The sequence below is a fragment of the Aedes albopictus genome, chromosome 2 (assembly GCF_035046485.1).
Source record: "Aedes albopictus strain Foshan chromosome 2, AalbF5, whole genome shotgun sequence".
Taxonomy (NCBI): domain Eukaryota; kingdom Metazoa; phylum Arthropoda; class Insecta; order Diptera; family Culicidae; genus Aedes; species Aedes albopictus.
In genome coordinates, this window is record NC_085137.1 from 377,798,063 (window position 1) to 377,942,241 (window position 144,179).

General features: G+C 39.6%; 2 protein-coding genes across 6 annotated transcripts; both read left to right on the forward strand.

Moving 5' to 3' along the window:
• The first annotated feature begins 18,451 nt into the window (after window positions 1–18,451).
• LOC109425692 (calcium-transporting ATPase sarcoplasmic/endoplasmic reticulum type) lies at window positions 18,452–103,406 on the forward strand. 5 transcript variants are annotated; one of them, XM_062853025.1, is made up of 12 exons: window positions 18,452–18,593; window positions 55,602–55,745; window positions 76,575–76,592; window positions 85,407–85,489; window positions 86,625–86,726; window positions 92,004–94,070; window positions 94,138–94,253; window positions 94,332–94,568; window positions 94,636–94,753; window positions 95,974–96,091; window positions 101,305–101,962; window positions 102,429–103,406. In XM_062853025.1, exons 2-11 carry the CDS (start codon window positions 55,628–55,630, stop codon window positions 101,322–101,324), a joined length of 2,997 nt encoding a protein of 998 aa, XP_062709009.1. In that variant the 5' UTR covers window positions 18,452–18,593; window positions 55,602–55,627; the 3' UTR covers window positions 101,325–101,962; window positions 102,429–103,406. The 5 variants fall into 5 exon arrangements, with proteins under 5 accessions (XP_062709009.1, XP_062709005.1, XP_062709008.1 ...); XM_062853021.1 differs by lacking the exon at window positions 101,305–101,962; XM_062853024.1 differs by lacking the exons at window positions 18,452–18,593; window positions 101,305–101,962 and adding an exon at window positions 18,633–18,657.
• A 7,086-nt stretch (window positions 103,407–110,492) lies between these two features.
• On the forward strand, window positions 110,493–112,125 carry LOC109425691 (coatomer subunit epsilon). The gene is made up of 3 exons (XM_029878832.2): window positions 110,493–110,717; window positions 110,779–111,053; window positions 111,506–112,125. The coding sequence occupies exons 1-3, from the start codon at window positions 110,616–110,618 to the stop codon at window positions 112,044–112,046; spliced, it is 918 nt and encodes a 305-aa protein (XP_029734692.1). The 5' UTR covers window positions 110,493–110,615; the 3' UTR covers window positions 112,047–112,125.
• Window positions 112,126–144,179: the final 32,054 nt, after the last annotated feature.

Sequence of the window (144,179 nt, forward strand, 5' to 3'; positions counted from 1 at the left end):
TATCGAGTGCACATAACCTTAACTAAAAATTCAACTTGTTATAAAGTCCCCATTTGACGTTAGAGTGGTGCCATGTTTACCGTATCTTTATAAAAGCCCACTTTTCTTCGAAAATATGTCGAAGAAGTGGCAAGCGGGAGTGTTCATACGTTTAGTGCCTAAAATCATTTATAACAATAAACCCATGCGTTTGGACAGAATAATAAGTCTACTAGAACTCATACAAAATTTATTTAAAAAAAAATCCGCTCTAATGTTATTGCGGGAGAGAATCTAATAATGTGAAATGTTTTGTAACATAATATTTAAACGACCCTCTATCTTGAGATGGAGTGATTTGCTTTGGCAGTATAGAGGCCAATGATCATAAGAGTTTATAGCGGGTCTGGTTAAACATTTCTTATGCAGTATACTAAAAATATCATGTTTTTTTCAATCGATCTTTCAATGCGCGCCTCCCTCGTTGTAATCCACCTCCTCCTCTCATGGAGGTTGTAACATTAGATGAGGATGGTGGCTAAAAATGGTGATACAACATGCAAACGTTATTTTATCAAATTTCAACCATTTTTTCGGTTGTATTAGCCCTTTTAGGTGGATTAATCATCTTTTAAAATTACCTAAGTTTTTATTCGTCATGGTTACATTATATTTTAAGAAGTTTTGCTAGATATGTTCAAAAAAATTAACTTATATTCTTAGATAGGCGCTTACGAATACTTTGACCCATTCTCACCCCCTCTAAGGGGTGAGATTGGGTCAATTTTCAATCATTTGTAGTTTAGTAAGCAATTCATATAATGTGATACTTTCTTGCTAAACTGTCATTACCAGATAGAAGAGTATACCTACCGAATAAAAAGTTATTCCGACTTCAATTGTATTTGTTATTTAACAAACATTCTTTGAGTATCCTTTTTTGACCCATTCTCACCCCCAACGACGGTAGTGCTCAAAAGTTTCGTCTTCTCAAAAAAAGTCTCCATGCAAAATTTCAGCTCAATCGGACTTCGCTAAGGGGTGGCCCAAAGCTGTCAAAGTTTGGCTGTTTTGAAACACGAAAAATATCCCAAGGTAGGGATACATGAAAATTTCGAAATTGAAAATTTTTTTTTGATGCCAAATGCCTTAAAAGTGCATGAAACGTCGAGATCTGGCGTTATCTCAAAAAAAATTTTTTGGAAAAAAATTGACTTTTTGAGTTGGGGGAATGAAATGAATTTGAAATGGAGGATTTGAATTTAGTTGCTGAAATATTCATAGCAATAGTACTGGAACATGTCTTATATCATCGTTGGCAACTGCTAGCATATTATATATCATATATCGTTAGGGTGGTTCACTTATTTTGCATTAGGGTGGTCCTTTTTGTAGAAAAATTTAAAAAATAAGATATTATAGTATTAAAAAATCTCTTATATAACTGTAAGTCATATATATAATATTTCATTAGTGTGGCTCATTTATTTTTAATTAGGGTGGTTCTTTGAGATGGAAATTAAGAACAAAAAAATATTACCAGAAAATTTACCACTCATATTTTTGTATAGTTTAAAATCATGATCCTTTATTGGCATGTAACACTTGGTTAAGATATTCCTAGACCTACATGTGGAAAGGGCGTAACAACCATTGCGAATTTCTACTGCTCCTGTCCCTCCGGCGTATCCCCAATTATTCATGAAATATTTTATTTTCTTTTTTAAATTTTGAATCTGTTTATTTTTTTGATGCTTCACTTATTTTGCATAAGGGTGGTCCTTTTTGTAGAAAAATAAATGAAAAAACGATAATAGTATTGTATTTTCCGTTAGGGTTGCTTTTTTTTGGAAATTAAGATCAAAAAATATTTCCAGAAAATTCAACCAGGTAATATTTTTCGTATAGCTTCAAGCCTTGATTTCCTACAAATCTTTCGGTGACTTATCTATAATGAGATTATTATCTCTCCTCTCGTTTTATTTCATTAATCACATAGTGATTAAAACCGATTTCTATCTACAGAATTAAAAATTGTGGTACGGACTACTAAAGAGATTAATTTACAAGAAAGGTTCATCTCATTGTAAGATTTTGAAAAGTTTTGTGAGACTAAATTCAAAAATTCGAGTAAACATTTATTCAGCTTTCCTATGAGGAAGAAGAGTGCTCAGTGCTCCGTGTGCTCAGTGTGGTACTGCGGTGCGGTTTTTTGACAGTTCGAAAAGACATTTAAATTATTTCAACATCCATCAATCAGTTAAGATAGGAAAATTTAATAAATACGATGATTTCGGTGGTGCAAATCAATAGAGCATAATTTTCATACGCTCAGTGCGAACAAGCCTGGTCGTAGTAAAAGGGAATATTTGGCATAAATCGTTAGTTTATATGTCAATCGACCAATTTACACTTTTATTGCTTTAAAAAATATATAATTTCCATGTTTCATGGCTTTCAGTCCAAAAAAAGCCCAAAATCACATATTTTGCCCTATAAATTGAGGTATAGCTCAAAATCCTGACGTGCTGAAGCAAATCTGAGCCCGGATTCGGATTCAGCGGCCCAAAAACTGTCAGAGACACATAAGTTTGCTTTTGAGACAGACCAAAATTTATTTTTTTAATAAGTTCGCTTCTAAGACAAAAAATGTTTCGCTGTGTAATCGTTCTTTTGTGTGCTGACTGCCTTGTACAAATGAGTGCAGTTCAAGTGTAGAAATGTCGTTTGATTCGATTATGGATTTACCAGATACATTTTTTGATTATATGATATCAAAATATGGCTGAAAAGATATTGCGATTACTATCCAAAAACTGCAGAGTTTCAAGAACCCTTTATGTACTGCTTTGGCAACTTCTTCGTCAATAGCCTTGTAGATTTTGAGCGATCCTATCAAACATGTTTGTGCATATGAACTTCAGACATTACGTATGTCGAACATACCATTTCGGTTGGTTATCCGGAAAACATCAACATTCGAGGAGAAGAACCAGCCATAGGCTGAAAATCTTGATAATAAAGATACATATATAAAAAAAATCAACATTCGAGTTGATTTTATCAAATTAAGGTCATTGTATACAGAAATTGCAGCACACGAAGACAGAAACCAGTTTTTCAATATATTTTTACAATGAATACGATAAATCGTGCTAACTTTTGTTGAGCTGGCTTAGGTAACGCAAAAGTGTGTCAGTAAAGGAACATTTTTAGTGAATAAATATGTTTTCCCATCTATCTCGTATTATAGAAAGCAGTGATCATAGAGATCTTTCTTTTGTCATCGTGTGTTTAATTCCAACGTTAAATTATTGTATGTTTTTGTATCACGTTAGAGTTTAGGTTCCCTCACCACTTCGGTATGCTATATGGTAATCTTGTAGCTAAGGTATATTTTGTTTAGATAGATAGAAAGCAACCTACTGTCCCCAGTAACGTAACTGTGTTTTCGGAAATGAAGCTGCCCAAGGCCAAAAATCTTTTTAGAAAAGATAAACAAAAAATTTTTGTTGCACATCATCATCGCCTATCAAGCTGTCATAATTTGGATACGTTTAAAATCAGTTTATTATTCCTTATTTTAAACCATAATAACAATCTGGACCAACATTTGTGTTGCGGAACAACCATTGCAAACGCTTTCTTTTCTCGTCCATCCTGGGCGTATCTCACTATTTTATGCAAACTTTTCCCATTAACAGATAGAGGAGAGTCAGCTCTATCTGTTACTGGAAAAAGAATCCAGAGACATGAGAAGCAGAAATTGGCAATGGTTGTTACGCCCTTTCCACATGTTGGTCTAGGAATATCTTAACAAAGTGTTACATGCCAATAAAGGATCATGATTTTAAACTATACAAAAATATGAGTGGTAAATTTTCTGGAAATATTTTTTTTGTTCTTAATTTCCATCTCAAAAGAACCACCCTAATTAAAAATAAATGAGCCACCCTAATGAAATATTATATACATGTATATATAACATTTCATTAGGGTGGCTCATTTATTTTTAATTAGGGTGGTTCTTTTGAGATGGAAATTAAGAACAAAAAAATATTGAAACTTACTTACAGTTATATAAGAGATTTTTTAATACTATTATCTTATTTTTTTTTTTAATTTTTCTACAAAAAGGACCACTCTAATGCAAAATAAGTGAACCACCCTAACGATATATGATATATAATATGCTAGCAGTTGCCAACGATGATATAAGACATGTTCCAGTACTATTGCTATGAATATTTCAGCAACTAAATTCAAATCCTCCATTTCAAATTCATTTCACTCCCCTAACTCAAAAATTTTCTAAGTCCAAAAAGTCAATTTTTTTCCAAAAAAAATGTTTTGATATAACGCCTGATCTCGACGTTTCATGCACTTTTAAGGCATTTGGCATCAAAAAAAAATTTTCGATTTCGAACTTTTCATGTATCCCTACCTTGGGATATTTTTCGTGTTTCAAAACAGCCAAACTTTGACCGTTTTGGGCCACCCCTTAGCGAAGTCCGATTGAGCTGAAATTTTGCATGGGGACTTTTTTTGAGGAGACGAAACTTTTGAGCACTACCCGTTTTTGAAATTTGAAAATTCGATTTTTATTGGCACCCTATTGAACAGTCTCAAAATAAAAAAAACAAGGTTGATTCCTGGAATACGAAACCCTACGACCCCCAAGCAATGTTAGAAATCTCCACTCCATGAATCCTACATACAGTTCACTTAACTTGGATCGGCCAATCCCAACAAGGGTATTCTGAAAAGTCGGTGCAGGGGCTCTTCTTTGATTTTTGTGCTAACGATGCCATTACACCGTTTGTCATTATGCCAAAATTAAGTCCGACATGCACCCAAAGTCGCTACATATGATTCACGTTGTGATCAGTTGTAGGCCTTGTTTGGCCAAATATTTGTTATGTCAAATGGGCCCTTAAGATAACCTTCACGCTATGTTTCAACCAGCAGATTATAAAAATTGAATGTACATCAGGTTTCTTTTCACAAAACATCAGAATTTAAGCTATATTTTCATTTGCAGAAGGCTTAAAAATATTCTATCGGTGAAAATTTTTCCATGCATATTTTGTATGGGACAGAAATTGGCCGAAAATGGGATTTTCATGCAAATTTGTATGAAAAACAGCTGACCATGAAAAAAATAAAATTTCCCCGATGAAATATTTTAAATGTTGCTGCACTTGATAATATAGCATAAATTCTGATATTCTGTGGAAAGAAACCCGATGTAGGGTCTGGGACCATTTGGGCAGGAGCACTTATTTTGGGCACTTGCTGCTATAACTTAGTCAATTTCAAACCGATTAACTTGAATTTTTGTACATGGGTAGATACTGCGTTTATCTGATCGTGTCTCATAAATCAGGGAAATCGGTTCAAAATTGACTGAGTTATATCAGCATGTGCCCAAAATAGGTGCTCCTGCCCAAATGGTCCCAGACCCTACATTCAATTTTTATAATCTGCTAGTTTAGACATAGCGTGTGCCGTATCCTTCTCTGTCTGAGCGCACTGTGTTGAAATTCTCTGCTCTTAGCCTTTCAGTTGTTCATCGAAAAGCTATTTCCACCTTTCGGTCATCCCTCATCCGTCCATCAAAATGTCTTTATGTAGACCTCGTAAAGCATCCTCCGTAATACTGTAGCAGTGGTCTTCGCCAAAATTTAATCCAGTGGCAACAGTAACACACTCAGAAATACCGAGGCAGCCATTGCACTAAGGTCCAAGATCGCATTGTAACGGGGCAAAATTAATTACTCCAAAACGAAGCATTTCCGGCACATGGTGCCGTCGACAAGGTTTTTTTTGTAATAATCAGGGGCATTGCTTGCCAAGAATTTAGTAGTTCGCAACTTATCCACATAGGTGGCACCACCATCTAACCCTTTAATTTCACGACCTAGGAACTTCGCGTCTTCGGCAAAGTTGTTCATTTTAGAGCTATTTTAAAAACAAATTTAAATTATCAAAAATCAGTTTTGCTGCGTATTTCGGCGTTTTTACGGGAAACTATTAAAATTTAAAATATTTTTTTATGCAGATGTGTCAAATAATAACTTTCAGATAGAAGTTGATAAAAAATTTACATTAAAAATTGAAGAAAAATTAAAAAAAAAGTTTGAAAAATGGTGTATTTCTCATATTATAATATCTTACAAAGCGCAAAAAATCGCAACCTGCAATTAAGCAGTAGTAGTAGGCCGTGGAATTTAAACGTCTAAAAAAGAGATGTTTATTTTGTCAAAACAAACAACTTTTTCGAAGAAACAAATTCTCTATAGTGTCACGGTAAACAGTTAGACGCAGGCACCACCTTTACAAAAGATCAAATAACTCAAAAACGCAAAAGTATACCTCTCCAATTTTTTAACAGTATGTTTGCCTAGTGTTGCTTATGCAACGGCAAGGAAACACTGGTCCGTAATTTTAACTCGTGTATTTGGGTGATACGGTTAAAATTTTCCTAAAAATACATGATAATGTGCAACAACATTTTTGGTACATAAATCATCTTACGTTTTGTGGAAGTTTCCGGTTTACAAACTTGTTCGTCGGCACTGTTTATTTGTACTTGTTTCGTTGTATGCCCTATAATAAATTACGTGTTCAAATATTGGTGTTAAGAAAGAAATTCAACTATTTTTTACCTTAAGTTCCACGATTTCATTCCAACGTGGAGTGCACTTCTAGTGCAATTGTATGTGTGGCCTTAATTCAACCTTTATATGACAAATTTTGTTTTAAATGCTTGTTCATCTATTTGTATCCTAATTGAAACCTACCGTATACTAAGCCACCAGTTTAAGTGAATTCTAATGTAGCAAAGTAAGATATATTCTAGTTAAGGAACGTTTAATATAATAGTTTTTAGAAAATAGGTTTTAGAAATAGACTGTACTGGGTGTATTTTTGTTGTTTTTATCGATTCTGCCTCATCATCGCGATCCATCATATAGTTCTTTCCGTCACCGTAGGACCTCGCTAGCATCAGTGTGACAAGGTAGTATCTCATCAAGTATCTCTTCAAAGTGTTTGATCCGTAGGTGCAGCGTCGGACAGGGACCATGCGCAACACCTAGTATTGATGTGTATTTACTATTTGCGCTTTGTGAGGCATTATGTTTTTAAAATTACAATAATTTTTCGATTTTTTTATTGTTTTTCTTAAGTTTTTTATATTAATATTCCACCAACTTCTGTCCGATATTTATTATCATCTGCATCAGAAAATATGTTTAATTCAAACGCCAAAATAAGCTACAAACCGATTTTTGACTATTTAAACAGTAGGTTATGGAATTTTAAGGTCTAGAGTTGTTTATTTTACCATGTCTCTAGGACGTATAACTAAAAAGTTAGATGGTTGTGCCACCTATGCGGAAATTGTAAACTACTAAATTCTTGGCAAATAATGCTCCTGATTATCACAAAAAACTTTGTCGAAGACACGATGTGCCGGAAATGATTCGTTTCGAAGTATTTTATTTTGTCTCGCTAGATTGCGATCCTGTCTCTTAGTGCATCGGCTCCACACATCGTAATTGTTTAGCTGTTAGTACACAGGATCAAATATTTGTCCAAAAAAAAAACAATGATCGAACATCTTGTTTGACTCGATCGAATTTTCATTAGTGTTAAACTGATGTTGTTTCTTGAGTTATTTCCTTGTCAAATATTTCAGCCTGTGTACTTCAGTCCATTGCGGTGTACTCCATCAATGAGAACGTGCTGGATTTGCGATTTCGCTGATCTGATGTAACAGAACCAGAAAAATCGATTAATTTTTCTCGTTCATCAACCGGTGGGCGCTGAACTCTCTAACCGTTGTTCCGAGGTGTAAGAAACCTCGTGGTCCATTTTTTTTTGTTGGAAAACGATCATGACAAAGCCAACCAAACATGCGTTGTTACGAAGTGCGTTCATTTGACGTAATTCTTCCATTTACCCCATGTTACAAGTAGCCCAACGGATATTCTCACACGTACACAGTGTATTTCACATGCGCCAGCAGACATTCTCAAGCTGTCATACGGGTGTAAGAAAAGCTGAGCTGTGATCGACTAGCCAATCGGTTATTAAAAAGTGCTTAAACCAGGTTTTCTGTTTCGCATCGAAAATAACGCGCAAACCACCTTACGTATTTCAACTGCCGATCGTCCGCTGATTAATGGACCGAAATGATCACTTGATTAATGGCCTCTCGCTGAAGACGCGGGTGTATTTTTGAACGCAGTTCATTAACAGCTGGTCTAAGAAAAGCCATCCGGCGACTTGACATTGCCATTGGAACCGTACGGGTTTGAGGCTAACACACGAATCTTCAAGACTAATGATTTTCCTTCTGACACGTGCTGCCTAACAACCTAAGCTATTTACAGACATTCCGTACACCTTGCAGATGTCGATACCGTTGCTCTCTAGCTATTCCTGCGAATCTTTAATATGGAAATATATTGTTCACGTCACACAAAATTCATAAATATAATAATTTGGTCGCATATTTTGGTCTAGCTAAAATTAGAATTCTAAAATACTCGTCCCCTCAGAACAGAATGTAGGAAAATGTGCTGTGGTATGCGAGCTGGTTCATCATCATTACTGCCATTATCGTTGTTTGTAGCGTAGTTTGCAGGAAATTCTCTAATTCGACTTTCTATATTCTTTCTGCATAGAGGGGGTTTGACCCAAGGTACATGTTTAAATGAAACACATTTTAGGAGATCCTTAAAATCTTATTGATACCAAAATAAACAAAAAAAAAATGTTATGGTTATTGATTATGGCTTTCAAAGCATCTTTGAAACCAATTACGTCCTGTGTTACCTGAAAACTACACCGCTGATATTTCAAATGTAACCTTTGAAAATACTGATATTCTGCTGGAAACTCCTGTATCTCAAAATTTCAACAATGCTGAATTAACCTCCCCCGTAATTTGTTATTGAGAAATTGATTCAATATCAAACAAGCATTGGATCGCATCATGCTATGGGATGAGGATTAGATTCCCGTCTGGATCAAAACGGCATATTTTCTTCTATCCTTGGTTAATAATCGTCGGTATTTGAACTTTTGACTTTCAAATTGTTAGATCCACGATTTCAGAACACATTGAATTTAAAATTATACAAAACGGGTGAAAACAATTATTTATGTTTTTTCTAGGGAGCAATCATTCGCAAATATTGCGTACACTATCAATTGCCAATAATTCGTGCGTAATTTTCAACAAGCACAGTGATAAATGTTACTGCTTTCGTACACACACAGCCGGAAGTGGCCGCTAAAAGGACAAACAACTGACCATGCCGCCGTCCAGCCGACAGTAGACGTAACACCCGCCAAAGAAGCCGTAATTTATTATTTCGTTTTGACATAAGCTGCACTTGTGAGCGACAGCCTCGGGAAGATTTCAACCATGCTCTATTACCTCTAAATATCTTTTCCTGGATCCTACAGACGATATATATTCCGCTACGCAACGGGTTTGCGTAGGTTTGCGATATTTTCGGCGTCTTGCCCCGATCCCAAGCCACGCACAATTTGCGTAGGATATCCTTGAGAACAATCTGCTAACACGAGATACCACGACGCGCGAAAGTTAATCATTCCAAATCCTTTACGATTGTTCCGACCGCCCCGATTGTTACTAGATGTTGTATTATAAAACGCTGCGGTCGGAAAACTCAGCAACATGTTAGACATGTTTGGAATGTCGCCAACCAGCTGACGGCGCGGTGTGGTTGCTAGACAGCACATACACACTGCGCAAATGGCTTAGAAGTTTGTGTTGGTCGAATTTGAAACTGGTGAGGATCCAACAGCGTAATGAAATTTGTTCGCGTATGGTTTGAAAAAGTTCTATCGAGTCAAAAACATGAACTGGCCGCAGGACGAAAATCTCAATAATAGGATTAAAAGTAAAAAAAAAGTACTTCAAAATACGATTCTTCTAGTTACGTTCAATCCATAATGCGTGCCAAAACTACCAAAAAGAAGGGTTAAAATTTTATACTCAATATAGTGCAAAATAATATTAATTCTAATAAAAATGACCCCGCTTGTTGGTCCCAGCACCAGGCTGCTATAGTTGATGGCGATGGCTGACCGCACAACAACCGAAAATTTCACACTCATATGAAGTCCTACCTATCGATTAACCTGCCCTTTTGGAGTATGAGCTAAAGAGTGATTTTGAATATATGGAAATTGGGTAGATGCTTTGTGCTCCGAACGGTTGAGGATCGCACCGTGAAAAACAATTCATTTACACTTAGGAAATAGGCCCAATTCACATTTTACGCAAGAATTGAATGGCAGGTTTTTCCTAATAACAATATACATTAATATGGTGAAGCAGTTAGGGTGGTCGTTACAGATATTTATAATTCATTATTATAAACGCTTTTTGTCTTGTTTTTTTTTTGTATTTTTGTTAGGAGTGAGTATGCACGATAACAGAAAGAACGGGAACAGTCATCTGTTTTCGAAATAGGTTGAACATAGGGGGATAGAATTAAGAAGTGTACTCATACCTATGTACTTAACACCTAAGAAATACTGTTTATTTCATTGGGAAATCGCAGATAGACGTTCAAGCTTGAATAATATTATTCAAATTTTCTATATGTATTACTTATTTTTTTTTCTTTTAACAAAATAAATTTCTTTAAGGCCGAGATAACTATTAAGCTGCTTAACCAATTTAAAATCTTTTTGGGGTGCTTTTGTAGATATTTTTGTTGCCTCAGAATGCTGTGAATAAACTGTACCTTTATAAAATGGTTTCAACAGTGATAAATATCTAAAAACCGTTCAAAAACAGGTATTTTAAAATGAGAACTTTTGCAATATTTTAATTGTTTTCATGCTCAATTTCGGGCTTGAAGTGACAAATTTATTCTAAAAAATCATATGGAAGCCTTGAACTTCAACTTTGGGTGTGCTATGAAAAAATATTTTCATGTTCTAAATGCGAGGATTTTTAAACAATCCTCCACTGAGTTCCATATCCCTAAATATGATGCCTAGTATCTGATTTGGAGTAAAAACTTCGTCCTGCAGCAAAACATCATCCTAAACTCCAATTTAACGTGTAAAAAAAAACAAGTTTTGGCAGTTTTTGATAAAAAGTATCATAAAAAGAATACTTTGACGAATAGTTCGTTCAGAGCGAAGATAGGCAATATAAATATCAACAAAAATACGCTTGAAGATTTGAAATTGGTTTAGTGGTTAAAAAGTTATCGGACCCTAAAGAATTTATTTTTTATAGAAAAAATAAATTAATTCTTTAAAAACACATATTTTGCGTGACTTTAGAAAAAAAAATATTTTCTACAAGTTGATTCAAAATTTAATTTGCGAAAGATTCATAGAAAAAGATTGAAAATTGAAAAAGTTATAGCACTTGAAGTGAAAAAACCTTTTAATTACTCGAAATTCAACGTTAAGGCAATTGCGCCACCTCTAAAATCTCAATATTTTTTGGCTCAAACTCTGAAGTTTCTCTTTTTATGTCATTTGAATCCAGAGAAGCTTACGAATTCCAGGTTTCAACAACTTTTCAAAAATAAACCACAGCCTAGTGTCTAGTTATGGCACTATCTAAGGAAATCTATTTCTCCAAGATTTAAAAGAATTCCTACGAATGTCGTCGATATGTCAAATGATTGATTAGCTTCAATACTTTACAGGAAATTGTAGAAATTTAGCCGAAACAATAGATAATTTGAGGTACTTTAGCCATAACTGGTACACTTAACCTATACATAGCGATTCGCAAGAGAACGGTTACCAGAGAACATCAGACGAAAAAATAGATGATTTTAAAATTTACACATGTTCGACTAGTTCTTAGATAGGTACTAGGGTATTGGTTTCCTTAACCCTCAAAGCCCCAGGACAAACTTTTTATTTTTAACCGGCTGATACTCAGGAACCATAAAATATCAAAATAAGCGGTTTTCTCTATAATCGATGGGAAGAGTTGTACTTCAAGCAAGGGTAGTTGTCAGACCGGAAGTCCATGCTTGAACCCGATTTTGCACCGGAAATAAGTGTTCCCTGGTTCAATGTTTCGGCGATTTGTCTATAAATCTGCTATTTTAAAATAATTCTGAACTCTTTAACAACACAATGCTGAGGTTGTTTTATAGCATGAGTTGCATGTGAAACTTGGTTCCAGATGTGTACTTCCGGTAGGACTCGGGGCGCACTGCTCCCAAAGCTCTATAATCAGTTTGGACCTGAAAAGACTATTTTAGAAGTTAAGTGTCTATGAAGAATTTGTTCGGTATACCAGAGTCCTTCGTTTACAGGTATCACTCATGTGATTAATCCATCTAGAATTCAAACACGGGTCATACTTTGAGCCAACGAATAATTACAAGACCATTGCATACTTTTAGGCATTTACCGGTTTCTTTCCCAATTTACAAAATTGACTCCACTCTGTAAAAACACGTTTCGGAAACAAATTAAAGGCTAGAGTTGGATTCCTATTTAATAGATCTACCGAGAATAAACAGCTATTTATTGAAAAAATAGTCAATAGGCAGCTGTATAACATATCGCCACAACATTGCACCAGGGAACACTTATTTCCGGTGCAAAATCAGGTTCAAGCATGGACTTCCGGTTTGACAACTACCCTTGCAAGAAGTACAACTCTTCCCATCGATCATAGTGAAAACCACTTATTTTTTATATTTTATGGTTCCTCAGTATCAGCCGATTAAAAATAAAAAGCTCGTCCTGGGGTTATGAGGGTTAATAAGCATTTGGCTCCCATTTTCATCCTACGAAAAACAAAGAATTGAAGCGTTGTTTGTTTTCTTTTCTATTTTTGTATTTTTTGTGAGAAGTGAGCACGCATGAAAACAGAAGGAACGGAACCAATCGGTGCCGTAATCGCTTGTTTTCGAATAGGATGAATATGGGAGCGTGAGATTACTGATGGCACACATACCCTATTTAAGTTAAATTAATAGAAAACCAAATTAGCCCACCTAGTGGTGATAGTGCCTTTCGCGTTGAATATGTACTCATGATGTTTCTATCGACGTAAGCCGAAGAGTTTCTGCCTCCTGAGAACACTGTATTTCAAAAAGCATTTCTTTTTATGAAAGCCTTCACACTTGACTATCAAGTTGAGGACCTGGTATCGAATCCCACTCCCAACAAACTCACAAAATGTGGGTTCTTTCTTCGGGAGGGAAGTGAAGGGTGGGTCCCGAGATGAACTAGCCTAGGGCTAAAAAAATCTCATTAATACAGACAAAAAAAAAGAAAGCCATCATCGAATTACGAAATTGATTGAAGGTACATATACCGACGTTATGTTCGACGAACAAGAGCTTAAATGGTAGTTTACGCAACAAGATGCAGAATGAAGATCTTTTCAGCACGAGTCGTACATTTCATCAAACTGCAAACTGATGTACACAGCCATGTTCAAGAAAGTCTGATCGTAGCAGGTTATACTGTGCAGTTGTCACAATTTTTCAAAACTGCGTCCAGAAAGCACCAAGAAGTTAAGCAAAACTGAAAGCAGTGCTGTAATGGTTCATTACACAACGCAAATCGGTGTTGTAATGAACCATTACAGCACTGCTAATTTGATGTGAGAAAGTAGGCCTTTTCCTGACAGATTTGCGTGAGGTAAAACAGCCTATAACGATGAGAAATTGCAAAAAAAAAGATTATACCTCTCAATTGGGTTTTTAAATTAAGAAAAATGTATCGGTTTTTTGATTTTATACGAAAGAGCACCTTTTTCTGAGCCACTGTGATTTTTTCAGATTTTTAGAACTTTATATTGATACCTCAAACGAATTTCAAAGAGACTTTTTGAAATAACCTTTTGACAGCTGGGTAACTGTTTGACAGCTCCACCCAGTACAAAATGCGACGAGGGGTGTTTCGACAAATCGCTCCCATACAAACTTCAAATTGAATTTTAAATAGGTTCCCGGGCACCAAAATTCATGAAAATTTTGATTTCGGCTCAGTTTCGCATGCAGATTCAGAATATGGAATTATCTCAACACCGCTAGAGAAGCCAAATGACTGCTTGACCACCTTCACTATCACTGGAGGCCGATCAATATCAAGACGATAATTACAAGCTATTATATAACTTTTTTCGCGTCACTATTCGATCTTCGATAATTTTTTTCTGTACACTTTGAGCTTCATGTAAAATTAATCAGGTTATCAAAATGTCGCATGCATAGGTTTGCTCTCTTTTATTTTAGGCCACTTCAAGCGCGACACCCGGAACCTAACCCGAAACCGATTCCGGAACACTACCAGTTGTCCCAAAAATCGTCTAAGACTATTTCTTACTAACAGTTCATTGGAATTTCGAAAAAAAAAGTCGCTTTTTAGTGTGCCGTTTGTATGAGTTTGATTGTTTCACATTTTACCACTTCCGGTGGGACACCCGGAGCTGGTTCTGGAATATTACTGGTTGTTCCAAGGTCTGAAACCATTTTTAAACTGGTCCTCAGGTAACCTAAAAACCGCTATTTGATGTGTCGGATCCGGTTGCAGGACAGTACCGATTATCCTCAATAAGGTTTAAAACTAGTTTGTTGCTAACTGTTCATCAGGTTTCCTGAAAAGCCGTGAATTGATATGTCGCTTGCATGCATTTTAACAATTGACCTATTCCGGCGAGACACCTGGAACCGGTTTTGGAGCACTACCGGTAGTCTCTTATGTGATCTGAGGATATTTCCTAGCATATCGTTTCGACCCCGAACCCGGTTCCGGGATACTACCTGTAGCCTTAGATGTGGGCTGAGACTATTTTCTTGCTGACCGATGTTCAGGTTAAAAAGTCGCTATTTAATGTGCCGTATGCGTGGGTTTGGTCCCTTCTACATTTGACCACTTACGATGGAACAGCCGGAACCGGGTCCTGGGACTACTTTCCTGCATACCATTTGTCAGGTTTTCGAAAAAGCCGGTACTTGATCGCATGCATGAGTTTGATTCTCTTTTATATTTGGTCAGTTCCTGCGGGACACCTGGAACCGGTTCCGGACATGGTCTGATACTATGTTTCTGCCAACCGTTCATCAGGTTATCGAAAATTCCGTGATTTTATGTTGGTTTGTAACATTTTTATATCTGGCCCCTTCCTAGGGTACCGGTCCGAAAAACTTAAAAGGCCATAACTCCGGAACGACTGGAGTGATCCGAACCTTTTTCAAAATAGGAAACATTGGGACCAGATTCTGCGTCGAATGAAATGGGTCATTGAAATCGGTTGAGGTCTATCGGAAAAGTATCCAAGGGCACCGGTGGGCATCCCCGAAGGGAAGTCCGGGGAGTAAGGCCTACCCCACACCGAAAACTCGTCAACTGCAAACCTGGGATAACCGGATGAACACAGCCAAAAAGTGATGTGAATTTATTTTTACACACACATACACACCCAGACATCACTTCAATTCGTCCAGCTGAATTGTTTATTTATTTGTAACTAAAAATTTAAAAGAGGGAAAACCCCTTTGAGTGATTTCCAATTTTGGAATCTTTCTCACAGAGACACAAAACCTCTTCATCTTTTCCAAACGTTATAATTCCTTCCGAAATTCCTTTAGGAACACCATTAGGAATTGCTCCAGGAATTCCTTCAGAGAATCTCTCAGAAATTTCTTAATAAATTCTTCTTGGAATTCCACCGGGAAGTCCTCCGAGAATTCTTTAAAAAATTTCTCCAACAAATTCATCTAGAAATTGTTCCAGGATAACTGCCAAGAATTCTTCCATAAATCCCATATCCCAATCCTATTCCGCCAAAAAATCCTACTGGGCCTTCCCCAAAATTTCACCAGAGGTCCCTCTGGCAGAAGTCTGCCGAGAATGCTTCAGAAATTTCGCCAGAAATATCTCCAAGGATTTTTTCAAGAAATTCCTTCAACCCCAGGGATTCCTCTGCGAATTCCTTCAGGTAATTCGCCAGGAACTGCTAGGAGACTTCCTCCCAGAATTTCTCCAGGAATTACTCCAAGAACTCTGTTAAGAATTCCTCCAAGAATCCCAACAGGAATTTCTCCAAGAATTTGTCCAAAAATTTCTCCAAAATTTCCTCCAGCTATTTTTTTTTAGATTTCTCCAGTTATTCTTCCAAAACTTCTGCAAAGAATTCCTCCAAGAACCCGTCCAGGAATTCCTCCAGAATATATTCCAGAAATTCGTCCAGCAAGTATTCCAGTAATTCTTTCAGGAATAACTACAGGAATTCCTCTAGGAATTGTTCCGGAAAATACTCCAGGACAATTTCTGGCTACGCCACTGTAAAGATGCCATTCATCAGTTCAAAACTAAAAAAGCAGCTGGTAAGGATGGTATCGCAGCTGCACTCATCAAGATGGGCCCAGAAAAGTTGGCCACCTGTGTGCACACCGACTGATAGTCAGGATCTGGGAAACCGAACAGCTATCGAAGGAGTGGATGGAAGGGGTAATCTGCCCCATTCACAAGAAAGACGACCATTTGGAATATGAGAACTTCAGAGCTATCACTATTTTGAATGCTGCCTACAAAGTGCTATCCCAGATCATCTTCCGTCGTCTGTCACCTAAAACAAATGAGTTCGTGGGAAGTTATCGAGCCAACTTTATCGACGGCCGGTCGACAACGGACCAGATCTTCACCGTACGGCAAATCCTCCAGAAATGCCGTGAATACCAGGTCCCAACGCATCACCTGTTCATCGACTTCCAAGCGGCATACGACAGCGCGCAGAACTATGGAGAATCGTGAACGAAAACGGTCTTCCTGGGAAGCTGACTAGGCTGATTAAAGCAACGATGGACGGTGTGCAAAACTGCGTAAGGGTTTCGAGTGAACTATCCAGTTCATTCAAATCTAGCTGGCGACTGCGACAAGGGGATGGACTCTCATGCCTACTCTTCAACATCGCTCTGGAAAGTATGATGCGACGAGCCGGGCTCAACAGCCGGGGAACGATTTCCACAAAATCCGGACAGTTTGTGTGCTTTGCGGACGACATGGACATTATTGCCAGAACATTTGGAACGGTGGCAGAGCTGTACACCCGCCTGAAACGCGAAGCAGCAAAGATCGGACTGGTGGTGAATGCCTCAAAAACAAAGTACATGCTGGTAGGCGGAACCGAACACGACCGGATCCGTCTGGGTAGTACTGTTACGATAGACGGAGATACCTTCGAGGTGGTGGAGGAATTCGTCTACCTCGGATCCTTACTGACGGCTGACAACAACGTGAGTCGTGAAATTCGAAGGCGCATCATCAGCGGAGGTCGGGCCTACTACGGGCTCCAGAAGAAACTGCGGTCTAAAAAGATTCACCCACGCATCAAATGCACCATGTACAAAACGCTAATAAGACCGGTGGTCCTCTACGGGCACGAGACATGGACCATGCTCGAGGAGGACCTGCAAGCACTCGGAGTTTTCGAGCGACGCGTGCTAAGGACGATCTTCGGCGGTGTGCAGGAGAACGGTGTGTGGCGGAGAAAAATGAACCACGAGCTCGCTGCACTTTACGGCGAACCCAGCATCCAGAAGGTGGCCAAAGCCGGAAGGATACGATGGGCAGGGCATGTTGCAAGAATGCCGGACAACAAACCTGCAAAGTTGGTGGTCGCGACAGATGCGGTTGGCACAAGAAGGCGTGGAGAGCAGAGAGCACGATGAGCGGATCAGGTGGAACGTGACTTGACGAGCATTGGGCGTGACCGAGGGTGGAGAACGGCAGCCCGAACCGTGTATTTTGGAGAAATATTGTTGATTCAGTTTTATCTTGAATTTGACGTAATACTAAATAAATGAAAATGAAATGAAAGAATGACTTCTTATTTTCAAAAAATCAAAATTGCTTGATATGTTACGTCAATTTTCCCACAACCTAAACTACAGCTCAATATCTTTCAAACAAAAAAAAAGAAATTTTAAATCACAAAATAAAAAAAAATAAAAACACGAGTCTAGTTAATGTTGATGAACAACAAACTCATAAAAAGGCTGTTTATTAAGAGTCATTGCTCTACGAGCTGCACTTTACTGTTAAAATATTAAATCACATATTGAAACAAAATTCAATATCTACCCATCAATTCGCTGTTATTAAAATGCAACCCTAGTTCTATAGTACACATGTCCCTAAGAAAATCCACTTTGAGCGTCGTCGGAGACGCAGTTAATCTCACAAGAAGAAACCCATTCCTCTGCGCGATGCATCTGTACTGGTACGATCGCAACCCCTTTCGAAACCCCCCACAACCTCTTCCTATCGTTTTTCTTCCACCACTCAACTGTCGGAAAAGTGGTGACTGCGCGGCTACCCGGTATCCAAAAGATCCCCCCGGTTGGTCGTGGAAAACCTACCTCGGATCGGGTATGTGTGCATGTGTGTGTATTGGTGAAACCGCAGCAAACCCCTCTGCGCGATCGTATCCCTTCGCGCGTGCCTCGATCGCCGCCCCTTGGCAGGGGGGTTCTCTCGCTCGAAGTCTTGATGCCACCCGGTGGAAAATTTATAAAAGGACACGCAAACTTTAAACCGGTGCCGATTGTCTCGACCTTTCAGAACAGGTCAGTTGTTTGGTTTGGTTTGCTCCGCTAGGTTCTGCTTTTGAGCACAGTACAACTAGCGCGTGTGCGTTTTTTTTCTGTCTTGCTGAGTTCGTGTAGGGAAAAACTGAAAACGTGATTCTTCTGGTGGTTGGCGCAGCTCCGAGTGAGATACGAGCACGTGGTGTGGTGGTACATTATTGCTCCGTTTCGCGGAGTTTGGAAGTGTTTTCCGGTTGATGGATTGAGTGAAGGCGAACGCTGGAAGCAATCAAAACACAGCTGTACGAGCTGAAGACTTTGTGTTTTTTTTGGAGAAGATATTTTTTGGATTCGAAAGGAACAAATCAGTGGTCTCACATGCAAGTGATATCGATAAGTGACTGTGAGACAATTCTGGAACAGTTGAAGAGTGTGGAGATTGTGACCAAGTTTGGATATGGGAGTGCACAACACATCGGAAGCAGATTGGGAGCAGATGATCCGAAAATAGATTGAAGTCTGAAGAGCAACGGATAAACCCATGCTGGGCATCTTCCGGTTACGAAATGTCATAAATTTAGAAAGCAATTTCTCACTAAACCGTATGTATGGCAAAAATGACACTGTCTGCTCAGTGAAGTAATGGAGCTGTGAAAAATGATTCAAGTGTAATGAAGTTTGGGTACAAGTTGTCACATGGTTATAGTGATTAGATTATGGAATCAATATTCCTATAACTCCGGAAGTAACCAATCCCCTTAACAGCATTCTGACATGTGAACAGCTGCATAACACGAAGTAGAAATGTTCCAAGCAGGAACAACTCTGCTAAGTCTAGCATGTCACCAAGTGATCAATCTTCTACGCATCTGTCCTCAACTGCTCTAAACGATCTTCACGAGTGTCCAAGCGAATTCAGTGTGAACGAAGTCTTCTTCTCGCCCATGGGAAAATGGACATTATGCAACGATGGCCAACAAAATCTCACTTCTTGACAGCTTCGTCTGCCAGCTGCCCTCGTTTTCTTCCGGCACCCCTCCACCTCTGAAGTGGCAGCAGTCGTCGCGCAGTGAAGAATTTGAAAGTAGAGGGAGCGCATGCGGCTCCGCTACACTCAAAGTCACCCATAGCAGCAACCGTGAAAAATGAAAATTTTCCTCTTTTTATAAAAAACACAACGGCCTGAGATAACAACAAGCTTAAAATATTTCCCCCGCATGAACAACCCACTTTTGTCGCTCCAAGCCGGCCGCCACTTTGGGGACGGTTCTGCTCGAGCTGCCTCTGCTGAGCTCTGGTCAAGCGAACACTATGGTCCAACTGCGCCGCGCCGTACTGCGGAGGTCTATTTTTAACCCCTGAGCGCGGCAGGTCCTTTGTCAACTTCTTTCGGCGTCAGCCGGCCCAAAAAGATGGTCCCACTCGCGCACGCTAATGCCCTCCTCCTCTCTGCTGTAGCGAAGCAGCGGGAGGAGCAGCTTATCCGGACAAATGAAAATGGAAGAAGACGCCTCTCGACGACGACGACGACGGCGACTGAGACGTTGGTCAAATAGCGCGCAAAGAATGGCATAATGTGTCCCGGCTTATTTTTAGCCGTTTATTCAGATCGTAAATTCGTTACGCAATGACGGTGTGAATTTGGCTGGCCGGCTGAGTGACCAACAACCGGTGAGCCGAGTTGAAACGGACTCTGTGGACGATCAATCGGTGGACAATCAACGCGATATAATTAAGCAATCGTTAAATGGAGCAGTTTGAGGGACAGCTCTCGTTGAAGATTTGGCACTTGCCGACATGATTTCTTGAACATGACCGTCTTTGACGAAAATCTTATTTTAATAATTTCCAGTGATGGGTTTTCCTTAAAAGGATCTTTACAATATGTATGTTAACATTTTAATAGATTTATGAAGTAATTTGTTGCAGAAAATTATGAGTTTTCCTCTAGTTTTGCATTTCACACATATTTGCAAACATACCTCACTGTGGTTTAATCGTGAATTATACAAAATTAGCCTGAAGCTACTTAAGCTATTAAAAACCTAAGTTGAAGGCCATGGAAACGCATGATTCATAAACACATAGCAAGTTTTATCGATTATAGGATTTATGCTGTTTGAAATCCCACCAGCAGAGTTACGGGGTACAAATGTCATACCCATTCATCTGCCGGGCACGAAATTCAACAACTTTTTTATGGTTAGGACAATCGCAAAAGTTTGACTTCTGTTTGCCCTCGCAATTCGAAAACTCAAACTTTCTGGTTCTTCCTTCACCAGACAATCGTGTTTAGCGTGAAAAGCATCACCACAACCCATACGTATGGCATTCATTTGGCAACGTTTTGTTACATGACTCTTGAAGCTTGCAGCACTGAGTATTTAGGCAAATGTTTTCCAAGTTACTTGAAACTTTAGCATCGCTCTTTCCAAATACATATTTCAAATAATTTACATTTTCTGTATATGTTGAGCTCATTAAAACATCATCAAATAATTTAGTTAATTACTATAAAATACCATTTTCTTTAGTTTATTATAAGTAATATACCCTTCTTTGAATCTACAGTGCATGTTCTCTTTTACATGTTAACTATTTGGACTAAAACGAATCCAAGTAATATGTATATTTAGGGACATACCTATTGAGACGTGTTATATGTATGTTTTTTTTTTTCGCAGTAAGGTCCATGACAAGAAGTTTACGATATTTTAGAGCTTCCAACAATAAGCGACAGTAAAAAAAACTATAGTGCAACCATAGTTTCGATCGAGAGGTTTTCCCCCAAATCGATACATATTACCACAGTTAACGGAATGTCACTTTCACAAACGACATTAACGTTAAAGACAACCTCAAATGTTGCAAAAGGCTCTCTACGGATCTGACGAGGGTCGAGGAGTTTGTACAAAAAAACTCAGATTGGATTCATTTTGGGATTGTAACAATAGTTTTCCCAAGTATTTTTTTTTCTGGGATTCCATCTGATTCAAAATTATTTCCTGGGAACCTTTCAACATACTTAATTAGATTTGTTAGTTTAAAAAAATAAAAATAAATTTAAAAACCGAATGTAAATTATTCTAGAGATTCCATCAGAATTTTTTTCCGTCAATTTTATCAGAAATTTCATCATATTCTTCCTAGATTTTAAACAAATTCATGAAAAATTCTTCAGAGATTCACCCATGTTATAGTCTACAAATTACTAAACTTAACCAAAAATATTCCAGATTTTCATCAACATTGTTTCCCTGGTGTTGCCGATTATTACGCTCTAGATCAGAGGTTCCCAAACTTTCAGGTGCACGACCCCCTTTTGCCAGCAGACGTACTTTTCGCGACCCATCATGGAAATTCCCTCATTTGTTTTCTGTTACAGTAAAATATTCGACAGTCCCTCGTGACCCCTTGGATGAAGGTCAGCAACCCCTTTGAGGGATCCCCAAACTGTGGGAAACCATGCTCTAGATATATATTCTAGAATAGTTTAAAAATCATTTTAAAATCCTCTTAGAGCCACGGTTCCCAACCTTGGCTCTCGCGACCCCCCAGTCGGTCGTCACTGCGCTTTTCGTAAAACAATCGAAGCGTGCCTGCAAGCGGTTGGGGGGTCGCGAAACGAAGGTTGGGAAGCTATGTCTTAGAGAATGAACAAAAAAAATGCTACAGAAAATGCAGTAGGACACTTTATTCAAGAACTCTTCAGGAATATTTTTTCAAGAGCTTTCTACCATAGATCCCAGCCAGTTTCCTCTGAAATTTCGCTTAAAAGCACCTTCAGAGCTTCCGTATGGTACCCTACTAAGGGAATTTTAAAAATTTTTAGCATAAATTCTGGCAATTTACTATTTCAGTGATTTGCTAATAAAATTTGTCTAAATTTGTTCTAAGTTTATTCAGGAATTTTTCCTATCATAGTACAATAGTACCAGCAGATTCAAAGATTTTTTTTTCACAAATTCTTCTGTGGGTGAAATTTATCAAGCGTTTCTCTACAATTTGAATCAAAATCTTTCCAAAAATCGCATAACAATTCCACTCAAAAAAATAACTTAAGAACTGCAACAAATCAAGTTGTAAGAACCAGTTCTTGATGACTCTTAAAACTCCATAGAAATGCTCCAACAATTGTCACTTGCGAATCTTTTGGTTTAGTCAGTGTGTCAATAGTCTTCAGTATTTACTCTTTCTGATAGACAATTCTGAACTTGAGTAAGTTCCCACTACAAACAATTTTTTTTTCTTTAATTTACCCTTTCTTATGAGATGTTGCAGATCTCATAAGGCAAGCGTTTTACAAATAGGTATAATTGAAGCATTTCTATACAATTCTTAGAGTCACCAAACAGTGACTCGAGCAGCTTTTCTTGCAGCTGTTTTCATGTTATTTACAAACGTTTAAAAGTTATTCTGCGTCAAAGAGTACGAAATCGTTGAACATATCTCTCTCTCTCTCTTCTTGGCGTAACGTCCTCACTGGGACAAAGCCTGCTTCTCAGCTTAGTGTTCTATGAGCACTTCCACAGTTATTAACTGAGAGCTTCCTCTGCCAATGACCATTTTGCATGCGTATATCGTGTGTCAGGCACGAAGATACCCTATGCCCAAGGAAGTCAAGGAAATTTCATTTACGAAAAGATCCGGGACCGACCGGGAATCGAACCCGTCACCCTCAGCATGGTCATGCTGAATACCCGTGCGTTTACCGCCTCGGCTATATGGGCCCTTTTGTTGAACATATCTAAAACCGAATTAAATCAACACTGTATGTATTTCCTTATTTTTTGGTTTTGGATTTTTCTAATTCGGTTTCCATAAAAAAAAAACGAAGACCAAAGTATCTTCTGCTTTCTGTGCTGGTAATAGTAGTTTACGCAACAAGGTGCAGAATGAAGATTTTTACAGCACGAGTCGTACATTTATCCAACGAGGCTTGCCGAGTTGGATAATTACGACGAGTGCTGTAAAAATCGAATTCTGCACCGAGTTGTGTACAACGTTTTTTGCACCTTCATAAATTACCACTTGAGGATAGTTTTCAACTAAACATTTTCACCAGACTGCACACTGATGTTCATAGCCATGATTAAGGAAGTTTGATCATAGCCGGTTATACTGTGCAGTTGTCACAATTTTTCAAACCTGCGTCCAGAAAGCATCAATAAGTTGATCAAAACTGAAAACAGTGCTGTAATGGTTTATTACGCAACGCAAATCAGTGCTGTAATGAATCATTACAGCACTGTTAATTTGGTGTGGGAAAGTAGGCCTTTTCCTGTCAGATTTGCGTGAGGTAAAATGGCATATTACGATGAGAAGTTACAAAAAATGTTTCCGGTTTTCCAGAAACCTTTTTTTCGAAATTTCGTTTGAAAATGGTTTCTGTGAAACTTATAAATGTTTTCCACCTGAAAAAAAAATAAAAAAAAAACATTCATAGATCTTTTAACCGTGCTAGAAGCCAATTCTGAACCGTGCATGGAAACGATAACTCCGTCATTTCGTTATTTTATAATAAATAAACAATCAAAAATGTAATGGAAATTTCATGGGATTTCTGAAAAGTAATGCTAGTAAAATAATTTGAGGATATTTTCGAAAAAATAATTTCTTTAGAAGCACCTTCTGAAATCACCGAAGAACAGAACAGTATTTTCAAAATTGTCTTTTATTCACACACAGTTGGAGGAAGGCTCAAGGTATCCTTCCAGAAACATTTTTTTTCAAATTTTCGTTTAGAAATGTTTTTTGTGAATCTGATCCACCAGGAAAGAATTTAGGAGATACCTTGATCCTTCCTTTAACTGTGTATGAACGCCAATTTGGAAAATATTACTCCGTTTATTTATAAAAAAAGAAACAAAAACACCGAAAATTTAGGAAATGTTTCCCGATAAAGTGCTTAAAGGAAACCGCGAATGAATTTCCGATGGAAATTGCATGCGCATAGCTCAAAAATGGAAGTGAAATAATTTGAGGACATTTTCGAAAAAAAATATAGGAAGAATCTCTGGAGAAAAGCTTTGACGAATATTGCCAAAATTCTTAAATAAGTTTAAATTTAAATTTAAGTATTTTTTTTCAATTTCGTTTTAAAATGGTTTCTGTGAATCAGAAAAACTTTTCCATCAGAAAAGAATTCAAGAGATACCTTGATCTTTCCTCTAGCTGTATATGGGAATCGATTTAGAAAATATTACTCTGTTCATTTATAAAAAAAAAAATCAAAAACCAAAAATTGTGGAAATGCATCCTGAAAACATGAAGTGAAAAGAAGAATTCGTGATGAAAATTGTTTGGTGTTTGCTGGAAACAATGCCAGTGAACTGTATATTCCGAATTTGCACACAAAACTGGATTGCAACACAAATTTTCATAAATTTTGATGCCTGGCAACTAATTTAAAAATTCATTTGAAGTTTTGTACAACGTTGCGTTGTCAATCAGTTGATCAGGTATCAAGTGAAATGAAAAAATGTCTTCAAAAATAATTTTAGGAATCAAATTATATATTCTAGATATAAAAAATTAAATAATAAATTAAAATCAATTCTTGAAAAAAAATGCAAGAAATCGAGAGGGCTTTTTTAAAAAAAAACACTAATAATAAATATGGTTGAGTTTTTGAGACAATTGTTCCTTGATTAGGAATGCAATTTGTACCCAAAGCCATCAAAGACAGCAATAAACAACTCTTGATTTGAACAAGGACTTGAAATACCTGTCTGCTGGTAAGATGTATGTGAATTGTTGTGGTTCTAATTGGTATGAATGTAGCTACCTATACAGCTACTTATGAAGTCCTAAGCTTCTTTCGAAACATGTTAACTTTTTTCACTTAATTTTGTCAGTTTAGGGCAGCGTTTCTCAAACTATGGGTCGCGACCCACTGGTGGGTTGCGGGCTGATTTTTGGTGGGTCGCGAAGGCTTGGGCGATATTGTAATAAATGTCTCAATTAACTTATGCCAAAAGATATTTTTAGCCATTTCCCAATTCACAAATACTCTCTTGGAGAACCGGCAGAGTTGTTTCCAGAAATTAGGTTTCTCCTTAACACTTTTCAAACTTTTGTATTATAAGTTTTAGTCCGGACCGGAGTATATTGAAAATTGAAACTACTGCTGGCGTTCTGAAATTGATTTAGAAACTATGAGTTTTCATTCGAAAGGTTTAACATTTTGGTGAAATTTCAGATTTTCCTGGAAAAAATAGTTCAAGTTAACTATTAACAATTGTTGCTTGAAGCTTGCATTTTCAGTTAGATTTACATGTCATTCAGCATTTAAAAATTCAAAACAAATTTAAAATGCCAAAAATCAGCAAAAAAATACGAAATTTTGATAAAAAATCAACATTTGGAAATCTTTTTTTTTTTTATTTTAACTTTTGATTTTCAAAACCTTTAACGACATATATATTTAATAAGTATGGATGAAAAATCTGATTTAGAATTTCAAGAAAATTCCTCTAACGATCCAACAGTACTATGATTATAAAAACATTATTCGATGTTGACCCTCTCGCCGTTAATATTAGACTGAATTTTCAACTCGACCAGTTTGATGAATTCACAAATATTTGCACGAGAAAACACGATAGAAAATGCTTGATTTCATTCCCTTTCATTTTGAAGACTTTTTTAAGCTCAGCAGACACATAAAATTGGCATTATATCTTCAAAGATTTTGTATAATTGTATATTTTGCATGGAGCCAGACTGCGTACCAAACGCTTACAATAAATACATAATTCAACAAAACAAATTCTCAAATTTTCAACAATATTTTGCTGGAATCCTGTGCCCTATCAAAACAAATTGCTAGATGTTTCAAAAAAATGTGCTGATTATCTGCCGTAGGTTACGAAAATACGTGCTAGTGGGTCGCCAAATTTTATAACAATCTTAAGTGGATCGCAAACTGAAAAAAATTGAGAACCCCGGGTTTAGGGCACAAGATATTTTACCGCAAATCCTGTAAAAAAAGTTCACCTCAATTAATCTCGAGAATTTGTAATTCTAAAAGTTCTTCTGAATGTTCGTGTTTATTTCTGTCAAAAAATTTTGTAGATATTTTGAGAATTTGTCCTCGAAGTTCTTAGAACAATTGGATTTCTATTGGAATTTAGTAGATTTCTTGGGGGTTCTAGGGTTTGATTTTACTTAACAAACTTGGGCCTGATAAAATTGAGCTCCAGAACTGCTCAAACATTATTAGAGGAACTTTCGTAATAAATTTAGACAGATTATTTTGTAATGTTTTATCTGAATTTCTTTGGAAAGAAATAATCGAGTTCTTGAGAGAATTTCTTCCTGAATAAAGGCTGTAATTCATAGCGAACTTCCGATGAAATACAAAAATTCCTTGCTGTAAATTCCAAAGAATGTGTGGAGAATTCCACTTAAGAAGATCTTAAGAAAACTATAATAGTTTAATATTGTTTTCGTTTTTTTTTTAATCAGTTAAGAGTTTTTTCCGAGATTTTTGCCAAACATTTTCTAAAAAATTTTCAGGAAACAGACCTATACTCTACAAAAAAATATCTATCAGGAACTCATCAGGGATTTCCGCTAAAATTTCTTCAACACTTTGTATTCGAATTTTCGTAAGAGGTACCAACTTGGATTTTCCATTTTTTTTTAAGTTTTTCAAATTTCACCAGAAGCCCCAAGAACACTTGCGTAAAATATTTTTATAATTGCTGTTATCAGAATTTCCAATCTGAAATGAATGAATTACGGGGTTGAGGTAAATTCATATTCTGAATCTGCACGTCAATATTGGGCCGAAATTGAAATTTTCATGATATCTGGTGCCCAGGATAAATAGGTTCCCGAAATCAATTTGAAGTTTATATGGAAGTGATTTGTCGAATCACCCCTCGTCGGATTTTGTACTGGGCGGAGTTGCCAATCAGTTGCGCAGCTGTCAAAAGGTGATTTCAAAAAATCTCTTGGAAATTCATTTTAGGTATCAAAATAAAATTCTAAAAATCAGAAAAAATATCATAGTGGCTCAGAAAAAGGTGCACTTTCGTGTAAAATCAATATTTTTTCAAAATGTTTAAACCCAATTAACCTAGATTCGAGTTCGATTCAATGACGTCAATACTTTGTGGAAGAATGATCAACTTTTGTAAATCCGGCCCTGATTTCATCGAAGAAATTTTGTGTGTAGGATGTGTTCTACTGACTTCGCATACCTCTGATCAATGGTTTTCAGTTTTGGTGATACAATTTACTGCAGAATTGTTGATATTTACTGTGTTTGTATGGTATTTTTATCTGGGATGCATACTTAACGTATCTAAAACAATAATGAACCTGATATTTTCAGCTAAGCCTGACTTGATTTTCAAACGATAATGCACCGAGGCAGGCGCATGTTCCCGATCAGCATTCTATTTTCACCAAAAACCCCGTACCCTTGACTCACGTCGTCACTTGAATGCCTGCCGAACCGTTTCACTCCAACAACGCTAGGGCCCGTGGGAGTTTCAAAAATCCACACTCGACAAGTACACGTAACTTATGGCATCGATTGCCCGCGCTCGCTCCATTTCCATTTGTACTTCGCTCGCATCCCATCGCACCCTGCTCGACGTGACGACCTTCCGAGAAAATCTGATCCCGTGCCAAATCGACCATCGTTTGAAACATTTTTCCAGAAAATTTAACCCGCTCTTTGGTTCGGCACACCACCGACCGTAGCCGTCTCGCACCACACCATCAACAAGTTGTTTTGTTACACCCATCAGTAGGAACGATTGGAACATGTTGCGTTGGTTGGTCCCTAGCTTGCCTGCATTCATCCTAGATCGATTTCCACGGATGAGTGAGCATTGTTTACCCCCACACTGCACAATTTTCTCGCCATGGCTCATAGCAGCACGTGTCCCAGTGTTGAAAGATGCAGTTTTTGGCAATGTGTGGTTGGGGCGGGAAAAAAATAGCTACGCCCTTCGCCTCCTAAGGCAGTTCGCCTAAAAATAAAATGAACTGTCTCGGTACATCTCGGTACCTACAGAGTACAGGATGATACGTGGTCTAGATTTGCATGGCTAGCAGGATCTAGTAGAGGTGTTACGTTATTTGGCAACGGCACTGTTTAAATGTCAGCCAATATTTGAACTACGACTTAAAGGAATTTTGTTTCTGGTTGGCCATTACCATTTCAGTTTGTTGCACGAATCACCCTTGTTACCTTCTAAGAAGATCGTTTCGCAACTAGCATTGGGCGGTTTGGATTAATTCGGGCTACTTGAGTGACTTTGGGTATTCTCGATCTCGACAGGTTTTATGATCTCGTCAGTCGTCATGAGGGGTTTTGCCAGACGAATTGCCTGAAACTTAGTCGTATAACTCAACAAGGTTGAAACAGTATTGAGAATAAGTTAGAGTTCAAATAGCATTGATTAGGAACCCTTTTTTATCTGTATTAACGAGATTTTTAGCCCTTGGCTAGTTCTTCTCGGGACCCACGTTTTACTTCCCTTCCGAAGGAAGAACTCACATTTTGCGAGTTTGTCGGGAGTGGGATTCTATCCCAGGTCCTCGGCGTGATAGTCACGTGCTTTAACCATCACACCAGATCCGCTGATTAGGAACCTTTCGTTTCCCGGAATGTGTCAGTGCGAACTTGTTCAAGTGATCAATGATATCATTTTTTCAGCCAATGTAACCCAATGCTACTCCAAGCACCACAGACCACGCGTCTCCATGACACGCTTTTGCTACGCTCAATTACACCCAGCTAGGCGTCATCGAAACAAGTGGCAGAAAAATTATGCACCACCAGAGTGCACTCGCTCTCGATTCAATCCACCATAGTCATCGATCTTTTTCTCACAGTCCTGCGGATCGCGGACAAAAGCATATTGCATCCAGCAGCGTTCACAACAACGACCGTTTCGACCGCTCGAAGACGTTTGCCAACTAAAATCGAACGATATTTTAATGAGCGAAGTAAAATTTATAATTAGCGTCGAAAATTTATTTATTGCACTTCCAACCCAACCCCCGGGATTTGGACGACCGTCCCGAGAGAGAGAAAACCACAAGGGGCGGGTTGGAAAAATTCACAGGGTAGCACCCGCGCCGCCGGCCGCCTCGCACTAATGATTTCCATGTGGAAATGCGCGCTAAATACACGCTCCTTTCAATTTTAAGATCCATTATGCCGGATTGCTGGCGGGTAGATGGGAAAACGAGTTGGAATGAACGGGAGGGCTGTTTAGGGAAATAAAAAGTGAATAATCGTTAAAAATTTCCAATTGAATCGCTTGGCGTGGGGTTGAGATTTTCGATCACTGACAAACGTCATAAACTGTTCTAGTATTGGGCGCATTCAATTTACAAATCTATCATTGAATGTATCTACTAAGCTAGTCCAACAATCGATAAATCAAATACAAACAAAAACTTCGATTTGAATACCTACATCGATGGAACCAGTAAATACTTGATGTACATTGTGCTGTAATGCACTTTCTTCATGGACAACACGAGGCACTGAGACAGTCATATCCCAATCGGTGTTGATCACCAGAGTCGAAACATTATTGACGTGCGTAACTACAATCGCAATGTACATATTAGTTATTTACCATGCGTCCCCACACAAACGGACAACACACGAATATCGTGCGTCAGCATCATCAATTCAATCGAATAGCAATATGCTGAGATTTGATTTTGGGCTTACCACACCACCTACCTTTGCGGCACGCGGTGAAACAAAAACCATTCGTCCTAGGATTGAACGAAGAGTCGTCGTCATCTTGGTCGCCGTAGTCGATTCGAAGATGTGTGTTTACTTCTGTGGCGCGGTGCACCAGATGCTACTTTCTATCTGTGCTATCAAATCACGTTTTGTGTTGTTCGAAACCAAAAAAAAAGTTGAATGATGCTTTCGAACGCATGTGTTTGACCCAGTTCCACCACCGCGCCGCCCGATGCAAGCCGTAAACTGCGGAGGGTGGTGAGTGCAGATCAATGTTTTCTTGTCTCTGTTCGATTGAATATAAATAAATCAACTTTGAGTGACGTTTTCATACGGGGTATTGTGTAGAGACGAATAGTACAGAGAAATCCGGCAGAGACAGAGAAGCCTGAAGTGAAAAATCTTCTTGTGATGATTCTGTTCGTTTTTTTTACAAATTGATGGTTATTTTGTCTTTGATTTATCTCAAATTATATCTAGTACACATCTCAAATTATATCTAGTACGATGGCTCTAGCTTGAGGTGAGGTAAAATGGGCCATCGATAAAATTATTACTTGAGATTCTGTCTGGGTTTCTTTTTGGAATTTATTTGGTTATATCTCTTGAAATTCCTACCAGGGTTTTTGCACCATTCCTTTCTTATTTTTCACGCCATTTGTTTTGGTATTCTTTTTTTAATTCCTTCCGGAGATTCTTCCGGATTCTTACCAGCACTTTTCCAAGATTCTAACATTTCTTTCCGGTATTTTTCCTTGAGAATCTTCTACGATTCCAGAATTCCGATTGATTTCTTCTGGAATTTTACATACAGAATTTCATATCATACAGAATCCCGGTTAGAGATAAAATACTGACGACCAAAACGTGATATTGGTTTGGTTAATATAAGAGAAAAAAAGATCTGATAGTAATATCTGAAAATGTTCCTGGAACATCTGAACAATATCAAAATTTGATATTTCAAGATCAAGCGAATAGCTCGCTGCTATTGGTTAGATCTTACAAAATCTAAAGATGATGTGATGATGATGTTCCAAAACATTAAATTTTTGATGTTATTTTCAGATCTTTGATCTTTATTGTCAATCAAAACCATATCACTTTTCGTTCTCCATATCAAAGTATGCTATTATTGAGCTCTTTTCCTCTACTCGGGATGGCTTTACGGTTTTAAGGAGTTGTTCACTAATGTTCTGCGGGAATTCCTTCCGGGATTTCTTCCGAAGTCTCTGCTGTGATTTCTTCAAGAACTTTCTTCTAGAGCTTCTCTTTGGGTTTCTATAAAATTTTCAGCAGGTATATTTCCCAAAGGTTCTCACGGGATTTCTGAGAGAATGATTTCTTCCGGTGTTAATCCTGGGATGTCTCTCAGGATTTTCAGGAGTTATTCTGGACTTCTTCCTAAGATATTCTTCTTCGGATATTTTTTTCCGGATATTTACCAAGGTTTTTCCTTGTAGTTGATTATCTAATTTCTTGTAGTGATCCACCTGAGATTATTTTCCTACAGATTTTCTCGGGATTATTCCCAGAGCTCTTCCCGGAATTTACACCAGAAATTATCCCGAGATTCTGGATGCTCCTATTTGGGATTTCTTTAAAATTTGTTCTTGCAGGATTTTTTCAAATTTTTTTTTTTTTTGGGATTTCGTTTGGGATAACTTACGAAATTTCTTGTAAGAAATTCCCGGAAAAATATCCCCAGTCAACCAATGATCGTATAAGATGTTGAATAAGATGTTAAAGTGGAGGCGATATGCGAACTTTTTACATACCCCTAAATGAAGGCATGTACGTACATGGCCTCCACTTTATCATCTTATGCAACATTCTATACTGGTTGTCTGGGTCTGAAAGAATCCCGGTCAAATTTTGCGAAAGTCTCCGCAAAGACTTATTGGAGAAATCTCGAGAAGAACTAAGAAAGAAATTCTGAGAGATACTGGGACATCCAAAAAAAAAGTTCTAGGACTAATCCCAGGAGGAAATTTAAGAAGGAACTCTGAAAACCTTCAAAGGTAATCCCGGGAGAAACTAAGTGCGAAATCCCACAAGAAAATCCACGAGAAATATCTGAGAAGTGTCTCTGGAAGAAGTGCTTGGAAGAACTTCTGCAAAAATCCCTACAGAAACTCTTGGAAAACTATCTTGAAACCACTAAGAGAAATTCCCGGAAGAACTTGGAGAAAATTTTGGAAAGATCTCCGGGAGGAATCCAGCTAGAAACTCTGGTAGAAAGTTCGGAGGGCGGTTCACATACTCTAGCAGAGTCCCCGTGAAAAATCTAAGAACGTCCTATTTATGGAACCCAATACGTAAAAACCTCTGGATATTCTTGGGAGTACTGGAGAAAACCAGAAAACAAAAATCTTCGATAATTTCAACGAAAAACTCTGCGAGAAACTGGAAATGATTTTAAAGGAGGAATTCCGGAAGAATTTGAAGGAAGAATTATGTGTAAAATTTCAAAATCTCAACATTACTACATCACCAGAACAGAGTGCAAAGATCCAAGTTCAAATTCAAAGCTGTGTCATCAAATATTGAATTTAATGGTCATACAGTCTGTGGACTCTACTGATTGAACTCCTGCCATTTTTTTCCTGACTTTTATTTTATTAGAGTATTTGGATGTCATTGTTGGTGGAAATATCATAGCAATTTCTTGGAATTATCCCAGAAAAACGTAGAGAAAAGTTCAAAAATATTCCTCAACCGATTCTTGCAATATATTCGAAAGAGTTTTGTTGTAATTCGAAAGCAATATATTGGAAAGAGTTTTGATAAGCAGTTCTTGAAAGAATTCAGCAATTTGGTGAAATCTCTTGGATAATAAATCTTGCGCATTTCTCTTTAATATGTTAAATATAAATTTTGAAGATATTTCGGTAATAATTTTTGAGAAATACAGAAATTAAAAAAAAATAGCCTAATTTTTGATTTATCAAGATTTAAAATTTCCCCCTGAAAAACTCGTGAAATTTTACTTTGTCTTATGAGTAGACACCCTGTATAAGCCTAGCAGGTGAACTCTCGGAAATTCTTTTGGATTCTCAATACAAATTGGCAACTTTCAGTTGTTTAGTTGTTTGTTCGTAAGTATTTCCGGTGATTTTGTTACACTAGGTTACAGCATTTTTACGCTCAATAAGCTGATGATCATTTTTAGTGTAGATACCCTAGCTGAGTTCGAAAACTCAGGAAAAAATACAGTAGAGCGAACTTTTCAACTTTCCGAAGAAGGCTGATGATTTGAAATCGATTTTGTTCTATTTTAAAATTACTACTACATCTTAGCCTCTGTAACGAATACTCCTATTTAGCTGAACATTATACAGTAACTCCCTGACATACAACATCGCAAATTAACGCTGGGAAATTTAATATTTTGTTCGTAAATATATATAAAAAAACATCGCCATTTTTTTATATTGATTTTTTTTTAATTTAAAGAGTTTGTTCCATAAATTCGTCAATTTCTCAGGTTCCGTCAATCTGACACAAAACTGTATTCAGACGTTTATTAAGGTGTCCGTTTTATTAAGGTGTCCGTATGTGTTAAAAATATCGACCACAATGGAAAATTTAAAAAAAAAATTTAAGTTCATATTTTTAAAGCTTGATTTTCAGCTAAAACTTAAAAACTGCTCTACTTAATATTTTTTGAAGCACGTTCTGGAAACCAGACCGTTATTATGCACGAAAACTTAGGTCGTTAATAGACTCATTCATAACTTTTGTTTTATTTTGGAAACCAGTATTATCAACCATGTGTTTCTTTCAAAGAGGTTGAGAAACATATGGAGGCGCATGGATATTCAATATTCATCCATGTGCTATCTATGTGACATGGCATCTTACTTCATGGCAGATGGTAATTACAAACCAAATAGTCGCTAAAAATCGATTAAATCAGGGCATTTTTGTGCAAGTCTCCTGTGTAGTATCAAGATAAGATCGTTCATCATTGAGAGCGAAGATTGATTGAATAATGGCATCTTACTCGGCAAGCACTACCAGGAACAAAGCTCTGGATTATTTTTTCCAAGCACTTTATTATAACCGGTGCAGCCATATTTTTCTGTCGAGTTGCATGACTTCTTAAAAATTTCAAATTTACACATTCACGGGACGCGACGCGATACAAGACACGACACTTTTGGTTCATGCAGTCGTCAAAATGATTGAAAATGCCTTAATGCCGACCGGCTTCGGGCTCGATGCAGCACGCTGTCAAAATTTCGATTATTATCGAACATTCATGTACCTCGGATTTTTCTTCGAAAATGATTAGTATTTGGGCTATATATTCATAATCGGAAAACTAGAAAATATTTCATCGGCAAAATTTTTTCCATACATTTTGTATGGGACGTTTTTAGGCTAAAATAGTAATTATTGATTTTTAGTATAGAAAATAGCTAGAAACTCAGCTAACTCAAATTTTCCCCGATAGAATATTTTCAAATTTTGCATTTATACATTATAGCCGAAATTCTAACATTCTATGAAAAAAAAATCCGAGGTACATGAAAGTTCGATAATAATCAAAATTTTGACACCGTGTGCAGCCCATCTAGGGGACAACGTCCGACCATTCTAGAACTTTTCTAGAACTGTGTAAGGATGAGATTCCAACATAATGTAAAAACAAACTTCCGGTACTGATCATTGGATTTTTTTTAAACTATTACTGCAATTCATGGAATTCATGCAATTAAAATTCTCTAAAAACTCCTTGACGGAGATCTCGGAGAAGCTTCCGTCTCAAGTATGCATGAATTTTATTTATTTTTGGTCAGACGTACTTTGTATTTTAGCCTATTCTGTCGAATTTAGCAATACACTCGTCAATCACAGTCGTAAGCATTCGATCAAATATAGAAATGAAGAGTATACTTTCGGAAATACTTCAAGATTTTTTTTCTAATCCCCAAAATACCTTAAGGTGAAGATATGTGTGACGAAGCCACACCCTGAATTTTCAAAAGCACAAATCTGAAGAATTTTTTCTTATCTTTATTAACGAGATTTTCAGCCCTGGGCTGGTTCATCTCGAGACGCTTTACTTCCCTTCCGAAGGAAGAACTTACATGTTGTGAGTTTGTCGGGAGTTGGATTCGATCAAATCTAAAGAAACAAATGTCGGTGTACACTGAAAATTTGATCGATTGATCCCCACCAGCGGGTAACTAATTGATCAACTTTTCAGCGCAAACCATTATTTGGTTCTTCAGATTTGTGTTCTTGAAAAATTGAGGTGTGGCTTCGTCATAAAACTTCACCTTAAAAATAACAGCCGGAAATTTTCCCTCACATTCCTCGGGCAAATCTCCAAGCTATTTCAACAGGAATTTTGACTGCAATTCCTCCAAACTTCTATCTGAATACCTGCAGCAGTTCTGGCAATAATCCGTCGAAAACCATATGAAATTTCTGTCAAGGTTTTTTTTTAACAATTGATTCAATTATGCCACCACATTATTGGGGGCTTTTTGTAGAAATTTTCTCTTAAATTCCGCTCGAAGTGGCTTTGAATTGTTCAAGATGACCCAAGTAACCAGTAAGCATTTAAAATAGCATTCCTTCAGCATTATAGTAGCCTTTACGACAAGGCGTTTAATGCTAATTAGCCGTATATGCGCCTATAGTGCTACCTCACAGCAGGTTTTGGCAAAATAACGGGCTGTCTTAGTGCTATCCCTTCAGGAACGTCATGACTAAATGTCAAAGAAGCGTAACGCCTCGTCGAGCAAAAAAAAAAAACAAAAATAGATTGACGTCTGCTTCTCGTTCTCTCAGCCTGCTTCCCCGCTTCATCGTCCTTCCATATTCCAGCCGGTGCTAGGTGGTACTTTTTTGCTGATTTTTGTAGTGATATAGGTTTGAACTTACGATCCGGAGATTGATTAATCATATCTGCTTCGGATTCTGTTGCTCCTGATCCACGATGCTAAAGCTGTCCCGGTGGCGTGCGTTGATTTAATCACCAATATAAAGAATGATTCGATAACAGCTTCAGATTCAACATCCAAAACTTGTTTTCATTGAGATATTTCGTTGTGGTAGAGCATTAGGATCCCTTCTTTTAAATATCTGTGGAATAAGATTGTTTCTTCCCTCTTTCAAACAGTCCTATGATCCACCAAAGCATCCACCTATTCGGCACATATTTTCCTACGAAATGATGAATAATTGGTGATTTTTTTTTATGGACAAGTTCCCAATCCAATCCAGCTGCAGTAATGTTTTCTTTGGTGCGTTTGGATGAGTAGGGGAAAATGAAAAAACAAATAAGATGCACACATTTGTAAACAGAAGCATAGACTCTGTAAGAGAGAGACAAAATGTGTTGCCAAATGCGTAACATATCTCTCAACCTTTTTGCTCCTAGCATTTAAAGAGCAGTTGAAAAGCATTCTGTATGCTCCCAAGTGAAACCACTTCAAGCAGTTGAAATGCTAATTAACAGCCGAAAGCTTTTGAGCAGCACAGCTTATGCTAACTCAAGGCAGCTATGCATTCGAACTGCTTATGTAGGGCAGCAAGCAGTTTAAATGCGTAATACGGGCTGATACACGGCTTATTCAAATGCTTAGTGGTTACCTGGGGATTTATGGAGTTCCCTGAAATATTTTTTGTTTTTTATATGTTTCATTTTTGCATAGGATTTCTGAATTGCATCAATACTAATCGGACCCGTCAAGAATCCAACGGCTCACTAATCGTCACTGATGCCATCAGATAGACAATGCCCGACAGTGCTCACGACAATTTAAAGCCTATTCTTCTCTTGTTCTGACATTCATGCACATTGCACACAATAGAGACGTGTAGATGTACAACTAATTCCATCCGAAGGAGGTTTGGAGTTCAGTTCTATGACTGTAGAGGACGGAGATGCTCAATTGGCTGCGTAGCTTGGAGAACAGAAGCGCCCGTCTAGCGAATTGAGAGTCGTGGGCTCCCACCGGAGCACGTGGATTTCTTTTCGCTATTCAAATCTACATTTGTTTATCAATCGCGTGCATGAATGTCAAAGCATTTTTAACATCTTTGTAACAATTCGTACTAATGCCGTTTTTCTTTATTATCCAGTTCCAACCTGGGTTGGAACTGGATCAGATCACAGTTTCAACCCCAACCCGACTTCGGTTTCGCTTGTACTAAAATTTGTTTGACGTTGGTTGTTTACACATTTTCCGCCAATCCAGTTCCAACCCAGGTTAAAAAAGAAAAACGGCATAAGTTATGAACCCAAAATAATACATATTGTCGATAATTCATACGTTCAGCATGCCTTGCTGTAAATAGGAAGTGACCTCAAGCTGTCAAAGCGAACCGATCCTAAAATAACAATAGAAGTACACATGTACAAAGCCGTGAAGCACACGAAAAGACATTCCTACAAGTTTTGACGACACGAAAAAGAAAGTCCTGTGTGTTATGAGAAAATACCATAGTGGAAAGCGAAACCACTCTCGTACAGTAGTGCATCAACCAATCTCGCTTGCCAGGAAAAAAGTAAAATTTTTCATTTTCATCCTTCTCAATGCATTTGACGAGGCGCACTTTCAATTACACCGACGCGACAATAACGATGATTGCAGCAGCAGTAGCAGAGCCAGTAGTTGTTGGCTCGAAACTCGCAGGCAGTACAAAATATGGCGGGAACAGCTTTTGCACGGTTATTTTTAAACATTTGCATCAACCACTGTTCTCCGCGTTCCCTTTTGAACCGCGCAGAATGGAAGTGAAAAAGCTTACAATTCCCTTTCCGTCACTGGCCTGCCTCTGGCTGTAACAGTGAAATTATTTATTTTAAAAATAATGTATACGTTTAATCTTAAATTACATGCGCGACCCTGGGACTGAGTAAAAATAATTACCATCGAGATCATCGCAAAAGTTCTCTGGGAGTGGTGAGTGCGCGGCACTCACTCTCGCCCTAACCGCTGTGGCGAAGCCCGGCAAAACACTACTGCCTGCCTGTCGAGTTCCAATTGGGTGAGTGGCCATAATTTTCCCCGGGGATAACGATTGGAAAATCCGCACCGCCATCTGGGATCGCTGACTGGCTGCCTCTGCCTGTAGGACAAGACAGATCCAAAAAAGAATGGGCGCGCACCTTCGTCGCTCTCGTCGTGTTGGAAACTCATTCTCCCGAAACGTTGCGCCGCGCTCTCACCTCTCGCCGCTCCCGGCGTGACTCGACTGATGATCGCCGAGAACTGCGCGCGCGTCTGGTTTTTCACCAACCAGGAAAACCGCCAACTGCGCAAGTGGCAATTTTCACGGCGATCCTTGCGACCGAAGGTGAACGCAAAGTCGTTTACGATCTCTTCACTAGTGCGCTGCTTGCCGTCATCAGTAACCTTAGCCTGGCTCGCTACTGGCTGGGCCTAAGGTCTGTTATATAACCGCACTATTTTGTAGTGGATTTCCGTTTCATTTGGTCAAGTCCATCAGTACCATACAGATAGTGCCTACGGAACGGTGTAAGTTTGATTGGAGTTTAGCTTTTGGTGATGCTTTGAGTTTCCTTATTTGGGACGAAAGTGATTACGATAAACTGCTGAAAACTGTGATATCGATCGATATAGTGACTATTGAAGTGGAGTTGTGGTGTGATATACAGATTTCTCCCGTTAATGCAAATCAACTGGAGCAATTAGTGGGATCGTGGACAAATTGATGTGATCTTTGTGAAAATTTCTGATCATTGGAGTGCCTGTTCACGTCAGTTTGACAGTAAATCATTCGGAATTAAAATCATAATTTTAAAAATAGCACTGAACCACTCAAGTGATCTCCGGGGAAAGGCAAAACTGTTGGTCACCCAGAAAAAAAAACAGAAGTGTTCTAAATAAAACTAAGCTACACAAGGAGCATGGTGGAAATCGCCACTCGAGTGCTTGTGTGTGGCCAGGATTGACCGTCCCTGCTCTAAATCAACTGGATCACGTCGATAGCCATCGTGATAGGACAACGTTAATGTGATACACACTTTCCTCCTCTGGAGTTTTGCGACGGCCAAAAACAACCGCAGAAAAAAAACGTAGCAAACATTCAAAAATATATCTCGATACGACGGCAAAAAAGTTGCAAAAGTTATACCGAACCATCCTCCGCGAGAGGGTCTAGAAATAGAACCGACCAGGTGATCGTTCCATTTTTATACACCAATCATAGGTCGATACGTGTATGCATGTGTATAATACTTCCCATGCGATCACATTTTCCCATCAAAGTTTTCGACCCACCACCAGAAGAAAAAAAAAAGCTGCATGCACTCCGAGCAACCCTTTCAGCCAGGAGAGAGTTTTTCCGTTGGAGCACATTTTTCCGTCAGCATCACAATTCGCTCGACCGCTTCAGTCAGAAATTACCCAATAAAATAATTCAATTAGGCCGTGCCAATTTGATTCATTGGCATCATTGGCTTCTAATTGCGCACTTTGACTTGTTTACACGTAGTTCTCACTCCCATCGTAAATCGTTGTAAAAAAAATCCCTCCACCCATCATCATGGAACAGGATATTTTCTTTTCCAATATGTGTATTGATTTATGCTAAATAACCGTAAAGGCAGAAAAAATCAAACGCTCCCTATCTCATCGGAAAACCGATCGCGCGTTCAAACATAACAGTCATACCTTGAAAGCGAGAACGAAAAGATGAATGGTCTATATTTAATATTTTGGAGGAACCATTGAGGAAGTTGAAGAGAAAAAAAATAAGTCTGGCGCTCGTGGAAGAGTTCGGAATGGAAATGTGCTGTCAATTTACAAATCATGATTAATAAACAAATAACCCATTTAGTGTTTGGTTTACGCATTTTTCCGTCTCGAATTTTTATTTAGACAACACTGCAAGTGTTTGTACTTTCATGCATTTAGGACACCCAAACGAAACCAAAATATTTTGGAAATGTGCTCGGGGAGAGAACTGACAACGTGAGATGTACGTAAAAGTTTGACACCCAGTAAGGAAGGAATTTCTTGGTTTAAAATTGAACCTGTACCGTACAGTAATCTTTCCAGTGCACTCGATTTGATCATATTGTAAAGGAAATAGAGTACAACGTGTGTATTCATTTCAAAAAACTACATTCAGTCATTATCTGAATTACTATGGATAACAATAAACGCAACCATTTCAAATTATTTCATTACCCAAGTCAAATAGGTTTCAAGAGCACCTAAGAACATTAATAAAACCATCATGAAGTCGCTCAAGTTTTATAACGGTTCTCAACACTTGTGTTGTAATTAAAATTGTTGCTTGGACAGCATCTGAACAATGAGACAGTGTGATCTTTAAATAATTTTTATAATTATTATTTCAATATTTAAGAGTTTTTAAATATACAATTACGCATATTCGAAATGAAATGCAGTAGGTAATACTATTCAATTTACCTGGATACATAAATGTTTGGCACCCATCGATTATTTTATACCTTTTGATACTATTTTTTCCACATATGTACATATCAACAAGACTTCGTCGATCTCTTTTTAGAATGATTTTCGTTTTTTGGATTCATCGCTTACGCAATTTCTGCGTATGCATTATAGATAACGGACGGAAAGTGTCTTGTAATGTACTTCAACTGTACGTGTTTGAAACATTCGTGCCTCCTTAAAAGAGCGAAAAGCTCACTGGAAGCATTGAACGTGTCCGTGTCTTTAAAAAAAAACTGTACCATTTACAAATACCTCACAAAAGCGCTTAAAAAAGTTTATGCTAGTCGTTTCAATCATCATGGACACCAATCAAACCGAAATAATAAAATCCGCTTTTAACAGTACAATCAAACAACGCGTTAGCTTAACATTAGTCCGACGCTTCACTCCAAAACCGGCAGATGTCGACTTGACATCAACGCACGTCAAACCGCACACCGTGTGCTGCGCACAGCCCTGGTTCTGTCGCGGTGACAGATACCGTTACATTCTCTCGCATCATTCACGCTCCAGCGAGACGTCGCTCTTTCTCTATTATCTCTCTCTCACGATGTCGGTTGACTCGACGACCGACCGTCGATCCCACAATCAAAACCCTCCCCACCCGTTCGTCTCACCCACGAATGCATTGACAGCTGGCAGCTGATGGCCGTTTTTGCTTCGATTGCGATGGTGGCTCAGCATCGAAGGATACGAACGACGAAGGTGTAATATGAATGTGTTGGTGATTGAGCCTTTAAAGGGTACAATGTTGACTCTCGCGACGTCGCGACGTTTTGGAGAGAAGATGGCCTCACGTACACGGATACCGTTACACAGTGCTGGCCCGATGCATACAAATTACGGAGGACCATTGCGTGAAACTTTTCAAAAAAAAAAATCGTTATTTTTTCTAAAATATGAAATTTAATTATATATTAACTCAATTGAAATATTAAGATGTATTTTAACTTGATTTTGACAATTTGAAAATATTTTCATCATAAATATTTATTTATTTATTTATTAATTTTTTTTATTTTTTTTATCTTATTTTATTTATTTATTCTTGGGAATTACTGAATCAACTACCAAAATTAAAGAAAATCCTAAAGAAATTCATTAAAAATTTCCTGAAGAATTCTTGAATAAACTCTCGGAGGAATGATTGGAAAAACTCCTCGAAGTACCGCTGATGGAAAATTCAAGGGGATATGCTTAGAGGCATCATTGTAAAAATTACTTATTGCTGGAAACGCTCTTAAAAGCATTCCTGGACGAAATATTGGAGGAAGTTTGTATTAGGATTTTTTTTTTGATCGGGTCGAACTGTCACTTTATCGATTGAACTGTCATTCTATCCACGAAAATAAAAACTGTTTTGTTAATTAAACCATCAAAACAAAGGCATTGAAATCCAATAAAATCACGTTATACTCAGAAAAATGAGCTCTTTCGATTAGGCCAGGGATGGGATCATTCATTTGCAAAGAATTACATTCACTTGCTACTATCTCAGATCAGAAGCAGGCTATCAAAAAACAATGTATGGATGAATTTAACCTTGTAGTTTTATCTGAAAGTTTGCCGAATGACATTAGTGTCGCACACGCATACCAAAGTCATGAGCTAACTGTGAAGGCAACTCTCCACGCCGTGAATGTAAATTACATTCACGCCGTGGAGAGTTGCGTTTGCTGTCTTCTGTTGACTTAACTATTGATGCTACGCTAATACAGGTCGGACTCGATTAACCCGACTCCGGATAATCTACTCCGACCTGTACATTGTTCTACAAAGTTTTAGGCAAAACAAAAATGTGTTCCATACATTGATTTTTGCTACGATGTTTTTGAAGCGAGTTAACAGCAAGTGAATATAACTGATTGCAAATTAATGATGCCATCCTTGGATTAGGCTATAGAAAATAGCAATATTTTATTCCCTAAACAACCCAATTCTCGAAAAAATAGAAAAATTTCTAAATGATTTTTCGAAAGGTCTTCCACAGAAGTTTTCCAACACTGAATGGCTCAAATGTTATTCTGCTCATTGAATGGGGTGGAACGGAACGCAGTATCCAAACAAAACAGCAAATAGGGTTACCAGAAATATATTTTTGATGCTTTATAAAGATCAAATTAAAAATGAATTCAGACGATTTTTATGAGGTCCCATTCAATTCAACAGGGGACACGGTATATAATCCAAATCCCGAAAAAGAGTTTTTTTAATGTAGTTATAAACTTTAAACATAGAATCCTAAGCTGAGAAGCAGGTTTTGTTCCAGTAGTCTACTCTGCAGAAGACCATGCGAATAGAGTTTAAGCTTTCAGTTAGGGTAAGCATCTGTGAGTCAGTATATGGTACAGGCCGGACTCGATTATCCGGGGTCGGGTTTTGGCATTTCCCAATATAATATTTTTCAAACGGATTGCTGTAAGAAGCTGAAATTTTAACTAATCAATAACCAAAGTTGGCTTGACAAAATGTTAAAATTTCAGTTTTATAGAGTATTCCGTTCCTCAGATATATGTTTCAGAAGCATCGGAACCCGACTCCGGATAATCGAGTCCGACCTGTAGTTCCATTTCATATACATACTTATGAACAAAAAGTGCATCAAATATTTTGCATATTGTTCACTGAACCACTTCCGATTATTCCTGAATGATTTGATACGATACTGATTATCACTTAAAATGGTAGTGTTTTGTTAGAATACAGCCTGGATTCGCTGGTTGGGCCCCGATTAGCGAATTTTGTACATTCGTTGGGGCAGCTCCCAACTAACAATTGCAAGTCACAAATAAGCAAGCTTGCTGAATTTTTTCTTAATAATGGTTATGTTAGCTGAACTAAAATTATGCTCTACACATTACTGTTTAAATGATTTTTCAATTGAGAAAATAGTCAATGTTCGACTTTCCTCATCGGTATCAACAATGATAAATTAAAACACTTTTCAAAAGTTTAATAAGAAATTTATTCGACAAGCATTGATTCCTTAACAAAAGAGTTTGGCAAAACATTTGTCTGCATCTTATTAAGCTGATGTATCGATAAGCATATGCTCCTGAACAATGTGCTTTTCACTTGTCAAATAAACGCCTTCAGCCCGTCATAGTTTGACTCGAAACTTTGTTCGGATTATGGGATAAATCATGGCTAAAACTGTTTAGACAACCAAGTTATTAAAGAACCAATATTTTAAACGAATCACGTAAAATAAAAGAGATTAACATTGAGTGCCAAGAGACGTAATCAACTTAAAAATGAGGCATTTATTTATTATTATTAGCCTGTAACAAGATATCTTGTACCTTGATTATTATATTTTTTATCTTCCGCAGCAGTTCGATTGTACGAGACGCTTGGATCGATGCATTTGACATTTCAGTGCTGTCGTGTTTACTGAATATTGTTCCCACAGTCACCTAGATAACCAAACAGCATTCATAAATCGACACATTTCAAATATCCATAAACATCCTTATGCACTATTTATTGAACATAATATCAAGATTCCATGACAAAAGCATAAATAAAAAAAATGCTTAACGGATCTTCGACTGAGCATGAGTAGATTACCCGAACAGATGCTGTGAATGCACCATGTCCATGACCATACCGCACCACATATTGCCATACATTTTTAAAGATCGATATTTAATAATAAAAATAAAAAGATATTCATTTCGCAATTAGTACGTCTGGAAACAATATCTTCAATAAGTACCAACACTTTTTGGCCGCATTGGATACAAGTTTTCTCACCGTGCGATAAAAATACTGACAGCGAAATCAGAATGGAAAACACGTGTTTTGGGCTGAACAGCCGTTGAAGTATGAGGCGTTGTTCAGTTGATTACCACGTGCTGTGCTAATTCACCACTGCTGAACACAAGTTCAGGAGTGATCTTTATTAAGTCATGGGAAGATTATGTTTTGCACTGGGTGTTGCATCTCACCATCTCTAGGATGGCGCAGATAGGAAGGCATGCGGCTGGCAATCGACAGGTCTCGAGTTCTAATCCGGATTTAGGTAATTTTATACGTAATTCTTATTTCATAATAGGTGTTCTCAACATGTGAGCAAATAATTACTCTCGTAAGAGTTCAACATTTTTGCATTTTATTTATTTTCAGTCATTTTTGCCAATGCTTAATAACAACTTTCTTGTACATTTGTAAAACGTTTTGAACAACAAAAAATTAAGTTGGTGCACAACATGATGCTTTATAACTTCTCCAAATTTGTGTGAACAAAACCCGAACATAGGTTGTACGTGAAAATAGTTCAAATGTTATTCAACATTATGCTGAACTAATTCGTCATATTGGTGCCTGTTAAATAAGTGATTGTTAGTTGGGCTGACGACTGATCAAAATGCTCTAGACACACGCGAGTGACGAAAATTACGTCACGAAACAATCACATACTTGCACAAACAGAATATGTATTAAAATTAAACAGTTAAGAAATGTTACAATAAAAATAGAAACCTTCTTGAGGATTTTTTTTTTGCTATATACGGTTTGAGGCCGTCTTGAGAGCCGTCTTCGCTGAAGCAGTCGTCTTCAGGTTGAAGGCGTTGAACTGGTCATCGGCTGCCGCCAACTTGCAAAACAAGTTGTACAGAAAGCTTATTTTTGTGACTATTTCCAATTTGAACAGCTTGCAATTCAGAGGCAAGCAAAGATCATCACATTATAATGTATACTGTAACATTTTCTTACTGGTGTGTTGCCGGCAAACATGTTGAAATATCCTGAATGACATTTTGTACTGTCAAGAAACCGGACAATCTCTGCCAATTCTCTTCCGAGGGGGATGCATTAAGTTATTTTGAGTTTATCTATGCATTTGCGTTATTGGCGATAATCTGGAGTCCATTTCTTGAAACTGGTTCCTTAATGATTCAGCTTGGTAGAGAAAGATTTGATGCAAACTTTGCGGTCAACAGATTTAAACAAAAACACCCATGACGAAGAAGAACAAACCTCCCAAATATATATTAGTTCCTCTAGTTCAGCATTAAACTTTTCACTGAGCAAAAGATATAAAATTGATATAGACTGTAGTAAACGAAGTAAATTGACATCATGTTACAATGGAACTTTCACTGATTAAAATCGTATCAAACTCCAACTCCTGTATACTTTTTGAGTTCCATTTTGGTCCCATATCAACTGTGCAAAATTTCAGATCGATCGAGGATACTATACTTTAGCGCCCGCCATTTTTAGTTTTTCATACGATTTACTATGGGGGAAATATACTTCTTCAAAGAAAAATCGCTTGAGGGCACCCATTGATCCCTAAAAATAAATCGTTGAATGATTTCTGTAGATAACTTTACGAGGAATCAGATCTCCGACGACCGCAAAGCGATGCGACATTCGTGGAAAAAGTTATTAAGCCTTACCCGATCGATAAAATGACGAGATTTTATTATTTATTGTTATTCCTTACATGTTTAACAGCGTTGGCATGGCATTCGGTTTTCAGTCAATAACTTTTCCACATGCCTTAGATCGCTTTGCGGTCTTCAGAGGGTTTGTTCCTCGCAAAATTTCCAACAGAAAGCATTTATCGATATATTTTTAGGGGTTAAGGGGCAACATGTGGCGATTTTTCTTTGAAAAAGTGATTTTCCCCATAGTAAATCGTATGAAACCTTAAAACGGCTGGCGCTAAAATATAGTTTCTCCGATCGAGCTGAAATTTTGCACAGTTGATATGGGGTCAAAATGGAACTCAAAAAGTGTACAGGAGTAAAATGTCTTTTCGTGTCCCACGCTACTGTATAAACTCCGAGAGAATGATTTCCTGGGAAAAAACCTGGAGAAATTGCCGTAGTAATTTCTAAAGGAATTCCTGGATCAATTCCTGGAGGAATTTCTGCAGGAATTCTTGGTGGAATTTTTAAAGGTATTCTTGGAGGAGTTTCGGAATTAAATCCTGAATGAATACCTTGATGAATCCCTGAAAGAATCCCTATTGAAATCCCTGGAGGATCTCCTGGAGGAATGTGAGGAGGTATTCCTAAAATAATCCTGAAGTAATTCCTTGGGAAATCCCTAGAGGAACTCCTGAAGGGAACTCCTGAAGTAATTCTTGGGGACATGCCTGTGAGAATTCCTGGAGGAATCTCTAGAGAAACCCCTAGAGCAATCTCTGGAGGATTTTCTTGAAGAATCGCTGGATAAATTCCAGGTGTATAACGAATTCCTGGAAGAATTCCTCGAGGAATCCCTGGTGGAACCTCTAGAGGAATTCCTTTTGAAGTATCTCTAATGAAATACCAGGAGAAATTCCTAGAGGAATTCTTCAGAAATCTCCAGAGGAACTCCTGGAGAAATCCCTGCTTGAATTCCATTAGGAATGCTTAAAGAAATCACTGGAGGAATTTTTGGAGGATTTTGTTGAAGACTCACTGGAGAACTTTCAAGAAGAAACCCTGGAGGAATTCTTGGAGAAATCCTTGAAAGATAAAAATTGTATCAATATGGCTCGAGACTACTTCACTAATCTCTATAGAGATTCATGTAAAAATCGCTTCAAGCGGCTTGCGGAAATCCATGTTATGGGTAGTACGGAAATCGCAAGAAATTTCTTGGCCTATCTCGATGAGTGGGAAATTCAGGCAAGGAATCGCTCAAGAAATAAGAAAGCGTCGCTTTGTTGCGGATCCTAGTACGGAGCTGAAACGAAACGTCAAATCAAATGGGGCTTGTTGTGTTAAATTTCTTGACCATTCCGGTCACGGAAAAATAATGCACTGAACGAAAATTACTTGAGCGATTCCGTTTGAAGTGCATACCTCGCAGTGAATGATTTTTGTTCATAGGTTTGAATTTGCAGCGAAGGTATTTATTATTGAAATTTTCAAACATTTTGCACAATAAATGTTCACATTTTTTAAATTTATTTCGAAAATACTTAGGTTGATCCACCGTCTGCCCTGCTCTCAGCGCGATCGTCAAGGACGACGCTGGTGTGTGTGCTATCAGGCACTTATGTCGTGGCCTTTTCTCTCTCTCGCGCTGCATTCAGTCAGTCGTCGTCGTCGTCGTCGGTGTTCTGTTCCTGTGTTGCGAGACTGGACTGGACTGTGAACAAGGGCGCCCCCAACACTTCAGCGCAGCCAAAAGCAACGGTTGCCAGACTCTCTTCTCCGTTCGTCGCGCGTCGCGGTTGTGGTGTGTTCGCTCGCTAGTACAGCGGAATCACCAGTGTAGTTCATTTCGCAGTTCGCAGGAGGTTCAGTTTCGCTTCAGACCTACATCGCCGCCACAAGCAATTTCAGTGCCTCGTGCGCGCTCTTGGCCTCTCTCTGCGTGTCTTGTGAGTAACGTACACACACCATATACCGCTGCCGCCGCCGTCGTCGCGCACCATCGTCGTCTGCTTCCAAAAAATCATCCAGCAACGCGCGGATCAAAGTAGTGTCGATTTCCTCCGAAAAACATCACCCATTTCGCGTGGCCTCTCTCCATTGTTGCAAAAATCTTCTGTGGCTTCAAAATGAGCCAGCAAGCGTTCTGAAGGATGACGTTCGCGTTTCGAGCACGGTGATCCGGTTGACGTTTTCCCGATAGGATTTCGTGTACCGTTCGTTCACCAATACCGCAGTACTACGCTCAGTCAGTCAGTACACAGCAGCAGTAGCGAGCGATCCGGGATTGTCATAGTCGTGTCTAGTGTGTGCCGTGGCTGCCGCTTTCCGTGTTCGCGGGGAGGACAGCGAGAGAGTGCGTGGTGTGATTCGCAAAAAATAAAGTAGGAAAATTGAACGGCGAGTGTTTCTCACTAATAGTGCGTGCGTGAAGAGCAGTCTACATTTTCTGCTCCTGTCGCGAGAATCTTCCAAAGTAGCGAGAAAGTTGGATCGCGACTGAGGGATACCAAGAATCCCGAAGGAATACATCCAGTAATAATCTATTGTGTGATAGTAGTTTTTTGCAATTCATAAGTTAAGCCCTTTTAGCGATTCATTTAGTAATCGTAGAGTGCTGTGTAAATTCTGTAGAACGGAAGAGCAGCGCGCAGTCAGTGTACGAGAAAGGAGTAGTGTGAGCAAGATAGTGGAACTGGTTCCCGTTTTTGCTCGCTGAACGCAATACACAAATCACCACGTAAGTGTTTACGGAATCGTACGATGGATGGATGGGAAGAGGAGGAATTTCGCAGAAGGGGGTGTTCGTTTCGTCGCCCGCTGTCCTCGCTTATCGTTTCACGTACTCTCGAGACTTCTGATTCGGTGCTGGTTGATAATTATTTACGTAAATTTGGGGCAATTACTGTGCCGGACGGAATCCGTCTGTGGCTGGTGGAAGAGTGCTTCGCCGACAGTTTTGAGGTTATGGTCGCTTCGCTGCTGGCTGGGTCGTTTGCCTTTCTTTTATTTTTCGTGGCTGGCTGCTTGCGTGTAGCTTTTCTTTACACCAACACCAGCGAAACAAGTTGCTCATGTTTATAGCAATTTGTGGCAAAGAGGTGATCGGCCGCCTACCGATCGGATCGGAGCCGCCAGGTAACGCTCTGGGCTTCTTCAACTACGCGGTGTCTGGAAATGCCGGTGTTCGGAAACGATCAGCCAACCCGGGAGTTTCTTGACAGCTGCCGAACAACGTCAGCGTACCTAAAAATTTTGGTCCGGGTGGTACTGTCAGATTCAAAGCGGCAAGCGCTACTTTTGAAAAGGACGAAAACCGACAATAACAAACCGAACAAAAAATATTAAAACATTAAACAGAAACATTTAATTGTTGTTTCCGCTTTTTTGTGGTAGATAAATGCAAATTAAGTGTGGCATAATGAATTTGTTTACTAGAAGCGAAAATTATATCTATAAAACAAGTAAAGGCAAAGTAATCGACTTTCATAAAGTTAATAAGAAGCTCATGTTTTTTTCTAGTGCGGTTATTAAGCACCAGCAAATAATAAATTAGGTTACTTATGCTAACATTTTACAGCTACATATCTGGTGGCCAAGTCAAAATGGAAGTTAAAAAGAATCATTTGCAGATGTTTTTTTTTTTTCGAGTTTGATCTTCGGTTTGGTCTAGCATGCGCAGTCACCAATTAATATGGAAGACCGTTTAAACATGTTCTTTTATTACATATCTTACAACAACAAAAAGAAAAATCAAAATAACTTCAATTTAATAAACATTAGTGTTTGCACTTCTGTTGAATACGTCTTTTTGATACGAAACGCTAGCCTCTTGTTGGCTTCCACTCACCACGAAACAAAAAGATGTTTTCGCATGGACAAAAATTGTTGCGTCAGTGAAGGATGGACCCGTTGTTTACGAACAGTAGCGACATCTGCGATTTGCAAGTAGGTACGCGAAACTGAGCTCATCTGTCAAGTTACGGGGGGGTTGCGATCAGCATTCAGCAGAGCCATCGCTGCGCCGGCTGCGTTGTCATTCGTCATGGTTCGTTTGTGTCGGCTTGGATAGCAACACAGCTTGAGTACGACGATCACCGGGGAGAAAGAAGAAGCGGTAAACAAACAGCTGTCATTGTAATTTTACGTTCAAAACGGTGTTGTTTTCGCAACCATTTACAGGTCTTTTCTTAATAACGCATGGTCCACTGCACGAATTTATTCTGGCCTGCTTACTCTCACACGAAATTTGACGTTTGAGAGGTGCCGACACCGCTCAAACGTCAAATTTCGCGTGAGAGTAAATGTCGTTTTTCTTTATTATCCAGTTCCAACCTGGGTTGGAACTGGATCAGATCACAGTTTCAACCCCAACTCGACTTCGGTTTTGCTTGTACTAAAGTTTGTTTGACGTTGTTTGTTTACACATTTTCCGCCAATCCAGTTCCAACCCAGGTTAAAAAAGAAAAACGGCATAAGCAGGCCAGAATAAATTCGTGCAGTGGACCATAGGAAAGATCGGGATAACACGCGCTCCCGTCGACATCTAAAAGTTCAATACCGCCAGTAGGGGTGACATTGGACCTGGGGGTAACTTTGGGCCAAAAATCAAGACTAAAACTAAACTAAAATTGATTTAAAGTGATGAACAAGGATATATAACTTGCGTTAACCGTCCAATGTAGAAAATGTCACATTTGGTTGATATTCCATTGAGAAAAATTGATGTGATTAGCCAGTCGTCTGACGACACCACAAACAAAAAAATGGATGTGAATTTTATGGTTCGGCGTAGAAAATCGGTGTTTCAAAATGCCCAGTAGAAAACAGCTGAACACCGGACATGTAATGAATTACAATTCGACAATGATTTTTCATAAGGGCCAAACTGACTTGATCGATTTCTCTTCGTGGACTCTCTCTTTCGCTAATAACTTGATCAAAACAAACAAAATCATTATTCTTTTTGTTTCTATAGCAACATATAGTCGTCTTCTTCGCATTTCAACCTAAAAATCTTTGAAAAATTCAATACACATTCTGTGATAACACAAAGAGAGGATCGATGAAGAGAACTTGAAAATGTCAGTTAGGCCCAAATGAAAAATCAGTGTCGAATTACTCACAGAGAAACTGACATCACACTCTGCTCGCATCCCATCGATCACCTTTTCAACGGTTGATTCAAAATATTCAGTAGTAGGTCGATGCATCGTTTTTGCTCCTGTTTGACGTTTGCTCACTACCACCACCTAGTGGTGGCCCAGCCAAGCACAGTATATTTAGCATTGGCCGATTACGTTTTCGTGACGATCTTTTCTAATTGAAATGTGTTGAAGCATTTATACTTGAAATAAACCAAAACAATATAAAAATCAATTTTTGCCCAATGACACCCCCCTTGACGGTATGTTTTCCTCCAATTACTGAAAACTCTAAATCAAATAACGTTGTCAAAGCAAACCTATGATCGGCAAATGTAACACGCCAAGAAATTAATGTCGTTTTCGGTTATTCCTAAAGCGAACTAGTTTCGCCCCAGATCCACCCTAAGTACTGTCAAAACGTTCGTTTATTCAATCGGATCGGATCCGGATGCGACCCAAAAATGACGAGATTCGCTCTGCCACGGAGGAATTCCTGAACAAAATGTTCTGGGAGAAATCCCAGCAGATATGGCTTGAGAAACCTTAGCTTGATCACCAGAAGAATTTGTATTCCTTTAAAAATGCCAGAGGAAATTCTGGGAAATCCTTAGAAGAACACCTAAGGAATATATAAAGGAAGATCGAAAAGGAAATTTATAGAGGAATCATGAAGAAATTACCAGATAATTTCCAGGATGAATTGTTCATATATTTTTTTTTTAACCTAGAAGGATTCTCGGAAAAATTCCTGGATGAATTCCCGGTAGAATTTCTGAAGGAATCCCAGTACCAATTCACCGAAGAAATCTTGAAAGAAATTCCTGAAAGAATCTCTAGATATTTTCCTGAATAAGTCCAGCGTGACAGATAATAAGCCAGAACAAAATCTTTGGGAAATATCTGAAGTAATTCTTATAGAAGTACCCGGAATAAATCCTGACGGAACACCAATCGGAATTCCTAAATTGCCTTCACAGTTTTTTTTTCAGAGATTTGTCTTGGGATATCTCTAACAATTACTTACGGTTTCGCTTGATTACCTTTTAGAATTTATGAGAAACTAGCTGTACCCGGCAAACTTTGTCTTGCCTACTGCGTTTTTTTGACGTTTCAAGTTTCTAGGCAAGACGAAATCCCTGGTCAAAATGTATGGAAGATCGATTTTCAAAAACTATTAATTTTAACATGTTTTATGCCTCATAAACCTTCCTTGGGTGAAAACTAACAGAACAAAACTAAGACGACCAAAATCGGACCTTCCGTTCGTAAGTTATGCGCGGTCTCACGTATGCCACTGCATTTTTATATATATAGATTTAAGTTTTACTTCATTTTTTACCAGCAGTTTCTTCTATGAATCAAATGTCTTTAAATTGCTCCTGCAGTTCTATGGAAATTCCTTCAGGAGTTGCACCAAGAATTGGGATTCCTTGCCGAATTCGGGATTCCTTACCCAAAAGATTCTTTTAGAATTCCTTCAGGAGTTCCGAAAACATCAAGGCCGAAGATCCCCAAGTGCTTCTGATATTCGTCTAGTAATTTAACATTCTTTTGAAATTTCTTCAAGAGTTCCCTCTGAGATTCAGCCAGATGTATCTACTGAAATTGCTCGACGAGTGGCTCCGGGGGTTTCTTCAGAAGTACGGTTGGAAATTCTTCCAAGATTTTTTGAAATTTTTTTAAGATTGCGCACCGAAAACTCCAAGGCCAAAAAAACACAAGTATTTTCTGATATTCGTCCAGCAACTTCTTCAGAAGTTGCTGATGGCATTCCTTCAAAGAATCCTACTGAAATTTCTGCAGAAATTTCTCCTTGGACTTCAACAGAAGTTCTTGTTGGCATCCTGGTAGGAGTTCTTTCAAAGAGTTATTCATAAAATTGTCACACAAACACAAACGTCTTATATTGACTAATCCAAATGACTGTGTGGTAGTGGTTTGTGTTCAAACTCCCCGTGTTAAGAATTTGTAAGAACTTTGTAAACAACTTTTGTTCTCCCGTATATGGATAGGCTTGCATTAGGTTTCGTGAGACATTTTTTGCAAAACTCAATGATGTTGAATAGGATGCTAAAGTGGAGCCCATATGCTTACATGCTTCCATTTAACCGTGTGCAAAATGTATGAATGTCGCCTCTACTTAAGCATCGCATTCAACATCATAGGCGATCGTATGTTGCCTGGGTTCTATCCGGATTTGTTCGACTTCCTTCAGAAAATCCTCCAGAAGTTTATCTGGGCCTCCTCTATAAGTTCATACAGGAAATACTTCCAATATTTTAGTTCTTCTGAAGTTTCTTCTGAAATCCTGTAGAAGTTCCTTATAGAAATTTTCCAGAAGTTTTTCTTGGGAATTCCCCAAGGACTTCTGGAGATCTTTCGTGAGTTTCTTCTAAAAATCCTCCAGTAGTTCATTCTGAAAATTCTTCATGAGTTCTTTTTAAACTTTTTTGTGCATTTTTTTTGAGAAGAATTGAAACAAAGTATACACCCAAGAATTTGCCCAATTAAAATGTCATTAAATTATCACAGATTTTTGTCGGTGATTTCTTGAAAAAAAAACACCGAAATCTCGATTTTTTACTAAGAAAAATGTCAAAAAATCCCATCCCTATCAGATAATTTTATTATTTCTCTGTTCTATATTTTGTTTAATGTTCGGTCATGTTTTCTTGGTATTACTTGGTATAGAATATTAAGGTAGAATTCATGTACAAATGTCTTACAAAACTATTAACTATTTGTAGAACAAGCTTTTCGACTGGTAAATCCGAGAGAAAAGCCCTTTTTCAAATAATTCAAATTCGACCCGACATTCTCACCTAAAGTTCCCAATAACAATTCTGAGATTATTGATGAATTGCTCGAGTTAGATTTGGTTTATTTCTGACGTTTTATTTGTGTACTTTTAACCTCTTCTAATTGATGTATTATTCATTATAGTTGTTGATGTATTTCTGACCTTGATAAGGGTTTTCAACAAGATAAATCCGGAAGATTTTTGGTGGAAATCATCCATCAATTTTTTAACTGAAATCTTTAGTAGCTCAAAAATGTATTTTCCTGACTTGAATTTTTCAGTATAGTTGGGAAAAGATAATGAATTTGTTTTGTGATTTCATCATCCTGTTTTGATAAATCATAAACCACATATTCTCCTAAGAATGGTTAAAGTTGTTTAGTCAACAAATACAAATTTTCCAGCTGGCTTTTTCGGAAATTTAATTTTTTCTCAAGCAACCATGTTGTACATTTTACTATACTGCACCCACTCGCATAACAGTCCCACTTGTAAAAAGTAGGGATTAAGAAAACGACATTTGAAGTTTGAAAACTTGTTTCCATATAAAACTTTGAAAAATCGCCAAAATTTGAAAAATATTTCGATCATCTCGAAACTTTCACAGACTGCTTTGCACTAATTGTGAAAAATATTACAATCACTACAAAGTTGTTCAGTTTTGTGTTACGTGACACAAAAATCAATGATGGGACTGTTATGCGGGTACTTTCAATATGGAACGCTCATGACTTAGTATTTTTTTCACACATTGACATAAAAAATCGTAATTTTTATTATTATTATTGCAAGTACACCGAAAATGATGACTATTCATAAAGTTAACTCAAAAGTGAAGAGTGAAATGGGACTGTTATGCGAGAGGGGGCAGTATAACAATAAGTATTGTTGATTACTTGTGTCAGTTTTTAAAAGAACTATATGCATACAAGGGTACAATCCCATCTCTAACTCGATTCAGTTAGAACTGAACAGAAAATTCAGAAAATACCACAAAATCTTGTGTTTTCCCGGATACTCGAAACTTGCTCTCAATTGCGTCATCCAATTCTAAAGCACGATTTCAGTATTAATCTGATTTACATATGTGAGAATTGCTGCATACATTTAGTGATATTCTGTTCTTTTTGTTTGTGTAACAAATGCCCATCCAGCCCACGATACAACGTGCTCCAGAAGCTTCAATCAATAGTGATGTGTAGTGCCGTATGTGTTGCCTCCCTACAAAATAGTAATAAGAAACAGACGTGTCACAATCTCCCATCGCAGCCAGTATCTGCTTATCGATATCACAGACAGTGTTTTTTTTACAAACCACACCACAACTACCACCACCACCCACAGCTAGCGCGCTCAGCTGTGGCCAGACGAAAGATCACGTTTCTCAGTTTATCTCCTATCTATCGTGCTGTGCTCCTAGAAGAGATTCGCGCTTCTCAGCAACAATCTGCGATCATCTGGCTCTGAACATTATTAACCATCGTCTGTCTCCATCTTTCCCATCTCTTCCCCACTGCAGAACTGCCGGTTACTAGCTAATTCACCATGGAGGACGGCCATAGCAAGTCCGTCGAAGAAGTGATCAGTCACTTCCGAGTGGATCCAGAACGGGGTCTCTCTCTCGACCAGGTCAAGGAATACCAGAAGAAGTATGGACCTAATGGTAAGTAAAAGCTTTTATCTTCTTTGGTGGGGTGCGGGATGTTCTTTTTTTTGCAGGGGAAATTTCGCCTCCTATCGATCGTTCGCGGTTCGTTCGTTCGCGTTGCGATCAGTGAATGAGTCATATGCTTGCGCACGTAGCTACCGAATTATTTACGTGGATAGAGTTAAAACTGCGATACAACTCGAAACACGCTGATTATTAATATTGGGCACAGTGAAAAATTTATGGAAAAGATCGTCATTTTCCTTCCTAAAGCAAAATACTGCTCTTTCCTATATAAAATCAATCGATTTCTGCCCAAATGTTTCTACAGCATTTCAAAATTCCGGTAAAAACATCGAATTTTAGTATTCTCAAAGAAAAAACTACAAAACTTGTATAAGTTTGTATAAGTTAATATGACTTAATTAACATCAATCCGATCGGAAGGTTTTGTAAGGAATTCTTTCACAACTCCAGCGAAAACTTTGATATCTCGACAAACAATTCTAGAATAACTGAATATGTTGGATATGTTGGAACTCCGATCCACCAATTTCACATTCTATGTTATCATTCCAGTTACGCACAACCTTGGTAAATGTACAGTATTTCTCACTGTGTATCGAAACCTGAACGCGCATCGCGGTTCCCATTTCGATTTACGTCATTCGTTGACTGTTTGTTTCGCTCTAGAGCAGCTCGCTGCTGACTGTCTCGGGTTTCCAGTCGAGCTGATCTAGCCTAGCCTTACTTACACCGCCACCACCGGCGTAGAAGTACTTATAGACACAGTGTTGCGATCTTCTTTCTGGTCTGGGGCTGGCTGGGCTCCGCGGTTGTCCGATTATGGCAAGTGATCATGATCATCGCGCGGTCGAGTCGAGCGCTTGAGACAATAAGCGAGGAGGAGGAGGTGCGCAGTAAGCCAACCCTAGATCGCGTCTCCCCACTTACCTACACACGTGAGCGAGCTGCTTAGTCTCGTGGAAACGTTTCCTGATTAGAATCGACCGTTCGATGATGATTCGCTCGCTACCGTTCTAACGGTTTGTCGCGGAATCCTGAAGCTTAATTCGCGGAGCTCAAACCCGTAATTAATACAAATTAGCTAGGTTGTCGTGGCCGTTGATGCAAGCTAATCTGCTTTGCGAGCACGAAATTTCTGAAGCTCCATATGCCCGTTCGGAGAAACAATTTCGTCATAACCACACGCGAATGAAAATATTACCCATATCTGCCTTGGATGGGCTCTAATGAAGTCACAGGCCACCCACCACCATTCGTTTGGCACGATGCGTGAAAATGCCTAGCCCTGACCGTGATTTATCGAACAAGGCTTCAAATTTTGGCGAAGGTCGTGAATAGCGCGCCGCCGCCTCCACTGCTACCATCATTGTTGTTCATGCTGTAGCTGTACCACGTCCCCACAGCGCGAGGAGCCAAGTAAACAAACAGCGTTGTTGTTCGAATTAGTTAGCAGCTACAAACAGTATGGCTTCGTTACTTGGTAGGCTGAAAGATGAATGTCTGGTGTTCCAGGTGAACTGACAGCACAATCGTAAAGCAACGGTTAAGTTTTAGCAACTACATACTTACAGATTTTTGTTTATTAAAATAGAAATTTTGATAGCAAGTTTTTCAAAATGGTACTTAAAACTGACAGTATAAACCTAAGAAACAAAACTAGTTGAACAACAGTCTCTTAAGCTAAAGTTTGCTAAAGAATGGTTTGTTCCATTGTTGTACAGCAAAAATGTTTGTTGGGAAGATATCAAAAAGTGAATACATTATAGGTATTGCTGAACGATGATCATCTGTCCATGATTTGTTTTGCACACAAAAAACACCATAAAAATTACTTATATTTATTGTGTTCAACTATATATAACGCAATATTAATATTGGATTTAGTTGAGAAAGTTTTGTAAAATAAATGTTAGGCGGTCCCAACCGTATGCTAGAAATTACTGTTATGATTCTTATCATTACAACTCTAGTTTAGTCGAAACAACGAACATTGCCTGTACTCTCCACAGAGAACATGCAGCAGTTCCGTGCACCCTTCGACTACTGGAGCAATCGTCAAGCTGAAGCACAACTCTTTTATTCTAGGCATTTAATATTCATACATATTTCTTCCTTCCTACCCAGCCAGCCAATCTGGTCTCCTTCCATCGCCAAAGTTGGCATTTCTGCCAGCTATTTATCAGTGCGCTGCTATACATACAGTAGTGCGAACTCTCGGGTAAACCTTCCTCTTCAGTATAGGAAGTGTGGGAGTGGGAAAATGTGCGAGAAAGAGTTGTCCACAAGCCGGACTTCGTCGCAGTTATCGTCAAGCCTCAGGTCAGGCTTACCATAACTTAATTAATAACTTTCTTCTCGTTGCTCGTGGCTTGGCTGCCGTTGGGGGACCACCACCGTGGCACCTAGTTATTGCGCGGAGAATATTACCAAAGTGATAAATAATTATGTCTAACGATTTACAAGAAATTGAGTTCTCTGTCTCCGTTACGGTGGTTGGGTTGTGACGTTCAACTGTGCCAGTCTGCACAGAAGAGTATGGATTGTTGGTCTGGAAGCTTGGGAAAACGGATTAAATTTATTAGAGAAAGTCACGTTAGATGTCAATTAATCACTGTAGGTACGCTGTTACTTTGTACCAACATGTAAATACGTATCATGATTTTGGAAGTAATGTATAGGGGCAGAGATATATGTGGACTAAGTTCGAGGTCAAGGACAAGCTAGCTGATGGTGTACTAGAATCAGGAACGGTGACATTTTTTGGAAGATCTGCGATTTCTTCCGCAGTTAGTTTTTGAAATTATTCATGATTTTTTTCCTGAAGATTTGCCGGAGTTATTTTTCCTGGATTGCTCCAAGAGTTTCCCCAGATTCCATTCAGATTTTTTCCTGGATTTCTGAGATTTGTTCCTGGGATTTCTACCAGAGTTCCTTCCAAGATTTCTACAGGAGTTTTTCATGGGGTCTCTGCATGACTTCCTCCCGAGACTTCTTTCAAAGGATTTCCAGGTATGCTCCCTGAGTTTTCCGTGGTATTCCTTTAAAGGAGTTTTCCACAATTCACCGAAATTCTCTTAGTGATTTTCCGGGATGGGTTCTAGCAAAATTTCTGCAGAAGATCTTTCAAAGATTTTTTCTTAGAGTTTTCAGAAAATTTGTCTTAAAGATTCTTGCAGGATTACTCTCTTAGTTCCTCTCTGAATTTCTCTTAGATGATTTCAGAGTTCAAACTTACTTTTTCTAATATGTCCTCCCTAGAAAAAAATTCCGAGATGTCGCAGTTTTCTCGATATTTCTTCCAAAGCACCTCACAGGATTTCTCCAACTGTTTTGTTTCCGGATTTCTTGTGGGATTTCTCCAGGATTCCTTCCGATATTTCCCCGAGAATTTCTTACAATGAATTTCTTAGGTTATTTCAGGAGGCATCCCGAAATCTAGAAGTAATCCCGTATCACTACAAGAAATCCTGGAAACAACTACAAGGAAAAGCCAGAAAAACTTCTGTAAGAAATCGCGGGAATAACTCTATGGAAAATATCAGCACTAGCACCTGTAGAAATCTCAAAATGAACTCCGAAAGAAATCCCGGAAAACATTTTGGGAGAAAGTTCACGATGAGTCCTAAATACTCTCACTAAAGGATTCACAAAGCATCCCAGAAAGACTCTTGTAGCATTCAAAAGTAATTCTGGAAGTATACCTTAAGCAATCTAAAAGCATCCTAGAAAGATCCTGGAAACAACCTTGAAGGAATATGCATGGAGCATCCCAGAAGCATTCTGGAAGCATACCTGAAGGAATCTAGAACAGAAGCATTCCAGAAAATTTCTCGTAGCATCCTTGAAGAAATCTGAAAGCATCCAAGAAGCATTCTTGAAGCATCCCTGAAGGATTCTGGAAGTATCACCAAAGGAATCTAAAAGCATCCCTGAAGGAATCTGAAAGCATTCCAGCAAAATTCTGGTAGCATCTCTGAAGGAATCTTGTAGCATCCCAGAAGCATTCTGGAAGCCTCCCTAATGGATTCAGGAAGTATCCCCTAAGACTCTAGAAGCATAAAAAAAGTAATCTGGAAGCATCTAAGGAGAATTCTATAGAAGCATCTCAGGAGAATTCTATAGAAGCTTACCTGAAAACATCTAGAAGCATCCTAGAAGGATTTTGGAAACATCCTGAAAGGAATCTGGAGCATCCCAGATGCATTCTGAAAGCATTATTGAAGGATTCTGAAAGCATCTCAGAAGGATTCTGGAGGCATCCCATAAGGATTCTGGAAGCATTCCAGAAGAATTCTGGTAGCATCTCAGAAGCATTCGGGAAGCATCCCAGAAAGACTCTTGAAGCATAAAGTAATCTGGAAGCATCTCAGGAGAATTCTGGAAGGATACCTGAAGAAATCTAGAAGCAGCCTCGAAAGATTTCGGAAATATCCTGGAAGGAATCTGGAGCATCCCAGATTCATCATTGAAGGATTCTAGAAGCATACCTGAAGGAATCTGGAAGCATCCTAGAAGGATTCTGGAAATTTTTTTGTAGCATCCCTGAAGAAATCTGGTAGCATCTCAGAAGCATTCTGGAAGCATCCCTGGAGTATTCAAGAAGCATCCCAGGAAGACTCTTGAAGCATACAAAAGTAATCTGGAAGCATCTCAGGAGATTTCTGGAAGCATACCTGAAATAATCTAGAAGCATCCTAGAAGGATTTCGGAAACATCCTGGAAGGAATCTGGAGCATTCCAGATGCATTCTGGAAGCATCATTGAAGGATTCGAGAAGCATACCTAAAGGAATCTGGAAGCATCTCAGAAGCATTCTGGAAGTATCCCTAAAGAAAGGGATTTCGGAAACATCCTGGAAGGAATCTGGAGCATCTCAGATGCATTCTGGAAGCATCATTGAAGGATTCGAGAAGCATACCTAAAGGAATCTAGAAGCATCTCAGAAGCATTCTGGAAGTATCCCTAAAGAAATCTGGAAGCATTCTATAAGAAATATGGAAGAATCGGAGAAGAATTTTGGAAGCATCCCAGAAGCAATCTGGAAGCATTTCAGAAGGATTTTGGGAAAAATATGTAAGCATTCCAGAATGATTCTGCACGCTAACCAGAAGGATTCTTGAAGTATCACTAAAGAAATCTGAAAGCATTCGGAAAGGATTCTGGAAGCATCCCAGACGGAATCTGGAAGCATCCCAGCAGAATTCTGGAAGCATCTCTTAAAGAATCTGACACCGCAGAAGGGTTCTAGAGGCAACCCTGAAAAGGCAAGCAGCCCAGATCAATTCGGGAAGCATTCCATGAGGAATCTGGAAGTATCCTAGCAGGATTCAGGGAGCAACCTAGAAGAGTTCTGAAAGCCATCCAGAAGGATTCCGGATTTAGTAGTGTTTTGAAGTCAATTTTTCCCACTGTGCACTGAAAGGAATTACTCAAAAGAAGTCCCGGGAGAAACTGTGAGAGAAATCTCAATTAAAACTTCAAAATAAATGCCGAAACAAACTCCTGTAAATATCCCGGGAGTAATTTGAAGAAATTACATGACCTCCGGAGACTCTTAGCACAGCAAAACCTCTGGGATGAAATTCTGTAAGGAACTTCTTTGGAAAATTCGTGATAAACTACTGTGCCGATCTCTAGTAGGAATCCCAGGAATAACTTCTGTACAAACTGGGGAAAATCACGCGAAATTCTTTTAGAGAAATTCCAGGATGAACTACTAGAGAAATCTCAGAAGGAACAGTTGTTGAAGAGAAATTTTGCGACAACATCTGGGAAATATCGTGGAAGAAATTTCTCTAGAGATCCCGGGATAGATCATGAGAGCAATCCCACAAAATTGTCTTGAAGAAAACGCCGGAAGAACTCCTAAAAATCCCGTGAGGAACTCTGTGAACAATAACGGAAAAACCTCTTGATAAAATGCTGATGGATCCCTGTGAAAAACTCCAGAATCTTGAAGCTAGAATCTTGAATAAATGTCGATAGGAATCTGGAAGAACTTCCGAGAGGAATTTGAGGTGGAATACTAAGAAATATGTCGTGAAAAGCAACTTTAAGGAATCATAAGCATTCAGTAAAAATCTTCAGCACAACGCGAACAAGTTTTGTTACGGTAGGGTATTGGTTCCCTTATTAAGCATATGGCTCCCATTTTCATCCCACGAAAAACAAAGGATTAAAGAGCTGTTTGTTTTGTTTCTTATTTTTGTATTTTTTGTTAGAAGTGAGCACTCATGAAAACAAAAAGAACGGAATCAATCGGTGCCGTAATCGCTTGTTTTCGAATAGGATGAAAATGGGAGCATGAGATTACTGATGGCACACATACCCTAGCTTACGGCAACATGATTCAGCAAGCATTCTGCAGTACCTCGTAATGCTGTTCTATCCACATGATCCAGAAAAATCCCGTCTTGGCCCACAAAATCCGCCTTACACCACATTTTGCCATTTCAAAACACCACTCAACCGGATCCAATCAAAATTACTGCCCTATAATTGCTGCTTGCATTGAATCTCCATCATCATTTTATCTCCCAGCCACATTAAAGAGCAAGCTTTACTCAGAGATAGAGACGGGACGACGGGTATTCAGTCAGTGCGGTTCCGTTTCGGAGAGCCAACGACGGTAAATCCCTTGTTTACCGAGCCTTAAGCTACGCAATCCCTCTTCTTTCTATTAAGTAGAAGCAAAACACTCCTCTGTGAAAAGGAAGATAGTCTGGCAGCCGACCGCAGTCTCGTGTCAGTCAGTCACGGATCAGCTGTTCATGTAGGAACGAACACCACACGGCATCATCTACCACGTGGATGCCGGTGGGAGTCCAACTGAGAACCATCCACAGCTATGATGTGGGGACAGACAAGGTCGAAATTCGTCATACAGCACTAATTACCCGATTGCGGCTCAAATTGGGCTTTGATCGAAATTGGAATAAGGAACAATCGAGCCCTACGTATGTGTAACTTCTTTTTTCCTTTATCATCGGTCCTCGTTTCAATAAACGGGGTCTACCGTATGGTATGGTGGACTCTAGCGTAACGTATGTGTACCTTCTATTATCGAGAGAACGGCTTATCAATTGAGTAAATACCACGAGGAACTCCCCACCGCCGCACCGCTAGAGCTGATAACGTAATTGAATTGAGTCTGAATTGGCAATACAAAACCGGACCACGACGACGACGACGATACGGATACGAAAATACGAACGTAACGTGTAACTTCGCAGTTGGTCACCAATACAATACATATACGTACACATACAGACAGACGCGTGCAAATTGTTTCTTACATCTCCCTCCGGTACAATCGCTGCTGCTGATCGGTGGACCATGTGCTCTCACTTGGCGCCTCCACGGGCAAGGGTGATGTGGTGGAGGCGAGAGCGTTGTAGGGAACATCCGAATATGTAGATTCGAATGAAATCAACGTAATTGCTAGTTTAGTCGAACAACGAGGTCGATGGCTTTGTTATCCTTTCAAGGCTAAATGTTGGCGGTTGGAATGGTAGCCTCATTTTGAGTCGAAGGGAAGCCCATGTGAGAACGTCGAGGTTTAACGAAGACAGGACATACATATTTCAACAAGTTTTTAGGTGACCCTTTTTATATCTCAGTTAGCCAGTAAGACTGTAGTTTTGACAAATATTCCTGAGATTCACAGGGCGATTAAAAATTTGAAAAACCTCAGAACTTTTTACTAATTCTTTAGTTAATGAGATTTTGGTCAGTTTCTGTAGAAGTTCTACATTCATTCTATTGCAGCAATACTAAATCAGTAGCTAAAAACGCTGTAACATCATTTGATAGGACGTTAAAGCCAAATTAGGCCTGTAATTGGATTGACAACATTCCAACCATGCTTCGAAAGGAGCCAAGAGGAAAAGTTCATGACCCACCTTAAAAACCAATTATTCAAAAGCTCAGTTGAAAGCCTAGTATCCGAATAGCCTTCGATCACACTTGCCAACAAACAAAATCAATTTGCTTCACATTGACCTTCCGCATCCGAATACACAACTTAGACAAAGTAGTTTTCGCGGAAACCTTCAATCCTACTTATGTGACCCAGCTATTTCGATTCAACTTTGCAGGCGACGCAACCGCAAATACACACCCACTTGTAGGGGTATACATACATCCTTTGGCTGTGATTGCCTTCTTGTATAGTTGGCCAAAGAAGAAGCCCTTTGAATATCACTTGACATTGTCCTTTGGCACTAGGTAGCAACGTCGTCTTTATCGTTCGTCGTCGTAAACTTCCACCAACCCCTAAGGCAATCGTGCGATGAAGGAAAGACAATATTCTTGTTGCACGTTCCTTGTTGAACCCAACACACGTATAATGTCGTTCGCAAGTATACCAAAGAAGAAGACGAAGAGTGATGAATCCTTCAACTGCATGAGCATGCTGACACAATGGCATTCCGGGCTTCCGGTTGGAACGCCAGCGGGGGAGGGAAATCGTAACTCTCAAGTGACTGAAACAATAAAAGCCCGACCCAAATCCGGATGAATCCAAGCACTTTCTATCTGACTTGCTAAACCGTCCAGGCTACACCAGACTTCATTTCTCTGAGACTGTGGCATAGTACGTGTACCAACAACAGTGAGCATCTGCTAGAAGCATTAGCAACCGGCCGGCTGGGTTGACTCAAAAATACATATCTCACTCACGGTGAAGAAGTTAATCTTCCGCCTGAAAGCCAACCAGTACATCTCATCTGTATTTATTATTTTAATAGAAAACAGCTCCCTCGTATCTCTCTCCTGGATTTGGCCAGAAGCAGCCGTAAGTAATATTTTCATCGCTCGAACTGACCTTCCCAAGCCACACAAATTTCCAACGAGAGTTCATAAATGAAATTTTATTGTATTCCTAAAATAAAAATTATTGCATGTGCGCTTCACCTCTTCCCTCGAGAAGAAGCTCGGAGACGATCCAGGAGGACTTAGAATGTCTGTTTATAATTATAACGGGGGGCTCTTGAGAATAAATCGGTGATCGGTGGTGAATCGCGCTCTCGGTGATCTGCCCAGACCAGCTGCAATACGGTCAGAATCCAGCAAACATAATATTTACGGCGTTGCCGAAAGCATGAAAAATAGTCGAAACATTTAACCGGCATTTGCATGATTTGTTACACCCGATGATCGAACCTCCCGGTTTGCGGCGCGGCGGTGACGTCATGGAGAAACCAAGTACGCATGGGGCTCCGAAAGCACGTGTCCGCGCGGAATAGATCAATCATGCAATTTCGCTCATTGCAGGCTCCAGCAACGCAAGACAAATGGGTCTAAAATAAACCCATCTTTTGCGTACGCACGGGGAAAAGACCCTTTGATCTTGAGGTGGAACGCCATCAGCAGAGATCTGATCCGCGCCAGCACACAGCACTTGTGAATAGGGAAGGCGAAAGTGTGTTCTGGTTTTTTATGCGAGTGAGAACCACCACTGTAGATTGGATCGCGGGAAAATCGAGGAATCCGAGAAATCGTTTGATCTCGATTGATAATAATTCGTGGGTGGATTAATTGCGCCACCTGTCAGTATGGGAAGGTCGGCTCCAGAGGCACGTTCTCCATCTCCCGTGGGAATGTAAGTGATCCCTTGAATCTTTCAGACTCTGACGAATCAGAGTTTTGCCAAGTAGGATGACTTGGAACACATTGAATGAAGCTGAGGCACCTATCACAAAATTACACACTAAATTTAGATTGGCGGGATATCAACGTTGTTCCATTCTTTTGCCGAGATTTGCACAGCCGAAAAATCAGCAAACAACAATTTTACCGAGATCTCAGCAATTTTGTCAGTTTATTGCTGGAATTCAGCAAACGTTTTGCTTAGAGCCAGTTATCAAAAGTCACTTTTTGCTGGGTTATCAGCTAATAGCTTTACTGAGCACACGATTTGCGCCAGGTAGCCTCTAGGAATTTCTCCAGGGATTCTTGCAGGGCCGTCAAAAGGCATCCCACTCGGATTGTTAACCAAGAATTCTTTCAGGTGTTTCAGCAGTAAATACCTAAATTGCTTCGTGTTTTCACCCACATTCCTTCAAATGGTAATTTAAGCATTGTCTATGGGAGTTAATCCATAGATTCTGCCATAATCCATAAAAATTCTTCTTTAAGTTCCTCCATAAACCACTCCAAGAAATTTTAGAGAGTTTAATCAGGGGTTCCACTATACATCATGGAAAAACACAAATAAAACACATGCCATCCAGATAAACCCTAAAGGGAAACTCCGACAATAATGTGAGTAAAATCCTCGAATAAATATCAGTTCTTTATAGAAACTCCTTGCTAATTCGCTGAAGAAGCTTTTTTAGAAATCCTCGATGAATTTGTTTCACGAAGTGCTGGAAGCAAATTTGAGGTCTTTCTATGCAGACCATTCATAGACAAATCTAAACATCAGTTTACAGGAAAATTTGGAATCAAAAACAAAATAAATGTAGGGGAAAATATCTGGAAAAATCAATAGATTTCTGGACGGCCTCTCCTGACGCCAGACTAGCAAGAATATCTGGCAAATCCGTCTGAATTTCCTGGTGAAATTCCCAGAGGGTCTATCAGCGTCCACAAAGAATTTTCGGCTTTCCGAAATATCTGTTAGGTCTAGGAGCCCTCACCTTATTCCTCTAGCACGGTTATCCAGATTCCTTCTTGATTTAACTTACTTTTTGGATAATCATCCGGAAGATCCTTCAACTCCTGCATAAGCTTCCAGTAAAAACCTTCTAAATTACGGAAAAAAAATATTTGTTTTGAGAAAGTTCTTACTACAAACATGTAGTAAAAGCTCATGTTCGGAAGAATTAAAAACTATATATTTGAAAACTTTTATTCGCGAACAAGTAGTGCTCTATTGTTCTCGAAAAGCAGTGCTCCGACAATAATATTAGTAACATACTCGAATAAATGTTTGTTGTTTATCTAAACTGCTTGCTGATTCGCTGAAGAAACTTTTTTAGAAATCATCGATGTATTTGTTTAGTTTCACAAAGCGCTAGAAGTAAATTTGAGGTCTTTCTATGCAGACCATTCTCAGACAAATCTTAACATCAGTTTACAGGAAAATTTGGAATCACAAACAAAATAAATGTTAGGGAAAATATCTGGAAAATCAATGGATTTCTGGACGGCCTCTCCTGACGCTAGACTAGGTCGAATATCTGACAAATCCGTCTGAATTTCCTGGTGAAATTCCCAGACAGGGTGTCTATCAGCGTCCACAAAGAATTTTCGGCTTGCCGGATGCTTTTGATTTTAGCTTTTTCGGATAATCATCCGGGAAAATTTTCAACTCCTGCATAAGCTTCCAGTAAAAACCTTCTGAATTACGGAAAAAATATTTGTTTTGAAAGTTACTACTTACTACAAACATGTAGTAAAAGCTCATGTTCGGAAGAATTAAAAACTATATATATTTGAAAACATTTATTCGCGAACAAGTATAAGCGCTCTATTGTTCTCGAAAAGCAGTGCTCCGACAATAATATTTAGTAACACCCTCGAATAAATATCTGTTCTTTATATAAAATGCTTGTTGATTCGCTGAAGAAACTTTTTCAGAAATCATCGATGGATTTGTTTCACAAAGCTCTGGAAGCAAATTTGAGGTCTTTCTATGCAGGAATTCCTAGACAAATCCTAACATCAGTGTACAGAGAAAATCCAGAATTAAATACAAAATAAATGTTGGGTAAAATATCTGGAAAATCAATGAATTTCTGGACGGCCTCTCCTGACGCTATATACTAGGACGAATATCTGGCAAATCCGTCTGAATTTCCTGGTGAAATTCCCAGACAGAGTGTCTGCTGATAAGACAATATAAAATTCCCTGGGTTTTCTAGGTTTTTCTAAGAGGAATTTTGATAGTTTATATGGGAAAAGTTTACTTTGTCATATGCGCTAATTCCCGTCACATCAGACGGAAAATTACAGATATTCCGACCTATATTTGCCAATGGTTATTTTATCCCTTTCGTGATGAACCAGCAAGATTGTGCTGTTGAGCGGTCACAGTTTTGCGTATTTTTTCATCTGTTTAGTTTTTGTATTATGTGTTGTAAAAAGTTTCAATAGTTCTGCCCTTACTTATACGTGTATGTGTGCAAACAAACTTTTGTTTACGTTGCCTCTGAGATTTACCACAACAAGTTAAACAAAAAGTGGACAAAAACCGTAAAACATGATAAAGTTTTATCTGTCGAATATTGTTTATTTCCGTTTTGTCTAGGTAGTCAACGCTAGACATCAAAAGACAACGAGTAGTTCTTTCAAATGAGGAACACTAATTGTTGTTTTGTTGGAAAATCTAAGAGTTCTGGAAAGCCAAAATTGAGCCATTCGTACGGAGATTTCACTTTTTTGCTCTCCGTCCTGAAAGGGATATGGAAGCAAAAAGATGTAGACTATCACTAAGCAGTTTCTTTAGCACTGGAAATCGAATATTTACACTAAATTTCACGTTTTGACTTCACTCCACTTCTTGATTTCGTACGATAAAGGATTCTCCCCGGGGATCCTTCCAAAATTTGCTGAAACTTACTTCAGGAATTTCTTCTTAGCTATTTTCCGAATCAGCTATCTAACAGTGTCTCTCTGAATTTTTGCGAGATTATTGCAGGAATTTCTTCCAGAGAGTTTTCCGATATTTCTCTTGGATTTCCTCGCGAGTTTCTCATGAGATTTCTTTAACAGTTCCTTCTTGAATTTTCTCAATATTTCCTCCTGGGAGTACTCCCCGTTTTTTTTTCAATACCCCAGATTCTTGGGATTTTACCGAAGTTTCGAAGGCCTTTGCCGTATTTCTCGCGATATTTCGCCTGAAATCTTTCCGATGTTTCTCCGGGAGCTTCTTTCAAGGAATTTTGTTAGTTATCCCGGGCAGTGGCGTCGCGGAACCTCACTTTTTACCTGTACACCGACCCTAAAACTTGCAATTGCAGGGAATTTATGATCGAAATGGTATTAGAAATGAATGAAAGCAGCTATTTTCGTCATTTTCTAACTATTACAAACAAATTGGTTAAAAAAACAAGAATTCATGAGATTTGAGGTTAGGGAATCGCCATTGTCCGGAAGATATTCCGAGGGCATCTCCTGGAAAAGTCCCTGCAAGAAGTCCTGGAGCAACTACTGAAGAAATCCCAAATAGAAAATCCAGATACTCGGGATAATTTCCTATAGGAATCCCGGGAAGAGCTCTAGGAATAATCCCAAGGAAAGCAGTAAAAAATAATTTCAGGAGTGTCACTGCAAAAAATCCGTTTTAACTATGGGGTAAAGCCTAGAAAAAAACTCCAAAGGAATTACAGGAAGAATTCCATGAAAAATATCAGCAAAAGTTCTTGCAGAAATTCAAAAACGCACTGCGGTAAAAATCTCATGAGAAAGTTAAGCATAAATTCCGGAAAAAAAAACTCTAAGACATCCCAGGACCAACTCCCGAAGGAATCTTCTGAGGAAAATGCCGGGAGAAACTTCGAGAAAAAAATTCAGGTGAAACTTGAAAAGTAATCCCGTGGAAGCCTGCAAGAAACATTCCGTCTGAAACTCCTGTAGAAATTCAAGGGGTAACTCTAGAAGACAGTTCACGGACATTTTTTGAAGAAATCAGTGGAGGAGTTCCTGCTGAAAATTCGTGAAAACTCCATAAGAAATCCTTGGAGGAGCTCTAGTAAAAATTACAGAAATAGCGCCTAGGGTACCGAGCCACTTGGGCAGTGGCTTCTATTTTGGGCTCTTTTCCGCTATAACTCAGCCAATTTTAAACCAATTGACTTGAAATTTTGTACATGGCTAGATACTATACCTATCTCACTGCGTTCCAAATATTGGTGTAAAATTGACTGAGTTATAGCAGAAAGTGCCGAAAATAGAAGCTATTGCTCAAGTGGCTTGGAATCAAAAACCTTCAAGAGGAATCCTAAGAGAAATACTAGGAGAAAGTTTGCGACTTCATCTGAGGTATATCCTGCGGGAAATGAACATTATTCTGTAGGCAAAACGCAGGAGGAACTCCGAGAAATGTTTTACAAGAGATTCTGGGAGTAATACCGGGAAAAGCTTTGGAAGAAATTCTGGAAAAGAGTTCAAGAAGCCAAAAAAGAAAGTATTGTTTGAATCTTAGAAAAGTGCCAGTAGGAACCCGGAAGAATTTCTGGAAGGAATTTAAGAAGGAATACCAAGAAATGACGTGGAAAAAGTACAGAGATAATCTTGTGGGGAATCCTGGAACGTCATTCCAAGAGGTATGTCAAAAAAAGTTCCAGAAAAGATTCTCTGACGGAGTTTCTGGAAAAAATGTTGTTCCAGATTAATCCAGATAAATCAGCAATTTATCTAGCTCTCTGCTCAGTAGTACTTTGAACACGTGATTTGATTTGGATTGCGAAGAATTTGATCGACTTTTCGAATTCACCACTACGGTCGAATCATAATGTTTGACCATCAATGTACCATAGTGTCACGTACAAGGGACGGGAATTAAATTTATGTTATGCCCAAAATAGACGTAGATTAGATGGAAATAGAATTCGAGCGACAAACAATTCAATCTTATTATTCTAAGGGAAGGGTAATTGTTTTACAATATGTTTTACATGATATGGAAGCTAATTTATGCATTAGTTATTGAAACCCAATGGGTCATGAGGCATTGGGAGAGATTCAAGAACAAACGCGATCAATATTGATCAGTGCTTAGTATGACGGGAATTAGATAAAAACTCTACTTTTGGATTTTAGTAGGATTTTTCCACTCGCAAAGTTGTTTCAGTAGAACAAACGGCATGTGAACTTCAACGAACGAGTATTAATTAGTGCACTTGCCTGCATCATTTGTCGGGAATCACTGTTGTTGATCAGCATTCATCGAGATTAGGGTGCACCGTGTTGCCTTGCAATTTTCGCCTCGCTAATCGACATGATCAATACCCAGCTGAGAATATCCAGTAGCATTAACCATAACCCAGAATTTCCAATACGAAACGGATCGAAACACCTTCATTTAAATCGCAATCAGATAAATAGAGAGGATTCACCATTAGAGATGTTGTTGACATTTCACACGTACGCTTGCGATCGCCTCACATGTGATCAATCGCCTAGCTAGTTCTCACCACCATCGATCGATTGATCGGCCGCACAGAGAGCCTTCGCCACAGGCTGGCTTGGTTGGCAGGCAGTCAGTGTCACGGCCTTTGCGCGCCGGCTGAATTTATCCGCCGGATTCAAGTTCCTTCCTGATATCAATCAGTCTACAGAAGCGTAACTTGTGCGAAACGATCGTGAAACAACCGCGATCGAGAGAGAAAGAGCTAGAGGGACTCCCGAGTGTGCGGGGACAATTATTCATACGGGGCAGCCGCGCGGCACATGGTGGCATTGGCACGGTTTGGAAGGAGTTATAAATAAAATTATAAATTCACACCAGTTCGACGACAAACAGACTGCTGCTGCTGCCATCGTCGTCAGAACGCTTTGAAGTTTTGTTGGCAGTCACGCACTCGCACTCGTCGTCGGATGCAGTTGCATCTGCTCTGTTCCGATCGGTGCACCTAGTGCAAGTCGCTCTTCGATGGCCCGGTTTGTATGAGACGACGAAGGGTCAGCTTTGACGTAAGCGCGCCCGTGTTGACGAGTTTTGCTGCACACACTGGTGATGATCATGATCATGTCGTTGCCGTTTATCGTCCCTTGGAGAATGCACTGCACGCCTTGTGGTCGTTAACCGTGACTAGGCAGGGAACGACGATGAATGCTTGCCTAACTAACTGCTGATTCTCTAGACAGCCGAAGCAAATGCGGCTTGAGTATTATCGTTGTTGAAGCCTATACAGATGTTTGTATTGTAGTGGCGTCTAGAAATGGAAAAACTGGTACGCACGATCATTTCATCCCACTTAGGAGCAAACAGCGAGTGTGATGACGTTAGTTACAGGTTTTTCTTTGTTCCTTCCATACTGGGTGAAGTCTGGCTAAACACTACAACAACGTTTACAAAAGAACTCGATTCCGATAATAGAGCAAAGTTTAAACAAACGTTGCCCTCTGTCGATCACCACCAGATTCGGCCGGTTTATCCGGTCAAGCTACAGGGGTTGTTTACATATGTGCATCCCAATCTCCAATATACGCAGACAGTGTCGGTAAACCAAACAATTGGGGAACATTTGACTCACTTCAATATTGATAGTAGGTAGATGATAGAATTCGATCATCGTTGAGTTGACACTGTGAATCTCTCACATGTTCTCTAAGGGAGAAATACGACGATCATTTCTAAGTCCACCTGTCGCTCCAAATCCCCACGGCTGTCGTAAATTTCAAACCTTAACGACAAATAAGAAATGTCGGCTTCTAAAAGCGCCGTAGACCTAGATTTGCGAGTTCGATAAAATATCCGCCGGATCACCACGAAAAAAAAATGATCCACTTAACCTGTCGAGGACGAGGATGACCGTTGCTGTTGACAAAATCTCCGACGACGACGACGCAATAGCTCGCGAAGATCTTCGAGCTGTGCGATCTTTGGATTTTGCGCGCCTTTCCGGCACTCTCGCTCGGTGTCTCGGTTTGTTTACATTCTGATCTGCTATTGGCGGTGCGGTGGTTGGATTTCTTGGCAATCTGCCTGCGCCGCCTGTCCTCTATCGAATCGAACGACGGAAATAACCAAACCGGTACCAAGCGAGCGGGAAGATCGCGGATTAGATCAACCATAACAGAGCGACCTAGCCCTATATGTAAGAAGTGAGTGCCATCGCCTAGGCCGTCGCCGCTTGGGGACACAAAACCTTGCGCCGTGAAATATCCGTAGCAAATCCGCGATCTGTGATCGCTCTATCATCGCACATCTCTCGCTCTCGGGTTGGTAAATATTTATTTTGGGAATATTCGGTTCGGACGAATCCAAAGGTGTGCCTTGTCACTTCAAGTGTCACGCTCATTGCTCGGGTGAAGATATCAAAGGTGAGAGGATGTTGTTTAGCTTGCAGAAGGGGATGCGCAGACATTGACCATCCTGATGGCGGTTAGCTAACGAGACAGGTGATTGAGATCAGTTGATACATTTTAAGTGCACTTCAGCTTTGGGGGTTTCAAGATGTTTACTTTGTGGAGTTACGCTGGATTATTTTACTATCTCCCTTGTTAGTTGGGGCTATCCTTTGTGTATTTTACCTGGTTAAAAACTAGAATTTCCGCAGAGACTCCAGTAGAAGTTTCTCCAAGTATCTCTATTAGAATGTTTGCGTCCAAATGTTGTATCCAAGTTTTAGCGGTACATTCTTTCTCCGATTTTTTTTAGTACAAAGCATTGCAGAAGTTTCATAACATATTTAACAAATAAGTTCAAAAAAACCTCAAAGATAATCCAATTCTTTAAAGTTTTTACCAAAAAATTCAATAGACTGTCCCAGGAGAGTATCTCAAGGGAGTGACATAAATTTTCTTAGCAACGTCACTCCCAACGTCACATTTAAACTGCATATTATACGGCGCGGCGGACAAGATGTCGCCGTTCGATGATTCTTTTCAAATGTTTTGATGACGCTGCACCCTATACCGCTTTAAAGCTGTACTTGTAATACATCTCCTATGAACTTCAATAATTTCAGCGGAATTCGTCAGAGATTCCACCGCGAAGTCTACAAGGAGTTCCTACAAAAATCCCATCAGGATTTCCAACAAGAGCTTATCCAGAAATACTATCAAGAATTCCTCCAGAAATTCTACATGAAATCAACCAGAGATTTTCCCCGAAACTCCACTCGGAGAATTCCTCCGTGAATTCATCCAAAATTTTCGATTTGAATTGCTTTAGAAATTGCAATGGAGGTTTCTTCAGGCATTCCTTCCATGAATTTCTCATGAGATTCATCAAACAATGGTCTAAAGATTATTCCAGAGAACCTTCCATAAACTCTCTGGGGCTTTCTTTAGCAAGTTCTACAGGAATTTTTCAAAAAATTCCAGGAATTCGACTCTTTTGGAAATTACAAGCCGGAGACAAATTTTGAAACTTCCCAAACATAGATCTAGAAAATAGAATACTATAGACAGCTTGGAAAGCTTAAGAACGTGATCCTCAGAAATTCTTCCAGATATTACACTAGGTTTTCGTCCAGAGATTCCACTAAGAAGTCCTCCAGAACTTCCAACAAAGATTCCACCACAAATTCCTGCATATATATATTCGTCTAGGAACTCGTTCAGAGATTCATCTAAAAATTCCACCACAGTTTCTATTGAAATTCCTCCATGAATTCATTCAGAGTTTTTTCTAAGAATTGCTTTCCACGTATTTCTCCAGATACAACTACTTGAGGAGTTCTTCCAGAGATTCATGTAGGAATTCCTACAGAATGTTCTCCAAGAGTTTCTACTGAAATTCCTCAAAAAAAAAGCAAATTCTCCAGAGCTTCTTTCAGCAACTTCTCCGAAGATTGCACCGGATGTTTCTTCGAAGATTCTATCATTAATTTTTTGATTATTTTTTAGATTTTTGAAAGATTCTCACGAGAATTCTTCCAGAGATTCCACCAGGTATTTCACTAAGAAGTCCTTCAGGAGTCCCTGCAAAGATTTCACCAGGAATCCAAACAGGAGCTTCTCTTCAAAGATACTATCCGGGATTTCTGCAGAAATACTTGTAGCAATTCATTCAGAAATTCTCCTAAAAACTCCATCACAATCAGTGAATCAAAATTCAACCATCGCGCAACAATAATGACAATGTCGCAACCTGTTTGTCCCAACTTGAAAATATTAGGATTAACATCGTACACCACGAGTTTAGATATTTTTAAGCCTTGCATTGTGATTTTCGAACGGTAACTTCGAGTCGGTAAACACTGTAACTCTGGTGAAGCTCTATCATCAAACAGTTTTGACTTTGGGTTAGAAATAATTGATTATTCACGAGTTGAAAAGTACGCAACAAATTCAGCTTCCGTTTTATCTGCAACAAAAAAAAATCGAGATCATGTCATTATCTGTTACCAGTAGGGATAAAGAGTAATCGTCGCGCCTTCTTTGTTGCTTGTTTTGTGCCTCTTTTGTCTGACAATTCTCTTCACTGATCACAATTCCTCTTGGAATTCCTCTATTCATCTAAAATTTTCTCTAAGAATTGCATCGGAAATTCTTCCACATTTTCCAGGTATACTTAACGAATTCTACCAGAGATGCTTTCTGGGATTCTAACATACTCTTTTTCAAGAATTTCTTGCGAGAATTTCTTTTGAGATTCCTTGAAATATTCTCAAAAGATTATTTCAGAAATCATATTAAAAATCTCCAGAGATTCCTTCAGAGATTCCAGTACTTCGATTTTTTGGAACTATGCCAATGATTATCTCAAAAATTCTTCCATAGATTCCACCAAGACGTCCTCCAGGAGTTCCTACAAAGGTTCCACCAGGAGTTCATCCAAAGAACTTTCATTTTCTCCTGAAACTCATTCATTGATTCTTCCAAAACTTTCTACACATTTCTTCTAGGAATTCTTCCAAAGTTTTCTCTGAGCATTGCTTCGCTACTTCTTCCACGTGTTTCTTCATATGCATTGAAGGAATTCTTCAGCGGTATCTCAAGAAATTCCAGCATCATTTGGAGAGATCATACAAAGAAAAAATCCAGCAGTATCTGCAAATACTCCGCTAAGAGTTTCCCAAGGTGTTCCCATGGAGATGAATTCAGGAATTCCTGCAGAAGTTCTTACAAACTTCCACCACAATTCCTCTGAGAATTCGCCCAGAGTTTTCTCTAAGAATTCTTTCAGATATTACTTAACGGATTCTTCAAAAGGTTTCAACCAGTCAAATTCATGTTAAACTTCAAAGTAGTTATGAGTTTCTTTAACTACATCCCGACCCACAAAATCACTAATCCCGAAAAACTCTCGATAAACCAACAATAATTTGATATCGTCATCCAAATATTGTAATAGGTTTATTTATGAAACACCTAAACCAACACACAGCGCTCGGCTCTAGCAGTGCGCCCGGTGTGTGTCTGTTACACAGGCAGCCGGTGTAGAGTTCCCATCTCTAAACCCTTCCCATCCCGCACCATCATCGTCGTATCGAGTCTGGGACCGAGAAAGCAAAATTAGCTTTTCCTCCTGGTGCCGCGCGCGCCACAACCAAGAGAGATCGTCAATCCACGTTGGTTGTGCGTGACGTATTTGCGAGCGCTGTGTGTTTTCACAAGATTTTCATCCCACACTCACCGTGGTCATCGTCAGCAGTAGGACCACACCGCAGGTTTCTACACTATTAACACTTGCAATTTGTTTCTCTGTACCTTCCTCGAGCAAAATGCTCGGTACCGCAGCAAACTCGGATCGATATTTTTAAAGCGAAATCATATGTTTCGGAGCGCCTCCTCCCGATTCCGAGAAACGTGCGTGAATGATGAGCCGCTGGAAAAATGATCGGAATTTGACTGGCAACACTGCCTGCCAATGGAGTAAACCGACACTTCTAAGAATGGGGAATTTCATGCGCTCCAAATATCTCCGTATCTCGCGTGCAATCCCTCCCCGGCATGAGTAGATTACTGCCACAGGATCTAGGTCAGTTTTACCACCCCGAACCGAACCGAACCGAGAAGCACTTTCGTTGATAGGAGGCGAATTTCCAACACCTGAATCTGTTGGTGCAGCAGCAACAATCATCATACCATATATCCCAGTAAATAGGAGCGTCAGTCGCTGAGCGACCACTTTATTTACCCACCTACCAGCAGTCAGTGACTAATGTCGTTTTATCTTTTTTATCTTCTATCTTACAGAACTCCCAGCTGAAGAGGGTAAGTAACTGGCTGTAATCGGTTTGCTGCGGCGACCTCCAGAGTGCGACAGTGACCTGTTGTCGTATCGGTCGTACCAGTACCGCAGGTTATCTTGGCGGCTGTTGTGTAGGTACTGGCTGTAGTCATCGTTGTCATCGTTGCGTCCCAGTATTGTATATTTGATGGACAGGTAACGAAAGAAAGGAAGGGTAATTTGAAAAACAACTCCATACACGAAATGTGTGACACTTGAATTTGTGATAGTGCCTGAAGAGAAGATGTAATCCGCTTTACATATTTGGTAACTTTTGTTTTCGACGACAAAACAGATTTGATGGGAACTTAAAACCTCCCTTAGAGTTTGCAACGTTTCGATCCGTCTGGCACTCTTTTCGAAGGTTACAATTTGTGTGTTTTTCGCCTAGCGGTACCACATGCGAAAGTGGTAGAAACAGAGCAACTTTTCCCATTGATTAGATCAAATTGGATGGTTTGTGTGTCGAACACCCTGCGAGGACTACTTTCGCTGATTGTATTTTGGCGCCAAGGTACGGCGGCAGCTTCTACACAGGTGTTCAAATTTAATTTACGCATGTTATCGCAAACTGTCATACGCACAAACGAGTCGGATCAAATCAAGAAATGAACCATTCTATTTCTGTGTCAGCGTCACAATGACTACGCGTTGAACATTGGTTCATGATGACCTCTTGTCTCCAGCTACTAACGCGTCTCACATGATGATTTCTACCCTCTAAAGCAGTGGTCGTCAGGCTTACTGTCTATGCGGGCCACAAGTGAATTTTTCAAGAAGGTCGCGGGCCGCAAGGTATTTAAAAATGTATTTTGTCAGAATTTTGATAGAGTTTCAGGATCCGACACAAAAATCACCCTTTATATTCTAATATTCCAAAGTCAAGATGAAAAAGTCATCATTTTAGGCATGGTTATTTTGTAGAGACTGAAGTCATCTTAGCGATACTAGGTTAGTATGGTAATGTTAGTGCTCTTGGAGTTTCAAAGTCTTAATATGGAAGTAATACATCCATGTTTTTGAAATTGGCCAAAATTCTGAACTCTGAAATCTTTGAAAACATTTTCTTGAATTCAGAGTTAACTAACTGCTGATTAAGAACAGCTTTTTGTTTGCTACTTTTTTAGCGAGTTTTTATTGATGAAAATGTTTTCTTTTAGGTTTAGCAATCTATCAGCGGGCCATTTTCTAATACATTTTAAAATAACATCACGGGCCGTAGTAAACCTTCTCGAGGGCCGCATACGGCCCGCGGGCCGCAGTTTGGTGATCACTGCTCTAAAGCTTTTGCTGTGGTAGACGAAATACGTGTACCAGTCAAACGAATTAAAAAGTACAAGAGGGTTTGCAAATAGGCACTGCCCAGGCCCACCCTTAGGCACATCAATCTGTGGGTACTCTCGAGTCGCCTTACGTTTCGGTTGACCACTAGCGCTCACGACCACGCAGCGCGTCATACCGTATTATTAACATTGCCACTGTTGTAAGAAGTCTACGTTTGCTCGAACCTATTGCCGAGCTGATCGACATCGTCTTCACAAAGGTCATGATCACCATATATGCCCTTTTGCAGACATATTCCACGTGGCTAGCAAAGTTCAGCTGATCAACGATCATAATGCCTAGTTGCTTCAGTGATCACTTGGAGATGATCGTATACCCGCCCGTTGTTCGGACTCGCGATTGTTCAACACCATTACCTTCGTTTTGTGATGTACGAGGTCCAGCTACCTCGACTTCATCCAATACTCGGTGCTAATAACCCATTCGTCTTAACGTTTTTCGGCCTAATATCCTGATACCTTATCGACCCTCCGTATACCATTCCATAGTACCAGGATTGACCCATGAGAGTGTAGCTTATCTCCTTTCTCGGTGTCGTAGACGTGTATCCAGTTCTGTAAGTTGCTCTCTAGGGTCCGGCATAGGCTTTCTGGGTCTCCTAAGTAATGTATGGCGTTCTCGATAGCGACCCAGATGACACTGCTGAACGTGTTTTTCACATCTTGCATATGATAACCGCGCAGTAGCTTTGCTTCTTTTGGTGCACTATCTCAACCATTTTGATCACTGACCGGATAGCGTCTACCTTTTTTTCTGGAAGCAAAACTGGTTATCCGAGAACCCAGATCTCTCCGAATAGATTGTCGACAGAATAATTCGCTCCAACAGCTTCTCGGCGGTAGTACCCAGAAAACAGATTGACCTGTACTCCGACGACGAGTATCCGAGAAGTGAATCTAATGGTTTTTCCATTTTTCCGGAAATTCTTTGGAACATTCCCAGGCAAATCTGCATTCTAATCATGTCAAAGCGGACTTCGATGACTGCCTCAATGGCTACGGTTGGAATACCATACCCGGGCACAAATTTCCCAAATGGAGGAGAACGTGCCTCTGGAGCCGACCTACTGATACCTGATCTGGACCCGGCGCCTTGTTCTCCTAAAGGGAGTTCGCTAGGGGCCCATATAGCCGAGGCGGTAAACGCACGGGTATTCAGCATGACCATGCTGAGGGTGACGGGTTCGATTCCCGGTCGGTCCAGGATCTTTTCGTAAAGGAAATTTCCTTGACTTCCTTGGGCATAGAGTATCTTCGTGCCTGCCACACGATATACACATGCAAAATGGTCATTGGCAGAGGAAGCTCTCAGTTAAAAACTGTGCTCATAGAACACTAAGCTGAGAAGCAGGCTTTGTCCCAGTGAGGACGTTACGCCAAGAAGAGGAGAGGAGTTCGCTAGTGCAATGAGTTCCTCTTTTGGAACGATAACTTGGCTTTGCTCGGTTTGTCCTTAGGGAACCGGAAGTCCATGGTCGTTTTTGGTGGTGCGGGAACAGTGTTTCCACAATCTTCTACAGCATCTCGGGGAAGTGTTCCAGGAGTGCCGATGAGCCAGAGGCGTCTCGTATCCTGCCTGTTCAACAACCCCAAAAACTTGCATTTGCGAATAATTCAGGATCAGAATCAAATTTTAAATGGACGGAAAGGCTTTTCCCGTCAATTTCTACAAAATACAAACCAAATTGTCCCGAATTCACATCCGTTGAACAGGTAGATTTGAGGTTAGGGAGTCGTCACTGCGATGAGTCCTTCATCTTTCGCGTGACTATCCTACAGGTATCCTCCCAAGGACTCGTGTTGACTGACTGGTAGAGATTATCGAAGCACGTCCGCTCACGCGCCATAATCTCCTTGTTCAGTGCCAGTCTACTCGTCTTGAAGGCTTCAATTTGATCCATTCTAGCTTCATCGGTATGACCTCTAGGTCTTTTTGAGATTTCTGGGCACCACTAGTACACATTTCGTACATCGTTATTCTTGGGTAGGGATCGTCATGGCATTGCGGTGTCGAGGGGCGACCGAGGGCTCCGACTCGGAAGGTCGTCACTAGGCCAGTCGCCGGTGTTTTCTTCCATGGGCAATCGAAGGCTAATGAATGCCGGCTTGTCGTAACGCGAGGTTAGTTATTTTCGATTACTATCGATTACCCTCGTCTGTGACAGTCTTCCTCCGTATTCGACTCGACTCCATAACGAATCATCAGATGGTCCCCATGCGTGTATCCATCGTTAACCATCCAGTTTAGGGATTCGACCTGGACTCCAAAAGGTCCCATCGATGAGGGACTCTGCACCGTTTCTATTGTAGGTATTCGCGTCACCTACGTTCACGACATCCACGTTCAGTCTGGCCATAGATTCGAGTAGAACCCTGTCTCTTGTGTTGGTCATACCACTGTCCCATTCGACCGCCCAGGCAAATGATCACGGGACACAATCCCACCAGTGTGCTGAATAGCGAATCTAGCATAGAAAAGAATTGGTGTATCGGCTACCAGGGAGTATATCAACTGCCGCTGTACACCCCGTTGATCTATGCTATTGCAAATCCTTCATTTGGACAGCCCTCGTTTGAAAATGTAGTTACTACATGTATTCCTAGAACCATCGTGATCGTACAGGGGTTACTCAAAATAACTGGGACAGGTAAAATTTTCACTTTTCAAAAAATGTTCAACTCGCTGTAACTTTTCGAAAAGTGCATCAAATATTCTCAATTTTTTACTGCAAGTTTATCAACTAGTTGTGTATCAGTAGTCCAATTTTGGAGAAGATCAGACCATTGTCCACGGAGTTATAAAGATTCTAGAAAAAGGTAAAATTATCCGATAGCCAGCTTGGAGCTGTTATATCTCCGGATTCAATGAACCGAATGCAATGAAATTTTGACCATTCATGACTTGTATAATGAGCTATGAAAAAACTTTTACTTAACTTAAAATTCTTAACACGGAAGAAAATTATAACGATTAGATTATTTTTCTAATAAAACACCAAATTATCCAAAACTTCAACATCGTTTCAAAATTCAATATGCAAATTATAGTTCAATTAATTTCCCTCTAAATGACTTATATATAAATGTGTTTTGAAGGAAAGTTACAACATAGTCGCTAATAAATTGAGAAAGTAATGGGATGCATATTAGAAATTGATGAATTCACTAAAAAATCGTGAAATGAATGAAATCGTTGGAACTTTTACTCTTGTTGAAAATTTAAAGTTAAGTTAAACGTTTTTAAGAGTTCATCATATAAGTCATGAATGGTCAAAATTTCATTGCAATCAGTTCAGTGAATCCGGAGATATAAAAGCTCAAAGTTGGCTATCGAATAATTATATCCTTTTCAAGAATCTTTATATCTTCGTGAAGAATAGCTCGATCTTTTCCAAATTTGAATCACTGATATACAACTAGTTGATGAACTTACAGTAAAAATTTGAGAATATTTGATGCCCTTTTCAAAAAGTTACAGCGAGTTGAACATTTTTTGAAAAGTGAAAATTTTACCTGTCCCAGTTATTTTGAGTATCCCCTGTATATACTAAGTACTCTTTCAAGAACAAGTTGGAAGTTGAACCTACCTAGAAGTGACCGGATGTTAGGGCTTCCAAGTTCAGGTGACAGATCCGTTGACATTCCACAGTGGTCTAGGACCTGGATTTACGAGAAAAGATGCATTCAGCGCCTTCAAATGATTTGTTTAGACAAATATAGTCTTTTACAAAGTTGTTCCTAATAATAAGCCCCGCTTTTGGTGAAAAAGTTACAGCCAGAAAACCGTTTTTTCTTAAACCACCCTAAGCTTATTCAGAAAAATATCTCTAGATCGATCAATCCCAAAGCTACATAAAAACTGTCTTCAGCAAACTTGTACAAAATTGATAGATCTACAATTTTGAAGAAAAATGTATATACCTAGATATGCTTGCAAATAAAAACGTTTAGTTTTCAATTTCTTTGAAAATATGGACCACCCTAATTTTCATGTATATTGGAAAATAAGGCTTATTATTAGGAACAACTTTGTAGAAGACTGGTCCTGGGTCACTGTGCAATGATAACGGGACGGAAGTCGAGGCATATTTCTACCTGTGCAATCAATAGATGTGGGCAACGTGCGGCGAGATAAACTTCCATCGGATAACTGTAGTAGTCTGCGTACCACGGCACCATTTGGTCCCGAATCATCCAGTTTCAGTATTAGGTGAACTCGACAAAAGATGTGTAATACCCACTGGTAGGTGGTCGCATTGGCAAAATAGAACCCGGAATACCCCTTCGAGCAGCCAGGAGACCCAGGAATGACTTTACGTACCGCAAGGACCTTGTAGCAGTTCAACAGAACCGGGGAAAGAAGGATTCCTGGAGAACAATTCCTTGGTAAACAAGATGTGGACGAACGTCATGACAACTACTGGAACGATCCGCAAAGTTCCATGGACGAGTTCTGGTGATTCGGCTTCAGGAAGTGTTCCGGCAGACCACTGTTGTTCTGGAGCAAACTTCAACTAGGACGAGCCAGCCAGTTGGCTTCTCTCTTTGATAGGAAGTTTGTCGCGAAATATCATCCTCTTGATTGTTCGCATGTTACGTTGTTCCATTTGACAATAGGGCGGCTGTTTGGATTTGATACGCACGATTCGCTACGAACGTTTTAGATCGTCCTAAAGATGATGAATCCGCATGAAAAACTACTAGAGGTGATAATTTGTACTTTCGTACTAGGAATATTATGGATTGGCAAGACTTTCAAGAGGGTGAAGTGACTGAAGACAACAAGAGTGGAAACAGTTTATAAACTTCTTTTAGAAATACACAACCTGGACGATTGCCTGGAGTACTTCATGCCGATCCATGAAACCTATGTGCTGATGATGGAGGAGTTGTCGTGGAATGGACAGGATCAGTGAGCGCAATAGAGTTGCAAGCGGCAGCTAGTTCAGGTCGAACAGCAATGAAACAGTAGATATGTTACACCTCCATACATGTTACAGCAGATCAACAACGTTGCTGGAACCGGAACTAATAGATCGACGTAGCAAAACGATCAATTGACTTCATTGAATACATCAGCTAAGAATTGGAGTTAATAGATATTAACAGCCTCGACAGCGGGCAAATCGTGGGACTCTGACTTCACGATCACCGATACTCGTGTGGGATTCAACAGAGGCGCCAAAAATAGCAGCTAGTTCAGGACGAACAGCAGTGCAGCAGTTCTATTTGACGCTGGCCCATGGAACGGTAGATATGTTTCACTATGTATTTGTAGATCAACATCAAGGAACCATTCCTTTCACCAGAACTTATGACTGACGCGACGTAGCAATACAATTTTTAGGCTTCATTGGATGCAGGAGCGAAGAATTTGTGTCTTACATAAACGACTTCACTTTCGTGACGGTAGTTTCCACTTGCCTCACCGGACCAGAAACATAGGCCACGTAGAACATAACCTTGAGCTTGGAGCGTACGGAAGCTGGAAAAGGCAGCTGAACTGTGAATCGGAATATGAAGCTTTTCCGTTAACAAATGGGCAAAGCGTGTTGACGAACTACGAGATCTTGGCTCTACTGATCTTGGCTATACTGATCTTGGCTATACTGATCGGTATTTGAGACTTAGAAGCCCGCTTCTTTAACAAACGTACTACATAATGTACACTTCTCATCGAATACGAATGGCGGTAGACGCACTGATAATTGAATCCAAGAATACCTGTTGAACGCTTAAAAAAGCAACAAATGTGTAGTTTATACCTTAGACCACAACCAAATTTGCAAATTCAATCCATGAAATATTACTTTTTTCAACCGTAGCTAATCAAATCACACCGGTGTCAACCAGATGCTCCATCCATCGCGCTTTTGCCTTATCGACAACCTTCCACGCCGTCGTCGTCGTTATAGCACATTAGCGCCAAACAGTACTTAGCTTTGCACCTCGCACGCAGATGGGATCTGTTTCTCCGTTGCAATTAGCAAAAGTCGTTCGCTGTCGCTGATGATGGCGGCGTAGCGCCGAGCTGTCGATCGTGCTTATTGCAAAGGAACCCATACTCGGGCTGCTGTTGTTACCTATAACAATCGCTGATTATTTTGACGAATGGAAATGTATTGCCCATCAGCAGGGCACACAAACGTTGTCTGCTGTTGCCGCGACTGCATCTACGTCATCGACTTTGATGATTATGACTGCCGCTCCTTAGCAGTGCAACGATGCAGCAGCAGCAGCTAGCAGCACATGCAACAACGATAAAGAGAGTCGAGTGTAAATAGAAATGGTGCATGGAGCAGACGTTGCTCCACCACAAAGGTATATAAAACGGTTGGTTGTCCATGACTTTATTTACCCGCGCGCTCTCGTCATCATCGACGACGACGGTGTATTCCAGCGTGGTCGCCTTGTCAGGTCGCGCGGTATCTCCTTTTGCTGATGCTGAACCAGCTGCAAGAAATTCTGCTTTTGGTTCCACCAACCCGCCCGATAAACAAAGTATAAATCATTGCAGCAATGTTTACTGCTGTGAAACTGCACGGCCACACGGTTGCGCCTGTTGCTTTGTGTCTGTCTCCTCGTGGTGGCTTCAGGGGAGACATGACCCAGCCCAAGATCGTTTCAACTGTGTTCCAGTGTCAGCCGCGTTGAACCGGCCGTGAATTTCAAACGACAAACTTGGTCGGGTTCGGGGAAAATTGTGCACATGGTTTTTTATGGTGGTACACATACTGTATGCTTGCCAGTTGTAACTGCAAAGGCGAATCGTGCTAGAATCTGGAACACAAGGCACACTGCTGCTACAGCTACGGCTACAGCAATACAGCACCACCTGTGATGACCTGTTTTCCGAACTGCTACTGAACAGAGGTGCAATCAATCAAAATAGGTTGCACTACATGGTTGTAGAACGAGGAGAAATAGAAAGGAAGCCACATTTACTATCGTGGACAGGGCAGCTCTAAAACACGGTGTTAATTACATGCTTCGTATGGCAGGGAGCATTGTTATCTCTGATTAGGAGCAAATTCTTCCTGATTGCCTGTCAATCGGCATTTCGTCTGTGTGAGGTCTGACTGTTGCAAAAAAGTGGACCGGATTTGTTGTTAGTCATGCATCCGGCTGTTAACAAATTGCGACTTTATCTTTTCCACGTATTTGTTTGGGTAAAATTGATGACTCTCGTTTAATGAATTCCTAAATTTAGTCTCTATGCTTTTTTGAATTTGTTTTCTTGGCTAACAGCTAAGCAGGACTGTTTTTACCCAAAAATATTTCGTATAGATTAGGGACTATTGTGAAAATATTATCACCGCAGCGAAAGCTATTTTAAATGATATGAAGATAGATGACAACGATGACTACAATGAAGCACAACAGGTCACTTGCAATTATTCATTGTGAATATCTAATCAAACTCTAATTATCTTTTCTTCTTAAACCCGTCCACAGGAAAAACAATCTGGCAATTAGTTCTGGAACAGTTTGACGATCTGTTAGTTAAGATTCTGCTGCTGGCTGCTATCATTTCCTTTGTAAGTATGACACTGCCACATAAACATCTCTACTGAAACGACATAGACGCGGACCCAGACAAAACTCCAGCAGCCAAGGAAGTTTCAAGCGACGCGAAAAGCCTGTAGCAGATTTCACTTTCACTGACTCTAGAAAAATTGCCACCCTCACAAAGTGCCGACAATCTCCGCGCGACCCCTACGGGAAAGACGAGCAGTTCTTACTCTGAATCGTGTCATTTCGTTGTTTCGCCCCATTGTTCCCTTACACCAGAAATGTACTTCGACTTTCATTTCTAATGGTGGCTGGCTATAACAAAACACCACGTTCTTCAATTCGCTTCTATTCACACTCTGGGTGTTGCTCCGCCGGAGCAACCAACAACCCGCGCTCACAGCTATTTTAGTAATCTCAAGAGTCCCATTAGTTAGAACGGAATGACGCGTACCAGTCTCCTAACCCGAAGGCGTTATTGATAATTAAATCCCGGTACGGTCAAATGGTTTTTCTTGAGGAGTCCATAATTTACGATCGACACACATAGGCAGTTAGGCACTATGTAGCTAGACCAGCCAGCCGGGAGCGATCTCACACACGTTGTTATTGCTGCATCGAACGAATGAATTCTAGGTATAGGACGTGACAGCTCCCGGCGCGTGAAGGCCGTCGCCGCCACCATCGTACGCAATGAAGATATCAAAGCTGTCAGCCAACCGCGAGGTTGATGTTGGACATTTTGCGCGTTTCTGTCACGGCTTTTTTTTAGACGAAAACTGAAAATCTTTACTACCTACATCTCTATTCTTGGTGGGTTCGAGTATGATAAATGGGTAGTGTTTTCCTGCTAACGTTCGCGCGTTTTCCGACGTTGAAGGCGTTGGAAAGATTTCGACCCGTTTTCCCGCCCTCGCATCTACATATTGAGTGCGCCTTCAAGTTCAAGGAAAACGTGTCGCGTTATTTTTCGAACGAAGGTGGATCTCGTCACCGAAGACGTTCCGCTTTTTGTCGAAAAAAACCTCGGTTTGATCTGTGTTGACTTTGGACCGCGTGACTGACTGGTACGGAAATTCCTACGGACGGAATGACTTTTAAATAGATCGAACGAGAAGAAGAAAAACAGTGTAATAATCGAAACTTTTACCTTTCTTTTAGGTCCTCGCCCTTTTTGAAGAACATGAAGGCGTTGAAGCCTTTGTGGAACCCCTGGTCATTTTGCTCATTCTGATCGCCAACGCTTGCGTCGGTGTGTGGCAGGTAAGAAACGAACATCACTTAGAGCACCTTTACCGGTGCGCGACTAAACTAAATTACATAGCGCAGTATCATAGCGCTATACCTTATCGGGGACTACTAACCGGGCTAGTAAAATAGCAGCGAGGCTTTCGGGAAACATCGAGCGCACAAATTTAGGCGCCCGATAGTTGCGCAGGAAACGATTGCTATTTTATATATGTCAAAAGTGTTGTGTTGTTTTTTATTTGTTTGTTTCGAACAAAACGCACCAGTGGTAAGCAACAAATTTTGTAAACACTTGCAGTTAGAGAAAATCTGCTGCGAATATCACAAGCGAAAATGTCCAGGAGTACCCCCTCAAGAAATTCCTCCGGGGAACCCTACAGCATTTTCTCCTTTGATTCCTCAATAAACTCCTGGAATTTCTTCAGGCATCCCTCCGGAGATTAATATAGAAATCGGTCCGGGTATTTCTCTTGGGATTCCTCCAGGAATTCTTCCAGAGATTCCTGTAGCAATTGTTCCTGTGATTCATTAAGGAACTTCTCCGAGAATTTCTTCAGAAATTTCTTTTATAATATTTCTACGATTCTTCCTGTAATTTATTCTGTCATTCCTGCAAGAGTTCGTACAGGAATTCCTCCGGAATTTTCTCCAGCAATTCTTCCAGTTATTCCTACGGGGATTATTGCAGGAAATCCTCCAGGATTGCTCAAGCATTTATCCGGAGATTAATTCGGAAGTTCCTCCGGAAGTTTCATATAAAATTTCTGTGGAGATTCCTCCTAGAATTCCTTTAAAGATTCCCCTAGAAATTCATCCAGAAATTCCTCAGGTGAATTCCCGAGGAATTCCCGGAGGAATTTCACTAAGGATTCCCTGGAGAAATGCCTGGAGCAATCCTCAGGGAATAGCCGGAAGGAATTCCTGGAAAAAATCCACGGAAGAATTTCCTGAAGGAACATCCGAGTAAATTTCTGAATGAACCCCCGGAGGAATTTCTGGAGAAATTCCTAATGGAATTCCTGGAGAAATTATTGGAAAAATTCCCGGAGGAATCCTCGGCGGAATTCCTAGAGGAATTCTTGGAGGAATCCTCGGTGAAATTCCTGGAGGAATCCTAGGAGGAATTCCCGGAGGAACTCCTGAAGGAATTCCCGGAGGAATTCCCGGAGGAACTCCTGAAGGAATTCCCGGAGGAATTCCCGGAGGAATTCCCGGAGGGATTCCCGGAGGAATTCCCGGAGGAATTCCCGGAGGAATTCCTGGAGGAATCCTCGGAGGAATTCTCGGAGGAATCCTCGGAAGAATTCTCGGAGGAATCCTCGGAGGAATTCTCGAAGGAATTCTCGAAGGAATCCTCGGAGGAATCCTCGGAGGAATCCTCGGAGGAATTCTCGAAGGAATCCTCGGATGAATTCTCGGAGAAATCCTCGAAGGAATTCTCGAAAGAATCCCCGGAGGAATTCCCGGAAGAATTCTCGGAGGAATCCCCGACGGAATTCCTGGAATGATCCCCGGAGGAATTCCTTGAGGAATCATCTGAGAATTCCGGAAGAATTTCGTGAGGAATCCCCAAAGGAATTTCTGAATGAATCTCCGGAGGAACTCTTGGAGGAATCCCCGGAGGAATCCCGAAAAGAAATTCCAGTAGAAATTTTAGGTAAAATCCCGGAAGGGATTCCTGGGGAATACGTATTGCTCGAGGATACTCAGTAAAAATTCATGCTAGAATTTCAGAGGGAATTCCTGGGGAATCCCAGAAGAAATTCTTTCATAATATGTTTCCAAAATATTTCGTTTATACCGCAACAGTATTTGGCAACGACCGGTACGCAATCCGGTAACTAAATATAGTAGCGACCGGTGTGGAAATGAGTAACTATACTAAAATGACAACTCTGTGGGCAATCATTTTACTCGCCCAGATAGTAGCCCCCGGTAAACTTGCTCTTAGAAACATATGTTCATCTCATAACGCATCATTGGAAATACGGGAAAAAAATACGACTTTGAATCGAAATTCTTCGCATAACACTAGGAATAAGATTTACCGAATATAAGAAATTACTAAATACTGAAGATTTACACATTTTTTGCTAAGATTTGGCTAATCTTCTTAGAATTGTTAAAAATTTTGAATACTCGTTCAATTTTTCCACCGTGATTTGCACGGTATAACTGGTTCATTAACGACCAAATTAGCGAAGCTAGAAATCTTGTCGGTTGACCACCAATTTTACCGAATTCAAAACCGATAAACCTTATGGATCAAATTTGCTATTATTGCAAATTTAATTAACGCCTAAACTACCCCTATTCGCATAACAGTCCCTTGTTTGCTGTGTTTCCTATTCACATGGGACTGTTGTGCGAATGGAGGCAGAAAAGGTGCTAAGCAAAAATTCACAGCTTCCAAGCAAACAGTAATTGCCATATGAATATGATTCATATACCATTCAACGTGGGTAGTAGGCAACATTGCCTAATGTTGTGTAATTTTCCTTAGGCAAAAGCCTACGAAAAGGAAGGCAGAGTTCTAGGTGATGAAAAATGCCACTAAGTGGCGCTGTAGGCGTTCAATCATTTGAACTTGAACTTTAAATTTTGAAGGTAGATAATTATACGCTTAAGGACAGACTTGTTAGAATCCCAAAATGGCCGCCACAATGGCCGACTTTGGCACCTACTCACGATTTTGAGCGCACAAATCTCTTCGTAAACAAAACCACCTAATCTTCTTATTTGAAGCTTATTGCAAATGAGCAAGAACAGAATAATGAAATGCACTGTTGTTTAAAGCTTGCTTCTTGAGATTTGTGCGTTTGAAGTTCTGATGCACTGTTGAAGCGGGATGTTGTCCTTAACAACATTGTCGCAGACCTCAAATCGATCCGACGCTTGTGCAAAAAGATATACCCTAGGCCTAGGCGAAACATAGGGTTTTTTTGTTGTTGTTATTCCTTTATATGTAGAGGAACAACAATAACAGTGGGTATAACTTTTCTCTTCCTAGGCCCTAGGGTATAACATTGATGTCTTTCAAATGTTGTTGAAAATACAGTTACATATCTCCAATCTAAACAATGGTAATAATTGGACCATACTACTGCTTGTAGTTCCGCGGAGAAACTGTATATTCCTCCGGACTATACCGAAGACAAACTAAATCTAGAAGAAATCTTGATAATCAAGCTCATAGATCGTTGAAACGACTATCTCAGTCTTACAATTTCTCCTAGAGCTCCTTGAGGAAACTATTCAGGAATTTGACTGAAATTTTCCTCCCGATATTTCTTCCGGACGTTCTTCCGGGCGTTACCGCAAAGTTCCTCCCAAGACTCGTACAGCAGTTCATACAAGGATTGTTTTCCAGAGGTTTTCCCACAATTGCTGTACTGCCATTCTATGCATAAGTGTTCCATGTAGATAGAGATTCCCATAGAACATACGTAGACCGGCCGTCTAGGAGTTCCTAGCGGAATATATACATCTACAAGATTTCTCTTAGAGGTTTCCGAGGATATCTTTCAGTGTTTATTCCGCGGTTACTATCATTTCTGTTGACATTTTTCCCGGAATTTCTCCAATAGATATCCTCATAAAGATGTTTTTTATACTTCTCCTGAGCTTCTCTCGAGATATTACCATATGTGTTTCCCAGACGATGTCTCGTGATTTCTCCCGGAGTTTTCCCAGTGATTTTTTCTGGAGGTTCTCCCAGAATTGTCTCCTGGGATCTCCTATAGTATTCCCGCAAATTTCTCTCGGAGTTTTCCGAGATTTATCACGGGAATTCTTCCGAATCTCATCGAGAGTTTTACCGCAAATGCTTCCAAAACCCATACCCAATGCGGTCTAGCTAATGTTTACGGTTCATACAAATTTTCCAAATTGTGTTTGGACGGAAGTTTACGAGGGAGAGATGACCAAACATGAACTACGTAGTTTATGAACAGCGCCAGAGGAACCTCGGTTGGAATCTCAAGAGCACTAGTGAACTCTGGAAAAAGAAACATGTGATATCAAGAGCTTCTTCAGGGATCAAGAGTTTTCAAAGGTTTGTTAAGGAATTTATTTGGGAATCTTAACAGAGAAATCTCTCAAAATTCTATGCGAGATTCTTGCTTGAATTCCATCCGGGATTACTCCATGAATTTTTGCCGGAATTCCTTCCGTAAACTCTTGCAGTTTTTTACTCCAGAAGTTTTTTCCGGACTTACTTCAAGATTTCCTTCCAATATTTTCCGGTGTTCCTTACGGGATTTCCCGGAGAGTTGTTCCTGAGATTTCTAACAGAGTTCCTTCCAGGATTTCTCAAGATTTTTTTTTCGGAGAACCATCCAAAATTCTTGCAAAGTTGCTTCAGGAATTTCTCTGAATGCTTGGTCGTCTTGAATTTCCTTAATATTTCCTCTCGTGATACTCCCAGATTTTCTCAAGATTTTCTAGTTTTCCTCAAGATTTCTTTCGAAGTTCCTGTCGAGATTTCTCGCAAAATTTCACGTAAATTCTCCAGGAATTTCTTACAAGAAATTTCGTAGGTTATCCCAGGAGGTATTCTTAGAATAAACTCCTGGAAGAATCCGCTCATGAATTCTGGGAACAATTATTATAGAAATGTCAAACGACGTGCCCAACACCACGAAACAATTTCCGGTGAAGATTCTGGAAGTGCTCTTGAGAGTAATTCCGTGGAAATTTAATATAAAATCAGAAAAATCGTCGCAAGAAGTCCTGTTAACAACTACGATGAAAATCCCGGAAAACCCACACAAAATATTACGGGCACAACTCCAAAAGAAATATCAGCAATAGCTCCTGCAGAAATCCCAAAAGAAACCCGAAAAAAAAATCTTCACAGAAAGTCCATGGTAAATCCATAAATATTCTGAGAGACATACCAGGAGCAATACCGGAAGAAACCTTCTACAAGAAGTCCCGGGAGAAACTCCGAGAAAAATCTCACGCTTAACTTCAAATGAATTTCCGTAGAAACCTAACCTTTAAGAAATATCAAGGGAGAAACTCCTGTAGAAATTTTGGGAGAAAGTTTAGGAGAAATTTCCTAAAGATATACATTATTCCTCCAAAACATTCTTAGGTAGGTAGTATGTACAGTGTTTTCGAGGTTAACAAGGTTATGTCTGAACACAGAATACACAGAATTATTTAATTCTCGAATATCCATCTAACTAAAGAAAACAATCATCAAGACATCAATACAACACAGAAACTCGCAATCCACAGAACTAATCACATCTATCTTATCCCTTCTTTTCCACCAAAAAAAAACAGGAACGTAATGCCGAATCCGCCATTGAAGCCCTGAAAGAGTATGAGCCCGAGATGGGCAAGGTCGTCCGTGGCGACAAGTCCGGCGTCCAGAAGGTGCGCGCCAAGGAGATCGTCCCCGGTGACATCGTTGAGGTGTCCGTCGGTGACAAGATCCCGGCCGATATCCGTCTGATCAAGATCTACTCGACCACCATCCGTATCGATCAGTCCATCCTGACCGGTGAGTCCGTGTCCGTGATCAAGCACACCGACGCCATCCCGGATCCCCGTGCCGTCAACCAGGACAAGAAGAACATCCTGTTCTCCGGTACCAACGTTGCCGCCGGTAAGGCCCGTGGTGTTGTCATCGGAACCGGTCTGAACACCGCCATCGGTAAGATCCGTACCGAGATGTCGGAAACCGAAGAAATCAAGACCCCCCTGCAGCAGAAGCTGGATGAGTTCGGTGAGCAGCTGTCCAAGGTTATCTCCCTGATCTGTATTGCCGTCTGGGCCATCAACATTGGACACTTCAACGATCCCGCTCACGGTGGCTCGTGGATCAAGGGTGCCGTCTACTATTTCAAGATCGCCGTCGCTCTGGCTGTTGCTGCCATCCCTGAAGGTCTGCCTGCTGTCATCACCACTTGCTTGGCTCTGGGTACCCGCCGTATGGCCAAGAAGAACGCCATTGTCCGCTCTCTGCCATCCGTCGAAACCCTGGGTTGTACCTCGGTTATCTGCTCTGATAAGACCGGTACGCTGACCACCAACCAGATGTCCGTCTCGCGTATGTTCGTCTTCGAGAAGGTTGAAGGCAACGACAGCAGCTTCACTGAATTCGAAATCTCCGGATCCACCTACGAACCAATTGGTGAAATGACCCTGAAGGGCCAGCGAGTTAAGGCCTCCGACTATGAAGTCCTGCAGGAAGTGGGAACCATCTGCATTATGTGCAATGACTCCGCTATTGATTTCAACGAAGTCAAGAAGGTCTTTGAAAAGGTCGGTGAAGCTACCGAAACTGCCCTGATTGTCCTCGCTGAGAAGATGAATCCATTCAACGTTTCCAAGCAAGGTTTGGACCGTCGCTCGGCCGCCATCTGCGTCCGTCAGGAAATTGAAACCAAGTGGAAGAAGGAATTCACTCTGGAATTCTCTCGTGATCGTAAATCCATGTCCAGCTACTGTACTCCACTCAAGGCCTCCAGGCTTGGAACCGGACCAAAACTGTTCTGTAAGGGTGCCCCAGAAGGTGTCCTGGATCGTTGTACTCATGCCCGTGTCGGAACCACCAAGGTGCCACTGACCTCCACCCTGAAGAACCGCATCTTGGATCTGACCCGCCAGTATGGTACCGGTCGCGATACCCTCCGTTGCTTGGCCCTGGCCACCGCTGATAACCCAATGAAGCCCGATGATATGGATCTGAACGACTCGACCAAGTTCTACACTTATGAAGTCAACCTAACCTTCGTCGGTGTTGTTGGTATGCTTGACCCTCCACGTAAGGAAGTCTTGGACTCGATTGCTCGTTGCCGTGCCGCTGGTATTCGCGTTATTGTCATCACTGGTGACAACAAGGCTACTGCCGAAGCTATCTGCCGTCGTATTGGCGTGTTCACTGAGGAAGAAGACACCACCGGCAAGTCGTACTCCGGACGTGAATTCGATGATCTGCCAGTCAGCGAACAGCGTGAGGCCTGCGCCCGTGCTCGTCTGTTCTCCCGTGTCGAACCCGCCCACAAGTCCAAGATCGTTGAATACCTGCAAAGCATGAACGAAATCTCCGCTATGACTGGTGACGGTGTCAACGACGCCCCTGCCCTGAAGAAGGCCGAAATCGGTATTGCCATGGGTTCCGGTACCGCCGTCGCCAAGTCCGCCTCCGAGATGGTGTTGGCCGATGATAACTTCTCGTCCATTGTCGCCGCCGTCGAGGAAGGTCGTGCCATCTACAACAACATGAAGCAGTTCATCCGTTATCTGATTTCCTCCAACATCGGTGAGGTCGTGTCCATCTTCTTGACCGCTGCCCTTGGTCTGCCAGAGGCTCTGATCCCAGTCCAGCTGCTGTGGGTCAACTTGGTAAGGATATATGGATAGATGAGGAATACTGGGATTAGATCTAACCGTAGAATTCTCTGGTTCCTAGGTTACTGACGGTCTGCCAGCTACTGCTCTTGGCTTCAACCCACCAGATCTGGACATCATGGAGAAGCCACCACGTAAGGCTGATGAAGGTCTGATCTCCGGCTGGTTGTTCTTCCGGTAGGTTACACATTGTGTTATTCAAATTCCCTTCCTGCTATACCTAAACGCTGTATTTCTCTTCCATCCATCACACAGTTACATGGCTATTGGTGGTTATGTCGGTGCCGCTACCGTCGGTGGTGCTGCCTGGTGGTTCATGTTCTCCGATCAAGGCCCACAGCTGACCTACTGGCAGCTGACTCACCATCTGGCCTGCATCGGTGGTGGCGACGAATTCAAGGGAATCGACTGCAAGATCTTCACCGATCCCCACCCGATGACCATGGCTCTGTCCGTTCTGGTCACCATCGAGATGTTGAACGCCATGAACAGGTTCGTTGGACTTCTAGCGTCCGGTGGGATGTGATGTAATGTAACTGGTTTATTGTTTCTTCCACAGCTTGTCTGAGAACCAGTCTCTGGTCACGATGCCTCCATGGTCGAACTTGTGGCTCATCGGATCCATGTGCCTGTCGTTCGCCCTGCACTTCGTCATTCTGCACGTCGATGTTCTTTCCGTAAGTAGCACTAATCGTTGAAAGTTGATTACATCTACAGTTCCTCTTTGGAATTCTCAGGGAGTTAACCCGAGATTGAATCCAGAAGTATTTGCGGATTTGCTCCCGGAGTATCTTTCGGGAATTATTTGTAGTTCTAGTGTTCTTCCCGAAGTTTCCTTCAGGTATCTTTACGAGATTTTATTCAGAGTTTATCCCGGGATTCCTACAGAAGCTTATGCTGGGATTTCTCAAAATGTCTGCAGGAGTTCCTTGGGAAACACCAGTAGAAGTTTATTACAGAATTACACCCTGAGTTTCTAAATTCATCCCAACATTTTTTCCAGAATTTCTATTTTAAGTTTTATCAAGAGTTCCTTTCGGAATTTCGGCCAGAGTTTCTCCCGGGATTGCATCCAGATGTTTTCCTGCAACCATAGAACAGTTGCTAGCGGGATGTATTCAGTATTTTTTTTTCAAAGACTCTCACTGTACTCTACGTTTCGGCATTTCAACATGAGCTTCTTCCAATATTTTCGTTGTTGCCGCCGGGATTGGTCCTTTAGTTCCTCTCGGGATTTCCCTAAGAGGTTTTCCCAGAATTGGTTCCAGAGTTTCTCCCGGAATTTTCCCAATATTTTCTCCCGGATTTACTTCCAGAAGATTTTCTCGGAGTTTCATCCAAAGTTCCTCTCAGGTTTTCTGCAGAAGTTCAGCTAGGGATTTCTACTAAGGTTTTTATAGAATTCATTACAGGGTAGTTATTCTACCGGGGGTACTCCTAGAATTTCTCCAAAAGTTCCTCCCGTGTTTCCTATCGGAGTTCCTCGGAAGATTCTACCAGGACTCTCTGAAATGCGGAATTTCTCACAACGATTGGAGGTCATCGCATCCTGGAAAGAACTACAAGAATAATTTTGTAAAAAAGGGTCCTGGAATTTCGGAACTCTGGTTAAAGTCTCACAAAAAGCTTCGGGAGAAATCTCCGGAGAAACTATACGAAAACATCTGAAAAACTTCTAAGAGCATTCTCGGGAGGAAATCCGATAGAAGTCTCCGGAGGTATTTCTTCTGTCACATATCCTCATCAATCCAAGTTATGTGTATGACTCGAACCTAACTTAGGTAGAACTAAGGCTAACTAAGGTAGCAGGGTTACTGTAACGCTATCAACGATGGCATCGATTGATTCCACAGTATCCGGATCATCACTTTAACCTCTGTTTCCCTCTATCCCACAGACCGTGTTCCAGGTCACCCCGCTGAACGGAGACGAATGGATCACTGTGATGAAGTTCTCGCTGCCAGTTGTGCTGCTCGACGAAATCCTGAAGTTCGTCGCCAGAAGGATCTCCGACGGTGAGAGCTATATCAAAACTATGCATTGGCTAGTGTTAGCGTGGGCAGTGTTCTTTGCTTACATTTTATGGGGTCCATACTAAACCAACAACAAAAAACACACACAATCATAAAATCGAAAACAGAACAACCGAAAACAAAGTAAAAAACGCGATTCCTATGCGGTTTAGAAGAAATGCTACAAGTAAAGAGTTGAATTTCGCGACAAGTTAAACAAGTCGGATAGCAAAACAAAAGGGGAATCTTTAGGAAACAAAACTCATTCTCGGGCGATTTGCCGAATGTGGCTGTAGCTTTTACTGTCTATCGGTTAACGCTGGTTTCGTTTGAATTTATTTTTTCTTTTCGTGAAGCTGATATCAGGGGAAAGCTACAGTCGCTTGTTTGGCCAGCTCGAGAGTTAAGCATGGAGCTTTTAGCTCCCCAGATAAGTCTAATTCGCGAGATGCGTGGGCGTGATCGAGACGAAACGAGTGATTTTTAGCGAAACTGAACGTAAAAGCTGATGATAATTCTTAAGTGATTCGTGATTGCTAATGATTGTTGAATGTTGTTTTAAACTACTACACTGATAAGATTTCCCCCTTTATTTTTTAGTTGTTTACTATTTATCATTTATGTTTGTATATTTCCGTCTCTTCCTTTAAAAATCGGTTACGCGCGTATTGTGCTTAGGGTTTGTTTCTGTTTTAAAATCTCAAACAAAGCAATGGGCCCCATAGAGAAGTGTTTTCTTCTTAATCAAAAACACCCTTTTTGCGATTAACCTCTAATTCTATACACTATGAAGAAAAAAACAGCATGTTAACCGTAAACCATTATACAACGTTGCTATACAATCGTATATATTTATATACATTTCATCCAAAAAAGATAAAAATTGTAAATTGTAATGCAATACTATTAATAATATATTATACACCAATACACAAACAAAAGTTGCAGAAAAGCAAACGGCTTGAAAGGCCACCCACACCCAGATAACCATAGAAACAAATGTGTCTCATCTCATAATCAACAAAACCCCCCTCTTAACCCTTCCCACGATACACGAAAAAAAACGAAAACAAAAAAGTACTACTTATGACAGTGATAGTGGATGAGTTCTATCTTAATAAGCGCGAGTTGAATGTGTTTGAGTGATCTTATGCCTTCGTTTGTGATTTTCCCTCATTATCATAGCACCACCCTAACCTAACAACATACACTGCGATGAACCTTCTTTACACCTTTTTTTCTATGACCCATCGATCGAAGCCAATCAGCAAACTGAAGATAATTTATTTAATCTATAAGAGTAACATCCTGCGCATCGAGCACGCCAAGAGAATGTTTGGTTCTTTGACTTTGAATGAAAGACTAATTTATCTAGTTTTTTTTTGTATCACCAATTTCGCTACACTTTGAGTGCCGAAAGTTCCCGTGTACACGCAAACGACCAACGGGATCATTCGTCCCAAAAGCAAACCCGTTTTTCTTTTCTAATACTACTAGCTGGATAAAGAAATCTACCCAAGTAACATTTTTAAGTCTAGTAGTTTTGAAAAAGTCTTTATAACCACAATAAAACTAAAACAAAGAAAATTTGGTTTTATGACAGTTCCAAAAACCTTTTCAAAGCTAATTGGACTTGCTTGGATAATAGTTCTCTTAGAAACACTAGCATCATATGTTGTGTGAGTCGTTTTAGCATGCATATTAAATGATGAAATAAACAGAATCTTCCGAACAAAAATACAAACGATTAACGGTCAAACAGCAGTCAGTCGTCTGGGAAACTTGGATAGTATTTTGAAACACAGGGAAATTTAGCCATTGATTGTTCCTATTGGTTTCCAAACGTATTTGTTGATCAGGTCATGTGAACTGAACAGCGTTTCCCAAACCACGTCAACCAGAAAAATACAGAAAAATTAAGACTTATCTACTGTTCTACCCTGCCCATTTTTTACCCAGTCGTATCAATTTTTTAGAATATTATCCTATACTACTGGAGTAACCTCACCACTAAAGTGCTAGATGTTAGTCACACATAAAAATCTCTCAAATTTCTTATTCACTATTCACCCCCCACACCGTGACAACTGTAAAAATTATCTATCTAGTAGGAAATAACAAATTATAGACCCTCTCGCGCCCACTTTATGATGAAGTCCGATTGGAATTTAGGTGATCGGAACGATTCGTTTTTAGCCACTTCGGCAAATTACTCAACAAGTGCTTTTCAAAATTTGTGTCCCAACAGATTATTAAGATCATTGTTCTGCCGTGTGCAGCATAGTTGTCCCATGTTCTATGGGAATCCCTATCAACATGGGACAACTATGCTGCACACGGCAGTGTTCTTGGTACTTAAAAAAGCAGACATCAGTATAAAAAATCCCCATAGGTACCAAGTACCAAAGCTAGATTGTTTCTAAACGTTTTTCATTTGTGGCATATACGACTTCCAAAAAAAATCGATATCTCCCCGCAGTAACCAATAGTGAATTGTCAACCGATAGCACAACAACTGATAGACACTTTGCGTGTGTGTGCCTCTCGAAAAGGGTAGTAGAACAAATTTAAAAAAGTCCATCCAATCCATAGTTGACCCGCGTCGTGTTGTTATAGTTGTTGCTGTTGTTGATGTTGTTGTCGCCGTTGTCAAACAACCATTGTGCAACAACCGAAACCGAAGAATGGGCTGTAGCATTGATTGATGAAAGCTTCTTCGCATACAATTGGCTCTGATTTCGTTTCGAAATTTGTGTCTTGGTTGGCGCCGAGCTGCTTAGAGCATCGCCGCCATTAGGTAGGAACAGAAACCTTTTTGAATGTAGCGTGTCTCTTCACTTTTGCTTGATTTCTTTTTTGGCTGGCCGTTTGGGCGGTTCTGAGTGTCTATACATTGTAAAACTTAATAAATCTTTCTGGTCTGTGGGCGTTTTTTTCCATGCGCACGACTCCACTTGTTGTAGATTGCGGAGAACCTAGTATGAACTAATGGCAATAGTGCCGAAGAATCAAGTTAGCATAATTAGATGATAAATATATACAAAATGAAATTGTTTTTGCATAATTTCATTGTTCTTTTTGCGATTCGATGAAACTTAAGTAGGGAATGAAATACAGAATTTACATTAGGTTACTTCGAAAACAGATTGACATAGACTCGTAAAAAAACACGTGCAAAGGTGATGTGGAAACATGAAAAAATACCTTGCAGTTACACTAAATACACACCCACGATCATGAAAGAGTAAAAAAACAGTAAGCAGCGTATAAATGAGTAAAATAGTTGTTATTATTATTCCCCGGTATTTGTTGACGAAAGCAAACAAGCTCTAAGTAGTATAGACAAAACAAAGATAAACCGAACGCACTTCAAGTTTGCGCGCCGGTTGTATGAAATATAATAGAGGACAACAGAAAAAAAAATGAAAAAGAGATATGACTGTGTGAAGTTTGTTCTACAATAGTTTTTTACTCCAACTATTTAATGAAGAAAAAACGAAAGGGAAGCAGCAGGCAAATAAGATTATCATTACTGTAGTGAAGGAACAAAAGATAATGACTACTGAAAGTCTTCGTAGCAAGAGAGAGGTCATCAAAGAAGACACGAAAAAACTGAAAACCTAGAAAAATGCATTTTAAATATATTGCAACATTAACAAAAAACCTCTAGGCAAGTGTGTTTACTATTTTTTTTTTACTAACCCCCAAATAACCCCAATCAAAGCTTCTTTATCTCTTCTCTAGCAGCGCACACCTCGGCTCAGCTCCGGGAAATGGGAAGGGAACAGCAGTCAGCCGTGTCGGGAGATGGCAACGTGGAAAACTGCCCAACCTAGCGATCTCTCGGCCGGTGGACACCATATAAATGCTTGAACCATCCTAGTTATAGTGCTTTTTCTCAACTGCGATCGCTAACGCGGTTCTGTTCCTATAAGAAGACACCCAACGGAACAATGATCCGCCCGTTTTGCAAGTGTGTTTTTCACCAAATAAGTGAATGAACGAGTGAGTGCTTCTTGGCCTGTGCATGGATTAAGCTGAAATCCAACCCCCGGATGATGAAACTAAGAACAACGAGTGCCTCTCTCCTCATCTGTGAATCTATCATGCCATACGATCCATCCAAACAACTTCATACATTCCATGCGGTGATATCGTTCATCCTTCAGTAAGTACTCCACATTCCATGTTCGATGTGTACAAACAGAAATTGTAACATTTGTCATCCACTCCGAGCGAGAAGGATTAGTCTGGTGTAGATGTTGTGGTAGTAGTTACAACACCGATACACAAACACACGAACACACACACATGACACATTTAGAACCAACGGAAATGTGTAGAATTGTAGAATCTGTAACTAGCACCGAACAGGAAACAGTAGAATAGTTAGGTGTATTTTCGACGATGCTCTTAGTAATTGCTAAACGTAGCTGCTGCAAATAGTGCAACGAGTTCATGTAAGCTGTAGAAACTGGTATCAGAGCGGCGGACATGTAGGAGTTCTTGGACGATCAAAACACGCGTTTATGACAATTTTCTACGATCTACGATGTAATCATCCCATATACAGCCATGTATTGAAAGAATCATGGAAAATAAAATCGACAGCCTCTGTTTCATATGTTACTTGACATCATTATTGCTTGCAGTACATCGTGTATGCATTACAGGCATAAAAGAAGCCATGACTTACTATACAACGTTATTGGTTCTATAATAAGGCCATTAAGGAGGAGTATGTGAAATGTTGGTGTCATACAAACATTGATGGGCCCCTGATAAGTTTTTACTCTAATTTCTCGTGAAATCTCCGGATCAATTTCTTGTGGAATTCACCCTATTCAATTCAATTTTTTGAACGAAGCTACGTGCATTTTCGGATAGGTAGAGTTTGAAGTTTGCTTGGCAGCATCCCATATGGGTATCAATCAACCCAGATAATGTTCCCATTCATCTGTCGGGCACGTTACTCAACAACTTTTTAATAGATAGGGTAATTTGGAATTTGTTTTCGCCTGCGATCTGCAATGGGTCTTTGAATATTGCGTTTGTTTTGTAACAAATGTAATAATTTCGTTTAAATTTATGCATTTCTTCTGCTCTGATACCAGTTACCAAATTCGCACCAAATAGTGGAACTAGAAACGCTCGTTGTCAACCAACGAAATGTTAATCGAATATTTCCTTTATTCTCTTTCTCTTTCCATACACAGTCAACCCCGAGTTCCATTAAATCACCACCCCCCAGAAAGCTTAACAATAAGCTTCCTATCGTTTCACCCAGTTCAACTGTTCATCACACCAAAAATTCCCTCCAGAACCAACTTCAGCCACCCCGTGAACCCCGTGCCTTCAAATTACAACGCCTGTGATGCATGCTTCAACCACCAAAAAAAACACCATCCTATTACTCCCCGAACCCAGCCTATCACCCTTTTCTGTGGCGTGCGTCAAGGAACTAGGACTAGGAACCGGCCGTCGAAGCGCGGGGCCACAGGGCAGCACTCCTCGGCTATCGCGAGGACACTCGACTAACCGTTCTGGGAAAACAGAACAACGCAGCCTGTCCTGGAACCCAAGACCTAACACCATCCTCGGATATAGCCAAACCCTTTCCTTTTACTTGTGCGTTATCTCATGCTTCATCGACTTCGTTCTGTGTTAGTGTTGTTGTTGTTCCTTGACCAACAGTGAAGAATCATCTGATGAACACTTATACAACAACTCTACGCCATCCTTACTGCTTACCTTTTAAACGTCTATCAACCCTACAAACTGTTTGCCATCGTACAGCGACGAATTAGAATTATATTGAAAAGTTTTTAAGAGTGATATAATTCTAAGCAGATAAACGACAAACTAAGGAAACAAGTAAAGTTATTTATTTTAAATTATTTTATAGATAATTTATTTCTTCAAACACACAGACGACCTTATTGCATATACCCCATGCAAAACGCTTTCCTGACGTTTGTTCCCTTTATCAAATCCCACTTTCTTTCAAACCCCTAAATATTTCAAACAGCTTCGATTCACCATTTCCGCGCAAGCCATGGGAACTCGTTCTGTAAAAACAGACGAAACGACTGTGACGGACTTACCATGGCTTGCCGTAATTCAAACGCTTCAAACCACCAAATTTCCCCCGCTTTTTTGTTCTTTTTCGAGACTTTCCCTTATGAACGACCAATTTTGATTGTTACTGTTTGCTTATGTTTTAGTGAATAAGAGAGGTCTTGGTACCTTCGTACCAGGAAACCACACCATCGACAGCCATTGCTCTGCGCACAATAAACTTAATTGTCTTTTCTCTTCTTTTCCATTCTGCACCCTGTAGGCGAAATTAAGAAATGGGACTAAGAAGCTCTAGTGGCTTTTAACATCTGCTAGTACTCGACAAAACCGCGTTTCTTGCAGCAAACAAGAAACCAACGCAAAAATGCAATAATAAATGAATAAAAAAAAGTCGAAACAATAAAAACAACAAAAAACAAAACCAAATCGTTATTTATTAAATCTAGGAAGGAACCCTACATCTGTTTCTCCTACTAGGAAGTATTAAAGCCGAATACCATAAACAAACAAAACGTTAAATAGCAATTATCTGGTTTAAAACAACTAATCAAAACGATAAAATGAGTTGAATTTCCTTTTTTCTCGTTTTACTTAAGGCTAAATTCGAATTATCTACACCAAAGTGAAAATAAAAAAATGCAATACATTAGTGAGCGTGTTCCAAACAAAAGTATCGAAAATAAAAAAGTTTTGCCGAAGTTTTCTTAACATTTCACCGTAGATCAGAACCAGATCATTTTGAAGTTGATTATCCTTGGGGTAGAGTAGAACAACAGCGACTTTTACTTTTTTCTAGTGAAAATGAACAATTGAAGACATTTTTCTCTCATTTATTAATGCTTAAGTTTCATTTCCTCGAATTGTATCTTTATCTACTGTCGTTTCAGTTGATCTTTTGTTGAGCCATTTTCTTTACTATTTATGTTATCTTATATCTTTTTAGTTTATTTATTATTTTTATAAAATACGAGACAATGTAAATAAGATAATTAAATAAAGTGAACAAAGGTTGAAAAGAGAGACATCATCTTCTTGTTGAGTTGTAGTCGTCGAAATTACACTTAAAAAGTTAGATATTTACAAAAGGAATAAACTTAATTTAACAAAAGTAAAAAAAAAAACATTGTGTGACGTTGACCGCCATCTTTAATTTTATGTCATTTCATCTTTGTTTAAATGAACAAGTATAAAACAAGTTAAAGTTTCACGAAAATGAAAAATAAAAATCGTTAAAACCATCCGCTTACATGTTTATCTCGTCGAGGCTTCCGGTTGTCCCAGTTCGCCTGAATCAGGAAAACAAAATGTTCCCCGCTTTCTGTACATACATAGATATCGGTTCAAGCTATCCCCAAGGTCCAAATAGAACAATGACAGATCTCCTCCTCACATGATTACGCGTGTGAGGAAAAATGGATACCGTCCAGCTGGATTCGGAATCGTTCAAAAACAATTGCATAGGTTGCAGTTGTGATGAACATACCTACTTAGGGGAGCGAAAGGATCATCGACGTATTGACAATCACCACACCGTGGCAGGCTAAATAGAAATATTTAGTTTGATAGCATGTGTTTTTCGAAGAAAAATTGCGTGAATAAAGATACTGTTGGACATAATTGAAAAGTTGATAGACGTATGTTATTATGAAAGAAAATTAGTCCCCCTGGCACTTTATAATTGTGCACTATCCTTCAGCTCAAGCTTCAGCTCCTTTGTTTCTCACGTGCCATTCGGGCTTATTCAGCGCGGCGTGTGAGGTGAGACGAGTCGAATGAGGTGACAAAAGTCGACTTGATCTCATTTGATTTGCAACATTCGTCTCACCTCACACGCCATGCAGTATAAGCCTGATTGTCTTTCTAAAACCTGGGTTGGAACTTGATTGGGAAAAACTATATATGAAAACGTACAAATTTGAGCAATAAGCTATAACCCTAATAAACCAATACCAATCACGGACCGTAATGTAGACGGTTCAACAATATCACATACTGTTTGAATTGTATCCCGAATGGGTGGTTAAGCACGTCTTATGGTTATCGTTTATGCGGGCAAGTATCAGTAGTTTGTTGGTGTCAGTAGGTCGGCTCCAAAGGCGCGTTCTCCTCCATTTGGGAAATTGGTGCCATGGGCAAAAGTCGTAAATAGGAATAAATGGAAATCCACGAAGCCTTAGCCACGAAATTCGTGTAAAATGCCGCTGAAACTAAAAAAAATAGAAAATCCTCTACAAATCATTATAAATTTCGACATTCGAAGTGTATAAATTGGCTGACTCTTATTTGACCATAAGTAAGTCTCGTTGAGACCAGCCCAGTTTGATTTTTGGACAGTTTTTATGTAATATTTTTAGAAAAATACCTAAAAATTCAAAATTCTCCAAAATTCAGTTTCAAAAAGTCTCCTGCAAAACATGTCGTTGCTTTTTTTTTCAAGTAGTTTGGCTCTATATCAAACTGTAAAAATGATAAAGATTTTTCCAAAAATCTCGTCATTTCTGAAAGTTGCCGTCATACAAAAGTTTGTTTCAAATACACTTAGCTATCATTTGCAGGGTGAGCCCCCAAGTTTTCTTACTATGTGCAATTTTGGGACACCCTAATGAAGGTATTGAATATTAAACAAAAACCAATGAAAAAAATGATTTCGGTTCCGTTATGGTGCCCGAGTCTTCCATATAAACGAATAAGTAAAAAAATCATGCATCTAGCGAAACTATTTTCACAAAAGCTGAGCCATTACTACGCAACATATTATATAAGAATATTTAGGGTATCGGTTCCCTTATTAAGCATGTGGCTCCCATTTTCATCTTACGAGAAACAAAGGATTGAAGCGCTGCACATTGGGCAAAATCAAGCCCAAAGGTGGAAAAAAATAATAACTTTCTTAATACAAGCCACTAAGTGACCATCAATGGCTTATTCGAAAGCAAATAATCTCAAGAATTGGTTGGTGGATGATTCATGTACGGGCAACTTCTCTGTAGCGAGTTATAGAGCCCGTTTTACCCCAGTTCTCCCTGAAATTTGTGAATTTCTGTTATTTTACGGCACTTGTTATGATTTTAATGATTATTTCACTGGGATACCATCGCCCCACTCCCATTAAGTAACGTTACATACAAAAAGTTATTAAAATGTTGGAATTTTAGGGTGTTGTGGGGTGAATTTGACAATGGTACACTTTCAAGATAGAAATTCAGTTTTTATTTTTATTTATGATTTTTTACGTGACAATAACTAAATTAATGATCGAATACACATGGTTTATTTCTATAGAAACCATTTTTGGCGAGTTTGATCTTAAATTATTGGTTATATTTAAGTTTTCCCGCATACAAATATGAGTAGTTCTCATCCTTATACCTCCGATTCCAAACATTTCCAAACGATGAGCCATTACTTATATACTCAAAAAATATCCTAAATGTTGTTTGCGCATAGCCCCGTAGACGGGAGGTGATGGCAGAATATAGTTTTAGAGCTTAGTTTACCCAATCTCCCCTATAAACTTATTTTTTAATGTATTTACATTAAAACAACTTTAACGTGAAACTTCTATGCATGATATGAGTTAATATTGATGAAGAGCTAATCAGTAATATCACTGCATCCTATGAAATTTGGAAATTTAGGGTACAATGGGGTTAAATGAAAAAAAAACAATCAAAAAGCTTAAATAACCATATAAGTATATGGTATTTTTTTTTTTCATTTTTTTCCGGCCCAATCACGAAGAAGATTCAATTGATATAGATAATTAGCCTATTTGAAATAGAATTCCTGGAAAACTGATTGAAATCATTGATGGATCGGATCCCTTCTCAGGTCCTATGGAATACCGTCTACCTCCATTGGAAGGCTTCTAATCTCAACAATTTTTAATTTGACAACCGCTTATTTGCACATCGTTCAAACTAAAAGCTGTTAAAATGTCATTCCATATATGGAGCGGGGTGAAACGGAAGACCAAATCAAATCAAAACAGCAAAAAAAATGTTACTAAAGTGTTTTTCGATGCCTACCGAGGACTACTAGAAGTTCAAATCAAGAACGAGCCCCGTTGGTATGCATGAGGTGTCGTTCAAACCAACGGTAGACGGTACAACTATAGTTGGATTGCTTCCATGATTTTAAGCGAAATTCTTGAAGATACATTCCTTGTAGGATGTATGATGATGTGGACATTCATAGCATTGCAAGCAGAATTTTGGAACTGCCGCGGTGCACTTGTCAAGGTTTCGCGGTGCACCAAGACGATTGCACGATCAGAGAGCCCCTGCCCTACTAGATGGACTACACAAGTCGTAGCGGTAAGTTTACACTCAGTGAAAAAAAAAACTATCGAAAATCATCATAATACCTTATATTTTTTGCAATAACTATTTATAACTAAAAAATTCGAAGATTCAAAATGAAAATCGACATTCTCATTTTTTCATTCCTGCTTCGCCACATTCATTGTCAGCTGAATGCCTCTCTTTTTACAATTCCCTGTCATGAGTATTTTCTTGCACATCGTAAAGTAATCAATTTCTGGGTAAAGCGCAGTTTCGAGTTCGAAAGGAATCGCTCAAGAAACTTCTTGAGTGATTCCTGGCAGAAACTTTCTTCGGTGACTGCCATTTGAACTGTCATTTTTTCGCTACTGCGTACTGCGATCGAAGAAAAACCGGTTTCTTGAGCGATTCAGGCAAGGAATTTCCCATGCATCAAGATAGGCTGAGAAATTCCTTCTGAACTGCAAACGGTGCTTAACAAACCAAGGTAACAAACACAAAACCCGACTTGATGAACAAATGGAACAGATGGTTAGTATATTCCAATTGGGTTTAGAAAAGTATATTCCAATTGGGTTTTAGAAAAATTCATCGATTTTTTATTCTTAAACGAAAGAGCACCTTTTTATGAGCCACTATGATTTTTTTCAGATTTTTTGAACTTTATTTTGATAGCTAAAATCAATTTCAAAGATATTTTTTGAAGTCACCCTTTGACAGCTGGGCAACTGCTTGGCAGCTCCGCCCAGTACAAAATGCGACGAGGGGTGATTCAACAAATCGCTCCCATACAAACTTCAAATTGATTTTCAAATAGGTTCCCGGCCACCAAAATTCATGAAAATTTGGATTTCGGCCCAGTTTGGCATGCAGATTCAGAATATGGAATTATCTCAACACCGCTAAAGAAGCCAATTGATTACACGATCCGACAAAAAAACAACTTTTGTTCTGTCCAGCTCCAAATTTTACCTTTTTTGATTGCTCCCGACTAGAAACTCAAGAAATTTTTGATTTAATCTGAAATTTTGACCCTCCCCCTCCTGGGAGAGGGGAGGGGCATTGATTTGAAGTTTTGAAATATCGAAAAATTGATCTGGCCAATTGGCTTCTTTAGCGGTGTTGAGATAATCCCATATTCAAAATCTGCATGCAAAACTGAGCCGAAATCCAAATTTTCATGAATTTTGGTGCCCGGGAACCTATTTAAAAGTCAGTTTGAAGTTTGTATGGGAACGATTTGTCGAATCACTCCTCGTCGCATTTTGTACTGGGCTGAGCTGTCCAACCCCCCCGTAACTTGACAGATGAGCTCAGTTTCGCGTACCTACTTGCAAATCGCAGATGTCGCTACTGTTCGTAAACAACGGGTCCATCCTTCACTGACGCAACAATTTTTGTCCATGCGAAAACATCTTTTTGTTTCGTGGTGAGTGGAAGCCAACAAGAGGCTAGCGTTTCGTATCAAAAAGACGTATTCAACAGAAGTGCAAACACTAATGTTTATTAAATTGAAGTTATTTTGATTTTTCTTTTTGTTGTTGTAAGATATGTAATAAAAGAACATGTTTAAACGGTCTTCCATATTAATTGGTGACTGCGCATGCTAGACCAAACCGAAGATCAAACTCGAAAAAAAAAAAACATCTGCAAATGATTCTTTTTAACTTCCATTTTGACTTGGCCACCAGATATGTAGCTGTAAAATGTTAGCATAAGTAACCTAATTTATTATTTGCTGGTGCTTAATAACCGCACTAGAAAAAAACATGAGCTTCTTATTAACTTTATGAAAGTCGATTACTTTGCCTTTACTTGTTTTATAGATATAATTTTCGCTTCTAGTAAACAAATTCATTATGCCACACTTAATTTGCATTTATCTACCACAAAAAAGCGGAAACAACAATTAAATGTTTCTGTTTAATGTTTTAATATTTTTTGTTCGGTTTGTTATTGTCGGTTTTCGTCCTTTTCAAAAGTAGCGCTTGCCGCTTTGAATCTGACAGTACCACCCGGACCAAAATTTTTAGGTACGCTGACGTTGTTCGGCAGCTGTCAAGAAACTCCCGGGTTGGAGCTGTCAAGCAGTCCAGTACAAAATACAAAAATCCAACGGGGTTGCGGTGGTTTCGACCGCCGCAGTCGTTCCGCAAACGTCAAAAGTGCTCGGTTCACGCTAAAAAGCTCTCACTCACTTGTTTGCCATAAAATTCAAAAATAATGAAAATTGTTTCATTTATGGTTTATGTAATCACAATTGCTGCCACAACATGTAACTTATTTCTAAACTATATAGGCAACTCCAACGGAAGCTAACGATCCTTCCGCATCTGGTGGCAGGAATGAGAAACCTATGAAAAGAGGGGCTCCGCCAAAATTTGCCATTGCGCAGCATAGGCAAACTGCACTTTTTTCACTTTTTCATATCGAATTCCGCATCGTAGAGAAACAAACGACCACTTTTTGAAAAGAAAATCTACACACTAAGATCAGCTCGGTATTTTCCCCATCTTTTTACTGAGTTCTCAACAGCAGATTTAACTCGGTACGCTCGGTTGTTTATTTTGCGGATTTTCTGTAAATGAGTTACCGAGCTCAGCTAACAAACTGTCAAAAGTTACTGATGCACAGTAAAAATCGTTACTGGTGAACGGTAAATTCGATTACCGAGTGCACCGAGATAAATCTGCTGTTGAAAACTCAGTAAAAAGATGGAAAAAATACTGAATTCAGTGATAAAATTACTGAGCTGGAACATCTGAATCTTAGTGTGTAATACTCTTTCAGATGCGCTTAGATCCGGTAGGTACATACGAACAACTTACGTGATTAATTTGAGGAGCTCTTGCTATGCCTCCGGCGGGCAATCTTCCGCATTTTTTGTTAGCTGGTCAATCCGGTGTCTGTCGCCGTGGGCATCGAGATTGATGATAATAGAAGCCATTACCAATGGAAAATAGCAACCACCAAGGCAAAATATGAGTTAATTTTGAAAACGAAAAATTGAATTTTTGATGTAAACAAACGATTTTCACCTTATCTCACTTAGCGCCTCTACAATTGGGGGTCATCCGAATTCACCTATAGGTGTAGTTTTAGCACTTTAGGATGCAGCTGTATGCCATTAAACATAATTTAGATTTTCAACTATTTATTTTTGTTTCAAAGTTGTGTGCATACTTTTTGAAGTGTGCAGCAGTTTGACGTTTGCGGAACAGGTCTTCTTTGTCTTCTTCACTCCGCCAGGTTGGAAGATTTTTCTGGATAAGTAATAATTTAAAAACCCAATTCGCCTGAAACGCTCAAATCGTTTTTCTTCAATCACAGTATACAGTTGCAAAGTAATGACAATTCAAATGGCCATGCAAATGGCAGTCTGCAGAAATTTTCTGTCAGGAATCGCTCAAGGACTTTGGGAAGATTCAAAAATTACGTCCATCGTTTTTCGGGATTTCTAGACCCCCCTGTCCCCTTTCTGTCACGCAATTTCCCCATACCCAATACACGTACTGTCACACTTTTCTAGACCCCCCCTCTCCCCCAAATGTTGGACGTAATTTTTGAACGTTCCCTTTCTCGAGCGATTCCTTTTGAACACGAAACTTGGATCATGATCCACACACTAAGATCAGCTCGGTATTTTTCCCATCTTTTTACTGAGTTCTCAACAGCAGATTTAACTCGGTACGCTCGGTTATTTATTTTGCGGATATTCTGTAAATGAGTTACCGAGCTCAGCTCACAAACTGTCAAAAGCTACTGAAGCACGGTAAATATCGTTACTGGTGAACGGTAAATACGATTACCGAGTGTACCGAAATAAATCTGCTGTTGAAAACTCAGTAAAAAGATGGAAAAAATACTGAACTCAGTGAAAAAATTACTGAGCTGGAACATCTGAATCTTAGTGTGCAAACAACGATTGTTACCCTAGTTTGCAGTTCTCACACTGACCGCTTGGAGCGCTATTCGGTAGTTTCTTTTTTCAACCCAACCCTGCAGCGAGAAAACTGTCAAACATCGAATTTTTGTGTACATTATTTTGCATTCCACGTCACTTTTTGCATTATCGTACTGCGCAAAAAGTTGGAAAACCCCTGAAAATTCTGTAATTTGTGTCGCTATTCCACTTATTAAAGACTAAGTAATAGTTAAAGATCAAAATGAGCCGCCAGTCGAATGAAGTGGACGAGTTATTCGATGTGAAAAATTCCTTCTACATCGGCAACTATCAACATTGCATCAACGAGGCTAATAAAATCGGCGTAAGTAGAATCGGTGTTTATTTCATTACGTTTAAGTAATTCCCCATACCGAATCCATCAGAAACCGTCGCTGGAAAAAGATGTATTCCTCTACCGGGCGTACATCGCTCAGCACAAGTACCGGGTCGTGTTGGATGAAATAAAGCCCAACAATGACACCCCGCTGCTGGCGCTCCGCTATCTGGCCGAGTATCTGTCGAACAAATCGCGCAAGGAAGCGGTCGTAGATCTGTTCGATGAAAAGTTCAAAGGAGACATCAACGCACTGGATGTGATTTGGATCATCGTGGGGGCTACCATCTACTGCAACGAGGGAACGTACGAATCTGCACTCAAGTAAGACTCATATTGATTATTTTGGAAGTAGATTATCTTCCGGATTTTTTTTGCTACTTCACCTACTCTTGATTCAATGCAAATGTGCAGCTTGAAGCTTTTTCTGTTTGTTTCTCCAAATTAAAATCAATACTAAAACTGCGCCTGAAATGCTTATCAAAAGCTATGGTAAATTGAATAAATTTGGGTAAAAATCGGAATCAGGAAAAACAGTTGTAAAATAGTTAAGTTCTTGATTGTTCTTCAATAGTTCCACTATTGAACAAATAGTTAGCATTTGGATTAGATCAAGGATTAGGCTGAGGAGGTTTCAATCATATTCTTAAACCTATCGCATCATATTCATCTAATTCCGTTTGCCTTGAGTCTACAGAACATCGATGGTGTACTAACTAGAGCAACATAGGAAGTGGAAATTTGAAGATAGTTTTCTTCTCTTTCTCTACATTCAGGATCCTGCAAGGAAATTTTAACCTGGAGTGCCTATCGCTACAGTTGCAGTGTCTACTGAACATGTCCCGGGTCGATCTGGCCAAGCAAGTCCTGCAAACCATGCAGGAGAAGGACGACGATGCCACTCTGACACAACTGTCCCAAGCCTGGTTGAACATCCAGCTGGGAGGAGATAAACTACAGGACGCATTCTTTATCTTCCAAGATTTCTGTGACAAGTTCTCGCCGTCATTGCTCCTGCTCAATGGCCAAGCGGTGTGCTACATTGGTCAGCAAAAGTACGACGATGCAGAGAACGTTCTGCGGGAATGTTTGAACCGGGACCCGAATAACTATGATGCGTTGATTAATCTGCTGGCCCTGTCACAACAGAAGGAGAAAACCAACAGCCAGTTCAATCGATATCTCTCGCAGGTGTTGGATGAGCATAAGGAGAGTGCTCTGGTAGCCACGTATAACAAAAAACAGTCCGAGTTTGATCGATTGGTGATGCAATATGGACCGTCTAATAATAAGTCGATAGAAGACATTGTCGCTTAGATTGACGCTTTGCAAGTGTTTATTAATGTATTTGTGGGTAGGACTAAGATTGAAGAATAAAATTCCAAACTAAAGTATACATTAGTTGAGTTATGTGAGCAACGGAAGTTGCAAAATGAAGAATTTTACAGCACGAGTCGTATATTTATCCAACGAGGCTTGTCAGAATATGGAATATGATGATTACCATCAGTATCATCATGCTTCCCGATGGCCAAATGGGAATACCCATGTGTTCCATCATACTAACCAAAAAAATTAAAACAAGTTCACCATGCTATAATTGTCACAGTTTTCCAAGCTCTCCGCGGAGACCGGGGTTGTCAATCAAACAAATGCATTATGATTCACAATGCAACCCAAATGAGTTGCATTATGCAATTGTTCGCCCCGGTCTTTCACCTCGAATTCTTCCAAGAGTTTACCTGAGATTTCTCGAATAGTTCATCCTGGCATTTTTACAGGAGTTTCTATAATTCTTCCAGATATTTCTTCAGGAAATCTCAAGAGATATATTCAGAAATTCCTCCAGTGGTTTCTCCAGGAATGGACAGTTTTTGAATGAATCCCAGGGGCAATTTCTGGAACAATCCTTGAAAGACTTCATGAAGGAATTTCTTGAGGAATTCATGGAGAAATCTCCTGAGGAATTCTTGGAGGAGACCCTGGACGATTTAATGGAGGAATACATTCATTCATACATAAATACATACATTAAGAGGAATTTCTCGAGGAATTCCTGGAGGAATGGACAAATTCCAGGACGATTTCCTTTAGGAATCCCAGTAGATTTCAAAAGGAATTCCTGGTGAAAATTCTCTGTGCATTCCTTGAAGAATGTCTAAAACATTTTCGTGAATAATCCGTGGAGGAATCCCTAGAGAAATCCCTAAACTATTTCATATGAGAATTTTAGAGACATCCCTGGAGGAAAACCCGGTAAACTTCGTGGAGAACACCCAGGAAGCATTCCTAGAGGAATCTCAGGACGACTTCCTGGAGCAATTTTAGGCAAAATTCCTGGAGGAATCTTTCCAAGAATTTCTGGTGGCATTTCTGGAGGTATCTTTGGAGGCATTCCTTGAGGAATTCATGCAAGAAATCCTCGAGGAATTTCTTGAGAAATACTTGTGGAATTTCTTGAAGCTCTTTCGGGAATTACTCCAGAAGTTCCTCCGGGAATTCTGCCAGGAGTTCCTTTGTGAACTCCTCTAGGACTTCCTCCGGAAATTGCTCCAGGAGTTCCTCTGGGAATTGCTCCAGGAGATCCACTAGAAATTGCTCCAGGAGATCTTCCAGGAGTTGCTTATCAAGTCCCTCCGGGAATTTCTCCAGGAGAACTTCCGAGAATTGATCTAGGAGTTCCTCTGGAAATTTCTCCAGGAGTTCCTTCCGAACTTGAGCCAGGAGTTACTCCGTGAGTTGCTTCAGCAGTTCTTCCGAGAATTGCTCCAGGAAATCCCCCATGAGTTTGTCAGGAAATTTCTCTAGGAGTTCCGCTGAGAGTTCCTTCGGAAATTTCTCTATAAGCTCTCTAGAATATATCTCCAGGAGTTTCGTAGAAAAACGTTCCAAAAGTTCCACTGGAAGTTACATTAGGAATTCCATAATGAAGTCCTCTAAAAATTCCGCCGAGGATTCTTCCAAATGTTTCGCTGAGAATTTATCCAGAAACTTCGTAGCAAATGCCTTCAATATATCAATCAATCAATCAATATATCAAACTTGTTCTAGGAATTGGACTGAAAACTTTTCTAGACCCTCCATGAGTTGCTCCGGAAATTTCTCCAGGAGTTTGTTTCAAAATCTTCTTGTAGCTCCACCACAAGTTTATCAATTTTCAATCATTCCAATTCATATCCCAAGTTCCCTGATTGATACGATAATCGATGAACGGCACTTATTCTATCGAACTGTCAGATAAAAGTGGTTTTACGCGTCGAGCAATCCCTCCAGAAATGCCTTCGGGAGTTCTTCCGGGAATTCCCCCCACGAGTCCCTCCGGTAATTAATCCATGAATGTCCCTTGGTTTCCTTCCAAATTTTCTCCGAATTTTTTCTCCGAATTCCTCTAGAAGTTCCACCGAGAATTGCTCAAGGAGATCCATCGGAAAATTCCTCCAGGAAATTAACCGGACCACTGGGGTTTTTCACCGGGAATTCCTATACATACAGTGAACATTCCTTTCGGTATACTATCGGAATATCCTACAGGAGTTCCACTGATAATCCCTCCAGGTGGAACAGGACTTTCTCTAGAAGTTCGACCGGAAATTACCCCAGAAGCCCAACAAACAGAACTCGCTGAATAACAAAGTTTGCTTAGAGTATTTTGTTCCATTCTTGTACAGCAAAAATGTTTGTTGGCAGTTCTCCTAGAAAATTTTTTATGGAGTAGCATGATCTGGAGGAACTCTTGAAGAATTTCACGGAGAACTCCTAAGCTGAAGAAATTCCATGAATAAATCCTGAATGGAAATCGTGGGGAAATTCCTAAAGGAATCTATAAGAATTTTTGAAGGATTATCTAGGAAAATTTATTAAGGAATTCGGGAAATTTTCAGGACAAATCCCTGAGGAACATTCTGAAACAATGCCCGGAAAACTTATAGAGAGTTCCTTTTCAAATTGCTAATGGAAAGCCTGGGGAAATTTGTAGAGGAATTATTGAGAAAATTTCTGTTTTTTTTTTATTCCTGAAGATATTTCCAAATATATCCTGAGACAATACATGGAGAAAGCTCCGAGAAATTCTTGAAGGCCCAGAAACGCAATATCTAAGGAAATTTCTGAAAGAATTCCTGAGAAAATTTCTAAATTAATCCCTGGAAAAAAATTTGAAAGAACTCCTTTTGAAATTCGTAATGAAAGTGACTGGGGAAATACCTGAATGAATTCTGCGGGGAAACTTCAAGAGGAATTACTGGGTAATTTATGATGACATTCCTGGGAACTATCTGATGGATTTCCTGGGACTTTCTAGGAAAATTTCTGTAGAAATTCCTGAAAGAATTCTTGAAGGACTTTCCGATGGAATTTCTGGGGAAATTTTCTAAAGAAATTCATAAAGAAATTCTTGGGGAAATTTATGAAGAAAATCCTGGGAAAATTCCAAGTAAAATTCCTGTGAAAATTTTGCTGGAGAAATTCTGGAGGAACTTCCTGAAATGATTCCTGAGGAAATTTACGAAGAAAATTCCTGTGAAAATGTCCTGGGGGAGTTTTGGATTTCCTGAAATGATTCCTGGTGAGATTCAGAAAGAATTCCTTTTGAAGTTCCTTATTTAAATCTTGGGGAAATTTCTGAAAAATAAATCCAGGGAAAATTTTTGTGTCCGATTCTGGTGAAATTGCTAGAGTAATTTCAGGAAAAAAAATCCAGAGGAATCCCTGGGTATATTTTTGAAAGAATGTCTGAGAAAATTCCTGAAATAATTCCGAAGGCAATGGATATCCTGAATTAATGCTTAGAGGAAACTTTGAGGAAGACATTTGTGGGGCAATTCCTGAGAAAGTTTCTGATAGTATTCCTCAAGAAATTTTCGGAGAAAATTGTGATTAAACTTCTGAACTTCAGGGTAGTTCCTAGAGGAACTGCCTAATAATTTTCCGTGAGAATTTTTAAGATAATACCTAATGGAAAACCTTGGAAAATTTCGGGAAGAATTCACGAAACAATTTCGGGGATAAATTCCTGGGGATTACTGGAGAAAATCCTGAGAAAATACCTTCCCTTCTTTTTCCTTGCACTCGGCGTCTTCCAGGCATCGTTTTTCTCTCGAAAGAGGTGAGTCTGCTGTTTCTGTTTGTAGCATTCCACGCGCCTTCTTCTTTGAAATTGTTCTGCCGCGCTGGGTTATCATTTTCAAATCGCTCGCAATGAAACTACCTATTTGAAAATAAGTTCTTCAATGCCTGCGACTAGAAGGCTAATATGGCCTGTAACGAACGCGAATCAATCAATTTGCATTTCAAACTCAAGTTGTCATTTTCCTTAAGTTATACAGCGCACCGCATGGCATATTGTTAGTTGCAATATGCGCATAGTTGATAATTCTCTGCTACCCAAGACAATTACGTCATAAACTAATCTTCTACGAAGGACCAAGAAAGAGACCCATAAATTGTAATGAAAATAGTGACGCACCGATAGTGGCGGCGATAACAAAGTAGAGATAATAAGAAAGGGACCCAAAAGATAATGAGTCAAATCAGGTAGAATGTATTGTACATTCATTCATATATATAAGGCTTAGCATTAGTAATAAAGTTAGTTCTAGACCACAGTTCTACAGTGTATGTTTTCTACATCCGAAAACCGTAAAGCTCCGGCGTCACATTTTGGTGAACTACCAGAGAGGAAAGTACTCGCGACGTTGTGTTGAAATTGTCAACCGGCTGCGATGCGGCCATGTTTTTGAAGTCATCATCTGTTTCAGGTCAAACATTTGATTTAGGCGTAGTTTACGAGTGATATTTTTTCTTTAACAAAAAAGTTCTTTACATCCCCAATTCCGGCCTAATTTGAACACGTTTTTACTAATTGTAACATATTTCATCTAAGAGAATTAGATTTTTTCATAATTCTTCTAGTATTTTCGAAAATTTTCTTTTTTGTTGTGGAAAATATTACGCGCTTTTCAAGTGTTGGTCCAGAAAAGTTTACTGTTTACAAATTTTGCTGTCAAAATGGGGTTCAACGCACAATGGGGGTCAGAGATGTTGGCTCGCTTTTTTACTGTGGGGTAGTATTTGGATGACAAGTGGCTGGAAATTGTGCAGTGATACCGGCGCGCGGAGATCAACTAGAATAAGTGGAAAGGACTCCGACAATATAAAAAGTTGTCGTAATAAATAGCTACAGTGATTGATTTTGTAACGTGGTTTACTGTCGCCAGGAGTGCAGTCTGAGTGTTGTGCATTGTCACAAAATTTAACTGTTACAAATCTTGAGCCAATAGTGGCAAACATTCGAAAGTTGTGAATAGATATTCACGAATCGTGTCTAAAATACCTTGTGTGTTGAATATTAAAACCCAGAGTGGTAATTCAAGTGAAACTAGGACATTGGACATTTTTGAAAATAGTGAAACTGCAGTGTGTGAATTAACAAAAAGGTTTGGAAATACCTTTAGAAGCTGTCATCAGAAGTGAACGCGCAGATCCGGCAAAAGGAAACAGAGAAGCAAAGTAGCAGCAAACAACCAGGTGAGAGTAAAGTGAACATTTGCGATGGCAAAATCAAAAGCTATGTTCCAATTCGTGGAAAATAAGAACGGAAACTGCCGTTTATGCAAGGAAGCTGACACCAAGGATAATATGGTGTCTTGTGACGATTGTGATAGGTGGTTCCACCTTAGTTGTGTGCACCTTAAGCATACGCCGTCACAAGAAGAGCGATTCCTTTGCGCCAAATGCGAATATCTGGAAATCGAACGAGCGACATTATTGGACGTAAAAGTGAAGTTTGATTTAGCGAACCAGCTAAATGAATCGCTGAAAATTCAACAAGATGTGGCAAACAGACGTCAGTCTGAAGGTTCTTTAAATGCGACGAGGCAAGCATTAATCAAGCTTCCAAAATTTAGTGGAGAGGCTCGTGAATGGCCGAAATTCAAAAGCATTTTTAAGGACACATCTGCCGAAGGTAGATTTACCAATCTCGAAAATTTATCAAGATTGGAAGAAGCTCTGTATGGCCAAGCTGCCAAGAGCGTGTCAAATTTGATGATAGGGGCTGCTAATGTTCCTAGAATAATGCAACGGCTTGAAGAAATTTATGGGAGACCGGAGGCTATTTATCAGCAATTATTGAACGAGCTGATAAAAACATTGAATCAACCCAAACTCCATACTATCGATATTGCTAACGCATTGGACGATTTGGTTGTGACAATGGAGACATTGGCCAAGCCAGAATTCCTTCATGATTATCGGTTAATTACTGACATAGTATCAAAGCTACCATTTAGTATGCAGATAACATGGACAGAAGCGCTTCAAAGAAATGTCAGTCAGCCAACTCTCCATGATTTGAATAAGTGGCTGCAAACTCACGCAACGACATTACGGAGATTAGCACCACCTACAAGAAAGGAACAAAAGCCCAGAATCAATATTCATAACAATCCTTCAAAAATGCAGTGCAACATTTGTAAGCATGAGCATCAAACGTTCAAGTGCAACATATTGAAAAACCTCAATGTTGAGCAAAGGCAACAACGAATTCAACAATTGAAACTGTGTTTTTCTTGCCTGAACAAAGGACACGGTAGTAAGTTTTGCAGAAGCAAGCGAGAATGCAAAATAGACGGTTGCAAAGGAATGCACAATCGTTTATTGCATAAAGCAGCCGTCGAGAAACCCAAGGAAAATCAAAATCTGGAGAAGGACAAAACTAACAATAATCATCATGGAAGTCGAAAATCAACGGTATATTATCAAATAGTACCAGTAACGTTGCAGAATGGAAACCTCTCTTTGGAAACATTCGCTTTCCTTGATCCCGGCTCGTCATTAAGCCTTTTGGATCAATCGGTAGCGGATAAACTTGGGCTCCATGGACGGTCAGAACCACTGGAATTAACCTGGACGCAGAACGTTTCAAAGGAATCACCTAGCCGAAGAGTACAGCTGTGGATACGCGGACATGGAGGAAAAACTTATTCAATGAAGGATGTCAGGACCATCGAGGACATTGAACTTCCAACGCAAACATTGGATATTAAACACATGAAGAAGGAGTTCACTTATTTAGCTGATGTTCCAGTTCAGGGATACGTCAACGCCAAGCCCACGATTTTAATTGGTATGGAGCACGCTCATTTGTTGTTGACGACCGACAGAAGGATAAGTGACGAGAACTCACCGATGGCAGCGCGTACCAAACTAGGATGGTTGATTTTCGGTAAGGTATATAGAGGTGAGCCTTCATATTCTTTTTGCATTAGAGAGCATGAAAGTACAGATTTAAGAGCAATTTTTGAAAATTATTGTTCTACTGAAAACTTTGGAGTCAACGTCGTTAATAAATTACCAAAATCAGCAGAAGTAGAAAGAGCTGAATCAATTATTAAAAATACAATTAAATATGAAAACGGACATTACTCAATAGGATTATTGTGGAAAACTGAAAGCATGAGTTTCCCTCCAAGTTTTAATAATGCTTTCAAACGTTTGGAAATATTGGAGAAGACATTAGCTAGGAAACCAGAGCTAAGAAAATGGGCAATTGAGTCATTTGAAGGATTTGTTAAAAAGGGTTATGCCCGTAAGCTTAGCCCACGTGAGCTACTACAGGAACATCCAAACACCTATTATTTGCCTCATTTTATTGTGACAAATAAAAACAAAGTCCCACCTAAATCAAGAATTGTTTTTGATGCAGCTGCAGCAGTAGAAGGAGTATCTTTTAACTCAGCACTGCTTTCCGGTCCTGACACAGTAAAATCTTTGTTCGGTGTTTTGCTAAGATTCAGAGAGTTCAAAATCGCTGTTACAGGGGATATACAAGAAATGTTTCAGCAAATAAAAATTGTTATGGAAGATCAGCCTGCACAAAGATACCTTTGGAGACAATGTGAGGCCGATAGGGATCCGAGCGTATATGTGATGGAATCAATGATTTTTGGATCAACGTGTTCTCCTGCTTGTGCTCAAGCAGTGAAAAATTATAATGCACAGCTTTTTAAGGATGATTTTCCAAAGGCTTCTGAGGCTTCTGAAAATAACTTTTATGTTGATGATTATTTGGATAGCTTTGATGAAATTAAAGAAGCATCTGAAGTTGTTCAGGGTGTTATAAATATTCAACAGTATGCTGGATTTCATCTAAGAAATTTTATTACAAATTCGCAACAGCTTGCCAACGTTATTCCTTCAGAAAGACTTCATGTTTCAGAAATAAAATGGTTCGAGAATAAAGAAATACCAACTGATAAAGTATTGGGTATCTATTGGAATACAACAACTGATTTGATCGAATTTCAATTAAAACTTGATCGATTGGAATTCACAAGGTTGATTACAAAGAGAGAAACTCTCTCGTTTGTAATGAGTATTTACGATCCCTTAGGGTTAATTTCGAACTTCACAATTCATGGTAGAATTCTTTTACAAAAATGGCATAAAGAATCTTCTGATTGGGATAGCCAGTTACCAGATAGTTTATCAAATTTTTGGAACTCTTGGATAGATATGCTTAAACTTGTCACCCATTTTAAGATTCCAAGATGTATGACCTTGAAAAATGCATTGTTTTATGAGTTGCATATGTTCGGAGATGCTTCGGAAAATGCTTTTGCTGCCGTTGTGTATCTGAGAAGTGTTACTGCAAATGGCACTGATGTGAATATAGTGTCAGCAAAGGCAAGAGTTTCACCGAATAAAATGTTATCCATACCACGTTTAGAGTTGCAAGCAGCAATATTAGGGATAAGATTGTTGAATACCGTAAAGAAAGAATTAAGAATTTCGATTTCAAAATGCGTCATGTGGTCAGACAGTCAAACTGTCCTAGCCTGGATTAATAGTCAGCATAGGCGGTATAAGCAATTCGTAGCTCATCGAGTTGCTGAAATCTTAGAAACAACTTCAATGGATCAATGGAGATATATAAAATCATCATTAAACCCTGCTGATGAAGGTACAAAAATTAAAAAGGGAGCATCATTATGGCTCAATGGACCATCGTTTTTAAGAAAATCAGAAAGTTATTGGCCAAACTGGACAGTAAGTATGGAAACTGATGAAGAGCTGAGAAACTATGTAAACATTCATCAAAGAATACATCCTTACTCTTTTATTCAGGACGATTATTTTTCGGACTGGTGGCGTTTGGTTAAGCGAACTCTAATAATAAAAAAGTTTACCGATTGGATTAAAAATAAAACAGATTTTGATCGTAGCACTAATTATGATGATGTAAAATGGGTTGAAAACGCGATATTCAAAAAAGCTCAATGGGATTGTTTCGCAGAGGAAGTAACATTACTGAAAGAAGGTAAAGAAATTGAAAAATCCAGCAACTTACGAAAATTGAGTCCAATGCTTGATAATCATGGAGTACTCAGAGCAAGAGGAAGATTGGAACACGCAAGAAGCATACCCGAATCAGCAAGAAAGCCAATTATATTACCATATGAACATAATATTTCTTTTTTAATTGTAAAGACATATCATGAACGGTATTTGCATCAGAATGACAATGTCGTGATTGCAGCTATTCTTCAAAAGTTTTGGATTATTAAACAAAGGTCACTTTTGAAAAAGGTCAAGAAATATTGCCAAGAATGCATTATTGTTAACGCAAAACCAGTACCACCCATGATGGCACCCTTACCAGATTATCGGACCGAATCTTTCTTGTATCCATTTACGCATACTGGAGTGGATTACTTTGGTCCATTTGAAGTTGCAGTAAAACGATCAAGAGAAAAACGTTGGGGTGTGATTTTTACATGTATGTCTAGTAGAGCAGTTCACATCGAAATGGCTGAGAAATTAGATACAGATTCTTTTATTGTCTGTTTGCGTAATTTTCAAAACAGAAGAGGAAAAATTAAGCACCTTTACAGCGATAATGGCACCAACTTTGTTGGAGCTGACAATGAATTAAAAGAACTAATTGTGAATATTGATAAAAGAATGAGAAACGGTGATGCGGCAGCATTAGCCTTAAAATGGACATTCAATCCTCCCGCGGCATCCCATTTCGGCGGAGTATGGGAGAGGCTTATTAAAATCATAAAGTTATCGCTATATAAAATGCTGAAGCAGTATGGTAGTCGTTTACCACGACCAGCAATTTTAAGATCTGCTCTGATCCAAGTAGAATTTATTCTAAACTCTCGTCCATTAACACACATACCAGTAGAAGATATCGACGACGAAATAATGACACCATTTCATATTCTAATTGGTCGTGCTGGAGAATATGTACCACCTTATGATCCAACTGCAATTCACTTAGAAAAACATCATTGGAAAAAGGTTCAAAACTATGGGAAATATTTTTGGGATCGGTGGACGAAAGAGTACCTTCCATTATTGTTGAAACGAAATAAATGGACTAATCAAATTGAACCTATTAAAGTTGACGATATTGTTGTAATAACTGATGATAAGGCACCTCCTGGAACATGGCTGAAAGGTCGAGTAATCAGTGTTAGAATGGCTAAAGATGGACAAGTAAGATCTGCTGAAATTAAAACATCTAAAGGTATTTATGAAAGACCAGCCGTCAAAGTGGCAGTTTTAGATGTTCGGAAAATTCAAAAGCCAAAGCCATCTTTAGAAACAAATGATGATTTATTTCAACAAACTCAAAACTTTCAAGGAAGTCATGACACAATTCCACTTTCAGAACCGAAGAAACTAGATTCACCAGATTTAATCCCGAATCAAGATGATCATGAAGAAATGTGCAATCTACGTTCGAATAAAACCATAAGAACAAAAAATCCTAGTAACTTCATATCGTTTATGTTGCTTGTATACATGTTTACATTAATCTTTGGTTTCGAAACTAGAGGATTGATAGCATTTGATTGTGCCAACCCAGAGGTAAACATGACAAGTTACTCGCTTCTTGATGTAGCTTCTTGTATTCCTCAGAAAAGTAATTTGAGTTCAACAGAAATAACAATACAGGTTTTACAAAGGAATGTAAAAAGTTTAACTAAAGTTCTTCAATGTAAGGTAATAATTCGAAGGTCCATAAGACATTGTGGAGCATTTTCGCATACTTCAGATTATCAGTATGGATATTCTTACATCGTCAAAGAGTTCAATTCAGAAGAATGTACAAAGGTACACGCTTTAGGAATTGTATCGCTGACTCATGACAGACAAATTAATGAGCTGAAGTTAAATTCCACTACAAGGGGTGAAACGCTTATTGTAGGTAGCGTGACTGGAAATTCATGCAACGGAGGCACATATAGTACACCATTCTATACATGGACTGGGGCACTAGTTTATTATGAGTACGAGATTGCTCTATACGACTATATTGCAAATATTGACCTTGAAAATGATCAGATATATTTGAAAAATGGTTTAATGTGTTCGTATTCAATTGGAACATGTCTAGATTCCGAAGAAGGTTATTTGACCTGGAATGTAGACTTGAATCAGTCCTGTGAAACAACTGAATTTGAAGTAATTTATGAAGGACTTGTCAATAAAACTACAAGTTTAGAGGGTAATATAAAGCAAACTCATTCAGTGGTTTACAGCACTATTTCAGAAAAGCAAGTATTTTCGATCAAAACACGAGAAGATACTCGCATTTGTGGTTACAACGGATTTACTACTGATCATCCTAGAATTTTAATAATTGAAACAGAGAGTATTAGATCTCCATTTACACGAAAAGCAAACAGTGGAAAAAATTTGGATTTGTTTACTTATTTTAATTCCAAAATTACTCTTGTAGAAAGTTATATTGGTCAATCTTTAAATGATATTTACAATATGGTTATGGCTGAAATGTGTAAGTTAGATAAAGTTCTTTTAGAAACTAAGCTTACACTGGCTAGGCTTAACCCGAATGAATTCGTCAGCAGCATAATGAAGAGAAATGGTTACACAGCAGTAGTCGCTGGCGAAGTTTTGCACGTTTTGGAGTGTAAACCTGTTTACATTACACCAAGATTTACTGAGCAATGTTATCAAGAAATTCCCGTTTTTTACAATAATGTGTCAATGTTTTTAGCTCCAGTTACACGCGTTTTACAAACATTAGGAGTAGAAATAGAGTGTACTCCTCTACTTCCTGCCAAATTCAAATTTGGGAGCAGATGGTACACCACAGATGGAAGATTACGAGAAACCACTGCGCCAAGTAAACTATCAACTGATATTGTTACCAGCTGGTCATACACGCCATTGCCAAACTTAATGGAGAGTGGGGTTTATGATTCCAACAGTTTGGTCAAAATGAGGAACATGATATATGAACAAGGCGAAAGACGTGTAGCATCTTCTGTAGTTTATAAAATTTTAGCTGGACAAAATCCTAATACTCAAGGCTTTAGATTTGATGCTTTATTATCTGAGAAAATAATTGATGGTGCAATACATAAGTACTGGAACAAAGTGTTGTCTTGGAGCACATGGTTGGGAAACACTACGTCAACATTCATCGGTATTTACCTATTCGCTCGAGGTTTAAAATTTATTGTTGATACAATCATACATAGTCAGATATTATATGACATCTATGGTTTCAGTTGGAAACTAATAGCATCATTCTGGGACTCATTAACTAATTTTTTGTCGCATAAAAACATTAGAAGGGAGACGGTAAACAAAATGGAAAATAATAGATGTTCAGAAGAGAATCAACAACCAAACAATGAAACAGAAGAAACAGAAATGAACCTGTATAGAGGAAATGTGTATCCAAAATTCAACACAAATGTCTAGTCCTAAGTAAAAAGACAATATTAATATCATTTCATATAATAAGTAATAAATCGCTTATCGACAATTATTATTGTAAATCTAGTAGATTTACGGGGTCCGGAATGTAACGAACGCGAATCAATCAATTTGCATTTCAAACTCAAGTTGTCATTTTCCTTAAGTTATACAGCGCACCGCATGGCATATTGTTAGTTGCAATATGCGCATAGTTGATAATTCTCTGCTACCCAAGACAATTACGTCATAAACTAATCTTCTACGAAGGACCAAGAAAGAGACCCATAAATTGTAATGAAAATAGTGACGCACCGATAGTGGCGGCGATAACAAAGTAGAGATAATAAGAAAGGGACCCAAAAGATAATGAGTCAAATCAGGTAGAATGTATTGTACATTCATTCATATATATAAGGCTTAGCATTAGTAATAAAGTTAGTTCTAGACCACAGTTCTACAGTGTATGTTTTCTACATCCGAAAACCGTAAAGCTCCGGCGTCACATGGCCAAAGCAGTAGACACGCGGATGTTCAACAAGTTCATGCTTAGGTCTACGGGTTTGACTCCCGGTTGGTTCAAGAACTTTTTGTAATAGCATGCCTTCTTAAGCCATAGAATTTCTTCGTGCTTGCTACACCATATAGGCACCTACAAGGCAAAATGGTCATGGCAGAGGAAGCTCTCAATTAATAACGGTGGAAGTGTTGAAAACGAACACCAAGCTGAAAAGCACAAAAACTTCAGAGTGGCGCACGTGGACTACTGGTATCTCTTGCTAAAAAAGCAGATTTTTTTTATTTATTATTGATTTGAAATCAAGATAGCACCAAGACTGTTATTTGAGCTGAGTTCCGTTTTTTTTTTGTTTTTGAGCAGTGATTGATCAAATTTCCAGGTTTTATAAAACTTATGGAACATGTGGAAAAAGATTCGGGTTAGAGCGAAAAACCCTTCATTCGATTGAGGTAATTTATTTAAACACCTTCACATCGCTCTTCTACTGGACAGCCGCAACGATCGAATTGCCCCCGGACGGTTTGGCCATGTTATTGCTGTGGTTTCGCTGCTTTGAAAGAAGCTACGTGTCGACACGTATGTTAAGTAAATTTTAAACCATGTAACATCGAAACCGGTCGTGTTCCTTTGGATCCTCGTTCTTATTCCCTATATAGCTATGCAGTAAGCATAGTGTGAGAAGTTGGCACTGATTTTGCACAGCAGCTACTTTCTGGAGATGAATGTAAATGGAAGCTGCACCCGGAACTTTCGCCGCAGCTTTGTAAGGGCATGGAAATAAAAAGCCGGTCGGAATACGGTTCTTTTACTTTTGAAACACGTGTGAAGCGGGCTCTCGTTGTTGCCAGCCGCCACGTGACGAAACGTTTCCCAATGTGGAAGGGCAGAATACGGTAGAACTAGCTGTTAATAGTGTGGCGTCGTCGTCGTCGGTTGGTTGGCTGGTAGAGCCTTGAGTGGTGTTCAATGGGCTGTAATGAAAAAGTAATTGGAAATTTATACAACTTTTCCTACTGCTCTGGTTTGGCTCTGAGGTTTTAAGGAGCGCCACTTTTGAAAGTTGAAGGAACGTGGTTGCAATTTTGAGATTAAACGTGGGAGAAAATGAATTTCCTGGGAGGTGTGTTGTGCATTCTACGGCTGGTTGTCTAGATATGCATTGCACATAGCGTGGTTTGGCCAAACGTGGTCAAAAGAGTTGTCATTTAGTACCTTAGTTCGAATTAAATTACGAATTTCAAAAAAAATCCGGCAGTTTAGAGGCTCACAGTCCGTTCGGCAAAAAATGGAACCTATTTGCGCGAAAATTGTGTTTAGATTTATTACATGATGAATAATTTTACCAATCCCTATCGGTGCAGAAAGAACGCTCGGAACGCACATGGGACTGTATCCAGACTCAGTGATAATAAAACAGACAATGACCTCTGTCGTGTAGCATGTGATAAATAGTCAAGAGAATCGTTCACATTTCCGATTGAGATGACTTTGGATGAATTCATTGACAAGTTAATTTAGTAACCTCGATAGGATAATATATATCCCAAAAATGGGATGTACCGTCGATGGGGGTGACAATGGGTCTGGGGGGTGAGATTGGGTCAAAACGGAGAAACATAAATTTTGATATAGCTCATCAATTATCGCTAATTCATATTGAAAACTTTATATTATTTCAAAGAAGAGATGTTTTTACACGTCATGATGCAGAAAGAGATGTTTAGCAATAATCGTTTTTGGTTAAATTTGTGGCTAAACTTATATGATGAAACGGCTAGTAAATCACTCTGAAAAAATTTCTCCTTCGTAATGTTTCACACAAGTACCATATGGTTAGTTGTGTTATAAGTGGTTAGCTGTAGGTATTGTTCGTGCAGTTGAAAATCGGAATTTTTGACACGCGAAAATCGATGTTTCTCCTAAACCGTGTGTCGGACGTACGTCGGGCACAATGCGCTGGATAGAGGGCCAGGTCCGCTGTCCAGCGCACTACGTCCGACGTTAGCTTTCACGTAAGGATTTTGAGAAAATTCGATTGTCGGGTGTGGGGAAACTTCGGGTTTCAACCGCGACGACAATATTACCTAGTTGATGCAACGAAAAAGGCGGGCTGTCATTGCACTTTTTATTTATTAATTCAATATTTTCGACCCTATGTCAAAATATTAAGAATGGGGGTGAGATTGGGTCAAGCAAGTTATTAAGTGTACATAACCTTAACTAAAAATTCAACTTGTTATATAGTCCCCATTTAACGTTAGAGTGGTGCCATGTTTACCGTATCTTCAAAACAGCACTTTTTTTTGAAAATATGTCGGAGAAGTGTCAAGCGAGTGTGTTCCTACGTTTAGTGCCTAAAATCATTTATAACAATAAACCCATGTGTGGACAGCCCTTTAATCATTAGCTAATCTTTAGTGTACTCCGTAAGCTCACAAAATAGACTTAATAGCGTTCTTCTTCTCCACTTACTTTTGAAATTTTACGGAAATATTGTGGAAATATCCCAATAGTGGGACCCAGGAAATACTGGGGTTATAAAACAGGTAACATAGCACAATGCCGGAAAGTTTTGTTTTTTTTTTGTTTTCATTTCGGTGTCCAATGTCGGAAAGCAAACGAACGTCAAGATGCGACATACGTGATTGCTTATTGAGTTTTTAACTTGAACTTTATAAATTAAGAGTGGCATATAAGGATCATTCATAAAATACATAAAAATACTAAAGAATGAAAAATAAGTCTACCGTTGTACTAGTACTCATACAAAATTTATTAAAAAATCCGTTTAAATGTTATTGCGGGAGAGGGTCTAATAATGTGAAATGCTGTGTAACATAACATTTGCACGACCATCTATCTTGAGATGGAGTGATTTACTTTGGCAATACAGGGGCCAATGATCATGTACATAAGAGTTTATAACGGAGGGTTTGGATAAACATTTCTTATGCAGTATACTAAAAATATCATGTTGTTTTTAATCGATCTTTCAATGCGCTCCCCCCTCATTGTAACCCTCCCTCCTCTCATGGAAGTTGAAACTTTAAATGAGAATGATGGTGGTATCTAAAAATAGTAATGCAACATACAAACGTTATTTTATCAAATTTCAACCACTTTTTCGGTTGTATTAGCTCTTTTAAATCATCTTTCAAAATTACCTAAGTTTTTATTTGTCATGGTTACATTTTATTTTAAGTAGGTTTACTAGATATGATCAATAAAAATAGCTTATTGCGCATTGCGCAGTTATAAGTGCGACGATGAAGTGCGGAATCTCAAATAAAAGTGCGATTTTGCGTCAGATCGTTCCGGTGTCTTCACCGCACTTATTCATTAGCTCGTGATGAATAAGTGCGGTGAAGACACCGGAACGATTTGATGCAATATCGCACTTTTATTTGAGATTCCGCACTTTGTCGCAGTCCAGTTAGCAATGCAATAAACTATATATTCTCAGATAGGCGATTTCGAATACTTTGACCCATTCTCACCCCCTCTAAGGGGTGAGATTGGGTCAATTTTCAATCAATTGTAATTTAGTAAGCAATTCATATAATGTGATACTTTTTTGCTAAACTATCATTACCACATAGAGGAGTATACATACCAAATAAAAAGTTATTCCGACTTCAACTTCATTTGTTATTTAACAAACAATCTTTGAGTATCCTTTTTTGACCCATTCTCACCCCTAACGACGGTAGTTAATCTAATCTACGGGGTAATGTTGATCGCTGAGGAGCTAACCTTGTTGTTTCAGTAGTTGAACTCTCGATGAGGTTCAATATATTGAGCACTATAAAGTATCATATAATTTAATTATTGTCAGTGTTTACCATAGAAGGAAGGGTTTTATAGCTTGATAGAAAAAAATATGCCAAATAATCTTTTTGAAGCAAAGTTTTAAAAATATACGCTTAGTCATATATTACTTTTAAATGATTTTAAATGATTTTAAATATTTAAAAAACTGTAACTTTTCATATACAGTGGGGACCCGATTTTGTCTACCCCCGATTTTGTCAGCCTTTTTTGAAGTAAAAAAATTAATTTGTATTTCATTCAGAATTTCAATTCTTTAATCACTATTAATGCAGCTGATGTCTTTAGGCGCCATAGAAAAATTACGCAATGAACAAAACTCGTGTAACTTTTGAAAACGGCCAAACTTGTTTTGCAAACTACCACATTGAGGCAATTTTAGCACCAAACCCTCGCCAATGTTTTGAACCAATATTGTTTTAAATTGCTAAAAGATTCCAGCTCTCTCTCTTCTTGGCGTAACGTTCCAACTGGGGCACAGCCTGCTCCTCAGCTTATTTTACGAGAACTCTTAATTTTGTTTAACTGGGATCCCCCACAGCCAATGTTTATTTTACATTTGTACATATATCGTGTGGTAGTCATGAAGATATTTTATACACAAGGTGGTTAAGGAAATGTCAATTATGAAATGAATTCTGAGCTAACCGGGAATCAAACTCCTCACCCTCAACATGGTTTTGCACGTGCAATCAGCGCTTACCACATCGGCTATATGGGCTTAAAGACTATTCTTCTGAATTTCCTCAGGAACAGAACAAACAATAAACGCTGCCTGTTGTTGTGATCACAAGTCAATGCATTTACTTCTTTCCGGCATTGCTGTTCAGATTGATCCAGATAGACTAACATTTGAAAAGGGCGCAACAACCATTTCGATTTTTTGCTTCTCCCTTCCTTCTGAGCACATGGCCCATTTTTCATGTAATCTCTGACCAGTAACAGATAGAGCAGACTGCCCTCTATCTGATAACGGGATAAATTTGCACAAATAAATTGAAATATGCCTAGACGGGGTGGGAGAAGTTGAGAATGCAATGGTTGTTCCGCCCTTTTTACACGTTGATCTAGATTTATTATGAGATTTGTATTGTAAATTTCCTGCTTGGATTGCTTCAAAAATTGCTGTCAGAATTGTATTCATTAGAAACCCTTAAGAAATTCGAGATGGGATTCTTCAAAAAATTCTTGCTGTGATTCCTTCAAGAACTTTTGCGTGGTTTCTTGTAAGAATTGGTATTTCTCCAAGAATTCCACCGGAAGTTTTTAAAGGAATCCTTCCGGGATTGTTTTAACGATTCATTAAGGTGTGTCTCTTTAAGATTTTTTCAGGCATTCCTCCTGTGATTTCTCCAGAAGCTTTTCTTATTTTTTTTTAAATAAACTAGGATTCCTACAAAAGTTTTGCTAATATTCTTACAGCATTTTTTTTTTTCAAAAATTTTCTACATGAACTCCTACAGCTATGTATCTATGGGTTTCTCCAAGGATTTCTCCAATAATTTCTCCTACATTTGCTACGTGGATTTATCCAGGAATTTTCCTAGCGATTCTTTCAAGACATCCTGCTGACATTTCTCCATACATATCTGTTTGGATAGTCCATGAACTTCTGCTGGAGTTCCTACAAGAAATTTTCTGGAAATTTCTATGAGAACCTTTTCAGATACTGGAAAAACTTTTAATTAGAAGGCACGAAATGTTGCTAATTGGCAAATTGAGAGATGAAATTTGTGAAAAAAATCGCGTTCTGGTGGGATTCGAACCCACGACTCCGTATTCGCTAGACCGGCGCTTTTACCAACTAAGCCACAGAACAGGTAATGGTTCTGCGGAATAGAAAGCCAAACTGACTCCGAAGCCGCACTGTGAACACTTCTATTTCACAAACTCATCTCTCTTTTCGGCTTAGATGCCAATCCACAACACACTCCTGTTTGTGCCCACTAACTACAAGTGCGAGCGAATTATTTATATGAAGTCGAGACCTACTCTCGCACTCCGCATACCTAGCCACCAGACAGTTTGTTTTGCTGGTGTCTAATTACTCTCTAAAATAAAAACTCTCATTTTTGAGTAGCGTCAACAAAAAAATCTTTCTTTGAGCATATGTTGTTCTCTCTGATCTTTCTACTAAGGAACTTTCTAGCATTCTTATTGCTTATGTGATCATCAGATATGTTACCTTACCTTACCGGTCAGGCTAAGGCCGGGGTGGCCTCTGCTGTACATAGTAGCCGCCTCCATTCCACTCGGTCCATGGCTGTTTGTCTCCAGTTCCGCACTCTGCGTAGGGTCCGCAGATCGTCCTCCACTTGGTCGACCCACCTAGCTCGCAGCGCTCCACGTCTTCTTGCACCGGTCGGATGACTCTCGAGAACCATTTAAGTCAGGTTGCTATCCGACATCCTGATGACGTGACCCGCCCACCGTAGCCTCCCGATTTTCGCGGTATGGACGATGGTTGGTTCTCTCAGCAGCTGATGCAGCTCGTGGTTCATTCGCCTTCTCCAGGTCCCGTCTTCCATCTGCACTCCGCCGTAGATGGTACGCAACACCTTCCGTTCGAAAACTCCAAGGGCGCGTTGGTCCTCTGCACGTAGGGTCCATGTTTCGTGCCCATAGAGGACGACCGGTCTAATCAACGTTTTGTAGATGGTTAACTTCGTGTTACGGCGAACTTTATTCGATCGTAGAGTTCTGCGGAGTCCAAAGTAGGCACGATTTCCTGCCACAATGCGCCTCTGAATTTCTCTGCTGGTGTCGTTGTCGTCGGTCACCAGTGAGCCCAAGTACACGAATTCTTCAACCGCCTCGATTTCATCACCGTCGATATGAATTCGGGGTGGCGGGCGCGGTGATTCCTCCCTGGAGCCCTTTGCCATCATGTACTTTGTCTTCGACACATTAATGACTAATCCGATTCGCCTGGCTTCACTCTATAGTCGGATGTACGTTTCCGCCATCGTCTCAAATTTACGAGCAATAATATCAATATCATCGGCGAAACCAAGCAGCTGAACGGACCTCGTGAAAATCGTCCCACTCGTGTTTATCCCCGCTCTTCTTATTACACCCTCCAAAGCAATGTTGAACAGCAAGCACGAAAGACCATCACCTTGCCGTAACCCTCTGCGAGATTCGAAAGGACTCGAGAGTGTCCCTGATACTCGAACTACGCACATCACTCGATCCATCGTCGCCTTGATCAACCGTATCAGTTTATCCGGGAATCCGTATTCGTGCATAATCTGCCATAGCTGTTCTCGATCGATTGTATCATACGCCGATTTGAAATCGATGAACAAGTGATGTGTGGGCACGTTGTATTCGCGGCATTTCTGCAACACCTGGCGGATGGCGAACATCTGGTCCGTTGTAGCGCGTTCACCCATGAATCCAGCCTGATATTGCCCCACGAACTCTCTTGCAATCGGTGATAGACGGCGGCATAAAATTTGGGAGAGTATCTTGTAGGCAGCGCTCAGTAGTGTGACCGCGCGGTAGTTTCCGCAATCCAACTTGTCGCCCTTTTTGTAGATGGGACACACGATACCTTCCATCCATTCCTCCGGTAATACTTCCTCCTCCCAAATCTTGGTAATGACCCAGTGTAGTGCTCTCACCAGTGCTTCTCCACCGTATTTTAGAAGATCGCTTGGTAGTTGATCTGCTCCAGCGGCTTTGTTGTTTTTCAACCGGCCAACCTCCTCCTCAATCTCTTGAAGGTCAGGGGCCGGAAGTCTTTCGTCCTGTGCACAAACTCCTAGATCTGTTACCACGCCACCTTCGGTACTTGCAACGTCGCCATTGAGGTGCTCATCGTAATGCTGCCGCCACCTGTCGATCACCTCCCGCTCGCTCGTGAGAATATTCCCGTGATTATCTCGGCACATGTCGGCTTGTGGCACAAAGCCTCTGCGCGAGCGGTTCAGCTTCTCGTAGAACTTTCGTGTGTCCTTCATCATCAGATATGTATCCTTCATAAAAAATAGACTTTTCTTCTAGTTATTAATATAAAGATTTTTTTAGCGTGTTTTTGTATCGAAGATTTTTTCTTCTTTTAATCATAGGTTGTTCTTTCAAAATACATATACTGTTTTGTAAAAAGGGTAAAATGACCGCATTAGTTCATTTTTTCGGCTATATGATCCGAAACCAATTGTTCAATACAGATTTTTTTCCTTTTTGCTATTGCCCGTTTTCATACTGGTCAGGTTTTTTCAATGGGTTTCTGGAGCTCGATATGCTTAGATATCTCACACAGCAGAAAATAAGCGTTTGGGTTCTATAAAAGGCAGAATAAAGTTTTATCAACCAAGCTAGTTCGTTCCGGGATAAAAGGCATGACTTCTTTTGATTTGGAAAATAGAAAATATATAATTAAAAAAAAACGAAGTAATGGGTCATTTGAAGTAATGGAATTCGGGGTAATGTCATTCGGGGTAATAGAATTCGGAGAAATGTCATACAGCCATTTCAACATATCTAAATTCAATCACCTATAGCTCATTACAGAAGTTGAACCTGAGAATATATTGAACTGTTGTGGCTTTCTTAGTCTAAGAGCATTGAAACGGCTAGTTTTGCATAGCCCGACATTTCGGTCCCGTGTATTGGACCTTTTTCAAGGGATAACTAAAAATGATATGCAACATTAGAACATAGACACATTACAAATATACATTAAACATACGCAGTCAACCGTCTCTCGTTATGCGGTTTTTGAATGCAGTTTGAGAGTTGGAGCTTCTTGTAATGCCCTAATTTGTACAAAGAAATGTTATTTATCATCGACTCACATTTAACACAAAACAAAAAAAATTTCCTTGTACAACAGTTCGACATTTCCTCCCAGTCGTATACCTCCTCCAAAACCTAAGAATATATTTTCAATGAACCCTCAAAATTTCGTTAAACTCTAAATTGTTGTCTAAAAAACAGTGTTTTTTTACGAGAACGGTTCTAGTTTCGTAAAAGATTAACCAATCGAACACAGATTTGTACCAATCAGTGCTAAAAATGTCATTTCGACATTTCTAAATTGAATCACCAACAGCTCATTTCAGAAGTGTAACTTCAGAATATGGTATACGAACTTGTATATGAAACACTAGTGCGGCTAGACCAGTTCTACAAGAAAATCACGGAAAAAACTTTTTCAAACATTTGAGGTAAATGACATGAAATATTGGTATTTTGTGTTGACATTTTCCTTAAATATTTGAAAAAGAGCGGGTTAATAACATTTTGTCATACAGATTTAATGATAAAAACTCTTTAAAGAGGTCCACCGAAAAATTAAACTAATTAAAAGGGTTCCATGGTCCTTCCATAGACCACCATTCTACTAAATAAGTCTTAACCGATTTCTTATGATATTTTCAGTATTTTTCCTAGAGATATGACCTAGGAGAACTTTGATTTTATCTAACAACTTTCGATAATGTATAATTCTCCTTTAGACTGTGAACAAAAATTTTGTAGGGAATCTTATATGAAGACAGGACCTAAATTTGATTCTTTTGGCAAGGACGGTAAAATGCCAATTGATATTCTTGGTGTATATCAACTGCTATTTTTCGATTGCAGTCCGTGACATTTACATTAAATATCCGAAAAACAGCGGTTTGGCCGTGACTTTCTTGTAGAACTGGTTCAGCCACACAAGTTGGTCATATACCATATTCTCATGTGCAGCTTCTAAAATGAACTGTAGATGGTTGAATTTTGATATGTCGAAATGACATTTTCAGCAATTGCATAAATATCTAGGGTGCCAGCACCAGTCATGACACTACCTAAGGAAAACTATTTCTTCAATAATAACAAAAAGACCGACAAATAACATAGTTTACCTGGCTGTTCGGGTCCGTATGAAGTTGATCATCAATATTAACTTCTTTTCTCGATCAGCCTAGATAGCTGTGTAGTGTCGGTAGCGGTTGTCACAATTGGCTAAGAATAACACTACGGACTGTCTGTTCCGGTGGTAAGAGTCCATTAAACAGGTGACCCCTAACCTATGTAATTCAAGGTGTTATGCGGCTTTATGCTTACCGTGCCTAGGAATGAATGGTTAGGAGGGTCTAATAAAATCCTAACCGCTTAACGTAGCCTAAGGAGTACTAAGGCACAGTATTCTGCCCTTACTGCGCTAACCGGAGCAATGATGTAGTTGACCTTGTGTTTCTCTGAGATAATTTGCTATCCTTCTTAAGCCTCAACTGCGAGGCTGAATAAGGGTGGGATTATTAGTATGTTGTTTATTAGCTTTAATTATAACGTATATGGCTCTTCGCATTATGCGTTCTTCACAGTATTCTCTGTGTATCTTCGTCTCTGGCGTTCTTCAATCGATACCGAATTGGTTTTAATCTTTTTTCTTGTGCTGTGATTGTAACAGTTTGATTGTGCCTAGTTTGGGTAGTGGTTATGGTTATGACAGCTCAGATCAATCTTCAGCATAAAAGAACAGCTTTGGTCCAAGAACCTTACTTTCGTAGGGAGGATTTCTATGTAGATGTAATGCTGTAATTAACACCTATATGGTTCCGCATTTTGCGTTTGACCCGATATTTTCTACTTTCAGTAAAATTGAAATGGCAATCTCGCCTCGAGCCCCTAAATGTTTTGGTGGGATTATACTTGCAATCAGGAAACTGAGACCTCTGAACATTTCCTATGTGACTGTATTGCGCTTTATACCACAAGGCTAAAGTATTTTGACAAGGGATTCTTACAGCCCTTTGATGATCGTTATCCCCGTTATCCCGTTAAAGGTAATTCATTTTATACGATATATTATTCCCTGCTGGGAAAATACCGATAATCATGTGCAGAGGTTTTCTACTCATAGTGATCTATCGCCTTGAGATACGATTAAACATTAAAGTGGGTGGTGTATCACAATAGATCAGAGAAATGGTTCAGTGATAAGTTATCCTACAAAAAAAAAAATGGTTGTTAAGCCTCTAAAATCATGAAATGTAGTGAATTTCGTGGTCGTGCGGTTAGCGGCAACAGTCGTCTAGGCGTTTCGTGAGCCTCGGAGTGCGGAGTTCGGAAAATTCTCCATTGGGCCACTAATTTAAGATAACGGCTTTTCCTTAAGTGTAACGCTTAAACATCAAAAGCCAGATAACCCTTTCGTGACGAACCAGCACAATCGTGCTGTTGAGCGATAGCTGTTTTGCATATTTTTTTTCCTGTTTAGTCTTTGTTTTATGTAAAGTAAACTGTTTTAATAATTGACCCATTATGTATACTTGCATGTGTATGAATTAACTTTCGTTTACGTTGCATGTGATATTTACGACAACAAGTTAAACAAAAAGTGGACACAATCCGTAAAACATGAAAAAGTTTTATCTGTCGCATTTTTTTTATTTCGATTTAGGTAGTCAAAGCTAGAAATCGAAAGTCGAAGAGTAGTTCTTCCAAATTAGGAACATCAATTATTGTTTTGTTGAATTTTTGTTTTGTTGAAAAATATAAGAGTTCTGGAGAGTCAAATTTGAGCCATTTGTATGGAAATTTAACTTTTCGCGCTCCGTCCCGAAAGGGATAAACAATATGATTTCTGGTGCCATAAAATGGATTTTTGTTAAACATGTGAAAGTGCGGTACAGGTAATCTTTGATATAACGAACCCTCGATATAGTGAACACGGGGGTGATACACAAATTATGTCACGCAAAATCGACATATTTCAACCCCCCTCCCCCTATGTCACACTTTTTGTATGGGACCTCAATATCAATATTTTTTGTATGGGAGGTCACGCTCTGCAAAACCCCCCTCCCCATGATAGCGTGACGTAATTTGTGTACGGCCCCTAACGTACAACATACAGACAAACAGGGCTATTTTATATATGATGAATATTACTCTTAAAAAAAGCTCAATAAAAGATCCGAAACGTCGAGCAAAGCAAAACACCCCGTTTTGAATTGTCCAAGACTGAGGAAATCAGACCTTCGGAAGCTAAAACTATATTCAGAAGAGAATCAGGAAGGAATCGTTGGTTTCGTTGAGGAGAACCTAAGGACTCTTAACGTTTAGAACTACTGGAAGCGATTGGCCCCGGACCGAGACCAACCAATCACCTAATCGAATATTTGAAACAACCGTTAAAAAGATCAATGGACAAACGAGTAGAGCGTGACGCTAGGTGTGACGTCTGTTTTATGTGGTATTCCATGCAACAGCCGCCATTTAGCATTTAAGACAACCATCGTGAACTTCAGTCCTCCATTTTGGATTGACAAGGCACATTATATTTTAGGGGGCCCATATAGCCACAGCGGTAAGGGTGTGGTACAAAATGGTCATTGGCAGGGGAAGCACTCAGTTAACAGCTGTGGAAGCGATCATAGAACTAATCTGAGAAGTAGGCTTTGTCCCAGTGGGGACGTTACGCCCAAAACAAGAAGCAGATTGTGTTTTATTTCAAGAAATGTTCAGTGTTACGTCAGCTTGCTTGTGTATACAAAGTTCATAGGGTAAAAGGGTATAATGCGCCCCACCGGGGCAAAACGCCCCCCTTCATTTTCTAGCGATTCAAGCGCTTTTCGCATGCGTGATCGATTAGAATTCTCAAATATTGAAGAATTATTGCCATCAAGCTGGTCCGTTAGTGGATTGGTACAGAAAAGCAATAAAAATATCAAAAAGTCTGAAATCGAGGCTTTTGGCGTAATATTTTACCTCTTGTTAGCTGACTTCATTGTAAACGAAGCTAGTTCTGTTCGCTTGTGTTACTTTGCAACTTTTATGCAGTTAAACACTTGTTAAAAGACCCTCCTAGGATAAGCATGTGGTGGAATTATCCCCTGGGACAGTTTTATCACGGGGCTGGACGTTTTTCTTTTGATGGGGCGTATTGCCCCGTTTGTTTTGAAAAGGCAAATTTTGGAACGTTTTCGAAAAACCTTTCGAAGTTTCCATAGCCACCTCTCCAAAGGAAAAGTTCGCATGCAACACTTCACTAACTTTAGTAACAACGATTTGCACTGAACAGTAGATGGAATAAGGCGCCAGTTTCAGATATATTTCCATTTCTGCTTAGGGGGGACATATTATACCTGTTTACCCTAATTACCCATTGAATCTATCTTGCCCTCATTTTTTAACTAGCTGTTTGACAATGCATGCAAGGAGATGTAAAAATGTAGAACATATTTAATGTGAGGTGCTGCATCCACCCTCCCATTGACTTCCGCGTAAAAATTGTGGCTTATACGGAAGTGTTGGTAGCTGCTCATGTCAGCTCGATTGTTCATTTGTCGCGCTGTTCGTGGGTGTCGTCCGCATATTTCACAATGGAACTGGCTGCCTCCATGCGTACGGTGTGACTTCATTACTCTCCTTATTGTTTGCGGAGTTATGCATGTGAGTATGACATCGGAATATACTTTTTTATTTTAATATTTTCCCTTTTTTACTAGGTATATATGTTACAAGCTTGTTCCTTTCGTGCTAGCATAGCACAACCGTGCATCAGAATGAGCATTTTTCGAAAACTTCGCAGGGAAAAATCTCAATGCGGTTGAATGTTCGTTTGGTTTCCTTTTGCTTTGCCATTTCATTAATGATGAAGCGAAAGATGAGTCTATTGTTGCTGCACCTGAATGCAACTTTTCTCCCTTTTTATTCGACGACTCTGTTCACTAAACGGAAAGACAGCCGCATTGAATCAGGTTGGCTTCTTACGAATGATAGAGGTAGGTATGATTGTTCATAAAAACTATCTGCTGTGGTGCACTCTCAGAATTCTGGAACGCAATATTATCAATATTTTGTGAAATTGTGTTGTAAAGTAATTATATGTCGTATACTTCATTTTCAAGTAGGTATTTTGTCTTCAAATCATTAATCGAGACAAAATATTTGAGATTGAAGTCTACGACCCATAGAAATTCACTAATATTCAATTCAAAAATCTTTTAGATCTGAGATGTAGACAAATTCTATTATGTGGTTAATGAGCAGGTCTCTTACTAATGAGGATTCTCTGATATTATTTCGTCAGTATCATAATTTATTCCATTTTTGTGTTTATTTTCAGGTCGGATTTATTTATTCCTGCGCGTTTTCATGCAAAATGGTACTTGTTACTATACATCGCATATTTTTTTGCAATTCTTTGCTTCTAAGTTCCAGGTACTGCGCCCCCACGAAGTTGTGGCAGGCTTTACAAAGGTGAGGAACCGAAGCCTCCCATTTGTCGTTTTGCGATAGAAATTTGCTACGCCTTACTTGGTGCAGCACCTTTGAACTTAACGTTGCCTCATTCAGAAACATGGTCCGCCCGCCCGTTGCTCTTTTAAATAATGCTCGAAGAAAACCAACAAAACTGAAATTGCTCTCGCGAAACTTTTCCAAGGGAAAAGTGTCTTGTTCCGTCCGACCCTTCTACGCTCAACAACGGATGGTGTTGTCTCTGGGCACAAGTACCTACCTCTATAGTACCGCAAATAAGAGGGTATAGCTACAAAAAAGAGACAAAAAGGTTCTCTTTGTTCGAATTGTGCAAGTTTTTTTTTTCTTGTCCGCAAACCGGCACGAGGAAGTTTGTCGCAACAGTCGAACTTGAGAGACTTCATGATTTCGCTTCCCGGAAGTTGGAATGTCGCCACTGACTGTCGACGGTGATGGCTTCCTTGTCGGAGTCGGAGACGCTCGCTAAGATAAGAAAAGAATGAGTTGGCGTGCACGAACCAAAGTAAATAGTTTTTCAGACAACTTAGTCATTGGTTTGGATGCTTGCCACGTAAGAGAGAAAGTTTGAGAATTCTTTCAATTTTCCAATTGTTGTTGGGTCAGGAGAAACTACGTCGGTAATAGAAAGCTTGACCTGGTTGATGAATTCATCGCGAGCTTTTCCGCTCACTTGCTGTTCTTATTGAATGACAAAATACAGGCAAGCGAGGTAACCATTCTTGTATTTAATCTGAAAAAATAATAATTTCAAAATCAGTAAGTATGCAATAGGAAGCAATCAGTGAAGTACTAGATTGAAAGTAGTGAGCTGGATTTTTGTATGGTGAGATGATCAATTCTCCGTTTCTGCAATGAAATGGTGTAAACAGCGTGGGTTATATGATTTCTTGTCTAATTTGATGCTGTTTGAGCAAAACTTTGGGTAACTGTGTTGTTGAAGTTGCATGAAATAAATAATACAACAACACAGCTACCCAAAGTTTTGCTCAAACACCATAAAATTAAGCAAGAAATCATATAACCTACACTGTTTACACCATTTCATTGCAGAAACGGAGAATTGATCATCTCACCATACAAAAATCCAGCTCACTACTTTCAATCTAGTACTTCACTGATTGCTTCCTATTGTCTCAACATCGAGCAGCTGCATAACGTAGAAGTGACTCAAGACTACGCGCAGCAGTTAGCAGTCCCAAGCAACACGACTTGTTACTAATCCAGTAACAGCAACCTTAGTTAACCTTATTTATTCACTGTCCGTATTGCGGACGACAGAACACAATTGCTTCTTCTTTGAAACCCAAAAAGCGCAGATTTTGAATTCTTATGCAACATAAACGAGAAGGAATGATAAAAAAGATGGGAAAAGATTTTGTCTAGACTCGAACCATGGACACCAGGAGTATTATCTACTCACCTTACATACTACACCAAAAGCTCTGTGAGAGAATCGATGCTCAACACACCATAAAAGCTACTGAGTTACTTGTTACTTTATTGCACCTTCTTTGTCACAAGTTAGAGAACTGTCAAAATGAAAAGACGCTCAAGTTTTCTGTAACGCATATGGAACCTAATCCGAACAAACAAACCAGAATTAGATGTTTCATGCATGTTACATAACACATTTAATGTAAGCTGACTGTATTATCACTTGCGAGCAATATGCAAGCTCTGCCTCCACGAATCGATGTCAAACACGTGGTAATTTGTGATTTCTATGAAACAAAGTCGCAACTTTACGAATTTCGGAGTTTAAATGCAACTCAACTGACAAGATGGAAGTTTCGTGTGCTTCTAGTGCAACTCATTTAGAAAAAAAGAATAGAAAGCCACAATCTGCATGATGTTGCAGGTGCTGCTTGGGGTGACCCTACCAACAAAAGAGCAGCTTGGCGCAGCTACACTTGAAGATGGCTGGAGGGACATCCGATCCGCCATAGGTAGTACCTCGGCTACAGCACTAGGCTTCGCGACTCCGAATCACAGAAACGACTGGTACGATGGCGAATGTGAGCAGTTGAAAAACGAGAAGAATGCGGCATGGGCGAGAATCAGAGCGTTAATGATTAATCATAAATTTAATCATGATTAATGATTAATGATTAAGATTAATCAAAATCATTAATCATAATCACAAAAATCTCATTTAATCATTAATCATTAATCTTAATCACACTGTTTTTGCAATCTAATCATTAATCAGTAATCATAATCATAAGAAAAAATATTAATCAATCACTAATCATTCATCACCAAAAATGATTCATCATATAAAATATATGATCCAATTTAAATTGGTTCAAATGCTGTTCTAAATAACAGCGTTACTTTTACTTTTGAAACTTCAAAAACATGTTAAACAATAAATACATTTTAATCATTTCCATTTTTTTGTGATTGATTAATCATGATTAATCATGATTTTTAATCAATGAGCCATTTTTAATCATTAATCATAATCAAAAATCACAGATAAAACCAATTTTAATCATTAATCATAATCTTTAATCATCCTAAAAATCAAATAAATCATTAATCATAATCAATAATCACCAAAATTGGAATTTTAATCATCAATGATTAATCATGATTAAATTTTTTGTTAATCATGAACGCTCTGGCGAGAATGCTGCAACACCGTACGAGAGCGAATGAGGCACGTTACAAACAGGCGCGGAACAGGCAGAACTCAGTGTGGTAGAGCAAACCTGGAACCTCTTCCGGATGAAGAAGCGCTAGCAGGAAGAATGAGATCGCGAAGCGATGGAAGAGCTGTACCGCGCTTAGGACACACGAAAGTTCTACGAGAAGCTGAACCACTCACGCAGAGGCTTTGTGCCACAAGCCGACATGTGCCGAGATAATCACGGGAATATTCTCACGAGCGAGCGTGAGGTAGTCGACAGGTGGCGGCAACATTACGATGAGCACCTCAATGGCGACGTTGCAAGTACCGAAGGTGGCGTGGTAACAGATCTAGGAATATGTGCACAGGACGAAAGACTTCCGGCCCCTGATCTCCAAGAGATTGAGGAGAAGGTTGGCCGGTTTAAAAACAACAAAGCCGCTGGAGCAGTTCAACTGCCAAGCGAACTTCTAAAATAATATGGAGAAGCACTGGTAAGAGCACTACACTGGATCATTACCAAGATTTGGGAGGAGGAAGTATTACCGGAGGAATGGATGGAAGGTATCGTGTGTCCCATCTACAAAAAGGGCGACAAGTTGGATTGCGGAACTACCGCGCGATCACACTACTGAGCGCTGTCTACAAGATACTCTCTCAAATTTTATGCCGTCATCTATCACCGATTGCAAGAGAGTTCGTGGGGCAATATCAGGCTGAATTTATGGGCGAACGCGCTGCAACGGACTATGTTCGCCATCAGCCAGGTGTTGCAGAAATGCCGCGAATACAACGTGCCCACATAGCTATGGCAGATTATGCACGAATACGGATTCCCGGATAAACTGATACAGTTGATCAAGGCGACGATGGACCGAGTGATGTGCGTAGTTCGAGTATCAGGGACACTCTCGGGTCCCTTCGAATCTCGCAGAGGATTACGGCAAGGTGATGGTCTTTCGTGCTTGCTGTTCAACATTGCTTTAGAGGGTGTAATTAGGAGAGCAGGGATAAACACGAGTGGAACGATTTTCACGAAGTCCGTTCAGCTGCTTGGTTTCGCTGATGATATTGATATAATTGCTCGTAAATTTGAGATGATAGCGGAAACGTACATCCAACTAAAGAGTGAAGCCAGGTGAATCGGACTAGTCATTAATGTGTCGAAGACAAAGTACATGATGGCAAAGGGCTCCAGGGAGGAATCACCGCGCCCGCCCGGGCTAACTGGTGACCGCCGACAACGACACCAGCAAAGAAATTCAGAGGCGCATTGTGGCAGGAAATCGTGCCTACTTTGGACTCCGCAGAACTCTACGATAGAATAAAGTTCGCCGTAACACGAAGTTAACTATCTACAAACGCTGATTAGACCGGTCGTCCTCTATGGACACGAAACATGGACCCTACGTGCAGAGGACCAACGCGCCCTTGGAGTTTTCGAACGGAAGGTGTTGCGTACCATCTACGGGGGAGTGCAGATGGAAGATGGGACTTGGAGAAGGCGAATGAACCACGAGCTGCATCAGCTGCTGAGAGAACCAACCATCGTTCATACCGCAAAAATCGGGAGGCTACGGTGGGCGGGTCACGTCATCAGGATGTCGGATAGCAACCCGACTAAATGATTCTCGAGAGTCATCCAACCGGTACAAGAAGACGTGGAGCGCAGCGAGCCAGGTGGGTCGACCAAGTGGAGGACGATTTGCGGGCCTTACGCAGAGTGCGGAACTGGAGACAAACAGCCATGGACCGAGTGGAATGGAGGCGGCTACTATGTATAGCAGAGGCCACCCCGGCCTTAGCCTGATCGGTATGGTATGGTATGAAGCGCGAGATCCTAGTACTGAGCGAAGTCCGTTGGCCGAATTTGGAGAGCACAGGTTGACGTCGGGTCAAATTCTGTTATACTCTGGCCTACGAGGTGAACACGCTCCTCGCCACCGTTGAGTTGGTTTCCTGCTCAGCGCTCACGCCCACGCTGCGCTCATGAAGTGGGAACCTATTAATGAGAGGATAATTGTAGCTAGATTCAGAACACGGGTTCGAAATCTTACCATGGTCCAATGTTAGGCACCAACCGATGCTGTCGTATTGCAAGACAAAGAGAACTTCTACAGTCATTTGAATGCTGTCGTGGACAAGATTCCGAAAGGCGATATCAAGATCCTCATGGGCGACTTGAACACGAAGGTTGATTCCGGCAACACGGACTATGAGCACCTCATGGGTCGCCATGGTCCCGGAGTGATGAGGGAAACGGAGAGCTGTTTGCAGAGTTTTGTGGCAACAATGACATAATGATTGGATCGCTCTTTCCTCATCGACCAGTGCACAAAGAGTTTCCCGTGATGGCGTCACGGAAAATCAAATCGATCACATCTGTATCAGCCGAAAATGAAGACGAAATCTTCTTGATGTGCGGAACAAACGTAGCACCGATATTGCGTCCGACCATCATCTCATAATCGGCGAGATCCGACTGCGCAATGCTTAGGATCCATCG

Coding starts and splice junctions, on each gene's coding strand:
- LOC109425691 (XM_029878832.2), top strand. CDS start 110,616: ATGAGCCGCCAGTCGAATGAAGTGGACGAGTTATTCGATGTGAAAAAT. Junction 110,718..110,778: donor ACGAGGCTAATAAAATCGGC/GTAAGTAGAATC, acceptor CGAATCCATCAG/AAACCGTCGCTGGAAAAAGA. Junction 111,054..111,505: donor ACGTACGAATCTGCACTCAA/GTAAGACTCATA, acceptor CTCTACATTCAG/GATCCTGCAAGGAAATTTTA.
- LOC109425692 (XM_062853021.1), top strand. CDS start 55,628: ATGGAGGACGGCCATAGCAAGTCCGTCGAAGAAGTGATCAGTCACTTC. Junction 86,727..92,003: donor CTTGCGTCGGTGTGTGGCAG/GTAAGAAACGAA, acceptor AAAAAAAAACAG/GAACGTAATGCCGAATCCGC. Junction 94,071..94,137: donor AGCTGCTGTGGGTCAACTTG/GTAAGGATATAT, acceptor TCTGGTTCCTAG/GTTACTGACGGTCTGCCAGC.